Source organism: Melanostigma gelatinosum, assembly GCF_949748355.1.
Source record: "Melanostigma gelatinosum genome assembly, chromosome: 15".
Lineage (NCBI taxonomy): Eukaryota > Metazoa > Chordata > Actinopteri > Perciformes > Zoarcidae > Melanostigma > Melanostigma gelatinosum.
In genome coordinates this window covers 7,940,664-8,083,060 of record NC_136648.1, presented here as the reverse complement: position 1 = coordinate 8,083,060, position 142,397 = coordinate 7,940,664, and the positions used below count along the sequence as shown (strand labels likewise).

Sequence of the window (142,397 nt, the reverse complement as noted above, 5' to 3'; positions counted from 1 at the left end):
ATACCTTAGAATCAATCTAGCAGTTCAGGGGCAATAAGGTAATTTCATGACCAAAAATAAAGACAAACTAATTGTATTCAAATCCCCCCCCCCCCCAAATTGGTTTGTGTCCAAATCGGAAATTTCTCAGGGAAAGGATGCACAGCAGCCACAATACCCCTGGGAAATACAGGACAGAGTTTCTAAAAGGAGGGACAGACAACATTTCTGGCCACACCTCCTCAAAGCTCATCTTTAAGCTTTGCTTCCTCGTCTTCCATTTCTGAAAGTGCCTCCTCCATTTCATCCTTTGTTTCTTCCTCATCAACGTCTTCATCATCATCGTCGCCATCGCCATCATCTTCATCATTATCAACTTCGGTGTCTTGTTCTTTGTTCTTTTCCTCGTCCTCCTTTCGTTTCAAGTCATCTTGCTCCTGTTTCATTTTCCTCTCGGGTTCCTGTGGGGAAAGTTTAGATAATCAAACCATGTCGCCTAATCTATTCAGTATCTCACTGGCAATTGCTCTGTGTGTTGTGAAAATGACAAAATATGGCTTAAAAAGAGCACCAGCACACCTTTGTCACACCCCATGTCGCCATTGTAATGTCTTCCGCTTCCTTCACATCGTCTGAGATAAGGAAGTTGTCAAAGATGGTACCAGATTTCACCTGAGATAAATCAGTAAAACATGTTAAACTGTAGTTTAAGCACCACTACGGCAACAACATTACTATCAAAGATGATTTTTTTTCTCCTCTCTCACCTGCCAAAGATCAAGACCTAAAACAGCAACGTTGTCAAACTTGTAGATGTTTGAATCAGGACTGTATTCAGGATTATCAATCTCAGGATGCACCCAGGCTCCTTTGTAGTTGGCGTTATCGATCTGTTTGGGTTTCCATTCTCCCTGCAATACAAAAAGGTATTCATCATCAGGGAGCAAAGGAAAAGCTGAGGAAATATTAGCCATTTCTCAGGTAGAGGAGATCACACAAAGCATAAGCCATGACTATCTAACGTTAGCCTACCTTGTACTCTGGGTTAGGGATCATGGGTGGCTCCCACTCTCCATCCATATCCTCATCCCAGTCTTCAGGCTTTTTAGCATCAGGATCTGGAATGTTTTCAGGAGTATCCCAGTTCTAACAACAACAAAAAAAAAATGTAACTAATCGAATTATGAACGTCAATTTAAAGCGCAAGACTGCTGTGAAAATCCTGGAGTGTAATAAATGGAAAAGCATTCCTCCTCCAGTCGGCATTTCCTAAAAACAAACCCTAACCTCCATACCAGCACCCTCAGTCAGTGCAAACCAGAACAATGGTGCATTTGACTCATTTTATTACTTATATCAGTAAGCTTATGTACCTCAGGCTTGGCGTCATCAGCATCGTCAATCTTGGCACGATCATCCCAGTCCTCTGGCTTACTGGCGTCGGGGTCCTTAATGGTCTTTGGAGGCAGGAAATCCCAGTCATCCTCCAGACTGCCAGATTCTACCTTCTCGTTGTCAATCTTCACCTCATAGGTCTGATCTGGATTCAGGATCAGCGTGTACATGTGGGTCAGCTCATCATCCTAGAAGAAAAAAAACACAATCGTTTGGATCAAGCCACTAGTAGAGAGGCTGTGCTTGTTTTTTATACTAGAAGAAAAAACTATATATTTTTTTCCCCCTAAATTTAAAACGCCAGAATTACCTTGCACTTAATCTCTTTCTTGATGAGGTGATTCTTGCCCTTGTAATTGAAGATGACGTGGACTTTCTTCGTGCTGTAGCCACAGATATCAGGGCCTGGGTGAATAAATAAAAACAATTAAATGTATGTTCCAAATCCTGTTATCGTAACCATTTCATTATAATTGTTAATTACCATGCACATTATCACTTACCAAACATGACGTAGTAGGAGGATTCTCCATGCATGCCGGTCTGATCCAAGTCTGCAGGGAAGACCTTCACATAGCCGCCACCACAGTCAATCTTTTGCTCGTGCTTTACTGTGAACTGAATGACCAAAGGCTTGCCCTCGTTGCTAAAAGGCTCAAAACGGGCAGAGGTCGCATAGAAGCGAGCATCTTGGCTGGTTTGCAGACCTGAAGAGAAAGTGCAGAAGGACGTTTTTGCAAACACAAGACAAAAACAAAATAGGTTCTCTTTGGCTTATAGTGTGACAACTGTTCTACAAAACAGAGACAAGAAGGTAATTAAACATACACTGGATCTCATACATTTTTTGCATTAACGAGCTGTTTAGGACAATTTACATCCCAAACACATTTTTAATGGTGCCTTGGTATCTTTTTAGCCATAATGAACACAGATCAACGCAAGTGAGTAGAATCATGTAGACAACACACAACGTTTACCTTTGTCTTTCTCAGCATCTCCATAGAAGTTGCCAGCTGTTAGTTTCCACTCTCCATAGTCAGATTTGTGTTTGGAATTCAACCAGCGACTTCTCCATTCATCTGCACAGAGAGACCAGCAAGTTCGCAGAGGTTTAAACAATTACTTTATAAATACATGAATAGCTTAGGCCACAGCAATGTCGGTGTCAGTAGTGTGGGTGTTACGTTTGCTAGCTCCGGGGCCTTGGTAAAGTTAACGCAAGCCAGCTGCCAACCCAGTTAAAGTTAGAAAACGTTGATGTGACGCGTTTAACACTTAATCACCAATTGAACAAGAAAACCGTGAAAAACTAAAAACAAACAGGCTTTCAAGAGAAACTCAAGATGGTAATTGTGACAAAATGACGGCTAACAGTCAAGCTAACATGCAATGCATCAACGTTAACCTCGCGCACAGCTCGTGTTATACATTTATATTCATTTGTAACTTACCGCCGTCGAGAAACTCCTCCCGAAAGTAAACTTTTGCGTGAACGGAGTACACTGCTAACATTACCGCAACTACACCCAAGGCTTGCATTTTCCCCATCTCAGCTCAACTTTACACTACTGACAACGTCCTTGCAAAGTACTGAATTCCTTGCGAAGAAGGAAGAGGAGAGAATATTTCAGAGTCGCTCCAGCGAACAGATGTATGCATGCCATTGGACAACGAGGTGGTGTGTCTGGACCAATCACAGTAGACCACGAAATTTATGTCCTCTCCGGAGCCCGATCCAGGATCAGTGAGTATTTCACTCATTTCCACCTTGTCATCATTTCAACATTCCTGTAGAGGGTGCCAAATACAAAATGTAGAAAATAAAATAGTCACCATAGTTGGCTCAATCTTGATGCATTGACATACATATCACTATCACCCACATAGCACCAATTGGTGCTATGTGGGTGTTGTGTATGCACTGGACCTGATGCAGCTGGTTGGCTTCAAACCATATGGACAGATCACATCTACCGAGGACAGTGTTCTTAAGTTGACCAACATGTTTCTGTCGCCATCCCATCCTGTCTGTCCCACTGGGTGTTATGGAAGTAAGTGGTAGTCTCCTATTTGATCGTTCTGCTTTTTGTGAGATGTTGAGGCTGACGATTATTTTTGTTTACGGGACGATAGTAGAGATGAAGTCCGAAAAACACGTCAGAAGACGAAGCCGACCACTGCACACTCACACCAGCACCGGAATGCAGGTAACTTATTTTGGGGAGAAAGTACTAGTGAGTAGTAATCTGAACTTTGCTGCACCAAAGTCTGATCCAGCATGTATAACAGTACATATATAATCAGGCTCTTTTTAGTCACTCCCCATAAAGATTGTGCTTCTAACCAATGGAGGAACATGAGCCAGGTGTTCTAATGTACACAAACTGATCCGGAGGTGTGATAAGGAAAAGATTTTCAGTATGACCTCAATAATTTGTAGTCAAGTTGACAAAATAATGCATTAAAACAGCTCACAATCTCACCATTTGTAAAGTTACGAAAAATAAGATGTGACAGCAATGAGGTCTGTAATCTTTGCAAAGAGGAAGACACTCCAGCCAGTTGATTGTCTACATTGAAGACGACCCTTGTGTTCTAGTTTCCCTTAAGTTACATTCAGCACTCACTAATGTGGTTTCTAAAGGTCAGTGTTAGTTTAATTAGCCATTCATTAGTCAGTTGAGGTTACGCTGAGCAACAGGGAGTAAATGTTAGTCAATGCAATGAACGCAAAACTTAACCATCAACATGTGTGGGAATGCTATGCACATGTGTGTGAGGGAGGGAGAGCTTTTTTGAGTGACATGTTTTTGAGTGACAGTGTTCACTTTTTCCCAAACTTCTTCCCAAAGTGAACGCTGGGGCAAAGACGAGCAACTGGCGCCAGCCATCAAAATCCCCCCCCCCCCCCCCCCCTTAAGTGATCCACAATTATGTCAACGGGGGAAATGGGTGTCTTTTTGAAAAGTGTTCTGAATCAAACCCAATTAATTCCGCTCCTTTCCCTTATTATTTCCACCGTGGACCACATCCTGCTAGTCAGCCTGTTAACTAGAGCCTGCAGCCCCGGCGAAGGTCACGCTTGGCCAAGCAAAATAACACAATTAATCACTCGTTCTGAGGGCCTCAGGGGCAAATTCAGTTTTTCTTACAAAGGTGTGATGAGAAAGGGTTATTACTAAATATAGCATATTTTAACACTTTTTATCTATCCTTTTTCACTGATGTATTATGCCAAACTGCTGAGGCATATAAATTGAATGAATACTGCTATACCTGCAAAAATAAAGGTCAGTAATTAGAAGCTGGGCAATGAGAGAAATAAGTTGAAAAAAAGGGGAAATTATTCCTAATGTGGGTATTAATCCTTTGAACACCTCTCATAAAGCCAGTTTCAGTTTCAGTATCCAATAATTTCATACCCCAAACCAAACCAATTTTACAATAGATAGAAGCTGTGAAGCATCTGACAGAAGCATCTTATTAATGACATTAAAAAAGAAATGGTGGGTATTGAGTTTACGTTGTCTGCCTACTAACACATTGTTGCAAAGTACTCAGATGCAAAATAAACATCGATACAAACCTGCATCCAAAAACAAAATTGGAGCAGCTAAACCACACAGGCTAATGGAGGGCAATTAGAACTTGAGCCCTTGTGGCCTCTGCAGCCTAGCAGGCGGGGCCTCCTGACACCCCTGGATGGGCCTGATGGAGTGGAGCTTCATCTGCCTAACGGCTTGGCAAAGCTCCACAGGCCTGGACGAACACAACAGGCCTCCATCAGGCCGACTCTCTCTGTCACAGCTTACGTGGCCTATTTTACATGAGCGCTCATTAACGACACAAAGTCATGTTGGTAGCTCACTAATGCATGTGTAGGAATAAAAAAACAAGATCCACAATCAAAGTGCTTCTACAGTGGTGCTACTGTAACTTTATTCTGTTTTCCACATGGACAAAAAAAAAAATCACATTCTGAAAACTTTATGAAAAAAAATAGTTTCAAAATAATAAACTTCCTCACACATTTATACATGTATGTGTTTTCTAGAAAAAAATCTGTTTTATTTCTTTGGCTTTTTCGTCCACTGTTGTCAACAGGGATTGTAACAATATAAACAAAACGACTATACAGCTGACAGTGTGGGTGCTGTCATTTCTAAAGGCCATGATATACAGATCATTTTCTGAAGTGATGTAAATATTCCTTACACTTCCTTATGCCACAGGGGACTTCCATTGACGGACACATTATCCCTCAAAGCATTGCCATAGTATTCAGGAAAACATTTAGGTCAGGAATGACAGCACTTCATGACATGTTATTTTGTAAGATAGTGGAAAGCATGAGTAAAATACATCGCAAGTTACTCTTCCCTTGATTCCATTAAATGAGATGTTTCTGCTGTGTTTCAGGAGCCAGAGACAAGATGTGATTAGGAAAATATACTTTGCTAGCCTAGCACCCTTCTGCATAATTGTAATGCACACACACCAAATAAACACATACAGTAGAAACACACAAGCAATATTTTCATGAACGTATGTCTCTGACAAATGTCATTTGCTTCTGGTTCCAACAGCTACATCAAACTGTGTTACTTCCAAGGGTTAGAGAGGCTGCCAGCACCCATTAACTTTCTCACTCCTAATCCGCCTGTCTTTAATGCACAGTTAGTCAACAATGCAATAAGGAGCATCTTTTACCAATAGGATGAAGAGCAAGACAGCGCATAATAGAAAGCAACATTGATATGGTGTGCCGTACATGTAAATTAGAAATAGTATAAATGTTCAAGCTTGAGGGGAGGGGCAAAGTTAAGCAGGTCTTGAAAAGGATTTTTCAGGGGCAGCTGAGGCCATTCTGTCTATGGCTGAGAATCCGGGGTTAATCGCTTTGAAAGCAGTAATTAGGTGTTAAGAGGTATGCTTGTCTGTTTAAATTAGCCTCCGAGCCAGATTACTCTCTGTGACTTCCGATAACCTCCACCATCAGGACTCAATGCTCTCCAAAAGGCCAGTTTAATGATTTAAATAAGACACGTATCACCTTTGAACCGAATCAAACTTAAATTTAAGTGGGAGACGTTATTTTTTTTTTTTTTAATTTTGCTCACAAAGGACCCACAAATATATATACTAGAAAATTCTGAACAATAACTACACTGTTCAGGGGGAAAAAATAGATTGAAAATACAAAGACAAAAAAAAACAACAAAAGAGACAAAGGGAGAAAAACCTCTTTTCACAAAACAAATGTAACTAACATTGTCTCGTTCTGACAATCTAGACACCAGCAAATGCCCAAAGCACAGCACCATGTTCATTAAACCTCATGAAGATATTGTCACTTCAGGGGATTACACCCTGGTTCATGTAGACAGAGTTGGGGTCAGTATACATTTTTTCAAAAATATCTTTCTTTCCAATAAAAATAATTTAAGACCGCAAATTATGCTACTTCTGACCACATGGCTCTTCTTAGCCTCTCATATTTCAGTTTGCCAGGACTGTCTCAAATGTATCTGAAATTTACTCAGTTAACCCATAAGAACCCAAACCAATTTTTCCTGAAAGGAACATTATAGGGGATATAAAACAGACTAAATGGACCGCATGGAACACATTTCTGAAAATATTTTCTAAATACTACCCCCTAGAGCCAAAGATCTGAAATGTTACATATATGTCACAATGGCTGTTTACGTATAAATGTATTACTCACCTTTGTTTCTTCTTAGTAACAAAGTTATGCCTTTTTATTTGCATTTCCACAACACATATCAAAATTAACTTTTCTGGTTAGGTTTAAGCAAAAACGAGACAAAAATGTCTTCTCCTTGGATGATCTTCAGTGCATCCTGAACACTGCATCGTTCATCCTAAACCATACTGCAAAAACAATGATGAAATGACTTTGAAAAAGGACCAAATTAGGATCATTAAATCTAGTTTGTTTGTGTTTTATTTACTGATGTGCAAAAATATATGTTACTAGTAATTGAATCAATTTGACATTATTTTATGTTTACATTTGTTTGAATGTCTTTTAAATTCAACAGAACATATTTTAACAAAAAATAATTGAATCAGCAAAATCAATTGAGCAGCTCATTACTATTTTTCTTATTCTTTTTCTGAGACTGTTATGAGTTTAAAAGCCTGATGTGACATATCTGTCATGACAATATTTTCATAACTTTTTATCGATAAATCAGTTTGATAAACATGGTTAGAACAGTTCAGAGCTAATGTAGGACATGTTATCAACACATTAGAATTGTAACGTGTTGAAACTTACCTTTTAGCAACAAAAACAAGCTTTTTGAAATTAGCTAGTTCTGTCAAATCTTATGGGTTTTAACGTTGACACAAAAGTGTTTAAAACATTCATCTTGAGGATTTTCTCTCAATAAGAGTATATTCCAAAACTGAACCAAAATAAATGGCCCTCAGAGATCATTTTTTCCTGAGGGCTAAAACATTTAAAGTGATCTTTTTTTTTTTAATCATATGAAGTTTATTTTCAAGCGTCAGCCAAAAAATGTCATGTGTCCTCGTCATGGGTACATGAAACAAACAGTGGAAAAGCAGTTTGTAAACATTCATGGGAGCAGCTCAAAAATCCCTCCCCGGTGGCTCATCAGATCACATGTGCTGCCAGGTTTTATCCATTGACTGAATGTGCTCTTTGGCCTTCATCCTGAGTGCTGCGATGCTCGAACTCCTGTCATCCTCCATCGGGTATTTATCGTTGAAGCTGGGTGGGCACTGGTAGGAAGGAGGGCCCATTGGCTGCATACCTTGGACCATGCCAGGCAGGGTGTTGAGATAGCCGTGGCTCGTATAGGCAGGCTGCAGGCCCTGCGGTGAACCCATGAACCCTGGAATGGTATGCATAGGTGTAGCACTGGACATGGGCGAGGTCAGCCAGGGATCAAGGGGCATAGGGGTGACCCCTGGCCCCACGCTAGGAGGCATCGGAGGACGGTTGAAGGATAACATGGGGGAATCATGGAGCTTCATGGTGCTAGTGTCCATCTTCTCTTGACGTCTCCACTTGGCCCTTCGGTTCTGGAACCACACCTGGATAAAGATACATTCATTAAGAATTGGTGCAGTAAGGCACAGGGACACAATAGAGTAAAGTAACATTTAGATAAACTTAGTAAAACTAATTTGGCTGGGTGCAGCATAACGTATGGAAAACAATTGTGATAAAATGTTGAATAAATTGTGTTCTGTTGAATTAAAAATGATTCCGCATTTTAGGCCTAATTGGCCGTAACTTTAAGCTGCAGTTTCCATGTAACCAATACCACTACCATGGCTTTGTACCATCACCTCATAGCATTAGAATATCACATAGCCCTTACCTGAACACGGACTTCAGGCAAGTTAACCTTCATTGCCAGCTCCTCGCGGCTATAGACGTCCGGATAGTGGGACTTCTCGAAGGCTCGCTCCAGCTCGTGTAGTTGATAGGTGGTGAAGGTGGTCCGGTTTCTTCTGTGTTTTTTTTTTGTGTGCTCTTCCTCTGTAACGGCCTCTGGAGACTCCTCAGCATCGTCCACTTCCTTCTGCAGGTTACTCAGTTCTTCATCACACTTGTCACCGGAGAATAGGTCAGATTCTAAAATGAACATGAAAGGATATATCGTATGATGTATAAGACGCAAAAAAAAGTATGTCCTTTAACACATCAGTTAATTCACATTTTAAACAATCGACTATACGACTAAAATAAAAAAGGGAAACTGTTTATGTTTGGGAGGTTTTAGTTCATGCATCCTCTGAGTTAGATCCACTAGATCAGCTGTCCTTTCCGTAGTGTTCATCACTGTTTTGGGTCCTGGATAATGTCCATGTCCCCCCACTTTTCTTCCATCTGTGCTTCTTGCAATCTCAAACAATGCGACAGTTTTTCTATTGTCTAGATTTCCTATTCTGTCTTTATCGATTGTTCCCAGGTAGGGAGATCCACTTCACTCGGTGTATTTGTGATAACTGGTATCAAGCCAGTAAGCAGGTCCTAAAAGTTGGCAAGGCCACAAGGATAGAGTAGGACACAACCTCCAGCTCTGGCAAATTAAGCCAATGCGGAAGTGTCTTAAACTTGCATTCTTTCTAATGGCCATCAGGGGGCGACTCCTCTGGTTGCAAAAAGAAGTCTGATTGTATAGAAGTCTATATAAACGACCCTACTTCTCACTTGATTTATTTTCTCAGTAAACATTGTTAACATAAGTTGATGATCTCAATCAGTAGTTTTAAGTCGTTTTCAATACAGCATGACATGCATTTAGTAACGGATGATCCCATTTAGAGTAAAATAGACAATTAAGCAGGGTATGCTTTAGGGCGTGGCTAACTTGTGATTGAGAGTTGGGTGTTGTCTGCGGTTTTGTCTTTCAACTTTAACCCTTTCACATGGTGTTTTCAGGTCCTGAAAGTTAACTGTAGCCGTTTTGGATCTTTTGGTTTCGGTCAGCAATTATTCATACTGACACCTCAAAATAATAGGCATTCATAAAGTTGAACAAAGTGGTTTTTTTATGGACAAATCCAGGCAAAGAAATACATGTGTTTTCCTTTTCAACAGTCACTCCCAACATTACTGATCACCATGTCATGTCTTGTTTCAACCAGCAATGTAGTTACCAGCATTAAAAATAACTGACTATCTTTGTTGCATGAACATTCCACATCTTTCCCAAATATTAGGTGTCTTATTTCATGTGTCCCGGAGACTGCCCCTATATCTGTTTATTTAATATCAAATAATTAATAAATGCATCATACTTGATCTACTATGTGTTGTCTTTTCTCTAGTTTTAAGACAAAAAATATGTCACCAGAAGAAAACACCTCTACTTTTGTGTGATTGTTGATCATTTCAACACAGATGAAACTTTTTAACCTGCAGCCTGATCAAAAAGTGAAATCTTAACTCTTCTCCTCATGATAAAACAGCTTATTGACTGATGACCTATATACAGTTAAGGGCTTGCAAACACCAGGGGTTTGGCAAGTCCAAATGACATCATGTCTTTCACTGAATTCTTCCCCTGCAGTAATCATAGTAACAGATGCTACCAGTTAAACCTATGATTCCCTGCCTCCTCTAATCTAACAAGGGACTTAAGTTGGCTTCTGCACAAGTTGAGTAAACAGTCGTAGTTCAGATTGTGTCTTCCAAAACATGGATGTAGAGCAAGTGAGCCAATAGTGAGATGCACCAAAGCTCGTTAATCATTCCAAATCTTTTAAGGCAATATGGTCAACAGATCAATGGTTTGAAATTATGATGCCATGTAGCAAAATCTTTGTTTTCCAGCTAGTTTGTGAAATCTTTAAAGCATGAATGTTTTAAAGGGTAAACCATGAATACACACAGATCAGTATGATGGCTTTTAATACCAATTGAAAGTTACTGCCCTTTAGCTTTCTGCTGAATGGAAGAAAACTATTTTTTCCCACATCATCACCGTCCATTGTATCATTATTGACCGTAATATAGGGAACTCTGGATTAAACATGAAACTCTTTAAGCGTCACTGTGGCGTTGGCATATGTCATAATTACATCTGTACAAGTTACAGGTATAAAGCACCCTAATAGAAGTGTGTAGTTTACGATATTATTCATGTTTATGGAGTAAATTATCATTTTGATCACCACAAGTGTGGTGGAAAAGATAATAAAAATAAGATAATAATATCTAAATTGATCGAAATCAAACTCCCCAAGACCCATATAAAAGTCTTACAAAATCTTGCTTTGGTGTATGAAGCACTTAAATAGTAGCAGTACGTTCTTTTTATAGGTTGTAGCTACGTTAATATACCATATACCAGGCAATATTAAGACAGTCATTCTTTATTAAAACCTACGTATAGAGAAAATGATTGTGTCTCTGGGTTATTACAAAATCTGCAGTTATCAGGTGTAGCCTACACAAGACACATGAATAGCAGGCCAGCTTAATGCATGGCCGCTGAGAGTCGATATGAGTTGTGATTGATCATGTCCATTATTCTACAGCATTAGATTACAGCAGTGATTTTATTCATTTTTAAAAATGTCCATAGATTATGTCAAAAAGTATAGCAATGTTGCTTAAGATCATGTAAGCATACAGCAGGTGAAGTGTCATGTCTATCCCCGGCTTTAAAACCATCCACAGAACATTATTTGAAATGTGCCCAACATCCCAAAGTTACCAACGATTACAAATATGTCTTGTACAATGAAAATCAATGAAGCCTTGTAACCGTTATGTTCAATATACAGTAACATTGAAGCCTTAATAAAAATGACGACTTGGTTTTAATTATTTAACTCAGATCAAGCTTCATATAGATGAAATGAAATTTTAGAACAAACAGATACAGAGTGATATTGTCAGATATTGTAAATGTGTTTTTCTAACTTTGAAGCAACATAAGAGTTCATTGGAAAATGAGGATTCAGCAGAGTAGCATGGGGCACTCATGAGACTGGGAAACAAACTAGGGCACTAAAAGACGTTTGCTATTATTTCAGCTTTTTGTGGCTGCCTTTGTATTTCTGTTGTCATACTGCAAAGTGAGAGTCCGATCGGCATCAAACTGCATTCCTGAAAAATGACTTGTTCTATCTGCGTAGATGAAGCAAACAAATCTAAATTCAAAGAAATGCAGTACTATACTTCCCCTTTTCCACTCACCAAAACTGCTGCCGTTATCGCTTAATTTGAATTCACAAGCTTAAGTGCTAGTTATATTTACATACTTTGCATGACCAAATAACTCATCATGAGCGTGGTTGATAAAAGGTAACACATGAACTTTTTTATGGAAGGTCACTGGTCAAATACTTTTGGGAAAACTGTGTGGGAGTAAAGTGTTTTAAACCAGACATATAACATGACGACAACCTTACAGCTCTACCTCCATTATGGTCCTGTGTTAAAGAGTTTTTGTGCCAAATAGTTTATTTTCTGAAAGGACTCACCATGGTAGGAAGAATGTTGGGAGCTGTCACCCAGTTCTGGAAGGTGCCCGTAGGGATCTAGGGGGAGCTGCTTCTCAGGGTGCTGTGCGGTTTGTCCGTTGGCTTTTTTGCTGTTATCATCCTCTTCCGAATGGAGTAAAGGGTCCTGGTCTTTAGTGAATCCCAGTATAACATCAATGCTGTGGACCCTGCCTCCTCCGCTTGACCCAGCACCTTTTGCCAAGTCATAGTTGTCCAGGCAACTATCGTCCACTATTCCCAGGGTGTCCATTGACAAATGCATTCGAGCCTTTTGAGACACCTTTTCTCTTCTTTGTCAGAAAAGAAGCAAAATGCTACCAAGTGTGACAAAGCAGGGCAGTTGATGTACAGAGCTATTGTTCTGCTTCACGTGAAATGGAGCAGATTTATGTGAAGCGTGAGGGCCGTATCCTTCAAGGAGACTGAATATATTGTTTACACAAAAGCCGAACCAATTCACATCTTTGTCTGCAAGGGAATGAGAGAAAAGAAACAAGACATGACATTAGACATGAGTCATGCCAATGTAATGTCTGCCTTAGTAAGAAGGTTCCCTTGTTTTGATTATTAAGATAGATCACTTTAAATAATGTGACGATCTTGCTTTTTCCTCAAAAAGAAACTTCACTAAGTTATACTATGTTAGTATAATTTCCATTATGATGAATAATCATTGTTCAGAACACACATACAAAACTAATATGTAGGAATTCAAAAGTGAACAACTGAAGAATACGTTGAGCTTATAGTGTCTAGAAAAAACAATCAAAGTCTGATTCACATCATTTTTTACTTTAACATTTTATATCTCAACATTTTAAAAGTTTTTACATAAGTATGCAGTTAATTTAGTTTCAAATCCACCCAGCGACATTTGAGAACATCTTGAGAGGCACCAAATGTAAGCTGCACTTACACAATATTTGTATTTCTTTAATGAATTCCAATGGAATGGAAACACATGCATCAAAAGACACAATTGACAGAATGCACAGTACATAAGTACATCAAGTAATCTTACCTTCTTTCAGGTTCCTACCACAGGCTACGCTACACACATGGTGTCTCTGTAGTCCATAAGTTGCCGAGTGACACAAACAATATCTACTGTAGGCACTTGTTACTCCCAGTTAAGTCCTTGAAATCCCCTGCACACAAGTGAGCAAAGGACCTACCGTTGGAGTCCTGTGCAACAAGCACATGTAATGTCTTTCTCTCCTGACAAAACTCTCCTTAACCACACAAGACACCAAAGCTTGCGGGGGAATGGTAGTAAAACCAAAGGGTTTAAGAGGTTTATTAATTGGAATCCTTCCCCTTTAAGAATGACTGACAGTTGTTTTCTGGACAAGTAATTGCTCCAAATGTGTCCTGCATTCAGACCACAGAGGGAGGCCATTGCTAATGAAGCCTCAACAAGACTTTCTTTCAAAAAATCTATTGTCTGAAAGATAATGGCTCGTACTGAGAGTTTTCGCTAATCCCTTCATTATAGACAATGTAAGGGAGAAAAGACACAGAGATGGACTTTTACCTTGAATGGGTACACACTGTAAAGACTTGTATTGAAAAATAGTTGTATTCAAGTAGGCACTTAAGTCTTTATGATCAGCATTTAATAATACAATTCAATAAAACAGACGTGAATCTCGTGTTCAAAGCAAATTTGATTTTTATTGTATTATTTTGTTGAAAAAAATAAAAACGAATGTTTCCTAATTTGTCGAACTAGAAAGAGTTACTATGAATAGTTTAACAATAATAATTATCATCTGATTTCTGATGCTTCATTTTTCATACCCTAACCAAAAAAGCAATGAGTTTATAGTACAGCTGTAGAGATGCAATGTAAAAAGACACAATCCTCTGTTTGACCTAATTGATGAAAACACAAGCAAATAGTGGACAAGACTAATGTTGAACACAGTCCTTATCACCCCTTCATCCTTTTTCAATTGTGTGACATGCAACCATATGTGTCAAATAAATACATAACAAATAACATTGCATGTTTTGAAGAATAATCTCGTTGCTGAGCCTCTGATCGTTCACAGTAGGATCGGGTTGGGGACATTGGGGACGTTTTATCCTTCAGCCTGCAAGTTTCTCTTCTGCCAGCTGGCCCAGCCAAAGCTGGGGCAGCTACAGTAGGTGTTGCAGAGATCGATCCCATCCTTAATCAGTCTAAAGACTTCGAGATTTTCTCTGACCTCACTCTTCCTATCTGATGATATATTTAGGAGTTCTTTGCACGCTAGATAAAAAAGAAATCCGACCTGGAAATTTTCTGCAGATACTATTATCAATAATCAACCACGCCACAACAAGAGCATACTGATTTATTTCATTATATGATGTTATTATACCATTAACACCCACATCCTTTTAATGGTAGTTTGCCTTTATTCAGACTAATTGTATTTGTTTTATCGTTAGGGTTAGGCCCTTGCCCAGAATTCAGACAAGTTTTTATGAGTTTCAGGAAGAGTTTCAGGGATTTATTACATTATTATATACATATTCATACATGCAAATAGACACATACATACATATATGCATACATGTTGTTTTTCCTTATACTAGATTTTATTAACACGTAAATTGTATTGCCAATGATTTCTATGAGGTTGTTTTGCTAAAAAGCACAGACTACAAAGCACATTACTTTTGCCTGTAAATTACAAGATTTGCCACGAGATAAATATAATAACACACCTAAAGATGCCCCTCTAGCAATGATTTCCTTGCATTATGTTGTTGTAATATGGTGACTAAAGAAAGTCAGCAGTGTATAATATCTTGCAGACTTTCAGCATGAAAACAAAAAATGTCATTCAAAAATGGTATTTGTTGATTATTAAGGTATTGCCATTTGTATGCAGTTTTTTTAATGAGTGGACATTTTGGGTTTTCTATTGTGTGCCTTCATTTCATATATTTTGGACCAGAATTTTGAAATATTCTAGTAAGTCAAGACATTAAAAGCAGCATTAATTGCCTTAGTAAGCTGACACCATAAGGCAGTCTATGGACTTAGAGGATGATAATTAGTCCAATTGATTAGTGATGCAACTGAAAAGATTCATTGCTAGAGATTCTGTACATTCAGTTGATGTCAAGAACATTTTGTATCCACTCAATACATTGTTTCCCTGTCAGAAAGGTTTGAGGTATCACATTAATGATCTCGACCAACATTGAATCCTAACAGTGTTATCAGGAGGTAATAATTTCATTGTTGGGTTTTCTTTGAAGTCAATGAAAATCAAAAGGCTGAACTCCAAATAAAGAGACATCAAGGAAAAGTATGCATAAATTCTTAACAGAAATCCTGCGTTAAAAACTAGACATGGGCAGTTTGAGAGACGTGGAAGTTAAGTTGTGGGCAGGTGAAGCCTGATATAAAGAGGCTTTCAAGTTGCATTGTGGGAGATATAGTATCCAAGGCTTTTGAAGCTTAACGCAGGCACAAACAGGTTGGCTAACAGCCTCTGCTGCTTCGCTTTTGACCATTCTTTTTTTAATTTGTCTTACTTTGTGGAAGTACTAAACACTAAAACTGGAGTACCTCTTTAAATTACAGGGAATGTATCTGGTGAACATTTTGGCATGTCATAGCGCAAAAAGAACGGCTATAATTAATATAAATTAGTGTTTTAGTGCGCCAGCGTGTACAATGCATGCAAGGGCCATGAATCTACACACCGACATGCAATCAGTCAAAATGTCTGCTCTTACATTTGTATTTGGACATACTATGCCACTGCACACAGATAATGTTTAAAATATTCTTAGATCTAATTTAAATATTTCTGATATCCTTTACTTTCTGGCCCACTTCATTAATGGCTTATATGAGACCGCTCCTAATACCGCCCAAGTCGTAGGCAAGGGAAATTGATAATCATTTTATCACATTAATATATTAAAGCTGTCCCTCTTTGCTTGTTTCTCCATTATCCTAATTGAGTACAAATTGGTTAAGAGGGCGCTGCATAGCTATCAAGCTCCTTAGTTTTATCAGATGACAATTTAAGCCCACAAGATCCTATTAGGAAGAAAGCTGCTAATGTTTCAAGGCGCTGTGTCAGCTTACAGGGGGAAAGGGGGATGGTGAGCAGCAGGGGATGACAGGAAGATGACGGAAAGGGAGGGTAAAAAGCTGAGAGACTGGTCATGTGATCAGCTTGACCTGAAATGTGAAGGTAGAGCCGACACTGTCACATAGTGTGCATTCATAGACCTGCTGGTGAATGATCATTTTGTGCGAGCCAGTTAGTAAAAGGAGATTTTTTTTACTTTTTGAAGGACTATAAACCTTTATTCACCGCCAGAATTAAATATGTTAAAGTTCACTTTGTTTGCAATTCTAAGATGATTCAGTTCAGTTCTCCCATGGCGATACAAGTAAAAAAAAAAATAGGTATTTTTATCAACCAGAACAAGTGATCTAAAGTGACTGTCAAGTGACAGAGAGCACAAGCAGGTAACATCTTTAATACTTAATTAAGTAAAACTGCCTGTGCCAAAGCAAACTGACTGTAATCCTGCGGTCTTAATAATAATTATATTCTTCCGGGCGAAAGTACAAAAATACAAAAAATACATCAAAATGTGCGGCCCGATCGGGAATCGTGTGCTATGACTTTTCTCAGAGATTCGCACTGCCATTTTCCCGAAAATTGCGAAAAACACTTGAATGGATTTCCGCGTAAAGAGAGCAAAAAAAACCACTTAACTTTGGGCCCATATTGACTAGCCATACTTCAACGTAGAAAAATAAGTCAAAGTTTAAAATGTAGATAAAACGCTGCACTTTATTGAGCCAAATGGGCATTTTGATAGCTAGCGCAGTTTTCATGAAGTCACAGATTAAGTTTCAGGAAAATTTTATAATGGGTGTGTATTGCACAGAATGTTCAGCGCTAGAGTGAGGACATCACGGTCAGAGTGGAGCAGAGCAGGAAAGTATTCTGTGATTTTTACAAACAAATTGCGCCGAGTCCCACAGTTTTTACTCTTTATACACCATTTTTGGCCAAAAAGCTTGGAAATGTTGTGCTGTCGCACACAGATGTCTGTAGAATCCAACGTACTTACACATTTGGCTCAAAGAGCCGCAGAGCGACATGAACTCCAACCAACTGCTCCATTAGACTCCATGTTAAATCTGACCACTCATTTCTCAAAGAAAGCAGACGGTACCAGTTCTGTATTTTGCTCTGGAGAATCACATTTTTAACACCACAAACATAAAAACCACATCAGTCTCTTATTTGTCATTTCCTCGCTCCTTGATCCTCGCTTGAACCCGAAGTTCTTCTGCTCCGCCATATTGACGACCGTCCCGAAGCTCTTATTCAGCTCGGAGGATCGAGGAGGGATCTCCGAGGAGCCATGAGCGTAATGGGATTTTCCTCCAATGATATCTCAACTTTTTGACCATGAAACAGACTTTTTTTACAAAAAGAAAACTTGCTGTTATTATTGTTATTATTTCAGCGTCCTGGGATACGATTAATCATTTTGGTGCAAATAAATGGTGGTTAATAAATTAAGTGTCAACAAATATTTAGCTGCCAATGTCACTATTAGACTAGCCCTCTCAGGCTTCTTTGTAGCAAAGTCCTCGTCACGCTTAATCACACAAAAGACAACACACACACTACACCATATATAAGACAGTCAACAGCAGAAACTATGAAGCCAATTGTGCAGTGTGCAACTTATATGTACTATGAAATACCGTTCATTAGTAAACAGTGATATTTCTAAAAATCTCTTTCTTAAAACCCGAGAAATTAAAATGTTGTATTACACAAAAGTTGTATCTTTTCAATCTTTTTATTGTACATTTGAATGTGTCTCACACAGTAACTCCGGATCCTGTGACCAATACATCTAAGCCCAAACCGTGTGTGCTAGCATAAGGACAGTGTATTAAAAGGTTAAAGGGTAGAAAACGAAGCAGGTGGCTTTGAGTAAAGCTTTCCTTGAAATTAGTTTTTCTTATCGCAGCAGCTTTACCACATCACAGTAAATAATTCACACCGGGCATGCCTGATCAGAGTCCCTTAGAAGAGATCATTCTATGAAACATTGACTTGTTAAAACAAAACATGGTGTTGCCCACTGACCTGGATTTGCAAAAAAAAAACTCCTATTATACTCATTGGCCCAGTGGAAGTGCTAAAATGAAAGGTCAAATGTTGTAAATTAAGACCAAATGTCTTTTTTCTTTGGAAAAGCAAAACAGATTGAAAAATTGTATTTGCTATAAAAGCATTGAGAGTTAATGAAGGCACAAGGCGAGTCATAGACCAATGCAGTTTGTGGTTTTATGATTTTTGAAAGCTCCGCTGGTTTCATTTATTTTTGTAAAAAACTCAAATTTGAACATTCATACATTCATCTGTGACTTTGGGCAACTCTTTGGTTACAATTTAGGTCAGTGTTTCACATGTTAAGGTCACGTTAGATTACTTTAGTTGAGTTTAAGTTCGGATTAAGTTTAGGTTTATTATTTTGTTCAGGGTAATGGTTAAGCTTTTCTTCTGGTTACTTAATAAAAGACAAATACATACTGGGTTCAAACAGTTCATAAAACAATGGGTTTAGACAGTAGGGTTTAGCTAACTTAACTAAAGCAGAAAAGACGCTGTTAATTCTTCAATCCAGACTTAACCGCCTGACCTGGAAAAACTGAACTAACGTCATTTGTTTTAAAAGCCCACGTCTATAAGTGTACCTGCAGTGATGTCGTCTGTACTATAAGGCAGTGTCCATATTAAGAATAGGTTTGAACTGTTTCTATTACAGGGTGGTCTGTTCAGGCCCTGACACTCTTTTAATAAGATTATCTTTACCAAGAGCTGCAGCTTGGCACAGACCCACAGTTACTTGATGTCTTGGCCAGGGCTGCACTCCTTAACCCCATTCGCTGGCACTGCCATGTCATTTATAAACGAGGATGATCTTGAGATTGACTGAAACTGTGACCATGCCACTCGCCTAGATAATGTCTCTTGCGTACATAAAACAAAATTAGGATTTGTAGCGTATCCTTAAAATGATTTCAAGTAATCTGTTGTTTTAACAGCTGTTTAGTTCTTGATAAAAATTTAAAAAAGGCTGTGAAACTTGTGAAATATTAAATATGCAGACGAATGTATATATATATATATATATATATATTCTTTACTTATATAGCTTGAATACTCTTCAACTACAATTATAAATGAATTATTGAACACCCCATGCCACTTGAATTCAAAGAAATGACTGACATGTCACGAAGAAACCACACTTTAAATTGGATAATGAGACTTTAACTTCTTTACAATTTGCCTTTTTAATTAATTAAAGATAACTAACACATCAGCATTAGTTGAGAATGTGATTAAATTATTGTTGTTTTAAAGCACACTGGCTAAGAGACGTGTTTAATGGTGGCTTTTTGAAATCGAGCCCTGACGAGTTATTACACACGGAGCCTAATCTGCTTCTCTGGCTAATTTGAGGCCCAAGGAAATAAACCCCGACCTAAAGCTACCTTGTAAGCCTGTCTCACATCCGTTGATGTCACACATGCGTCATGGCCGCACAAGCAAGCAAGTTCAAACCGCCTAAGTCACACCCACACACATTCAAATATACAGAAAACAACTTAATCTACAGACCCTTTCCACAGCAGACTTTTTGACATGTCAAGGCAGTGTCAACACAGGTGTAATTGATCAAATACATTTTGGTCCCCTTCTATTTAGTGTGTCACAGCCATTCATGTGAGCCAGCATGGCCCTGACCCACTTAAATGGAAGAGGGACATAATTAATGTTGTTAATTATGCCAGTGTTCAACCTGCGAACCTGTGAAAAGGGCCGATTGTGTTTGTTACAAGTTGTCCTGGTATCAGGTTAACTATTATTTCAAAACACACAAAATATTATAATAGGTTGTGTAAGACTTGTGTTTAATATAACTTCTATATATGGAAATTCATATGTTATTTTATCAATCACAGAGTTGTACTGTCCACCAAATTGACTATTAAACACAAAATCACACACAAATCAGCTCGAGACTGATAGAAGACCAAACCAAATATTTGTAGTTTGTCATTTGAGAGTTAATTGTCACCGCGGGAATCAGTCAGGACAGTTTGTTGTATTTGACTCTGTCAGGAAAAGTCACGAAACCAACAGTCATGTAGTCTTCAGTTTCTCAGGATAACCTGTGCCCCGTTATTAAACGTACCTCTGTGAGACTGGTTACGTTCGGCTTTTGTTCACCAGCTAATTCAACTCTGGAGGCTCTGTGAGGCCCACTGCATTATATTGAAAGGTGTGTCTGACCTAACCTATCTAGACTTATCTTTCATCCATTTCAGTAAGCTACACCATCTTAGCAGGTGGCAATTCATAAAGATCAATCGCTCTCCTCCTATCTGATACATGTATAATATTGCCAATTTTGGGTCAACGCTGAAAGCAGTATGTTTCTGTCCAAATAGCTAATGTGATGAGATATTGTTGCTGATATTAATGGAAATAAATAGTTTTCTCTAAATTTCGATGTTATATGGCGTCAGTGGCCAGCGTAATTTACTTATGAACACATATGACAGCTTTTGTTTAACTATGAATCACAGCAGGAAAATGCAAACCCACTTGTTTCTGTTTGTTTCTAAGACCACGTAAACTCAATCTCACTGTGTCGTTGGTCCACATTGGGAGTTATCTGAAGATGGGAGTTTTTTTGTTTCGTTTATCTGTGTTAATATCTGTGGTTCTTAGACAAACATGAAATGGGAGCCTACTTTTAAGTCGTACTAATCGCACTTGCTAATCCCTGCTTAATGGATATGTAGGTCATATTTTCTCTTGACACTTTCCACTCCATTCAACAATTCAGTATGAAATACCCTACATTTATTATGCTCACTTTTGTCTGTAAAATAATATAGCTCAGTGTTATCTATTGCGCAATGTGCTTCCAGTGACACACAATAAAACATGTAGGCATTAGAACTAGTTATTTTATATCCTTGGTAAGTGGGCATACTCCACAAAACGCACAATGATGGTTTTAGGCAGGACATCCTGTTCTGTATACCTGTTGTGCTACACTCGTCATTAATAGTTTGAAGCACTTTTCTTCCACCAGCTGCGTCTCTTCTGCTCCTGCTTTCCTGTCCTCTTCATTACCTTCTCTGGTGAAACATTTGAATCACCAGGAACACCACAGCTCACTTTAAATAGATGTTATTCGGTCATACGAGGATAAGGGGAAAGGGTAGCAAAGGGCTAGTGGAGGGGAGAAGGGTAACGCCAATCCTCTTAACAACAGCAAAATATGAACAACAGCTGAGCTACTTCCTGTTCAAACTTTCCAAAAATGGAATTTTGCGTATTGCTTGTCTAGATGATTACCGGTAGACTGTATCAATAACTTGCGGCTGGAGTAAAACCGCTAAAGAGCTTAGCTCATAGTTGGAAGCAGACAATGGAAAGTCTTTACCTTGTCAACAACATGTAGCAGGATAAACGACGAGGATGTAGGCCACTGCTGCCAGTGCTAATTACTAAAGTAGACATGGGGTAATGTTGTAATATACACAGATAAAATCAAGTACAAATCCCATAATGCAATAAAGGCACAAAGCTTTAATTGATAGTTACTACTGAATTATCAGAAGTTACCAAACTAGGAAATACAATAAAGTAAGTAAGTGAGAAAAAAGCAATTTAAATGCATCTAGGGATGTCCAGATACATTTTTTTTGGCCTAGACCCGATACAACTCATTTATTATTGGGTCTCTGCTGATGCAAACTCTGGTTCGATACTTATATCTCCACATATGCAGTGAAATGCTGGCGCTCTAGGCTGTCATATAAGGGAGCACCGCTGCAACATTAGCAGGCTGAGGTGGAAAACACAGTGAAATGAGTGGATCAGATTTTGACGATTCATTCGAATATGCATAGATCAACACTGATATGAGGAATGTCAATTCGATATTTACACTCCATTTACGGTAGATCTGTTTTGGTTTCCACTGACTCTTCAGAAATATATTTAGACCATTCGTCGTAGATGCTCGACTACATGGTCACCAGCTAGTTTGTGTCATCTGCAAAATTGGAAGAATGGTTGAATTGAGTTGTTTAAGTTGGCCCAAGGCAGCATTGCAAGAGCTTTATACAGAAAATGAATTCTCATTTTGAAAATTTCATTTCAAAAGCACCCCAGACTTACTTTTCAGAAAATCATTTACAGTCACACACACAGCACAGTTCAAACTAGGTATCTTATGGATTATTGGCCAGTCCTTACCGGCCCTCTGTCCCAAGTGGATTTCTGTATTAAGAGGACTCAAGAAGCTGTAAGATACTTTCTGAAAAGCTGTACTGTCCACTACTGGTGGCATGTATTCTCCTCCTAAAACTCTATCTTAGGAACGCTTTGGCCTTAACACCTCGGTGACCTAAAACCTTTGGACTCAACACAGAGGGGTCTGAGCTCATAAAATAACCTGCAAAAGATCTATTTCAATCATTTTCCTGTTCTGTGGACTGAGGCCAAATCGTCCAACTTTAAGTCCAGATGTAATATCTGTCTGGTTGAGTAACTTCAGACTCATTGTTACACACGTACACACCTGAAACTTACGTAACGTAAGGTTACTCTGAAATACTACAGGAGAATGCAGCTGTTATTCAAATTAAAGTGCAAACTGAAATTTATTTGGAAATCTTCATCGTATATTCGCTAAAACCATGACATTTGTCAAATCAATTTGTAAAACCAGTTAGTCTTGTTAGTTTTGCATTTTCAAAGGTGAAAATGAAAACTTGATATTTAAATTCTATTCATCTTATTATGTGTACACAAATGGAGTTTCAATGTGGTTGAATGATGTCATCTTAAAACTGGCAGTCCTGAATCTTCAGAGTAAGTAAGAGTAATAGTAATAGGTAAACTTAATGGTTTAATTAGAGCATGGGCAACAGAAAGAAATATTTTAAACTTTGCCACAAAAGCTATGTTAAGTGTTAACACTGTTAAGTGTTTTTATGTGACATTGAATGAATCAAATACCAGCACAAGACCTCCTGCAGGTATTATTCATTGTGTGATGTTGTCTATTCAGAATTAGATGCTCAAACAATCATTTGCATGCGACTTGAGGGAAAGGTGTGGACACAAAGTTGATGGTTAATGTAGTAAAGTCGTTGTGACATTGTTTGTCGCTGCTACTGCAGTGACTGCACTTCATGCGTCAGACTGTTCAAGGAATACCATTTAAAGGTGAACATTCTTTCTATTCATGCTGCGAGATTTTTTTAAATTCCTTTTTATAATCCCTGCTTGTTTCTTCCATGGACACATTGTCATGTTTTTTTTATTCACACTATAAACCTGCTTTTATATTGTGTGTTCTCGGTTTTATTTCTTTTGACAAGCTCTGTAAAGTCTTTCAAGATAAATGTCTTCATGGTCCTTTTTCTATGGATGCTAGAGATCTGTGTCTTACTGTTTGTAGGGAATAATCTTCAGATCTCTCGGAGATGATGCCGAGCCTTAATGACCTGTCTGAGTTGGACTCAGTAGAGGTTACAGAACCCCAAGAAACCCAAACACACCTCAAATGTAATAAGCCCTCAGGTCCTGTATCGTCCCAGAATGGATCTACGGTTTTGGCTTTTCTCATGAGAAATGGATTTGTTGTTTTCACAATGGTCGCTGTTGCATCAGGTAAGTGGTTTTCAAATACTGTAATTTATTCTCCTGTAAAACCTGAACATTGTCTTTTAATCTGCCATTGATTTACCGAACCATTGACAATGACAAATAGCAACTATAGCCACTTGTTTGCTTTGTATGAGTTATTTATCCAGCAGTGTTCTGTGTATTGTCTCTGCTGCATGGTATTTTAACGGACACACTGACTTTCTGAATGGTATTTATTTTTCTCTGAGGGATTGGCCTGGGCTTTGCTCTACGACACGTTAATATGTCAGCTAAGGATGTAAGATATTTAACCTTTCCTGGCGAGCTCCTGATGAGAATCCTGCAGATGTTGGTGCTTCCTCTCATAATTTCCAGTGTGATTGCAGGTTAGAGCCACACTTCAGCTTGGTTGAACTGGATTTCAGGCATGATTTTCAATCAACTGGTAACATATGCTAATATTTTCCTGATAATATTAGATTAGATCAACAAAATGTACACTAGTGGCTGGTGCAATTGTTACTAAGCCTTAAGACAATTGTAAGTGGAGCACAGGGCATGTGTTGAGCAGAGGCTCACAAACTCACAACGTCTGAGTGCTCCTACAATTCTGTCGATAGTTTCCCCAGAAAAGGGGATCCTGTACATCAGCTGATTCTTTTTACGGAGCCAGCCCTGAAACATCTGAACTTGAGTTCATGTAATAGACCAGGTTCAAATCCATTATGTTTTTTATTTCAGGAATGTCATCTGTGGACAGGACGGCTCATGGAAAAATTGGGCTAAGGGCCTTCATCTATTACATGGTCACCACACTTATTGCTGCATTCACTGGCATCGCCTTAGCTGTTCTCATGCAACCAGGGAAATCATCCAGGACTGCCTCAGTGTCCTCTAGTGGTAATGCAGAGGCTGTGCAGATTGTGGATTCCTTTCTAGATCTAATCAGGTGTGTATTAAAACAATCCTCGGGAACATATTATGTTTCTATTGGAAGTTAAAACACATAATCAGTGTTTTTGTTTGATATAGAAACATGATTCCCTCAAATTTGATGGAAGCTTGTTTCAGAAAGGTAAGATCTACAAGGGCTATCTGTTCTAGATTCATATAGTCACTGTTTCATACTTACCAATGGTTAACTTGCTTATACTTTTGTATATAGTACAAAACCGTTTATTCCAGGAGTGTGACGGCAAGCAGTGAAAAGAGTGAGATTCCTTTTTTTGTTCTATTCATGTTTTTGGTGCCAAATGTTTGTCTAAACCAGTGTCCCTTATGTTTAGTATGTCAAATGTCTGCTCTTCATGACTGTTGCTACATTGTCACACCACAACATAGTCCTCACGACATTCCTTGGGGCCCCTATAGATGACACAGTGCCAGGGCCGGGAACCTTAGACGGAGTCAATATTTTGGGTCTGCTGGTTTTCTCCGTTGCCTTTGGCCTCATCTTGGGCAAAATGGAGAATGAGGCAAAACCTCTGAGGGATTTCTTTGACTGCCTGAATAAAGCCATTTTGCATCTGGTCAACGTAGTCATCTGGTAAGCACAGGAAGCTATCATGAAGATACACCGGCTGTGTGCAGTCTTGCACATTTTACCTTGCATTAGCTATCAATTTCTGTTCTTGTGGGCCCTGTTATGCTAACTAGGAAATATTGTGAGAAGATACCTAAACATACACTCACTGACTACAACATTGAGCCTCTCTCTGCTGTGTCTCACCTCTGTATCACAGGTATTCCCCCGTGGGAATCCTCTTCCTACTGGCAGGACAGATTGTGAAGGTGACAGACACTGGAGAGATAGGTCGCGAAGTTGCCATGTATGCTCTCACTGTAACCGCTGGCCTCCTAATCCACAGCCTCCTCACCCTTCCCCTCATCTATTTCATGGTCACACGAAAGAATCCCTTCAGATTTATGCTCAGTCTACTCCAGGCTCTCGCCACTGCCTTTGGGACCTCATCAAGGTGAGCCAGAGTCTTGATATTAAACATGGCAGACACATGAACAACAGTGGACTAGCAGCTCACTTTTTATGCCATATGTTTGTTTGTTTTTTTACAGTTCTGCAACCCTACCCGTTACCCTCTACTGTATGGAGGAAAATCACAACATGGACAAACAAGTGACACGCTTCATGCTCCCTATTGGGGCCACAATGAACATGGATGGTGCAGCACTCTATGAAGCTGTGGCTGCTTTATTCATTGCCCAGATTAATAATATGGAGTTTGACCTGGGTCAAATCATTGCCCTCAGGTAAACTCAACACACATTGAGCTCAGATTGGTCAAATGTTTTTGTTTTGTTCAGTTCATCATTGAATTAATTCCCATGAGTGACTGAAGACTGAGCAGAGATGGAAAAGTACAGTCCTTGCATCAGATTAGTTCCCGTTGAGTTGGTGTATTTTCAATGCTTGAAACAAATAACGCAAGGATTCAATTTCATAACCATCACTGTTTCTACTCTTCAGTTTTGTTGTCACAGCTGCAAGCACTGGTGCAGCGGGCATCCCGCAGGCCGGCATGGTATCCATGTTAATTGTGTTGGAGTCAACTGGACTGCCCACTGACGATATATCACTGCTCATGATAGTTGATTGGATTCTGTAAGTGCACATGGAACCAATTTCAGTTTCAGATCTTGACGTTGAGAATGTTTTGGGAAAGTGTGGACATTTTGATCATTTGATATTGATTATTTAAAGGGCTTTGAGGTTTTGGTTGAGTTTTAAAGTGTAACTTCACCCCCAGATCTGAGCCTACTACTGCACCCACTGCAAATTTTGGAAAAATGCAAAAAAAAAATAGTGGGCAAGCGGGCTGAGAAGGGGTTGGGGTGTGGATGTGTGCGTGTGCTCATGGACTGGTTAATGTTGTTTTTTTTTAATATATATCTATATATGATTTCATGACCTAGATAAGTCCCAACCCGTTGACTCAGCATTGGCCTGCAAGGTTCAGTGCTCATTTAAATCAGTCGATAGAAGGTTGAGCCATTTTCAACCCATGAACATTTGGCAAGCCTGTGTTGGAGAATGGCTGTAAATGAACCTTGAATACTGTTATTGATTTCACCTGTAACACGGTTAACGTTAGCCTTAAAAGTATCCTGTAACTTTACATTTTGTTTCAACCCCAAAAACTTAGGTGTAGTTGTGGTCAAGTCACCCTGATAAGTTCCTGATGTAACCTCAGATCTTCTTCTTTGTTGATAGGGATCGTCTGCGGACTACCACCAATGTCCTGGGGGACTGTGTCGGTGTGAGTGTAGTGCAGCATCTGTCCACACATGAGTTGTAGCGCTCCCACCCTGCATATAAAAGCTTGGTGGAGGAAAGCTCCCAGTTCTGCACCTCATGAGGCTTGACAGGATCTGTGTTGGCTAAGATGAACGTGATATGCTTTTGTTGAATGGTGACAAAATACTTGGTTCAACTGACGAGGTTCATGTTACTACCCAGCATACAGTAGAAGTTGCTGGTATCAGAAGTGACTCGTTTTGGAGACATAAGCGGACATAACCCTCATACTGGAGTCCCTGTATTCTATAAATGTCTGTTTATTTTTAGTCTGTTTTCCTGTTTTTCCAATCATAATAAAACTACAATTTTATGATTAAACTCTTTGGCTGCCATTCGTATATAAGATATGTTTTGCTTTCTATAGGAACACAGCAGTGTACTTTGTGGATTGTGGCAAATGAGATTTGAGAACACAATACAGTGTTGACCTGGACCTGAACGTGATTTTGTTTTGTTTCCTCGGTAAAAAGCTGCAGGAATGTACAGTTAAGAAAAATTAAACAACATTTCAAGATCATATCACCTTATTGACTGTAGAAAACTATAGGAAAGGACTCGCACATCTTTAGATTGACACATGTTTAATGGGATAAGCCACAATTGAAAGCAAGGCACGCCTTTTAGTTGAAATAAGATCGAAAATCTGACAACCTACCAATGTATTTATGGTCAAATGAGTCATTCAAACAATGCTGGTATGTCATTAAACACCTGAAGCTATCTACTCTATATTTTCAGCATCTCTCAACATCCCTCAATGCATTTGTTTGCCACGGATCCAGGTCTGTGGGGAAACAAATGCTTTTAGTCACAAGTCTGTGCATGTTGCAGCATTTCACTGTGCAAAGTAGCGTTATTAATAGAAAACTGTAAACACAACTGTAAACACAGCCCGAAGGGTTTTTCTGCCAAGCAGCCAATGGCAAGAGAAGAATAGGAAGATGTGGCTGCAGCAAGGGATCAAGAGAAAGGGAGGGGAATTCATATGGAGGCGGGGTTTCGTCAAGAGCGAGAGAGCTTAATAGAGATTGTGAGAAAAAGCGAGAGAGAGAGAGAGAGCGAGAGAGAGAGAGAGAGAGAGAGAGTGAGAGAGAGAGAGATTGTGTGTGTGTGTGAGTGTGTGAGGGAGGAAGATGCTGCTGCCAGGGAACAGCGTTGAAGTAGGAACTTCCATTTTTTCCAGCACGCAGGACGATAGAAACACGTTACATCATGGACTCAAAATTGTCTGAAGGTGAGGCGAAAGAAAACAGCTGATCCTGACTCCCGGCAGCCAAAGAGAATCAAAGAGAAGGTACGCAGGTGTGATTACATAACCATCACAACACATACGGGTGACATCATCACATCAGGATTAGAGCCTGGGGGGGGGGGGGGGGGAGCATTAGTGTTGGCAGAGGAGGGCAGAGGGGGATTCAGCAGAGATGTGAGCAGAAGTAGATGGGAGGAAGAGAGATCAAGAGTGATCATCATGACAGGAGCTGAAGGCGCAGGACGAGGATTATCTGTATTTCAAAATATAGCTTGGCGAGACTGAAACGATGACAGCAGGATGGCGTTTGATGTGTGATGACCCTGACTCTAACCTATCCTATCCTATAACCGTCCTATAACCGTCCTCTCTGCAGGAGGAAACAGTTTCTCTCTCAGCCTCCATTAGCAGCATCGGTGAACAGCAAGACTCCTCCAGCCTGAGACCCTGGGCACTCTAGTGTCCCACCTGCAGATGTAAACAATGATGACCCTCACTCTGCTCAGGCAGATTTAAGGAGGAAGAAAATAAAGAGGGACATCTGAAGGCAACACATGGAAGCTTCCAAAACGGCGAAGAGGAAGTCTTCCTGATTACAGTATGTGAGTACTTTTACAGAGGCTATATGCTTTTTCTGGTTTTGGCTGAATTAAGTGCTTTCCAGGGGACAGATCCTCGATCAGTGACCTTTTCAGTGCTGCGTTTTATTCTGTGACTGTTTGTGATTCAAATGACTGTTTCCATCTGTCAGATAAGGAAAGGAGGCAGTCGTGACAGAATAGCTTTTCTCCTTTCACACACGTTTTAAGGCCCTGAAAATGTCCATTCTGCATCATCTTTTCATATCAGTAATCAACCTAAACACAAATATTTTTTGCCAAATTTAGAACTCATTTTATTATTTCACATTGGATATGTTCTTTCTCTGTTTTCTTCTCACTGGCTTGAAGTGGACAGGACTCATTTGGAAAACAGTAGTTCACGTATACTTTTGTGTAATCCAGTCAGGATTTAATCTGATCAAACCACAGCAGTGGCATCCTGTTGAAGAGGATTCGTTTGTTAAATTATGCCTAAATTTGTTTTTAACTTTGATCGCTGCTTATTTGGTCATAAATAGCCAATATTATTGATGTTTATCTCTAAGCTGCAAGCTACGTAAAATAATTCATAATACAGAGGAGGAACGAATACTGTGGGGTTCTATTGAAGTGGAAGCTCTACTGCTTTGTTTCCATATTGCTTACTGTATGTCAAAGAAAGAGACAAATGTTTGTTGAACAAAAAATCACAGCAGCTCCAGCAGCATGGAGCCTGAGGGGCCTGTGCCTTTTAGACCTCCAGTTGTTTTCAGGATACAGACTCGGACGTGTCTCACTGTAGCACATCAGTGCCATCCCAGTGGACAAATGGACTGTGGTAAAGTCTGCTGCAGCCTGAACTCTGGCTGGGACAGCGATGATGGACACTCCTCCCCCATATGCGCAGTTCTGACACGAGACATGATGCTGACTCTGTGCATGACTGATCCTATGACAGGCTGCAGCAACCGACACAAAATGACGTGCAGCGTTGGATGGAGACTTTGTTTCATTTCTGATTTGGTTATGTAAAATATGGAAGTTCAGATGACTATCTGCTCGATGGTGGCACATGTGATTTGCTCGTATCACCTGAGGGGCTGTATGAGCAATGTTGGGTTTTATTTTTGTCTCCTTCCCCAGGGATGTAGGGAAACATTTGCAACGTATCAGGTTTGTTAGAAAAGGATAAATGTTGAAGATTTGGCAAGATTGTTGGTTTGATTCTTCACTACACCCATGTTACGTTTTCTAGCTGCTCTCCAGAGCACTTGATTACAGCTCCTAAAAGCTGTACATTGTGGATAAGTCAGCTTTTACTGACTTAAGGGGCACTCCAGCAATTTAGTATACCACACCCATAAGGGTGTTTGACTTCTGAGAGAGAGATGTAAAAAGCAGTGCTCTAAGTTGAAGCAAAAGGATTAGCTAAGATATCCTAATTTTTCGTTCCTAGGATGCTTCAAACTCAAAAAAACAGGGAATACTACATTTCCCATAGTGCAACTGGACAGTGTCTTTCATTAAACCCTCCCTTTCTGATGAACACACCCATCTTTCAAACTCCACACCTTCACGTTTGTCACGCTGGCTGTCTGTTGCAATTATGTGTCTCAAGCTAAACTTCAGATAATCCTGATGAAATCCTCAGGGTTTCATAAATTGGGCGGAGTGCCCCTTTAAAACAGCTCAAATTACTGTGTGTCTTACGTAACAGATTTGAACTCCTACTGATTTTCATTGTTTCATTTGTTTGTCAACCACAGCCAGCTGAAGCCTGTCCTCCCTGGCAGAGGATGGGTACAGCAGAAGCCAGCTTACACATGGACAGCATGGAGGTTAAAGATGAGTGGCAGGATGAAGACTTCCCCAGGTAGTCCTGTGTGTGTGTGTGTGTGTGTGTGTGTGTGTGTGTGTGTGTGTGTGTGTGTGTGTGTGTGTGTGTGTGTGTGTGTGTGTGTGTGTGTGTGTGTGTGTGTGTGTGTGTGCGTGCGTGTGTGTGTGTGTGTCTGATTTGTGTGACGGCTTTGACAAACAGAGCCAGCTCTGATGGCTTTGTTGAATGCTGAAGGGCAGCAGGTGTGTTCTTTCCTTGATGCAGTCGTTACGTGATTATGTTGTTTCATGTCAGTGAACGAAATAGCAGCAAGCACAGAGAAAAAAACCACGACAAGTCAAACACCTCACAGTGTCCGGCAATGGAAAAATAGTCGGCCAGCCACTCGTTTACTGGCGAGATTTACTTCTACAGCAGAGGGAATGTGTTTGTGGAAAATGAGCAGAGGAAACGGATTAATCCAGGACATTCAGTGTATTCACAAGATTTAAATACAGCTGCAAGTCGTTGTGGTATTTACAAGGTATAATAATATCACAATGGTATTCTGGTAGCTCTGTTGGTTAAAGCTTACACAATACAAATACTGTAATTGGAGGAGTAATGGGTATGTACAGTACAATGAATGTAGTGGCAGATCGTTTAAACGTGAGATCTATAGAGGAGAAACCTTTAAGAATTCTTTAAAAACAGTTTTTCTCTTCCCTACTGGCTACTTACAACACAATAACAGCAATTATCCAAACAGCTCCATCAGCTCGCCCATGCTTGTGGTGTTTTAGGGCGTGTTTGTCTGTGCGTGCATGTCTGTGTTAATGTCTGTGTCTTTGTGTGTGTGTGTGTGTGTGTGTGTGAGTGTTCTCTACTATAATCTGGCCATCTTGTGCCCCCAGCATTGAGGGTTCAGCTGTCTTATTATAATGTCAGAGGGGAGTTGGTAATTACCGGTGTTGCGTTCTCAAACAACACATATTTGTTTCCCAGGACACCCAGCTGTTAAATAACAAAAGCGCCACTTCAACAACAAAATGCTACAAATCACATTCTCACACTTTATAGTATTTCATTTTGTATTGATCATAGCAATTTAATGTTCATGCTTATAACTATAAAGTACATAAAGAAGAACCAAAACATGAATTAAAGGTGCAATTTACGGGATTCGGAGCATTAATATAGCAGTAAACTGTTCGCTATGTAAAGATATAGTGGAGTTACGTCGAGGTGGAAGCATAGCAAGCACCCTCCGATTCCCACTCAGGTAAACACTGTCAGCTCTGTCGTCACTTTTGTAGTTTGCAGTGTGAGCAGCCACCAGCTTGAGAGACAATCTAAATGCTCCCAATCGCATAGAGCACCTTTAACTTGGTAACAGAAAAACAAAAGGCCAAAGAGAAAGACTAATTCTGATATACGTCATTCTATTTTCAATTTATTCTGTTTTATTGTCTACTGTTTTATTGATGCTATTTTGAATGCATATTCATGTCTTTCTCTGCAGGCCACTACCAGAGGATGGATATGTTGATTCTTCATGTGGCCTCACTGACAACAGAACCAGTAAGTGGAATAAATACACCGCATTACCAATGCACTTTTAAGATATATCTAAACTTTCCTGCCGTGCCTGTCCAGATCCTCCCACCACTCTGAATGTGGGCGAGTCCATGGCCCAGCGTAAGCGCCGCACTCTGGTCGCCCCCGACATGAACCTCTCCCTGGATCAGAGCGAGGGGTCGGTGCTCTCTGATGCGTTTCTGGAAACGCCTGACGACCTGGACATCAATGTCGACGACATGGAGACTCCCGATGAAACCGACTCTCTGGAGTTTATCAACAATGGCAACGAGCTGGAGTGGGAAGGTAAGAGAGAGGTCACATGGTATTCCATTCAGATGACCGATATTGTTGGAAGACACAAATGTTTTTAAGGTCTAGGGTTGCATGTTGGAATTTATTAAAGGGGCAAATCTTACTACCTGCTGCGTCCTCGGTTTGAATCGTCATACGTTATTGCAAACATGTCTGTCAAATACAGCAAAAATGAAAGCAAACACCGAAGGCTGTGATCAAAGTCACTGCTGTTTTTCTTGCCTACTTTCCTGTTGAAGTTTAACAGCAGACTGTTATAGCAAGTTGATCCTTATCTGCCTCTGACGTTTGTGTGATTTTAAAAGTGTTAAGGAAGACAGGTGGGAAAGGACGGTTCAGCAATGAGACCGACAACCGTTTTATGTTACCTTGTGTACAGATGACACTCCTGTGGCCAACGCCAAGCGTCTTCCAGGTGAAAGTGAAGAGGAGAGAGACTCATCTGGTCGTCTGTGGCGAACAGTGATCATCGGTGACCAGGAGCAGAGGATTGACATGCAGGTCATCAGACCATACCTGAGGGTTGTCACACATGGAGGTTAGCAAACGAGTGTGTGTGCTTTTATTCAAATAGTGTCTGTGTGTGTGTGTGGGCTCAAGTGCATGTTAGGATTCATCCAAAATGGATTTTGGAAGACCAGCACTGACACAGCGGGTTTTGATCAAAGGTGGAGAAAGTTGGAGAAAGAAACATTGCACTCAACTAAAGACCATCCAAATATAGCTGGGTTTCATGTCACCATCGTGAAAGTCCATCAAAAAGAGCGTGTGTGTGGATAGGAGTTGTACAGGAACAAACTCTAAGTTGGCCGTTTATTAGGTTCACTGTTAAACCTGACACAGCCCTGCAGTAATTCTTGCCCTCACAGAGGTTATGATGTAATTCTACTGTATGACTGTTGTAGAACAGGGGCCAGCAACCTTCGGCTTCACTAATGGCACACTAGCAATCAGGGTGCAAAAAATATAGAAGTGCCATCTCATCCACATGCTAAATGACCTCTTTCACACCCATTAGCAGTTGTGTGGCCTGTTACGTACGGTTATTCCACTCTGCCTTGATCGGCTTGTACTCGTTGCACTCTTCGCATCATTTGTTAAGTACGTTGCTGATGAACAGGATTGGTGGAAGGTTGGTAGGGTTAATGATGTCCACTGAGATCTGGATGTTTTCAGGAAGGCCTACAACTGAAACCCTACTGCATTTAATTCACCTGGAATATACATGAAAAGTAAAAAAGTATGAGTAAAGGAGCATTCGTATAGATTTTACGAATTACGTACACATTTTTGGTTAATATTTAAAATTATTATTCGCTTTGTGCCAGTTCAGTTCCTATACGTTTTCTCCAGAACTGTAACAATCTTGTCAGGGTGGAAAAGCCTGAAACAACATTCAGACCATCAAAGGACATTAGAACTCGTGAAGGAATAAAATAAAAGAAGACATACTTTCATTCACAAGGGAAACTCATGCACTTCAAACTGAAAATATGTTTCATGACGTTCATCAGACCGGTTCACAACAAAGCATGCAAAATACAGTTAGGTTAGGTCAGGTTACTTTCAAAGTAAAACAAGTATACTGATGAATATGCAAATCATAAAAGGCAGATCATTTTCAGTTTTCCTAGTTTTATAGAGTCTCCTCTCTCCTCCAGGTTATTATGGCGAGGGTCTGAATGCCATCATCGTGTTTGCAGCCTGCTGTCTTCCCGACAGTGGCTGTGAGGACTACACCTACATCATGGAGAATCTCTTCCTGTAAGATCCATTCTCCTAAGGGAGTCTTTTACTGGAGCATTCAATGTGCACTGTGTACTTGACCAAAGAACATGACTAGAGAAATGATTTCCATGATTTCTTTTCATCTTATCTCATCTTACTGTGCAATATGAGTCCGATCGGAGCTTGCTTGCTCTGTCCTCAGGTACGTCGTGAGCAGCCTGGAGCTGCTGGTGGCAGAAGATTACATGATTGTTTACCTGAACGGAGCGACTCCTCGCAGGAAGATGCCCGGCATCAGCTGGCTGAAGAGATGCTACCAGATGATCGACAGGAAGTAAGTTTGGGCCACTCTGATGGAAATAAGAAAAAAGTCAAGAATGTGAAAACTAATGTTGTCGATGCTAAAGATAAATGAGGATACAATCTGGATCACAAACACTTGAATTTACTCCTGTAGACTGAGGAAGAATCTTAAGTGTCTCATCATTGCTCACCCAACGTGGTTTATCCGGACCGTCCTGGCCATCTCAAGACCTTTCATCAGGTGAGAATACATTCAGTGTGCTTTGTGGTCCATCCGTCTCTCCGTTGCGTTACATATTGGCTCTTCTCTTATCAAATCTAAGAAACAGACAGAAGATAGAATACAGAACTGTGACATAATGATTCAGGCCATCGCAGAACATAACATACGAATGAGAGCTGTGCTACAAGGCCTGGGCTTGATGCCAGATGAATGATACACGTGTTCAGAATGGGCCATTCGTGACATCGATTGCATGTTGTTGATGCTTTCTGCAGCGTGAAGTTCATGGATAAGATCCGTTATGTTCACACCCTGGAGGAGCTCAGCCAGATCATCCCCATGGAGCATGTGCAGATCCCTGAGTGTGTGTTGCAGTAAGTACTCTGAGCCACCAACGGTCACTGTTGAGACACTAATCACGCGTGGTGTGTATTGCATGCTTACAGCAACAACACTTTTAGAGAACGCTCACAGCACAGTGATCAAACTAAACCTGATCCAAGCTGTGTTTCATTCATTCATAGTGAGTCGGTGTAACTGTTAGCATTTGTTTGAATCTGTTCAACTTAAACTAAGTGAACATATGATTTGCAATAGTGTACTTCAACAGACTTTTAGCGTCTCTGTTCCACTGGTGAGAGGTATGTTGATGTCATGTATACATCAGACTGAGATTTATATTCTTATTTTTAAAGGTATGATGATGAGAAGATACAAGCACAAAGGGAAAGGTGAGCAGTAGATTTCCATGTGGTTTTTATCTTATAAAGCCGTTTTGATGCTTACTCTGTTTCCTGCATCTCAGTAGTAGTATTAATATTTGACGGTCTTATTTACAGACTTCAGCAAGAGAAGCAGCAGAGCAACTTAACACTGCCTAAAGGAAGGTGACCTCGTTTTAAAGTACAGTCTAGCGCCATTTTGGGATTTTTTTTTTCCTACTTCAGCACTACAACATAGAAAATGTTTAAGTAAAACTGGTGGCTGCTAGAAGTCGGAAACCATTTCACTCTCAATTATATGCAATGCAACTTTATTTAATTTAGTCAGTTTAGACACTAAAATATCTATCAAGAAAATGTGATGTAAATAGAAATTCCATCTGTGTTTCTTCTCTTTAAATCAGGTGTGAGCAACTGCAGCCACATGGATACATTTTAGCAACAGAAAGCACAAACTAATATGGGCTTGATGCTCAATATTTATATTTACTTATGGCTTGACTTTAATCTGTCATTTTCAGGCCAAAGTCAATGACAGCAGAGGTTGGCCGTGACATCTGACATTAAGGTAAGGGTTCCCTTTACAACCATCTTCACCAGGCTGGTTTGTAATGTCAGCCCACTGTAATTAATCACCTGACATACAGGGAAATGTTCTCGTCTGCACACGCACACAGACACACACACACACACCCATGCGCAAAAGAGACATGATAGTAAATCATCTAAATACTGGAAGTTGGCCTGTCTGAAGCGCTGGGTCACTGACCAAAGGTCCAAAGGGTCATCTCTCAGTTCAGCGGGGGCCGAGGTCCATTTTACAGTGTCGTATCCAGTCAAATGAGACCACAAGCCGAAAGAATGACTCAGATCTGTTACTCAAATCTCTCGAAAGATGTAAAGCTCATTTACTTTTTCAGTCACAAATGGATCTGCAAGGATTAGTCAATCAAAGTTGAATTCAGTAGGTCATTGATCGAACATTTCTCAAAAGTGAAGAATTGTCTTTGTTTTATATTAAAGGGAATTAAATGTGTTGTGGGGTTGGACTGTTGGTCGTTTTATTGCTCCGACAATTAATCTGTTATTCCAGGAAATAATTAGCAGATTATATGATAATCACAATCAGAAGGTATATGTTGCACATACAAGGAATTTGACACGGCGGGTGGCGCATAACATTAAACAATCAACACAGTGCAAAAAGTAGAAACATATTAAAATGTACGATAAAATATCAAATCATATATTTTCAATGAATGAAAACAATCACAATCATAAAACAATCACATCTGTTGTTTTACAATACAAGTCTAATTTAAAGTACATCTCATTCATGGATAGGTAGTGCCAGGAGAAAACTACTCTAATTACAATCACTTTTATGTTTTGAATTTGAAGTTAGCAAATTGTCTAAAAAAACAAGCCCTTTGTCATGAATAGAACAGAAGTAAAGAAACAAGCATGAGTTGACAATTCTCTCTCCGTCCTTCTCTGAGACTGGACCAAAGGTTGAACCACCAAAAATAGTGCTTTGGGATTTCTGCCAATCATCAAGTCAAGCTCATTTATTTTTTGCAATCCAAGAAATGTCAGCTGATCCTCCAACATCATATTCCCTTCGTACCGGTGTTATGTAAAGCACGTCCTGTCCTGAAATTGGGGGAAATACCCGCTGTAGCAGGTCGGGGTTATTTTAGAAACTCCCCCCCCCCAAGGAATGGACACGGGCACCATGACTTGTCCAAATGCCAAGGGAGGAAGCAGGGGCGAAATAAATAGGCAATGTGTCAAGCTGGACTTAGTTCACATTGAGTGCTTATTGACGCACTGCCAAATTGAAGGATTCTATAGGAAATGTTGTCTTTGTGGAGATGATATCATTCAGACTGTCAGGGTAAAGGTGATGGAGAAAGAAAGACTGTGAAACTGTCTGTATTTGCATTTCAGAGCTTTAAATTGAAGAACCAATGAGGGACATTCATTCATTCAAATGGGAGCCAGCCTCGACCACCATCGACCACCATCACACGCTTGTTGACCAGGATTAAATCGACCGACTGGATCCATTAGCTGCAAGACAATCCTTTCTCAAATGATATATTTTCAGTGACATGCTTGCTTCCAACTAAAAGTTAATATACACCAAAGCATTACAAGAGATAAAGCTCAATAAAAAAATATCTGCATGTCAAGTTGAGTTTCATCGACAGCATGACTTCAGCTATATGTAAAGAAAAATGACTTGGATGAACACTCAATCTTCTTCAGGCAAGGAATATCGTCCGTTCCAAAGTGTACATGTACTTGTATAGATATTTTTGAGAAAGGGGTTTGCACAGATATTTGTTTTTTGATATGAGAGGCATGGGTATTGTTTGATTTCATGGCCGTTTACTGAAAACGAACGTGAAATGATGTTGTTCTTAGGCCTACAGTAGATGTTACGAATGCAAACGTGTGTTACAGTCTTCAAGTTTTCCAGAGTTTGATATGCAGGTGGCATGCTTGTTTATACCAATTCTGTCTCATCTATTTTTGTCATTTCTCATGTTTCAGAAGATACTTTTACAAGATGGAAATCATACATTGTTACAAATGAAATATACTTAAAGAGAGAGTCTAATGAATTGCTAAACGTGTTATTTATGAAAATGTGCCATTTAATGTTTGTCAAAAAATAAACGAATGAATGAACTGAAACAAGCTATTGTCATGAGTCACCTCTTGTATCCAACCTTGACTTCTGACACAGAACAGATGTACATTACAGCTTATATTTTCATCTTTTGTATTGCCTCTTAATGTATTTCAGTTTGGTCCAGAATGTTTCTGACAAGCTGACGACTTATAAAGCCGGTTAATGAGTCTTACACTGTTCTTTGTGTCACATAATTCTCCTGAGGTGACCCTTCTTTATTTTTACATGTTGGACACACATGGACAGTGTGTACACAAACAATAATAGACTGTAAATGATCTTGGATGTTTGTTACATTTTTTACCATGAAGTTGTATCGTCTATTGTCTTAATTCAGTTATTTACTCAGTTACCAAACGAATCGAAGAAAGGTTCAGACATGAAAAATAGACTTTATTCATTGAAATGATATTGCTTCACATGTCTCTTGACCTATGATAATGTAAAAGTAATATTTCAGCAGGAAAATGGATTAAACAATAAAGTATGAATGAAATGTTAAATTTAAAGGAATAGTTTGGCATTTTGGAAAACAGGCAAAAAGCTAAAGTTTGACTGTCTTCTGAGTGTCTTGCGATTAATTCTGACGTCAGCACATTTTGAAAAAACTGTTGTTTTTGTCACGAGTACTTTCACACAGAATGCGAATAATACACTGCGAAAAAGCAGCTTAATATTTGTCACGTGGTGTCACGTGACATACTGAAGTTGTAATTGCACGGTCTGACCGCTGCAAAATTAGCTTCAAAGCCCGGCGCTCTTGCTGGGGGGCTTGGTTGAGTTCTATTTATAAAACGACAACAAAACAAAGACTCTGTAGTCCGAACCAAGATGGCAACTTCTATTTCAGAACTACTTTCAAGGGCAACGCAGACCAGATCCGCTCCTTCCGGGATTACCTTTCACAATGAAAGCCCTAAACATATACTTGCATGCAAGTATTTAGCATTTTCAAGTTGTTTATCCGGAAATAGTATGTGCAACACATGCATCCTGGTTTAGTGCCCTAAATGTCTGAGCAGATTTGGGACAGTTTTGTAATCCCACATTTTTACACACATTTTCTGTCTACTTCATCATCAGACGACTAAAACACTGTTACAAAAGTTAACAATCACTTTGATATAAGAGGTAAAGGAACCATGACATGGTGTCAACGGGCATCTCTTTTACATTGAGATCAATGTCATGGCGCTAAGACATCAAGCCCTGAACACGAGACCCTGTGCACTGATAGCTGGGACTCAAAGTTCCCCTCTTGGACACGAACAATGTCAGAGACAAGAGTTTGTTCAAAACACTGTCCAAACATAATGAATTCAAGGTTAGATCTGCACACGACCGGAGGTGTGTAACAACCAGGGCTGATGAACTGAAGTTGCAAAGACGTAGATCTGCTATCAGACCTACTGTGCAGCCATGACACATGGCTGATGGCCATATATTCCAGCTGGTTGCATCAGAAATATGTGTGACGCAGCCGGCGACTAACTATAGTGCTTCTAGTTTTTACCCAGCCAGAGCCGTCTAAGCACGGAAACCGTACCCTCTAAAAAGACAAATAATGAGGTTTCTCTCTGAGCTGTGATACAGATGTCTCGGTAAGAGGATGTGACTTTCATGTATTACAGTGACTTTTACTGATTGTACGTTTTGCAGCCCTTGCATCCTCTCCGCACAGTGCCTTTTCTATGACAAACTCCCTGATGATAATCACATCTGCACTTAAATCACATGTCTTTTCTGTTTTTCAATCAAATCTGTCTCAAATAAAGATTTGACAAGCTCTAAACTATCAGCATCATCTGTCGACACTGTCTTTATGTCTGAGACTGTGGCTTTTCCAATTAGACATTTAAATGTGAGTTTAACAGCTTAGCCCCACCCCCATGCCTTTATTATCTACATGTTCACTGACCCCTGACAGCAAGTGGAACATTTGGGATCTACTTTCATGCAACTGTGAGGTTCCTACGTGCCCCTCCTCCCGCTGGTGCTGCCCGGCTGTAAAGCAGCGACTCATAGGCTGTATGGAAAAAGGGGCCGATTGGTTTGAGAGGCTGTGACGCTGCAGCTAAATCCTATATATGTCCGGCAAGGAGATTGTCGATCAATGAAGTAGTAAAAGGGGGGAACGTCTGTTGCAGAGGAGAAGGAAAAGGTTTTTGAGAAGAAGCCTTTTGTAGACTGTTTGCTTTGGGTGGGTTCCCTTCTTTTATTTACTGAATTCCAGAGGTGACCAAGACACAAACAAAGCCAAAATGAAGTTCATCATTGGCATTGGAGGGTAAGTCTCGTTTAATTGATCCACCTCCGTCTGTTTGTCTTGTGGTAAAACTTGTGTAACTCACATCTGTGTGGAATGAAATTCATCTTACTTTCAGAGTGACCAACGGTGGGAAGACCACTTTGACAAATACACTGCTGAAGACATTCCCCAACTGTTGTGTTGTGCACCAGGATGACTTTTTCAAGGTAAGATGAATTAAAGTCACCATTATTTTAAGCTTTACGTCACTATTTGGTTAGTTTAAAGCTACAGTAACTATTTCATTGTGTTTTAGTAACTGTTATTTTTAGTATATTTCACTTGCTACGTTAAATTGACTCTTGAGTTCAGAAATGAACCGCCAGTCTGACCTGCAGATGTCCTACTAATGCATCTGGCTGATTGTCTCCTGGACAGCCAATAAAAGGGCTGAGCGTCCCCACTTAAAGTCAGACTTCGTCCAATCACGTTGCAAATCCGGCAACAAACTTATTGCATAATTATTAACCGAATTATTAACATAATTAATTATTTGGCTCAAAAGAAATAAGACATTTTTTATCTCTATCACATCCATCTCTTCGTGTTGCATTCAGGACCTGTAAAGGTTGATTTACCACCAATCACCGCTGGCTTTTAAAATCAGAGTCATTTACCACTTATAAGGCATATTATGCTGCTTCAGCAATACATCGAGGGTATCGTCGAGGGCCGCACTATTACAAAAAAATCCAAATTTCTATTTCCAGTCTGAGACAGTTTGCTAAAACAGCTAGCTTCCATCTTTAAAAACACTGAAAGTGAGGCGCCAGTGAACGTTACGACCCTCCTGTATAGTTTATACAGAATTTATTTAGAGAAAGAGTCTTGAGATATTGAAACCGATATTTCGCCAGCGCAACATTGATCAAATATTTTTTAATCGCATCCAAAATTGTCAACGTGCACTACTTTTGGTGGAGACGAGTCCTTGACCTGTCCTGTCCAGGTGTGATCAGCTCCAACTGGTTACGAGGTTGCAGCAATGTTTTATTGGTGACTGTTATTTCAGAAACCCCATCAAATAGAAGTCGGGGAGGACGGCTTTAGACAGTGGGATGGTAAGAATGGATTTTGCGTAGGAAAACCATGCAGTAATGTACTTTTTCTTTCCTGCACATTTCTTTACGTTTGGTAACAAAATCAGTCCTAAACTGTGTGATGTTCCACCATCTATTCTGTGAATGCTGCAAACATTCACTTACTGTAACTACTGTGTGTTGAAGCACATTAGTGAGGAGTGTCGGTTACGTGTGTGGTGAAGCCTGCTCATTTCTCTCCACCTCTGTATCAGTCATCAGCGCCATGGACATGGAGGCTCTGGTCAACACTGTGAAAGGCTGGCAGGAGAACCCGGTCAAGTTTGCCCGCTCACACGGCGTCAGCCTGTCGCCTGCAGCCGAGAAATCCGACTCGAAGGAGGGGATCCATATTCTCATCGTGGAGGGGTTCCTCATCTACAACTACAAGTGAGTCGTTTTGTCACGCAAGCTCTCATGTGAAACCTACAGGCCTCTTAACTTGTCACTAATCTGAGCATCGGTTCCCCTCTGCAGGCCTCTAATTGACATCTATGACAAATGTTTCTACATTTCCATTCCTTATGAGGAGTGCAAAAGGAGGAGAAGGTAACGAGCTCTCGACCGAACGCAGATTCCGCTGACGTGTTGGACAAATTACATGCTTATAAAGTGACTTGATTGGTTGTGTTTTTGCAGTACAAGGACGTACACACTCCCTGACCCCCCTGGCCTGTTCGATGGCCACGTCTGGCCCATGTACTTGAAACACAGGAAAGAGATGGAGAACAACTGTGGCAGAATAGGTATGTAAAGCCAGATCCTCCCATCTGAAACTAAATATCCATGACCACTGATGTGCATACATTGCTTTGTGTCCCTATCCACACCCCTAATGTCAAAATACAAGCTAAATTCTCTCCCGCTCCTTTCAAAATAAAGCTTTGGCTGCTAACTGTTGGCATAAATTCACCTCAGGTTTGTCTTTTTCTGGACAGAGTACCTCGACGGGATGACGTCAAAGGAAGATATCTACAGCAAAGTACATGAAAGTGTTCAGAATTCGCTGCTGAACAACTTATAGGTATATTTAAAATATTATCCTCCACATTTTCCCTGACAGTGTGACAGCGTCAGTGTGAGTAACTTCTCCCCCTCTCTCTTTCTCCACAGACAGACGGGGATGACAAGGATTTGTGTATAGACTTGTAAATATAACTTTGCCTAAATGTGTAACACCGGTTCTGCACTTCAAAGCCTAATTTGTAAATAGTTACCAATCCTGTGATTTTTTAAGAACTAATGGCAGAAGTTCTGTGTTTTGTATAGTCCTGTGTAATTTTTTCTAAAAGGTAAGCCACCTCTGGACTGCCCAGTGCTTAACATCAGGGACAGACGTCCGCTCTGATCTTGTTGTATGTGAACAGATCGAATGCCCACTGGAGGATGGAATTGTGTCTCGCAACCAAATGAAATGACTGAATCTAATTTGTGTTTCCTGTTTTTCATTTCACACACACACACACACACACACACACACACACACACACACACACACACACACACACACACACATGTAGCTCCCATATAGGTCCTGTTAAGAATCACAAACCTCACGTTTTACAGTGTAAAAACGTTTGCACATTGAGGATGACTGATAACATCCTGCGGCTCTTGAATGAGACTCCTTATCGTCCAGATTAAATTGAGAGCCTGGTTTTCATCTTAAAGACAATAAATGAATTGTTGCAGTTCACTGCAAGGAAAAAAAATCATAAAACAGATCAAGGTGGTCTGATTTAATCTTCATTTTTAACTTAAGGACATATAAATATCGGCTATAACTGAAGAAAAACAAAAGGAACAGAAGCTTTTTGGGATTGAGGAAGGTTACTGTGCAAATTGGTGTGTTTTACTTGCCCATATTTATTAAAGGCGCTTTATGTTTAATCCTCCATGAAGCACCTGGAACTGTATTTTTAATGCTGCACTCATGGATATCTCTTCAGCTTTATTGATAAAAAAACTTTGATCATAAATATTATCATGATTATTGTTTTTGAATACGAAATAATTAGTCGAAACCTTGGGCTAAAATTGACCTTGGCCGCCTGCCATATAACGGCCACGTCCCTCGTTTGATTCCAGCTGTTGGTCCTTTGCTGCTTGTCATATCTCTCTCTCCGTCCTGTCTGCCGCTACACTCTCATCTCTCCAATGGAGCATTAGGTGTAATAATGTCTACGCTAAGAGAAAAATGCACTGTCAACTGATGAGGAACACTTATCAGGACACACCTCCAAAGCACTAAATGCCTGCATGATATTACTGTAAACCTCCCACACAGGAAGGCCAGTCAGCCACAGAGTGGTTGAAGACTTTTTAAGCTTCCCTGCTGTGCTAACAACACATCCAGACACATGAAATAATCTAAAAAGCCTCTATATTGTTATAACCTTTCTATATTTTAGCCGTAGCTTTGCAGTATAAAGGAGTCGACTTCATTGGTTTCAATCACTGTCATCAACTTAATCGAGACTCTGAGGGAAAGTGCTTTGTCCTTTTCACTGATAATTTACTACTTCTCTAAAAGATCAAAAGTCACCCACGTCGCTCTTGCCGCGGCCGGCACTGTCTGTAATGGAGAGCAGTACATCTTCCACTTTTATTGATATTTCAATATTTAAAAAGCCAGTGAATTATACGGTCACCTTGAGGGTTGTCTGTTCTATCTGCAGCTGACTCCACAGCATGAACCATAAAACAAATGACTTGGGTCTGATTGGCAGTCATGACTGTGGTGAATTCACAGTCCAAGCATATTTAAAATCTTTAGGCTTTTTCAGAATCTCCCCTCCTGATCATGCACACTGCACATTATTCTGGCAGGGCCACGGAGGGTGTGCTGGGGGGCGGGGGGGTTCAGGGTCTTGTGATACGTTTCTGGGAGTCTTTAGTTGCCACCAGTTGGCCCGCAGCTGAGGGTATCTGGTCTGTCAGTTTATATTTAGACCAAGGGTCTGGGGTGTCAGGGGAAGATATTAAATGAGTGTACAGCCAATTGCAGATTGCCACACACCCACTCTACGCTCCGCCATGCCTTCTCTCAGGGGCCAGTCCCCACACGCCACCACCGTGCCGGTAAGGTGAGAGCCTTGTGATCCCTCGTCACCGGCCACTATGGCAACCCCCCCGAAAGTTCAGCCGTGGCATCCATATTTAGGTGGAGAGGCAGGGACACGAGGGACACGAGGGACACGAGGGACGAGCGGCTGTCACATGCTGTACAGATCCCCCGTGTACCCCTGAGGCATGTGACAGTTGTGGTTGTACCACTGAAGTAATGACAGGAATATTTACGGCTGTGACTAAACATATGTGACCAACTGAGTTCTCCCTATGTAGCATTTACAAGCTAACATTTTATAAATGGTTTAATATACCCTATCATGTTGCTGTAAGCAGGTATAAGGACAATTGAACTGCTTATTAATGTAATGTATATGTCTCCAATAGGACGTATCTTATACAGTGTAGTTTTTACTGTATTGTCAATCATAATCTCTTCATACAGCATCCTCCAATTAATGGGTGCCCATTGGTCATATCCTTTTGTTTCTAGAGCGCTATTCAGACACAAGGCGATTTAAAGTGCTTTATAGAAATACTGTATATTAAACACAAAGACTTGAAGAAAACATTAAAAAAGTGTAATAAGTAATGAGATTTTAAAGTCTAGCCTTCGGCACACAGGACGCAGTGGTCAAGGACCACAGCAACCTGCTCACGGTCTTGGCGTTGGTGTGGCATTCCAGACGAGCTGCAGCTGTCTGACAGATTTTATACTAAGACCAAGATAAATAAATGAACAAACACTTATATCTGCTTACAGCTAAAGTGTGTTATAAAGCACGTATTCAATTATGATATCCCACTTTCAAATGCTAACTACAGATAGAACAGGTTGGCCTTGTGTTTATCATTGATTTTGTCTTTAAGGGTATTAAAGGTTTTATAGAGATCACCAGGAAACTTCCACCATTGATTACTTACATTAACGCAATGTTTTTTTTGTATTACAAGTTTAATAAAATGTTATGTAAATGAGGCATTATTTTATACTAACTTTTGGTGAATTTTTGAGAGATCTACAGATGCAGACAAACAAAGTCGTAAAATAAACATCTAAATGTTTATTTTTTTAAGTTATCTTTCCACGAGTCCGAATGAAGACATGAATGAATTGACCAGTGCACGAAACAATGCTATTGCATAGTGTCTCCACTTAAAAGGTCAAAAAGTGGGTGATTAGGTAACTGGCACTCCATCCTGATTGGTTTGCAATGACATAAAACACATAATAGAGAAATAAATGGCATGTTGTGCGAACTCAATCAAGTGTTAAAACAGAAGGAGTAGTCACACACAGTAAAGCTTAAAGCCCTTAACATCAGAAGCTATTGACATTTAAGTTTGGGTTCAGGGTCCACTGACTAGACAGTTTTTAACAGCTCACATATTATGCGCCTCCAACATTAATTTGTCACGTGTAGATGAACCGAAACGTGAAGCTAGACACAGCAGCATGATGCTCAAGCCTGAAATGTGAGGAGAGCTGACCGCGCTGATTTTGGCAACGGTTAATCAATGATAAGCAACACACGTCACAAGAACCCTGATGATCTGCAGTCATCAAATAACATATAATTCACCATTTATTAGACACTTCTATTTCAACTCAGGTTAGAAAAAAAAAAGTCTGTTTTATTTAAGAGTTCACACTTGTTGCTTTCAGGTGGAACTAAATGTCCACATAATGGGACGACAGATTTGTTGAATCATTTTCATTTTCTTCACACATTTCTTTCAGCATCTCACCTGCATTTTCTCCCCATGATCTGTGGTAAACCCTCTGGATTTATCATATAGTTGTAAACTCCTCAGACTGGCAGTGTGAGGCCTCAGGGGAAGACAACAGATGTATTCCTTCTCGTGGTAAAACCATTTTAAGACCATCAGCGTCGTTAAATCTCACAAGAAGCAAAGCTGTGAGCAGCCCTGGATACCTAGATTCATGGGATAAGATATATTCAAAGCGTAAAAGAATTAGTCTTTCACTCGGGGAAAGATCTGCTGCTGCTGCTGAAGGTGTACCATGAAAACAACCAGACACTTTATTTTATGTACAAGCACTCCTATAGTTTACAGTAAAGAATTTTTTTTTTTGTGGCAACATTTGTTGTGATTTGTTTACTTCTGACACACAAGAAAGACTGAATTCAGCGTTAATACTTACTGGCTAAATTTTGTGGGTTACATGTCCTGCTGAGGAAGTCTTGTGCCAAACCAGTGCCGAGGATCTGTGGCTCTTATAAATCTGGACTGCAGTAGAGGCCGGGGCGGGGGTGGACATTGGAGCAGGGGGAAGGTTTCTTTGACTAAGAATAGAAAAGCATGCAGGCTCACCACCCTGATGCCCTATTTGGCTGAGGAAACACACACCACAGCTCTTCATGTGAGAGGTGACATCAACTGAGCTCTGCCTCACTCAGCGTGTGTATTGTGACCCATATCACACGACCTACGTTCCCTACCGAATAACAAGATGAGGCTATAATAGTCTTTATGTAAAAGACACATTGAGCAACGTGGTTGAATAGGCAACATCAGTGAGTTTAATAATTGTACATATGCATTCCCCTTTTAATACATCCATTGCCACGTCGATACAAACATCTAAATCAACGAGTAAACACATACAATAAAACTCACTTTATATTTGTGTTGCTGATCTCCTTTCAGTGTGAATGACTGCTTGAAACAACTTTTATTAAATGCGATCAGCTTGTCTGAAATCCTCAGCAACCAGCCGTTGAATGTAACTGAGTACTTTTACTCAAGTACTGTACTTAGATACAATTTCTAGTTACTTGTGCTCAATTTTGTTCTCCAAACGTTGTACTCTTTATTCCAAGATATTCACTTGACAGTTTTAGTAGTTACCTTACAGATTAACATTGTGAATAGAAGATATAAAAGCCATTCTGCATCGTACTTATACTTTTGTTACATTAAGTATTGTTTTAATCTAATGTACTTCTACTTTGGTAAGATTTTAAATGCATGACTTTTTCTTGTAACAGAGTATTTATTGTTGAATCGCTATACTTTTAGGCAAGGCAAGTTTATTTGGATAGCACATTTCAACAACAAGGCAATTCAAAGTGCTTCACATAAAAGCACTAAAAGCATCAAAACATAAGGCAAAAGATCTTTCACTGAAGTAAAACATCTGAATACTTCTTACTCCAAATTAAAGAGATTAATAAATGTTAAAGGATGTTGATGATACATTTTCAATTTGTAAGTTAAACTTCTTTTGCATGTTTAAGGAAATAATGTTGCACATATTGTTTCTTATTAAAGTCTATGAATATAGAATTTTGTCAAAAACAATAATTAAATTGACAATATAGTTTTGGACTGTTTGCAAAACACAAATCCCATTCAGGACCGACATGATCAATGATAAAAGCGTTTTGTTTTATGGACCTGGACTCTCAGGATGATACTGGATGATAAAAAAAAGCTCCTTTAGAGCATTCGTGCCTGCAGGATGTGACACAGATGCATCCTGCCGCCGTGTGGTGGAGGTTTAGTCCTGCACGAGGCCATGAAGCCATGAAGCCATGTGGCTCCAACGTTGTTCTATGATGTTGGTATATTCAAATAAACCTGAGATGTGTTCATTAATGTTGATAAACTAACCAGGCACTTCAATGACAAAATGATTATTGACTATATTGATTATTTAAGTTTTTTAATTGCATTTAAATGCAACAATATCCACTCAAGAGTATTGTTTCTATTTTCAACGGAAAAACTGATGTGCAGGTGAAATCAAAACCAGATAATCGTTGTTCATTCCTCTACAGGGCGGTTGGTTCCTAACAATGTCCTGAACGGTAACATTGAGATGACTTCAGTTCACACCCGTGCGTAAAGTTTACTAAGCAAACGTCCTTGTGTAAGTCTTGTGTAACACGGCGAGGCATGGGTTAAATCTTCTTGCTAGGGAGTTTGACTTTGCGGAATCAAATTGAATTCGATAAACGAGCAGAAAAAAAGTCTCCAGTCCTCCTCTCCTCTCCACTTGTCAGTCCTCTTGAGAACTGATATGTTGATCTGCGCAGAAGCTGGAACTGAGAGCGCACTCCTGCTTTTCATCCATTTTCCACAAAGCAAAGTCTGCGCACGCAATTCATGTCATAATCTAATTATTCATTGATTTAAAAGCGGGATTTTTTTCCTCTTTTATTGCCATGGCAAAATTGTCACTTTTATTTTTGTTCTTTTTCCATGGACAACTTCCCCCCATCTTTGGGCAGCAGCAGCGCGCGGCTGGCCCCTGGCGTCACCGGATTCAGTGGGAGAACAACGGGCAGGTTTATAATTTAATCAGCACTGGGTCAGAGTACACTGCTCCGGTTCAGTCCCGAAGCCAGACGAGGCTGTATGTTACCGGCAGGAGGGACAGCACCAGGAGCCAAATGCCGGGAGCGCACAGAGGAGCAGCGCTACGACCCGTGTCGGCTGAGTCCAGACAGTTCAGGACTGGTCACAGCGCAGAGCCAAGATCTATAGCGTCAGCACGCGATGTTAGACAGTATGTGCCTTTTAATGGTCGTGCGTTGGGGGCCAGACAGCAGCCTGATCGCCCTCATGGAGCAGCAGCTGCAGGTTATCTAGGCGCTCGTCGCACTGAACACACCATCACCATCAACGGCTCTTCACCGGGGAGGTTGACAGATTTTGCAGGCAGGAGACGAGGTAACAGTTTGGGTGCAACTGCACTGCACACCAGAGGAGGAGAACCAGGACCTGGTGCACAGTACCAACATTTACGCGCGGTGCAAGATGCGATGTCTGTCTCCAGGCAACCCGCGCAGACGGATCAATCCATCTCAGCATATCCCACAACTCCGGAAAGGGAATCTGAGGCTCCTGCTCTGTCCCCTGCACTAAGTGAGGATGATTCAAAAGAGGCAAACGGTAATGAAGAGGACATGGTTAATGACGACCCTCGTAACCCGTTAAAAAACCACAGGAATTCGGTTTTCTACAACTCGTATCCCACAAGAGGGAGATCAGGGGCCCGCACGCGCCGTCCGCCTGGCACAGGGTATGGAACAAGATATTTCCAAAATGGTAAGTTAAGCGTCATAATCACATGGATAGAGTTTAGCCTTCTTAATTTGCATGGATTTAAATATTCTTAGAACATAAATTACGCATAAATCAGCTCATGTCTCACTCAGAGGGAAAAATGAATGGCAAGAATGGACAAAAAAATATTATTTGGGATTTGATCCCAGACTGAATTTACTCAGGAATTTAAAACACTTTGATTTATGCCAACAAACACTCTCATTTTCAGCCTGGACACGGCCTATTGTCAGTGAATTGTTCTCAGCATGAATAAACCGTCAACATTAAGATCTCGGCGTGTCAAAAACAACTTGGATTGTCCCTTTAATCTTCTTTGCCAGGACTTCCAGACCTCATCCCAGACCCATATGCCATCCAAGCAGGTGCTTATATCCAACGCATGCAGATGTTTGCGCTCCGCTGTGCCGCTGAGGAGAACTGTCTAGCCAGGTAATCTGTGGTGCCAAAAGTGATTCACTTCATCTGTATGACACTGAAGCAGACACACACACGCACACACACACTCAACACACAGGTATTTCCTTTGTTTTTACTGCTCATTGAAGGTTGATTTGACATGTTTATAGACAACTTTTGGTTGTTTGAGGATAACTTTCTATTTTTATCTGTATAACTTTTCAATGTGGCGGCACAACTGCTCTCATCATAGTGCTATGTTATTATTAAGCAGTGATTCTCCAACATGATGTCCTGCCAAGATGTAAATGTTCTGGGTTGATTCTCCCAAAAGCATTACGCACAATGGAACAAACCCTTTGCTCCCAACACAACTAGCCCCCGGGAGTTCAGCCAGTAGCACTTTCCAGCGCAGCTTATGCCCGTCTCTCCTCTGATCCATCCAAGGTCGGCTTATAGACCTGCCGTGAAAGACATCGACTTCAGAGTCCTCCTGCGGTTCCCCCAGAAAGTGAAGAACCAAGGCACCACTGACTTCCTTCCTGTCAAGCCGAGATATCAGTGGGATTGGCACAGCTGTCACCAGTGAGTTCACTCAGAATAAAAGTGAAATGATTTTACGTCACTTAAATACTATGATTCAGCTCCAATCAGCTCTAGAAAAAAAACTCCACACCCTCAAAATTCACTTAAGAACTTAAGGGGTTTAATAAAAGCCACACATAATAAGCTCTTATTCTTCTCTGTTCGACCCCCTCAGACACTTCCACAGCATGGAGGCCTTCAGTAACTACGACCTGCTGGACATCGTCACTGAACGTAAAGTTGCCGAGGGACACAAGGCCAGTTTTTGCCTGGAGGACACGGGCTGTGAACCCGGATTCAGGCGACGCTACGCCTGTACGTCTCATACACAGGTACATATACACTCATACAGTAAAGGAAATGTTGTTTCACCTTTAACTAATCAGGTGATCTCACTGAGATTAAGACGTCTTTTGCAAGAGACACCTGATGAAATCAGGAACGAGTAATCAGAAACAATCAAAGGCATCACTAAATATGAACAAAGTTAAAAGACACGTTATACGGTTATAATGTTTGGTACAAAGTACTGGCAATCATCCATGTAACAGTCCTGAAGTCTCATGAAAACTCGACATTTTAGTCACTCAGCAGCTCATGAAATACATTGCGAGCAGAATGTTGAACACACAAAGTCACCAGACAGTCTGCAACCTTCTTAACGACTTATGAGCTGAGAAAGAAAACCAACAGAAACAATCACGTCTCAGGAACCTGCACTTCACATTTCATTTGGTTTGAATTGAATTGAATGAAAGAATCATGTCTTGGTCAGAATAAATCACTTCCAGATCAGAACTGTGAGTCAATCTTGAGGTCTGGTCTGGTGAACAGTTGCCCAAAATTGGAGAAGAGATGTAATACACTGAAGCAACTTTAGTAGGAGACCTTTATGACGTCGTGCGTGTTCAGTTCAAACTGCAGATAGACAACAACTTATCAACGAAGATAGCGGATTTATGAGGAACAGGTATTTTCCAAAACAGTCAAAATCTAAATCTTTGCAGCAGACGTCTTGGACCTGGTTTTTAGTCTCTGGTTTGGGTCAAGATCACTGAATCCTACACGTTTTAGTGTAACAAGATAACCCTCCCTGTTAAGTTAACGTCCCCTTCTTTCAAAACTCCACACCTCTAGTTTTAGTTTTAGAGATGTAGATCAACATCTCCCCTTTTCGATAGTTCAAAGATGTACATTTTTTTATTTAATTTTATTTAGTCAAACAAAACATAGTGTAAATAGCAGGGCTATCCACTTCTGGTAAAAAAATTCTTTACTCCAGTACATGCCAAATAATGGAAAAAACCTTCCTGAGAAATGGGAATATGTATTATATGTGTTGTCTGGGCTCTGTGATTCTGGCTTTGCACTGCTTGGCGCTGGTTTCTTGTAACAGCTTCACTTCCAGAGAACTGTTTGTAGAACTAAAACTCAAATGCGCTTCATTTGCAGCGCTTGTAGGAAAAAAGTAGTCAAAGTCGTCCGAAGAGTCAAAGCTTCAAACCACACTGGCTTGTTTGGGTTGTGTTTTCAGGGACTGAGTCCAGGATGCCATGACATCTACGCTGCAAACATCGACTGTCAGTGGATCGACATCACTGACGTACCTCCCGGAAACTACATCCTGAAGGTAAGGCGTGTTAAAATTGACTTTACAACAACTGTTACATCTCTCAAACATCTCAACTAACCTGCCTGCAGAGCTCAAACTGGTTTTATACATTACAGGTTACTGTCAATCCCAATTTCCACGTCTTGGAGTCAGACTTCACCAACAACATAGTGAGATGTGATATCATATACACAGGAACCTATGTTCAGACACGCAACTGTCGAGTATCAAGGTACCGTACGAGTGTTTCTGTTGAACGAATACATTTTAAAAAAGGCAAAACATTGAGAGATTCTGTATCAAGTCTTGTGTGTTCTCAATTTGGATGCCTGTATTTTGATATCTCTCTTTCTTCCCTTTTTCAGGGGTTGAAAATGTTGCAGCAAACCTCTCTCCCTGTGCTGCAACATCGACTCTATGGCTCACGAAGTGTGCAATGGGTAAAGTGCTGATTGTAACTGTGCTACATTCCTGCTATAGTCTAGTGTTGCATACACTGGAAATAAATTCAAACGTTTACACGTAATTTGTACATTAAACGAGTGAGAGCCTCACATATACTTGATTATGTATTTCTACACATGTGCCTTAAGTCATAACAAAAAGATATCTTCTTTTTTTGACTTTAACAAATACAAGTACTGTCTACATATACATCTTGAATGCTGGTTATTGCTTGAAATGTGTTGTTGCCTCATGTTGTCTTTGTCTTGTTTTTCTGCTTTGTGTTTTTATTTTTTTGTTGAAAGGATAAGATGTTCTTTATTTTTTTTTTTTTTTATTGTCAACAAATCTTATGAAAGTATCAAAATCACCTCAGCTAGCTGACGGTCCGAGGAATGAGGTAGTCTGGGTCAAGCGTCGACAGAAAGGGGGTAGGAAGTGGGCGATTCACCAGGTCTTAGTATCACAAAGCGCGACTTGATAGGACACAACAACAAACAGACCGGATCAAGCTAAAGGTAAAGAAAAACATCCGTCTCTCAATACTTTCTGACTCCCACAGTCTGTGTTTTCAAGTCCATTAGTTCAAGAGAGAAATCTGCGTAAAACAGGTAAAACACATTTTCATTTTATAAAATTTCCAAAAACAGCTGGGCACTGTAGTTTTTTTGCAAATGTTACTCAAATGGGAGCAAATAGTGCGTTTGTTAGGGATTAGTTCCAGCTGCTGATTTGGATGTGAAAGTGAGTATTTAAGGTTGCAGGATGGTGTACGTGTTTGTACTGTAGGACCAGTTCACTGCTGCTTTTGGTCATCTTATGTGTTGACAATATGAAAAACTACTTTGTGGTCACTTCAGCAAATTGCAAATATCTCATTTTACATTAGATAGTAAGGTTAGTATGAAGAATGTGTGCTTTGTGTACAACTGAGTAATGGAAAAATGGGGGAAACTGTTTTGTAAAACTGTTAATATTGCTAAAACATTGTTGAAAACCGTATTATATTCTGTTGGCATGTTGGATTTAATGCAATAAAGATGGGGAAGAGAGGAGTTTGTTATTCGAACAATTCTTCCCTTTTCTTTTGAATAATAACCACAGGTGTCCATTTAATCTTCAAAGATGCCACAATATCAAAGTTGTTAATCTATTGATCTCTTACGATTTAAATTTCTGGATTTTAGCTGCATGTCCATGTTTTATCATGAAATGTCAAGATCCGTTATAGAATCGTTTTTTTAATCGTTTTGAATCCAGAATTGTGGACAAAAGCATCTTGTTCATAGAAAGTATCACAGCCTGTTGAATGGTGGGCTTTACGTCGAGTGATGCGTGCAGATCGCGGACTCAGAGACAAACAGGCCCGCAGGCAGAAGCTGGCGGCATGTTTGCTGACAAGCCTCTGTGAAGACACAAGCCGCAGGATCTTATATAGCCATGCCATTTACTCCGACACAGCCGGAGCACCATGAATGGAAGCCTTTTCTCACTCTCGCCCTCTGTGCATGTAAAAAGAAGAAGTGTCTCTCCCAGCTCCTAAATGTATCACATCATTCACATCCACTGGGGATTGTCTGAGGCGACAGCACCGGGATATTTTGTCTGAGTGGGAGGATTAACACAACCCGTCAGAGAATATCTCAAAGCAATTCACTCAAAGATGTTTTTACCAAGGACAAATGTGTTGAAGCACTAGACTGTTTCAAACAGCAAAAGAATGACAGGATGAGCACTTTACAGATTGTATGATCTCTCGAGGTGGAGGTGCTTCATCTTATTCATAGATGTTTTCACCTCCAACAGATCACTCTCCTTATTTATCATGAAGCAGTTTCGAATGACGTGCTGGAAAACATACAGGCTCCAGACATTGTTAAATGCACAGATGTTGGGTCTTTACAAGGAAACAGGGCTCAGTCTCAAAAAAGCAGCGTACCGGGAAGATCAAGCGCAATTGAAATTGTTTATGTTGGAAGTCACCAAGGTGCTTCCCTGCCAGAGTAGATTTTCTATGTTATTGAAAGTGTCTGGAAAATCCCCCGATTCCCATTGAGTCCACTGCCTTCTTCTCTGTCTGGGAATTTTCAGGACAATATTTACAGACAGTGATTATTTCAGCAAAAAAAATGCTGCAGCAGACGGTTAAATCAGTCTGATGTGAACATAGGTGACATCATTCAGAGTCTACAGCTTTTTACCATGTTCACATCTTAGCATGTTAGAATGCTAACATGTGGTAATTACCACTCAACAGCAAGAACAACTGACGGATATATATATATGTTTTTTTTATTGCAGGTATTTGGTCACAGATCAATTGATCAAGTATTGGACACATTGTGACCTGATGATAGTGCTGTACCAGATTTCATGGCAATCCATACAATCCTTGTCAAGACATTTTACTCAAAAAACTAAATGTCAACCTCGTGGTGACGCTAGAAGAAAAGTAAGTGTATCAATAAAGTGATTAGGTTTCATCCTCTGGGGACCATGAATGTCTGTACAAAATGCCATGGAAATCCATCCATTAGTTATTGAGATATTCCTGTCTGGACCCAAGTGGTGGACAGACAGAACAGACATTAATCTCAGAATCCCTCGGCTATCGGTCTGGCGACGGATAAGCCTCTGGGGCCAACGAGATACGTTTTTGGGGTTCTGGTGTAACGGATACTTCTCTGTGCGCTGCTCACTGTTGTCAGTCGGATTAGCAACTTCAGATGTGAGAATGGAGTTAGAGTTGAGAGATGACGTGTTCGACCTCATTGTTTCTCAAGTAACCAGTTGATGAGCTAATCTTAAACCAATAAAAAGATGAATCATCGTCAGACGATCGCCGGTGGGTTATGAGATTGCATTGCGGCCAATGCGGTCCAACTCTCTCAACCGAAGCCCACTCTATGTGATCGTTCAATACTACTCAGACTGGAGACTCAGACTGACATTTCAATGCCTGGCCTCCCACTTTAAACCAACCAAGAAATATCTCCTCCGTTGCCATTTGTATGAAATCACAAATTCTGCAGGATTTCCCTGTTTGTTTCACCATTTGGCGTTAATCTTCAGATTTTTTACATACTTTTCACTCTCTTGACTTTTGTTTTTTTACTCACTTATGTTGGGCTCTGACCATGTGGCTTAAACATGTGCTGTGGACAAAGAAATCAGGCCTTCACTTTGTCAAGCAAAGGTCTCATCCTGATTTGTAGTTTGAGGAGAGCAAAGGGATTTTACACTCAGGTGTGAATTCCCCCCCCCAAATAACCATGGTAACCGCGGCAATCTCATTGGCCGAGAGCCAAGAGACCCGAGGACCCCTGTGGTTCGGCCACTGTTCTATAAAACTCTCTGCTGCCCCCACCTCATAGCTTTTTCCCTTCGACCTCGGTTGAGTTAGGAGGCACACAACCGCTCTCTTCGCCCGGACCCCCCCCCCCGTCCAGGCCACAGAGAATCCAGCTTTTCCCCCTTCGACCTCGGTTGAGTTAGGAGGCACACAACCGCTCTCTTCGCCCGGACCTTCGTCCTGGACGCATGAAGACACATCGGCCTCTCCTCCCCCCCCTCCAGCACGACGAGGCCACGAGGAAGCAACGGCCCTTCAACCCTACTCAAACCCTGACAAGCCGTTTCGCTGGATGAAACAGCCCGCGATAACGAATCTGCTTCAGCGATCAGTTCAGCGCTTTTTGTTTCTTTTTCTTTTGGTGCACACATTCCGGCGAAGGAAAGACGACAACGCCTCCCTCCTTCACCGACGATTCCCGGCAAGACGCGCAGACACGTCGTCTCATCCGAAGTTAACTGTTCTCCCTGCAGCGAGTACAGACCGGACCTGCGTTTGCTCCAGAGCCACGCTAACGGACCGAAACAGCGCCAGCTCAACGCCGCGCGACACACAGCGCCCGCTGCAAAGCCGCGCCGACCCGCAAGCTCCCCCCCTGTCCCCCTTCCCGACGAGGAAAACGGACAGCTTTGCCACAAACACTTCCACGTTGCAACGAAGCATCTACAAGTAAGGTTCTTGGCATTTGGGCATAGCTTAGCTTAAATTAACTTAAGTTTAATTCAGGCCATTCATTTATATGTTGATATTCCCGTGTTTTTGTGTGTTTAAATTACTGTCGCGTGATATCGAGATATTACGCAACTCCTCGCGGACGAGAGAAGCTCCGCTGTATTCGTGTATTAACTGTGACTGTTTGCTTGGATTTATTTGATTTCTTTTCATTCATTGTCTTCCACTCCGGGTGGAAGTTCTCTTTTCATTAACTCGACTCGGTGAGTGAGCTGAGGTGCGTGGCTTATCACGGCATAAGTTACCGGCAGTTCCAAGACGACAGCGGTATATTTATGCATGATAGAGCCAGCAATCAGGCTCCCTACCACATCGCACGCCGAAGCGTGATTCACTTCGAGTCCTCGCTCCTTTTTTCTCTTTCCTCCTTTCACGAAACACGCACATACACATAGCTCCTAGTTCTACTCCTGGGGAACCTCGTTCAAACGAGCGCCTCACATCACGTGCTGCCCAGGCACACGTGAGTACATACAGCAGCCTAACTGCCATTTTGTCCGGGTCCCTCGACTCCGCCATCTTTGTAGTTTTTAGCTGTAGTTCTTAAGGCCCCTCCCCTTTGGCCAGCGTCACTCGATGCCGCCATCTTTGTAGTCTTTAGCGTAGCTGTAAGACTCCCTCCTTTTCACCCACAGACACACACACACACACACACAGACATACACTCTCATCCATTTTATTCATTCTTTAGTTTAGGCATATAAAATTGTATGATAACGTTTGTTGGTTGCAATATTAATTGATTTGATCATTTATTATTTTGATTCAATAAACTCTGTTATACTTTCAGGAGCAGTCGTCTGTGATTACTTGTGCATATGTATTTGATAAGACTGTATGTAGTGGCCTGTGCTCGAACTTAAAACCCTTCACTGTCACTGAATGTATAGTCATACGCAGACTATTGACATTATGAGTGACTACTAATTATGAGACTTAGTTTTATCGTTTGGTTATTGGTCCCTGTTCGCAGGGTGGTGCCCCGTTTATATTAATAATCATTAATAATTGTTACATACATCAATAATTCTATTGATGTCAAGAATTCAGTTTCTTAAATGCTGATAACCCAAACACGCTCCTTTAGATCCCAACATAATGGTGCCCCGTGTGAGGCTACGTTATTCCAGTTTTGTTACAGTATATATGCACATTAATCCATAATTATTTTTGAATAATTAATTTTCCAAAAAATATTTTTTTCGAAAAATTATTTTTTTTCTTCTTTTGAATGATCCAAATTCCTGAAACTTATTTCCCAAAATAGGTAGGCTTTGATCTTCAAAATCTTGTCTTATTGTAATTAAATTTTTGATTTTAAATCCAGATTTTTAATCTTAATCTTTAATTCCCTTCTCGAAATTTTATTTCGTTTCCCTTCCAGGTTTAATGATTCGTTTCATTTCTTAAACTAACAGCCAGCTGTGTAGTAGATTTGATCGTTTATTTGTAATACCTTGCTTGCTTTCTTAAATCCCTCCAAAGAAGTTACACACAGCTGTCACAGGCCCAAAGTGCTAAACCACATTAGCATTTTCGCACCTCTGGCTGCAAAGCAGTAGTGATACCTCAGAGCAGCAACAGTAGAAACGTAAGTCACAGAGCTAGACATTTCACTGTGCGCCTGCATGAACCGTAACACTAACAGTAATAAACATCTAACAGTAGAAATCCTAAGTTACAGAACTAGACATTTCACTGAGAACCGTAACACTAACAGTTTCCGTTCTAACACTAGGGAATTAACAACTACTGGGAGTCGTGCTCATTAGAGAGAATGAGCAACGAGAAATCCCCCATTCCTGGAGCTGTAGCTCCAGAAGACACCGCACTACGAGATGCGGTGGCTGATGTCCTCGGACTCACAGCAAAGGAAAGAGAGTACTTTGCAAAATACACTGCTGTCCTATGCGACGAGCAATTAGAGCAGCTGGTGGCTTATGTAAATAACCCAGCAGGTAACAGAGAGCGCCTGATTCAGGACGTAATCGGCGAAATACTGCTCACCTACCATCAGAAAATGCAGCTGCAAGCTGCCCGAACCCGGGCACAGAGCGACGAGCAGCAACGCGAGATCTGGACACTCCGAACAGAGGTTCAGGAGTTGTCACGTGACTGTAGAGCCCTACAGTCAGAAAATAGTAGCCTGCGCAGTGACCTCAGAGAGGTCAACCTAGAACTCTCTAAAGCATCAGAGAGTGATGACAAACTGAAAGCGCTTCAAGGTGTTCCAGCAACCCCGGTAGGTACTGCTACCCCCTACCGAGCCTTTCAGCCCAGTCATTTCTTGGTCTCGGCTCCCTCATTCCCCGAGACCCGAACCACCTTGCATTTCGTGAAAGCGACATCCCCAACCAGGAGGAGAGAGGACCAACACCAGGTCCTAGTCGGCCCAGGTGGCTTCAAAACCACCTCAGGCGAACGCAATCCTCCACGCAGTTCACGCGCGCGACAAGAACTGACCCCATCCCCCTCAGGGAGGGAGGATGATAGTCGTTACCACCATCGCGAGTATGGAGACTCAGACGACTCGGACGGCTCAGGCCCCATCAACCTTGGAGGCCTGCGTACTCGACAGATTGAGTCTCTGGCAAAAGATGTAGAGCGCTTCAATCCCGATAATCACGACTCGAGCATCGATGACTACCTAAGGGAGATCGATCGCTGCCTCGTCGACCTATCGCGCCCCTCATCGCGCGAAAAGCTAAAGCTAGTGTGGAAAACCACTGCGCGAAGCGTCCACGCTTTCGTGGAAACGCTCCAGCCGAGCATCCGCGACTGCTATTCATCCCTTTGTCACGCCCTTAGGGAGGAGTACTCCTTGTACAACGACCCAGCTTCTGCCACCCTCGGCGCCTTTGCCATTTCCCAGGAAAGGCTAGAGTCTCCGAGAGACTACTTCAGGCGCTTGAGATCTGCGTACTTCCAAGGACGTAACGCCCCAGGTCTAGAAGAAGACCATGCCTTCAAGTCGCTATTCTTGCACAATCTCCACGACAACGTGAGATACGATGTTACTATGCACTGCAGAACGAGTAACCTCACCATGCCAGAGATTAGGAAATATGCGCAACTTGCATGGAAGACACGCGGACGGCCGACAAATCGGTACGAAGACACCGCCATAGTCTTAGGCATCCAACAGTCGAGCGACTCCGACCTAGCGTCGGAAGACGACGAGAGGACTTGGCCTAGCGAGCCCTGGTCACCCCCGAGGAACAGACGACCCTGGCGGTCGAAAGACCAACGGAACCAGGGGGGTGAAAGATGCCCTCAAGGGCAACCCATCAGGTAACGCTGACTCGCAGCCCACCTGACTAAGCCAAGTGACCTTTCCCCCTGCTGCCAAGTCGACGTGGTAGGGGGGGGGAAGAGAACTCAGCACACTTCCGGAAACAACCACTCCCATTTCGCACCTCGTTCTTCAACCTTCTTGGGCGACCTTGCTCGCAAAGGCAATGCCCGTTATGTATAAATCTATACATATTCTTCAGTCCTACTGGGGGGTCATAACACTCTTGCTCTACCCGACTCCGGGTCAGAAACGAGCCTCATGTGTTCCCCCACCTTTTCGCATACACCTCTAGGGTGCCACAACCTTAGAGGCCCTTCGAGCACCCTAGCTCGTAAAACCTTTCGTCAACTAAGCCTTCTTCTCCTGCTCTCTCAGCATGAGCCACCTCCAGCTTGTTCAACGAAGCCACCGCCTTCTTTCAGCCGAGTCATCGCCCGGTCCTGTCAAGTCGCCAGTGCCGTAGGTAACTGAACTTGACCTGTGCGCCGGACCTGTCTCCATCTCTAATTAGGAGGGTGGGGGGAGGGAGATATCACCAGCCCGCCATGACACACTCCAGAGTGAAACTGTTCGCGACGTTTCCCTGAGTGCTGGCGGTAACGTGGGGATATCTGCCCTCGCCACTTGAACAGCGCGAGGGGGGTGGATCTCTGACAACAGAAACTTAGAGAGATGTACTTCACAGGAAGTACACTCTAATCTCGCCAGTGCCGAAACCAACCGGCAGAATGGCAGCTTACTATTGACTACTAACGTTTAACTGCATGCTTCAACTCACCCTGTAGACATGCACTAACCGCTAACACAGCCAACTTCAACCAGAACAGTTGCATGACCTGACAAACCATTGTGACTGTAAACTGATGCTCCACTCTCATAGAGAACCCTTTGCATGCTTTATAGACTCTACCAGAAGTAACCAGAGAAGACATAACCTCTGCCGTAGCAGTCAGATTTAACCCAGGACCTCATCCGAGAAGGCTCAGCTGTCAACAGCTGGAGCAGCGAAAGACCAGCCTAGCTAGTCACACTAGCCGTGCTAAGAAATCTGTAAATCTGCTACCACTACTGTTATGCAACCCTCACAGGTACCTCTGGCCTATAGTCTTGGCAACGCAACTCCAATATCGATAGATTCTAAAACTTAGACACAGGACTCGCTCTAAATCTACCGATTAGAGAGAGGTAGACGCACATATCATGTACTAATAGATCCAGAAGCGACAGACTAACTGGATTCCCTCCTATTCATAACACCACGTAGCCAACCTACGACTGCTCCGCCGACGGACTCCAGTCCTGTCTAGGAGTTGAACCAGTAACCACTGTTTGCCCCGCACCTGCTTCTTGTCTTTCTATTCTTTCCTTCTCTCTCTTTTGTGTTTTGTTTTGTCTATTTGGGTTGTTACTTTCTTTGACACTGTGCCGCAATGCTAGATTATCACAACATCATAATAGCGATTGAATTATTTGGGAATAATGTTTTGCTCACCTATGATTTGAATTGTGTATGATAGTAGATGTAGGTAGAAGTAGTTAAAGTCATCTGCCCAGATGCCACCTTAGTCATCTGCCCAGATGCCAATGAACTCTGAACTTGAACACCATGAACTTGACCACTATGAACCTTGAACTCTATGAACAATGAACACTGCCTGTTTTAACCACTGCTTTTGGTCTCAGGAACACTTGGACTGTCTCACCTCTTCAGGTTTCCCCACCACATGGATGCACATGCCAGCCCTTGGTTTGCTCTAAAGACCGAAGCCAACACCTCGCTCTTCAGAACAAAGGGGGGATGTTGGGCTCTGACCATGTGGCTTAAACATGTGCTGTGGACAAAGAAATCAGGCCTTCACTTTGTCAAGCAAAGGTCTCATCCTGATTTGTAGTTTGAGGAGAGCAAAGGGATTTCACACTCAGGTGTGAATTCCCCCCCCCAAATAACCATGGTAACCGCGGCAATCTCATTGGCCGAGAGCCAAGAGACCCGAGGACCCCTGTGGTTCGGCCACTGTTCTATAAAACTCTCTGCTGCCCCCACCTCATAGCTTTTTCCCTTCGACCTCGGTTGAGTTAGGAGGCACACAACCGCTCTCTTCGCCCGGACCCCCCCCCCCGTCCAGGCCACAGAGAATCCAGCTTTTCCCCCTTCGACCTCGGTTGAGTTAGGAGGCACACAACCGCTCTCTTCGCCCGGACCTTCGTCCTGGACGCATGAAGACACATCGGCCTCTCCTCCCCCCCCTCCAGCACGACGAGGCCACGAGGAAGCAACGGCCCTTCAACCCTACTCAAACCCTGACAAGCCGTTTCGCTGGATGAAACAGCCCGCGATAACGAATCTGCTTCAGCGATCAGTTCAGCGCTTTTTGTTTCTTTTTCTTTTGGTGCACACATTCCGGCGAAGGAAAGACGACAACGCCTCCCTCCTTCACCGACGATTCCCGGCAAGACGCGCAGACACGTCGTCTCATCCGAAGTTAACTGTTCTCCCTGCAGCGAGTACAGACCGGACCTGCGTTTGCTCCAGAGCCACGCTAACGGACCGAAACAGCGCCAGCTCAACGCCGCGCGACACACAGCGCCCGCTGCAAAGCCGCGCCGACCCGCAAGCTCCCCCCCTGTCCCCCTTCCCGACGAGGAAAACGGACAGCTTTGCCACAAACACTTCCACGTTGCAACGAAGCATCTACAAGTAAGGTTCTTGGCATTTGGGCATAGCTTAGCTTAAATTAACTTAAGTTTAATTCAGGCCATTCATTTATATGTTGATATTCCCGTGTTTTTGTGTGTTTAAATTACTGTCGCGTGATATCGAGATATTACGCAACTCCTCGCGGACGAGAGAAGCTCCGCTGTATTCGTGTATTAACTGTGACTGTTTGCTTGGATTTATTTGATTTCTTTTCATTCATTGTCTTCCACTCCGGGTGGAAGTTCTCTTTTCATTAACTCGACTCGGTGAGTGAGCTGAGGTGCGTGGCTTATCACGGCATAAGTTACCGGCAGTTCCAAGACGACAGCGGTATATTTATGCATGATAGAGCCAGCAATCAGGCTCCCTACCACATCGCACGCCGAAGCGTGATTCACTTCGAGTCCTCGCTCCTTTTTTCTCTTTCCTCCTTTCACGAAACACGCACATACACATAGCTCCTAGTTCTACTCCTGGGGAACCTCGTTCAAACGAGCGCCTCACATCACGTGCTGCCCAGGCACACGTGAGTACATACAGCAGCCTAACTGCCATTTTGTCCGGGTCCCTCGACTCCGCCATCTTTGTAGTTTTTAGCTGTAGTTCTTAAGGCCCCTCCCCTTTGGCCAGCGTCACTCGATGCCGCCATCTTTGTAGTCTTTAGCGTAGCTGTAAGACTCCCTCCTTTTCACCCACAGACACACACACACACACACACAGACATACACTCTCATCCATTTTATTCATTCTTTAGTTTAGGCATATAAAATTGTATGATAACGTTTGTTGGTTGCAATATTAATTGATTTGATCATTTATTATTTTGATTCAATAAACTCTGTTATACTTTCAGGAGCAGTCGTCTGTGATTACTTGTGCATATGTATTTGATAAGACTGTATGTAGTGGCCTGTGCTCGAACTTAAAACCCTTCACTGTCACTGAATGTATAGTCATACGCAGACTATTGACATTATGAGTGACTACTAATTATGAGACTTAGTTTTATCGTTTGGTTATTGGTCCCTGTTCGCAGGGTGGTGCCCCGTTTATATTAATAATCATTAATAATTGTTACATACATCAATAATTCTATTGATGTCAAGAATTCAGTTTCTTAAATGCTGATAACCCAAACACGCTCCTTTAGATCCCAACACTTATAAGTCAGAACAAGATTGCCATCCTCAGAGCCAGTACAAACAGAAGGGATGTTGAACTTTAAGCTGTTCTAACAAGCCGATCAGGTGATGAGTGTTTGGCTGACTGTGTTCCTCAGAACTCAGCTGGTCTCCTCCTTTTTGGACCAGCGTGTCATTTTAAACATGTCATGCTGTAGAGAAGGCAGAAACTGTTTGCTCAGCTGTGGGGCTTCACACCAACATCTGGACGTAGTCTCTCGTTAGCCTAACACAAGCACAGAACAGCCTTTGCAAAGACCGAAAAGAAAAAGGCAGGCTGGCACATCTCATATGGCCTCAACAAACACAGTCCAGCGTACAGGTAGGTAAGGTGAGGAGGGGATGAGTTTTGCCATCTGCCTGCAGCCTACACTGAACATACTGTGGCAGGGAGAGACATTTTCCAGATGCATCTGCACGTAGGTGGACAGTGTTTGGAGAGGTTACTAAGGCCAGGGTTTGGTATTTCCAGGTCATATTTCAACAAAGCGGGACCACGTGAGAGCCGGCGGGGACGTAGCAGAGGAACGTGCTCAGCCTAAAAAGAGTGTCTTGACAGGTTGGTTTAGGCACAGAGCAGAGAAATTCCTTTGCAGTTCTGTCATCCCGTTGAGATTAACAGTGCTGAGGTCAGCCGTAGACCAGCGAGGGCATGTAGGGCAGACATACTGGGCTACTTCCTCACCCGGTGAAGGGGGGGGGGGGGGGGGGGGGGGGGGTCACTTCCACAACCAGAGCAGACGCAGTGTTGTAAATTTTGAGAGAATAAAAGACGACATTGTGGGCTGCAACAGAATACACAGGAGTCATCTTCGAGTGGGACTGATGATTAATTGTGTTTCTCTTTCAAGCTGGGTGGTATCGTGACTTGGGTGGTATTTGGAGGGACAGCTCAAAGGATTTGCTTTTCTTCGATTGTTGATCCACTGTACGGTCGGCCTGTAAGCTCTTCAAGCACTTGCATTAATCTGTTTTGCTCACTTAAAAACGCCTGAAGGAAGCTCCCGGGCATAATAGAAATGGCACAACTGCTGTGATTGTGAGCTTCTCATTTTCTGGCATTATGAGATCAGGGTTAGGGTTACAGCGATCTGTATCTGAACATGAACCTGCACCTGATTCTGTTCCTTGTTACCTGCTGCCTGCTTCTGGCCTGCTCACAACCTGTTCCCCCTGTGGGTTTGTTTGACTGGTCGGACTGCCTTCCTCTTGTCAACCTGTAAGCCAGTTCTTGACCTTTTGCTTCAGCATATTTCCCTTAATTCTGACCGTGACACATAAGTAGTGTACATCAAAACATAAATAAATAAATAAGTATTAAACTGTACCAATGCAGGATTCTTGAGGCAATTAGTAAATCGGCTGATTTATTTATTTTTCTTACCTTAAATAAACACAATGTAAAGACACATTTTTGAAGCATCCCCTAAATTAGTTTTTCGCTGCGACCAGCAGTCGGCTGATCAGACCACAACAGAGTGACAACAGAGTGATTTATAAGACACGTATCTTTTAAACGGATCCACGTAACATGGCAAAACTCTTGAACCGTTTGTCGCAGACAATTGTGGGAGGCATTATTGGCCTCAGCAAGAGAGTTCCTTTTCTTATTTGGCCATGGGGGTCAAGTGCGTGTGTGTGCGCACGTGTGCAAGCGTGCGTGTATGTGGTGGTAGCTATGGCAAATTTGCTTGTTCAGGGAACATTTCATTTCAAAATGTAATGTAACATCTCCTGAAAAACTTGTTTCTGGTGATCTCTGAACTTCTCATCTTGCTGCAGTTTTAAGGACTGTGACATCACTGATTGGTGTGGTTACCTGGGCAACAGATCACATTTTTGACCAAAACATGCTTGAAACTCAATTGCTTTTCCGACTTGCGTTACGTTGCCCTTTAAAAATCCCAAAAGTGTTTGCCATTGCTTTATGGTGGACAAATGTAATTTCAGATGTCGTTTCCAGCTTATCTATATGGCTTTTCTGTGTTGTAGTCAACATACACATCAACATATATACCGACATACACACCGATACCGATGTACCAACTTAACTAAATATGTCACCGAAAAATCTGTTTTTGACAAGAACTAAATATCATAACCTTAAAGCTGCTCCTCTTCCAGCCTGGCTCAGTGTTTTAGGAGGCTGGTTGGATCCATCAGCACCAGCTGTTTTTCAGGATCGGGCCTCTCAGACTACAGTTGTTCAGCCTGTCGTGGTTTTCCATCCAGAATCGAAACAGACCAGGAAACAATACTCCTCTGGACAGGAATCGAACCCTCGTGGTATTAACAGCATCCTACTCATGTCTTATTTTTGGGTGGATGAGACCAACGGGAGGTGGCTGTACTAAAAGTTGGTGTTGTTCTTGGTCTGAATCTCTGTCTGAAATTCCTCAGTCACTCCAGTATTTACAAAGGCGGCACGGCCAGCGGCTCAGCCAGTGTGCCTTCAGTCTGACAAGATTCATAGACGGGGTATGCGGAAAGGCTCAGCCTTGGACAGCAGGCCAAGACATGGCCTTTCTCAAAGTCTGTTCGGCTTTAGGTGCAGCTGAGATCCAGGCCTGCAGACATTAAAGTGATCGCTCTGAGGATCGATGGTTGTTTTGCGATTCTAACTTGGTATTCATACAGCGTTCTGACCAAGAGTATTTGTTTTAAAAGTTAGACTTCGGTCTAAAGATCTCTTTAGAGGCCATATTTGTTTCTCGCTGCCAAAACAGACCGCTCCTATAGCAGGCAGAGTGATGTTGTGTCTGGAATATGAAAACTATTCTGACACAGTTCATGACTAAACTGTAAAATATTCAGTCTTTGCTCCTTTGAGTCCAGTAATTAAATTCGCAAACATTACAAACATTTGAAGCTTCTCAAATGAGAGGATGTACTGTAAAACACTGAGGTCAAGAGTTCAAATTGTCCCACAGTGCATCAATCTCACAAAACAAATGTTGACCACCCACCGCAAAAAGTCTAACATCCTCTCTTTCCACATTTTCCACATAAATTTAACTGTTAATATATATTTATACATACAGATGGGGATACATTAGGCGGGCATTTCTCAGCAACACTTAAGCAACTCAGCAACAAATAAAGCACAATGCAGCTGTGCATAATGAATACGCTATTATGAATGAAAAATAATATTATGCCTTCCAAAATGATGGTTAAAAATGACTTTGATGAACTGGTTTGAGTCCATGCATCTGAAGTTTAAATGGATCAAGAGCCACCCTTCATCTTGTCTTTTTCTCCAACGATTCTTAATTAATGTGGGAGTGCAAGCAGCTGTGAGTCCATAGTGCTCTCTCTCTCGCGCGCTCTCTCTCTCTCTCTCTCTCTCTCTCTCTCTCTCTCTCTCTCTCTCTCTCTCGCTCTCTCTCTCTCTCTCTCGCTCTCTCTCTCTCTCTCTCTCGCTCGCGCGCGCCCCCAACGCTACAGTACAGTATGTGGAGCCGATGCATCACCATAGACTTTATGGTAAATCATAATCACCAATGTACTCTTCCCAACATCCTAGGACGTAAGGTGACGTGCCGCTACATTACGTTCCTTTTACGTTCTCTCGTCATGCCGACGTAGCTCCGACGTTTGGTGCTGTCTGGGTGTAGCACCGCAGGTATGTCAAAATGTTGATTTCTCTCCGAGTTGCAGAGGTGTGCATGGGTCTTTAGAGCCGTGCTTTCTATGTAAGAACTTGTCAGAATATGTAAACTGTGCATTTATCTGCCCTAACGTCAACTCTAAAGCTTAAAGATAACATCTGGGGCTGCTCCTTATTTTGGTTTGGAGAAGAGATCACCTTTAAAGTTGATATGGTGAATTTGTTAGCAATCCAGCAGTTATGGAGCAACATTCTGATTTATTTTGGAGTTATGTTTTTGTCCTATCTGGCAAATGTAAGTCCAATATTCACTCTCTTTTAACTCTGTTTTTGGTCTCTACCAGCTCCTGAGGGACAGATCTGTCTCTTTACCTGCTAAATGCTCCACTTTGTTCACCAGCTATAGTCTCGAACTGAGTCTGTCTGCTGTTTGGTGCTGAGCAGGTGGAGTATTTGGGGTTTTTTTTGTGGATTTTCATTGAAAACACATCATACTCTCTAAACTCACAAGAAATGAAAGGATTCATTGATAACTAAAACTATCCTTGCAGCCAGTCTGTACTATTATGAAATTATATAATGGCTCAGGTTGCCAAGAAAAAAATCATGAATCTTGCATGATGCTCTCAACAAGTAATACAGGCCTCTGGCACTTACCTCACCCATCTATAACCTTCAAGGGGATTATTGACTCTTTACAATCGCCCCTCTCATTTGCCATTATAACACAATAACTCTTAACTGCAATAGGCTGCAGACACAGATGGTGAGTGACAAAGTGGTCAGGGCAGTTAACAGTTTGCACGTGTCGTCCTCCATCTGTCGCCATAGATCTCTCGTCAGAGTCACACACAGTTAAAGAGACAGAAAGTGAGCCATGTTTTGTGATGTGGATGGATTATACTGGTTGTCAGAGGGGAAGCGGCGTCCTCTGATATCAGGCAGGAGCTTGTGTGAGCAGAGTGGGGAAAATCTCAGACACGATTTAAACAAACAGAGACACAGACGCTGGCTGGCTGGCCCAGGCCGGGCCGGGCCGCCCTGACAGAATAAGGCCATGCGAGATCACACACTGCCATCTCCAGATCAGCCCGAGAAGTATTTCCACAACTTCCACAACCATTTGGGATTCTTCAGACTGAGTGAATGCATGAATAATTTCCCAGAGCCGGGGGCAATGAAATGCTGGCGTTAATTCTTTTTTATTTCGTCTTGAAATGTGGGACATTCAGCGGTCAATGCACATCTCTCGGAGTTCGCTAATTGAGCCGTCAGATTGTGGGAAAAAGGGAAGAAGAATCTGTTGTATTGCAATTTTATCTCAGCTCTGCCACTCCAACTTTGCAGTCTTCTTGGCTGATTAGTCTTCTTACATACTGGACTTTGACAGCCATGTAGCAGCAGTGAGAAAAACTGTCCAAACTCTTTATTTGTAAAACGTCTGTACAATAGTTGTGATGATATAAATCTTGATATCGCTTACATTAGGGTCGGTAGTATCCAGACTGGTGTGAGCTGCCTGAAAATATATTTCTTCGCAATAAAAAATAGCCTAGTATAAAATAAATTAACACCGTCATAGAAATATACCTTTTATCTTTCTATTGTTGACTAGTAGTTCACTTTATCCTCCGCATTATATGCCGCTACCTCACATGCAAAAGCATGAATTCTCTGAGAGGTTTGACTGCCACTCCTCCATGCTTCTGCGCTTGCATGACATACAGCCGCAGGTCGACTCATGGGGGGGAGGCTTCCCTTTGGAAATATCCCCACCTTCAGGCCGTGCTCTGTTTCCACCGGCTGACAGCTCGTCTCAGTGGCATCAGCTCCTGCTGGAAACATCATGACAAAAGAGGGGTGGGGGGGGGGGGGGGGGATATCATTTAGATTCTGAACTCAGCATCTCAGGGAGCTCAGACTGAAATATGTACAAACCGTGCTTCTTCTCAAGGCTTTTCATTGTTCATTGATAGAGCCATAGAAACTGTGTTAATCTCTATTGTACTGACAGTGAAGGTGTGTGTGTGTGTGTGTGTGTGTGTTGCTTGGTTACGTACCACAAAATCTGTTGCGCTATTTCAACACTGAACCTGTTTTGGGTGATTAATTCAGATGATTCAGGCCTTTAAAATGTCAAATGCATCGGTGCTTTGAAAGACTTGTGAAGGTGAAAAGAAAGGGCTGTGTTGAACAGAAAAGCTACACTCCACTTACAACTCATAAAACTCTCGTCTCATTTTATAAATGAAAGCTTTTTTCGACACGTTTCTCTGGCAGCCAGCCTCGACCCGGAGCTTGTAGCGTGGCTCTCCCTGCAGCTTAATGCGAGGAGCTGCTTTACTCGTGCAGCGGCGCTTATGTTTATGTGGACGTCACAAATATACCAAGTTTCCCTCACTCCGGTCTGGCACGTGGCCAGGGGGTTTTATGATTAAAACCAGATTGTGCTTGCCCAACTCAGAAAGGCTAGAAAAACAGATTGCAGTTACGCATACTCTGCACAAGAGGGAAGTACAGAAACATCCACTGTCTCTGCAGCGTTTGTAAAGGTGGACTTTTTGAAGGGACTGTATGTACCTTTTTTCCCCATCTGCTGGAAGTTTTATTTTTTCACAGATGTCATCTTGTTATTAAATCTATTCCTGGTTCCCAGTCATAAAGGAAACATCTGACTGTGACACGAGAAGAAGCCTTTCTTCTCTGCAGCCCGTATGACAGTAAATCAGCCAATTCTGAGTCAGAGCGATGGTCATCCTGTAAATACAATGACGCTTCCTGTGTGTCACATGATTGGAGTCAAGCGGCTGTGGGGTCTTCCGTTGCCAAAAAAAACTAAAAGCTCCTGCCAACTCTGTTCCCTCGAAGTGATGACTAAGTTACACTGCAAAAAAAAGTTTTAAGATTTTGTCTTGCTTTTTTGCTGTCAGATTCAAGTGATTAAAGTGAGAACGATTGTCAAAAATCAAATACTTTTTAAGCTGCTTAAATAAATCTCGCCTTGATTTTGAGTTCTGTTTTAAGATGTTTAATAACCAATGGCTAATCTTGTTTTGCAAGATCAGATATTCCTCAAATCTACTCAAAAGATTTAAATTGTACTTCCGCAAGTGACATTTTCTCAACCTGGGTGATTTTCCCCACACGTGTCACCAATCTGAAGTGTAAATACTCATTTCACTTGCCAAGACAGACACATTTTGCAGTGTAGTGAAGACTGGGAAATCATGTGACATCAACAAAAGCAGACACATTACGCCCCCTCCGCCGCCCACACACAGACATCACACACACACACACACACAGACATCAAACACGCACATAAACCCTTTTTTGTAACGGGGAGGAACACTGCAATTAATTGACTGACTTTTAAAACTACGCTGCCAGTAAACACGGCAAACGTCATCAGCTGAGAGCGCTGACGGAAATGTCAACAGTGTAAAACAAGAGGGAGAAATCTGAACTCACCATGAGTTGTTCCCCTGCCATGGTCCCACTCTGACCTCCACTCGCTGCAGCAGGGTCTCATGTTTCAGGCCCCCATGGCACGGGGGCAGACCACCCCCACCCCCCCTTCCCCCCCCTCCCTCACACCATGCTGGTGCTCTGGCAGCCTCTCGCAGGGTAGGCAGGGGTCCTCACGGGCTTGGGAGGCGGGTACGGGCCCTTCCCGCAGCGCCCGTTTTGAGGGTAAAGAGGAGGCTTCTGAGTTCTTGAGCTGGAGGTGCTGTTACCAATAATGACCTTGGGGTCCAGGCTCTGTGGGTTGGGCTCAGGACGAGTTTGGCCAACGTGGTTGGAGTCTCTGGGGGGATAGAGGTGAGGCGGGTGGCCGTTTACGCCTGTCCTTTCGTGATGGATGTCCTTAGTGATGCTGGGTGGGGTGAAGCGGCTGGTTTTGACGACGGATGCCATGTGAACAGGGGAGGGCGAGTTGGTTCTTAATATGATGCGGTCTTCGTCGATGTGTTGCATCGCCTGGACTGGAGCAGGCTTGCGATTAGGGTCACCTGGATGAGTTGAGCCGCGACAGTTACCGGACGCCCCCCGAGTCTCCTCGCTGAGGTCAATTCTGGCTGTGAGGCGATCGATCTGCTGGACCACCTGAATGACAATAACTTGTCAGATTAGGATTTTACGTGAAAACATTTGATACACTTGTTGAATGCAATGCATTCTTAGAAATGTAACTCGTGGTTCTAAACTTGTTTGGGCTTGTAGCCCTTCACAAAATAAAAAAGTGTTTATTAATTGAGGCGAGTTCATTTCAGACGAGTTATTCACAGTTCAGTCAAGGAGATGTTTCCCTGCTGAACTGTTGTGATGGCTTCATGTAACAGAAGAGGTAAGTCTTTCCAATATTTCACAAAAAGCTAAATACCGAGAATATTCCCAAAAATGAATATCGATCTGTGTCGTCGCATTTAGTTTTATTTCTCTTTCCTCTCCCATTAATCATCTCACAACCCCTCAGAGTTATCTTGTGACCCTTCAGTCCCTCTGACCCCTTCGTTGGAAACCGCTGGACTAAACTATCTCGCTGTAGATGAAGTAGTTAACACCTCGACCAGCTACAAAAGAAACATTCAGATGTATGCATTGATACATCACTATTAACCATCGAATGATATCATATATGATTATGACGCGCCATTTCTTTCATTTCTTAAACAGTACATTTAGCTGATAAAACTTTCTACTACTTTTTCACAAGTGGTATTTAACTGCAGGACCTAACCTTGTAATGGAGTATTTTTACGTTATGTTATTGGTACATTTACTGAAGTAAAGGATCTGAATACTTCTTCCAGCACTGCCAACGTGTATTTTTCCAGTTTATTTTGTTTCCAGCTGTTTCTGTTCACAATCATGGCGGCATTTTACTTGTTTCCGTACAATGCCAGGCCTTGCACAGACGCATTCAGCTGTGAATCAAAGCTATTTTACAGCTGCATGCAAAATGGATACTGTAAGAGCAAGGCACGATTCAGGAACAGTCTCAGGCCGGGCTTTTTAATGTGCTGGCCGGAACGCTGCCAATTTCTGCAGCGTTCTGAAAAAGGTCAATGCAAATCGTTCTCAATCACAGCTTCTCGGTAAGAGATGATAGACGAGTCACACACATGCAGTTAGCATGCACACACACACACACACATGCTGACATGATCTCATGAACATGGACACACAGATACACAACGTGTGTCAAACTGATCTGCACTTTTGTCTGAATCGAATCTTTTAAAATGTCACAATATCCAGGGGAGCATAGATAAAAGGCTGCGACATCTGCACCTACACGCAGACCTTCATCTTTAGACGCCTGATGTAAAGAATAAACATCTGCGATAATAGACCCTCCTACCTCTTTCATCTCCACGTGAACTTGCTTCAAACCCCCCAACACATCCTCCAGATTTGTCACCACTTGTCTGATTTTATCCCTCACCGAATCCTGCCTCCTCTTCTGCTTCGCCACATCCGAACCCTGGCACTGATGGTCCCCGTTGGCTGTCGGTTTTGAGGGCTCTGGACTGGTGTTTCCAGAGGGTGGGGCGCCGGGCTCCTTCTGTCTTCTTTGGTTCAAGTGTTTTTGTGGGACTTCAGTGGGGAAGAAACCTTTGTGAGAGCCACCGCATCCATTACAGCCCTCCTCTGATCCACCCTTCACCCTATCGCTTTCCTCTCCTCCCTCAATGAACACAGGCCTCGGTCCACAGTGGCAATTTGGCGTGTGTAAACGACCCAGATGGGGATCGTGTGGCTCCGAATGATAGCTCTCAGAGTTGCATCCGCAGTCTTCTTCCTCGTCTTCCACTGAGACATACCTGACAGTCCTCCGGTGCCTGTAGCCCTGACCTCTGACCTGAAGATGGGGGAGAGGATGTGGTATCCCGGCGTTAAAGGGGTGTGCCCTGGTGTCGCTGCGCACCACACAGCCACACTGTTCTCTGACAGACGGGTAGTGTCTCACCCCAGGCTGTGGCGGGTGGCTCCACTGGGCAGGGTTCAACTCCCGGGGGCAAACTTGGTTCAAGTCGTCTGACTGGCTGTAAGGGCCCGGCCCTGCGAACACAGGCCTCCTCTGTGGGCTGCGATGACCGCTTCTCTCAGCTCTGTCCGCTACGAAAGCTCTCCCTCCTACGTCTTTAACCCGAGGAGCCTGGGTGTCTCTCCTGCAGTCCGGAGATGGGTGGTCTGTCTGTCTGGCTGATGCGGGTTGGTATCCCAGCCCACCGTGACGGCCGTACGCTGGCTGCTCATAGTGGACGCAGTGCTGGCAGGAGCAGGGGGCGGGGGTGTTGATGTGCTGAAGAAATCGGTGGTGTCCCGTTGTTTGTGAGCCTTCTGTGTACATGTCCAAAGAAGTCCAGAGGCTTGTGTGTAAAACGCCTTAGAAAACAATTGGTTTCCTCCCCTCTCTGCTCTCTCTAGCCCAGTCATTCACTCGCTCTGTTTTCCTCATCTGAGTCTTCCCAGAAGAAAACTTTTCTTCAGCTCTTTTTTTTTTCTTCCTCTCTACCCAAGACTTCTCCCTCCCCTTCCTTCCTGTCTGTTGTTTCCCTTCTTCTTCTCTCCTGTAGTTGTTAATCTCTGCACCCGTTCTTTTCTTTCCCTAAAACCTCCTTCTCCTCCTTCTCCTAACTTTTTCTCGACTTCTTCCTCACCCTGTAGCCCTCTCTCCTACACGGGGCCCCTCTCCACCTCCCTCCCTCTCTGTCTCTCTTTCTACCTCTCCCGCCTCGTTGTTCTGTCTCATTTGCTGCTGCAGGCTTCTCCCTCCCTCCCTCTGTCTCTCTCTCTCTCTCTCTGTCTCTCTCTCTCTCTCTCTCTCTCTCTCTCTCTCTCTCTCTGTCTCTCTCCCTCTGTCTCTCTCTCTCTCTCTCCCCCTCCCTCCCTCCCTCTGTCTCTCTCTCTCTCTCTCTCTCTCTCTCTGTCTCTCTCCCTCTGTGTCTCTCTCTCTCTCTCTCTCTCTCTCTCTCTCTCTCTCTCTCTCTCTCTCTCCCTCTGTCTCTCTCTCTCTGTGACTGTGTATTTCCCGTTTCCTCCCCTCCCCTCTCCCGCTCTCCTCTCTTTCTCCACCTCTTACTCCGTCTCCAGCCTCTGGTATATTCTCTCACATAGTCGGTTGTACCTGAATTCATGAAATCCTTCTTTTCCCCCTCCACCTAAAATCCAGCCACCCCGCGAGGCTCCTCCGGGAAAGGATTTCTGTCTCTCAGAGAGTGCGTGAAAGAGTCCCAGCTCCGGTGCTGAGCTCATTAGCACCAACTAAAGCCTTTGCACTCTGCAATTAAACGCTGCCTGGGATTCCTCAGCCGGAGACTGAGGGAGGAGGTGAGGGGAGGGGAGGAGAGAAGCACTGGGGGAGGTGGGGTTTCAAACATACGCAGACGAGGGAGTAGATAGCACTCTGAGCGAAGAAGACGGAGCCACTGCCTTTGTACGAGTGAACATTTTTACACTATTTTTCTGTATCTGCTTTTTTTCCCACCTCTCTCCCCACCAATGCCTTCCCCTCTTTGTCCTTTGCCGCTGCTGTCATTCCCACTCTATCATTGTCTCGGTTAAAGTGGCTTCACCTCAACAGCTGAGCAAAACTTAACTCGGCTGAGGCAAGCGTAGATATTTCAGTTGAACTGCACAGAAAATCACGCACCCTTCTTCCTCTCAAGTTCATACAATGGTGTTTACATGCCACTTTAAACGGCTCACTGTCAGAAAAATCAAACCGCGTGTTCATCCTTTTTCATTACAAATCAATCTCTGCTCACTATAGACAGCTATCATGTCAGGATAAACACAGGAACAAAAAAGAAAAGCAGGATGAGCAATCAAGAACTCTCAAGAATAGCATAACACGCCTCTGTTGTGGCTCTAAATCAACAGCGACGGAGGACAGCTTGGCGTTTATTTTCAAAGAGGACGACTGTAGCTTTTTTAAACAAGAATGGGTTGTGAAAAGAAAAAAGAAACTACACTGAGAATAACAGCAGAGGAGGATGAAGGGGATTCATCCGTCCCAGCAAGAGGATGAGCAGTCCGGTCCCAGCTGTGGGGAAAGATTGTTATAGATGAAACACAGCTGGAGGGACCTTACCTGTGTGTGTGTGTGTGTGTACACGTATATAATAAAAACATGTTTTTGGCCATAACCCAAGATATCACATGCTAATTATGACAATTTTGACACAAATGTCTGACATGATGTAATGATGAAGGGATGACGTTATGGACAGATATGGATGTTAACTGTTACATGACTGGTTGGCCGAGGCATACGACCATGAGGCGATAATTCCAGTTTCAATAGATGTCTGTTAAATCACTATCTATCTGTGACCCACTCAAGTATTGGATATTTGGATATTTGCAGGATTACAAACAACAAACGACATTCCTTGGAAAAAAAATGCGGTATTACAGTTTTTTCTCCATTTTCTCCACACAAAAAATGTCATCAGCCAGGACTGAAATCCTGCCACTTGGCAATCCTTAAGATTTCAGTCGTGGTTGATTTAGAATTTGTATTTGCGTGAAAACAAAGGAATTAAGTTCAGAGTTTAGCCATCTGGAGTCTTGGCTGCATCCGAAATTCCATACTAACAGGCTATTTTTGAGAATTGTGTGCATAGTTCAATTTTTTGTTTTATAAACAACAGGGTAAAAACTGTAATACAGCATACCTTCCAGGATTGTCGCCACAGACACTCAATTCGTAATGCAAATACATAAATATTGCAATACTTTCATCTGTGGACTGAATCACCAATGTGTTACTTCCTCTGGTAACAGTCACTTAACATGACGCAACAAGCAAAGTCGCAATACTTCCACCTGAGTAGGGAATTTCATATTTTACACTCCTGAATATAAGCACTTCCCTCCAACTCTGTGTATGCATATGTATGAGATAGATAGCAGAGAGAAAGACAAAAAGACGCTAAAGTCGATAAGAGGAGACGGCAACACCTCAACCTGTCGTCTTAATCTCAGTGTTTCACAGTCGGGGTTCCTCAGGCGGATCCTTGTATCCATGCTGCAAAAGGAATATCAAAAGTTGTAGTTGTCATACTGTATGTGTGCGTGTGTGTTGCCTCAGAAAGTTCCCAGCTTCGGCAGCTCTTACATCACGGAGATGCTATTTTCTTGGCAGCGCAGTTATGCGTGCATTTCACCCTTTGGGGTGCTTTGAGATTTGCACAATTTTGTCTCATTTGCACAGGTTTAGCGGCCGCAAAAGCCACGCAATCCTTTTGTGAATTCTCCCCCGAATGTATAAAATATAAGGGGCATCTTCCTGACACTGCAGTACTCGTCTGCTTCTCTTCATCTACATATTCTCATTAAAAATTTCTACAAATTGAATAAAGAAAATCAATGACAGAAATCGCTTTTACATGTTATTTATCAAGTGCAAACTGGGTGTTTTAATGAGGATGAACAGTTCCTGTATCTGTAGACCAATCTAATTCCACTCCCAAATGATCTCCTATTGTGAGTAAATTGTTGCATGTCCTGAAGAACCACCATCCCTGAGAAATAGCAAGTTCAATTTCCATCTAGCCTTGGAATGAGATTATATGATTTCTATCCATGGTGTATTTAAAGTATCAAAAACAGGCCAACAATCACATACATTAAGCCAATTTACCCATCAGTAGCGTCGTAAAAGTGTCCAAAAACCGTTGAGGCAAGATTGGATTCCCTGAGAAAAGAAGAAATAGCCTGAAAAACTGTAGTCAGGTGTGATTTCTCCATCACAGCATAGTGACTCGTGACAGTGTCGAGCCTATTTTAACTGAAGACCACGTTGGACCTAACACCCAGTGAGGTCATATCTCATATCAGCACTCCGTGTGTCGGTGCATGTCCTGCTTTTAGGGAACACAATGGTCACATTGTACCAAAGAGGCGGAGCAAACAATTCCTGTTTCTGAGTCAGGAAACCTAATTGCATCATGGTGCCACAAAAAAACGCTGCGTCATTCAATTCATAAGATAAGTTGTTCGTTGAGTTTTTGTGGGAGAACAAAATGGTTTTAGTGCGACGGAAGCTGAGAGACACAGTGTGCTCTCGCTTCAAAGGACACTAAAATAGACCACGGAGCAAATCACTCCTTTAATTCCTTCGTTCTTTGTGCAAGGTTGGAAAATTACTGTCTTAAGAAAAAAAATCTGTTGCTTTTAGACCTTGATGCTATACCACGTGGTTAGTCACAGTATGCACACAAAGAGTTAAAGACCTCAGGGTGCTGTCGCTAATTTGTCTTTATGGGGAGTATCAAGGGCACCACACGGGAGTCAGCTGTTTTAAAAAGGCCTGAAATCCAAATGACAATGGCAAAAAGCACTAATGGACGGGATAATGACAGGACGAGTGAGTGGGGAGAAGCACATCCGCTGAGATGTCTTGCAGAGAGTTGTTGCCATGGCCGACGGTAAGAAAATGGGAAGGAAATGATACATTTTGCCCTGGATTGAATTTGCCTCTGGGACTAAAGAAAAAGAGCTTGTGTACACCTGGTTTGGCTCTTGAATGGTGACAAGGGGGAAGCAGAGATAGATAGGTTGGAGTTTTATCAGCTCTGGACTGACAGCACAAAAGGACACGCTACAGCGAAAGCAAGGTCATGTTTGTAGTTAAGACCGCCTCAGATGAATATACGTCAATTCTAAGACCAGATCCACGTGCGCTGGAGAGGAGACAATGTCAAGACGAAAGCAATGCAAATCTCATCCTCCACGAGAGCAAAAGCATAAGATTAAAAATACAGGAATTTCTTGAGGTTGAGCAGCGATGGAGGTCAATCTGGAAGGTTTTGCACAAAACATTTATGTTTCGATAAATCAATGGTTATAGGTTTGAGGATTATTACTGTACATAAGTGTAAGAACTAAAGTGTTGAGGGCTGAGGAGGACATTTAGCCACATTAGCGGCTATGTGAGGCTTTGCACAGCTGTGCTTTCAGCTAAATGCTAACATCAGCATGCTAACATGCTCACAATGACATTGCTAAATGTTTGAGTATAATGTTTACCATATTCACCAGCTTAGTTTATTGTATCCGCATGCTAACATTAGCTAATTAGCACTAAACGCAGTACAGAGGTTTTGCACGTATTTGGACACAAACCAAAAGAATTGGACAAATTACAAGTTTTACCAGATGATGGCACCAGTTGTGAAATGAAGGGATCACCACAGTTATTATAATTCATTGTGAGGGGAACATATATATGTGTGTGCCAAATGTCATGCCAATCCATCAAATAGTTGTTGAGATATTTCAGTCTGGACCAACACATCCATTGAGCCACGCTGCTCGTGAGTCAAAATGCAGTTTGACAGATACTAGTCACACTAAAGTGTTTTCAAGTCCAGACTAAAACACTACAAAAACATCCTGGCTCTTACCTTTTGTTTTATCTATGAACTAAACAGTGTGGCACCATGAACGCAGTCTGGGACATAAAAGCCTGGCCTGCAATCAGCTGTCAGTTCAGGACACTGATTCTGCAACAGGAACAGACGGTCAGACTTCTTTTCACTCTTATCTAACCAGCAGCAGTAACGTGCACTGACCCAGATAAACCCAAGGCATTTGGTCATTAGTCCAGGGCAGAAGATTTTCAATGACCACTGCCAAAGTCCATTAAATGTATGACATTATTGCAACGGTGAAAGAAGCGTTCACATCCTTTATTTAAGATGAAGTTAAAATCAAATTTCATGCTACCCTGGTTACGGAAATTGAGCACACATGGGAGAAGTTTGCCTCTGCCAGAACTCCTTTGGTTAAGGCAACAGACCCTCTTGGTTCGGTAGGAAATGTTCATTGTTTGCTGAAGGCAGAAAGCCCTGAAGGCAAACTTCCCCTGTGAGCAAAGAGCTGAACAGTCGAGGTGTACCAGCCAATCACAGCGCAGTAAGGATGTTTCTTTATTTTAAAGATCCAGATATTTAAAACATTTCGGGAATTAGAGGCTCTGTTCATTGAAGTCAGTCAACCTATTTATTCAGAATTGATTAACTCGTTCTTAAATGGAGGCAAGATATAATTACTGCAAACATCCTTGCTGTATTGAAAGGATTCATTCAATTCTTGTTTTGTTTTTTCCAAGCCTCCTGCAATTTTAACATTTGGTTTCATTGATACGGAGCAAGCAGAAATGTTTGCCATTCCCCTGACCTTCAAGTTCGAGGCTGTCCATTTGTTCTCTCATGTTTGCCCACAAACAATATCTGAATCATTCATTCTCTGTCCCTTGCAACACAAACGGTGAAGCATCCAGCCTTTCGATTTTTCGCATTTGAGATGAATAGCGGTAGAGACATAAATCGGTGCACTGAGGGAGAAATCAAAGCCGTGTATGTCCCCTGATGTACTGTGGAAACACTTGAGAGCAACAGTTTCTTGCTGTCGAGACCATTACGTGGTTCACATATAATCTGATCGAGGATCAGATAGATGGAGGATCATTAAAAAGAGAATTTGCAAGGATGTCCTCGTGTCGCCTTATCGTGAGAAGAGCTGCTGATGGTCAGTGGAGGTGTTTCTGTGCCTCGTGAACATCCGTTAAAGAAAGATGGGCTGTCATGCAAGACCTTGGTTGAACCACCTCCAGAAACGGCCAAGCCTGGGGGTGTGGTTTAACACGCTGTGCTGACACAATGTTCAATCTTGGCTCACGCTATGCGACCTCTCTTATTTTCCGAAGTGGCAGTGCCTTATTTAGTGCCGCAGCTCTCATATAGCACCGTCTGTGAGTGCGGAGTCTTTTTCTCTCTTCTAAATTATTATCAGAGCTATACCGTCTAGGCTGGAGCTGTTGTTTATCAAACTTTAGTTGAGTCTTTAGAGCATTGTTATCACTAAAACAGCTCTTTGTTAAAAGTAAAAAATAAGACATTTATCTTAACTTACAGTGTACTTCTCATGTGATCACATTATTATTCACATGTATTTAGAAGCAGAACTAGGAAAGAATATACTGGCCCATTGTTTCAAACAATTCTTACATTTTCCTAATGATGCCTAGTTATTCTGCAGATTAAATAAGAATAAAAATAACTTTAGTAGCAACTCATATAAAACTGGCTGAAATAGTAATACATAAAACTAAAGTAGGGAGGTAAGCAAAAACTCATCTTTTTTTATCAGTTTGTTGGAAATGATCCTGTGTCATAATACACAAAGAGTGACCGAAATAATATGCCTTGTCTTGGAGACGTGTTTAAACGTACTCTAAAGGAAACAGTGGGATTTTGTGCCATCTGAGTGCATCATTTCACTGCCATCCACACCACAACAGCAGGAAAACCCCACCAGGTTGCCTGAATAATAACTATAATCCTCTGTTTTTCTGCCATTGTCCACCAACAGCTGCCCTCAGTGAGAAAAATGCATTCCATAAAACAGCTTTTGGATGATGAACATCACATCCACTGAACACTTTGGATGAAAACCCAGCTTGTACCGGTAGTTTTAGAAGCCGTTGTTTCCAGAGACATTTTGGTGAGCATCAATGTAACACAGTAGAAGGATATTATTGTTCTCACAGGAAACTCACTGAAGTATTAGTTTAACAAAAAACTTAAATTCAAGAGTGATTTTAAAAAACAACATAGTGTGACCTCATCTGAACGGATCATTTCTGGATGATTATTTATACATCTTTTAAATTGAAACTCTTAAAACGTAATATAATTAGCTCTTTGCGTTATACCAGTGTGTGATACCACTTGTAGCGCAGAGGCGCGGGGAGTCAGCGGTGCAGCCCGACCTGACAGCTTGGTATGCACCAGTGGTGCTGACTCCCACAAACCACTGTGAGGGTCAAAGTTCGCCCGCCCATTTTCACAGACGCACTTCTCCTTTTCTGTCAGCACTGGATATCTACTGACCCCGCTGAGAGTGATATCGGGGTGAATGTGTTGCACATTCTGCAGCTGCTCACCAGCGAACCCATCTTGCACGTAGAACATTGTTAAACTGTCCTGTTTCATTTTTTTAACCAAGCAGGCACGAAATTGATTGAAATGATCTCTTGGACCAATTAAAGTTCTCATTGTGATCAATAGGTGGCACTCCTGATCCTTGACAGTTTTAAAAGGTCATCTCTTCACAGGAATGAATTGTTGCTGCAATAATTAACTAATTTGCATGTTTCAGTGCAAATTATATGTTTATAAATGTTGCAATCTGGTGTATTCTAAATTATTACCCTTAACTTTGATCGAACATAGAATTGCTCAGCTTTTTCATGGATGTTATTCCGAATAATTCTGCTGAGCGAAAGAACCTTTACTGCTACAAAACCTCTGCCCATCTCTGTCCTTCATTCTCATTCTTGGCTGCTAGAACTCTTATTCAGGCATTTATCACCTTTGATTAGCACCCTCTACAGCACCCTCCCTCTCTCTCCATTTCTCTCTCCCTCTCTCCTTTTTTCTCTCTCTCTCCCTCCAAAAAATGCGCATTGGCTTTGCATGCAGGAAGGGATGCAGATCAATCCACTTCCTCTGCATAAAGAGCTGTTCATCATGCGGCTCCTTCCCATCTCTGTGGCCTTTTTAACTGTCTTACATTCTCCCTCTATAGAGCTGATGCCAAATGACCTGAAACGCACTGCAAGGACAGAAAACATTCACGTCCCTCATTATCCACTTCCATTCAAACTAAGAGTCACCTTTTCAGTGACGCACGGATCATTTAGCTCTCACAGGCCATGGTGATTTGTCTAGACACTTTCTGTGAATGTCAAACTACGTAAAAATGACTAACGAAAAATGTATTTGATGGAACTGATACTGAAACTTTTTTAAATTGAATTGCTGTAAATAATTCCCCACTATAGCTGTAGGCCTATTTGGTTGCAGATAGATTGATAGACGGATAAACAGATGGAGATAAGAGTGAGTTTTTCTAAGTACAGCTGAGGCTGAGAATGGTTACAGAATTTGTATTTATTTATTTATAAATTCAAACATCAGACATCAGTATCACATGATAATAATTTGAGAGCGAAGGGGCTTGTTGGACATCAGAGCAGTCGAAAGCCGTTTACCTTCAAACTCTTCCAGCCGAAAAGCCGCACATAATGGACAGTCAGGCCTCTCGGAGCCAGCTAGCCCATTAGCCTCGGCTAATGCGTCCAGGACTCCCCGCCATGCACTGCCCATCACTCCAGACCGGGTCTGGTTTCACACAGAAGCTGCCTCATCTCTTTGTGCTCGCGGCAACTCTCGCTGCAAAGCAATCACCCCTGAGTTGCTGAGAAAATGTGTGTTTTCACTCTCACACTAATACGTTTGTGTATTTAGGAGCCGAGGTTCTACGGTCAAATGAAGATCTAGGAGAGGTTCCGAGGTCACATTTTGTGACATGGTTACAAGTGTAGGAGTGACTCTGAAATGAACAGATTACAAAATGCAGAACTTGTATTTTGTGCGTGTGCGGTGACAAATATCAGATTACTGTTTCTCCTCAAAATGTAAAGTGGATATTGGCTCAATCAGAGGGTGGAATTGTTTTTGACCATGCCTGTGATCTTGGGTTTCACAGCTCTGCCTTGCTAAATGGACCGGGTGCATTAGGGGCCAGAGGAGCACGCTGCAGAGTGCTCTTGAAAGGCGAGGGGAGAAAAAGAACTTGAGACAGCCTCCCTGTGTTTTTCAGCCCCGCTGACTTGCTGTAGAGGGACAGGGACATGAACCAACCATGTACGGAAGCTCCTGGTATCGGGTTGCAGCCATCAAATCAAAACAATCATCCTGATGGAGAGAGGGCCGAAAGTACACGGAGGGTATGGTGAGTGACACGAGGGCCCTTATGTGATGGAGGGGGGACATTTGACATGTTCCACTCTGCTTTGTTACAACTGGACAGAGTTTGCAAAAATGTGAGTTTCGGTATTTTTTGTAACTAACTTAACTATTTTCTGAATCATCGTCATGACATTTATCTCTAATCTGGTTACACAATGTGGAAGAAACAAGGAATTATATACTTTTAATATTGTTCTGCCTTTTTCAGAAAAACATGGAACTTACTGGGTACATTTTTTAAATATATATAAGTTGTGGAACTCTTTCTGTCATGTGGTTAAAACAGCATAGTCCTATTTTTAGGCAGGTTTTTCTATGTTTTTCTCATTGTCAACTATGACGCTCCACTACGGTCGCAGTAAACACGTGCTTAACGTTGAGATTTCAAACAATAAAGCTTGAGCAACAAAACTTTGTCGTTTCGGTTAAAATAAGTACGTAAACTCAGTAAAACACAATAAACGAAACATATTTACGGAAAGCACATAACTTCAAAATAACTCGGTATAATAAATACAGACGCTGAAGGTTGCCTTGTGTGTCGGTGTCAGACCACGAAAAGCATAACAGTGTTTTGGTATTTGACGCCCTGGAAATGAAATTTATCAATATGTGTATCTTCTGAAAGTGCACAATATGTCGCCATTTCCTTCAGTGATATGTCCCACAGACAAGTAGTTGCGTGATATTTCAGTTTGTGTCGCCCTCTCGCTCAGAAACCCACATTTTCCTCTTACTTCCACCAGAAGACGGGTGACTCATCACTCCCGAGCAAATATGCCAATAGTGTGCGCTACCAGCAGGGTGTGTAAATTCCACACCTGTCCCATCATCTCTCCCTCAATCCCTCCCGCCGTCTCCCCTCCCCTTTTGTGCCTTCTCTCTTTTCACTTACGCTCTCCCCCTCGCTCGCCCACACCTCGCTCTGAACAGCTTGAGGAGCAGAAAGCAGCGCTGTCTTGCTGAGAACATGCAACAGAAAACAGAGAAACCAGCAGAGAGCGAGATCGGGTTTGACAACACTGAGGGCCTCTCTCTGACCTTTACAAACAGGTAGGTTGAGATTCACACTTTATTACAGGCACTTTTATAACAAGATGCATGAAGACTGGAGCTCTTTGGTTGACAGAAGACGAATCGGAGATGAAATCAATAGCTTGTGTTGGAATTATACTGCGATGCATTTAAGTGCATCTTGTCTTATTTGGGAATGTTTTTGCTGCCAAATTGCTCGTATGGACTGATTTAGACTGCCGCTCTTCCCCTCTGGTCCCCTATTTTCCTGTTTTTCTCTGTCCTCCTATTATACCCACGTTTCCTCATCGCAACTTCTAGAAGAGGCTGTTAACCTGAGCAGAAGAGCCTGGAGAAGTTGAATGACGTCACGTATGGAGGTGAGCTTGTTATCCTGCTTATTTAACACTAAAGATGGATTTTGTTTTCCACAGAAAAGAATGAGGTGGCGGGATGACAAAGGCTGCAGCTGCCTTTTCTTCTCCCGAGGCAGAGTGAAAAATGACATGATGGCATTCGATCTCAGGTAACTTCACTTTGACACTGATACCCTTGAAACCTATCCAACTCTCGGGTTGTGTTTACAAGATTTGTGCCGCTGCGAGGGTGTGAAATTCAAGTAATTTTGTGGACACAGTGGATGATGGTGACTTATTTAGGTAACAAGGATAAAGAAGTGATGAGGAAATGACATGGTGATCGAATTAACACTGTGAATAAGTGTTGTTATCGTCACATTCCTGTTAATTAAGATTTAACTAGTGCAACTTGGAGGCGAGAAGAGTCTAAATATGGTCATTTGACGCTTGCAGTAAGTTGTAAGCTGTTGTTGAAAATCAAGATGCAATCGATGCCTGCGCGTGCATTGAGTTTACTCGGTAGTGACTCGGTAGGCGGCGTGAACGTGAGAGACAGTTGTGAGCAGTGATGTCATGACACCGCTGTTTGATCGGACTAACAGTGTGTTCTGAAAACTGAGCCTGCGTCCTGGGGAAGGAATATACCCGCCGTGTGAAAAGAGAAAGCCGACAGCTGCATCTGAAGTTTGTGAAACACCAAGCAGTCATTTACATGAAGTGCACTAAACCGTCTGTCATTGGTCAGCAGAAAGCTCATCTTATGTCTCCACACATTTTACCTCTATATTAGTGGCCAGTGTTATATTTATATATGAGACTAATATGGTTTGATTTATTAGCAAATTTCCTCCGTTTTTTCTATATTTTATGACGTCTTTGCCTGCAGTGGACATATATTTCTCATTTGGATAAATTACAGCATAAAAGCAGCTGGTGGATTACACAAGAGATGTTATTACTGTTAGAGGTCTGAACATGCTCACAACATAAATGAAATCCATGTTCGCCCTTAAAAATCAGTGTAATTCTATGAGTTGTCTTGAGATTGTTTTTTTTCTTGCAGAATGAGACACACAAAGCTCAGATTTCCTGCTGCGAATACCACTATAGGATGACTTTTCTGAAGATGCAGAACTTAGCTCATGAGTGAGCATTGAACCAAACAGGAATTGTTCACAGTGGCTAAGTTCAGTGTCATGAAAGAATGAGCTCTCACATAATGTCCCCAAACGGAGAGGTGAGGGGAGAAGGATGCAAAGAATGGGCCGCCTGTACTGTAAAAGAGGAATGCTTTAAAGGTCTTGCATGTCCAGACACACGGTATAGAACAGTGAGGGGGTAAGAGAAGGAAGGAGTTCATTTTCAACACTGTATTTCTGGTAAAGATTATTTCGTGAAGCTGCGGATCGAAATCATTTTTGGAACTGTTTTTTTTTTCGAGTTGTGCACTCCTGTCCCTACTGAACTGGATTCAGTGTGTCTCTGCAGAACTGGCTCAGTACAGCAGGAACAAGAGTGACACCTAATGTGACCCAATCAGAGCAAACAAGGCTGTCGTCGTCATCATCCCCATTAAATGAATCAGAAGGAGCACATCGCAGATGACCACAACATGTTTATCACAGCACTCAGCAGCAGGAGTGATGAATTTGCGTTTCTGACACAAAATAAACTGTGTGTGTGTGTGTGTGTGAATACCATATGTGTCCTCGTTTGTCTCCCTGTGTGGGAGAATCTGGCTGCCTCTGCAGGTAGTCGTTATCAGCAGCAGCTGATATGTGCTGAGTATAACACTTTACGTTGCCTCTCCTCACTGCTCACCCTATAATAAGCTGTCAGTGTGTCCGCGAGCTTCTTCACTAAATGGGGATACAGCGGCTCAACACCTCTGCAGTCTGAATGGACAGGCGCAGCGTTAGCATGAGCAAAACTGATGCTATTGATTTTGGATATCTTCCATGGGTGAACAATTATTCTTCCTGTGGACGTGTTGCTTTTTTTCTTACTCTGCAATTACATATCTGGGGCACATAACTAAGGTGGAGAGTGCTTCTAAAGTGTGCTCAGGTTCTTGAACATGTCAAAGACTGAGCCCTCATAAGGATGAATCACTTGACTCAATGTGGCATAATCCTCTTGTCACGCATCAGCGGCCATCTTTTATTCATTTACACTAGCTGTCTTAGTTTTGGTTTCCACCTTACACTTACATTTTGACCAATCTTGTATTTATTTCAGTTTTTTATCTTTTTAATGTGTTTTTTAATTAATTCTATTCCTTACATTTTCATTTAAATGTTGTTTGTTGCTGTTCCTCTTTAACGATTATGTAAAGTGCTTTAAATTGTGTTTTTGTATGAAATGTAATATAAGAACATTGTGGTCAGTAAGAAGAGGAGAAACAATGTGTCCACTTGTGCAAGTGAGATAAAAACATCAACGCAGCCGAAGAAGAACACTACACACCTCAAGGTTTACTGCAGGTTTGCATTGATTTGCATAATATGAGTTTCTTTTATTGAATGCTGCATACACTAAATATAATAGTATCCGATGTGAATAAAAGGCCAAATTATGGTGAAAGGAAGCACATAACCAAGTATAAAGTCACAGGTTTACACGTATCGGTCCCTGTGGAGCTTTATAATGCCCAACAGCATTATTTACATTATTTACAAATACTTTATTGATTTGTCAGTACCAGACGCAGCTCCACAAGCCTCATATTGTTAACATAACCTTAAAATACTCTCACATAACCTCCCACTCCCCTTATGAATAAATGCATACACGGTTTTCAAGTCCAAACACCCAATTACTGTCAGCTGCTCTACTTTCACAAGATGGTTTGAGGCCAGAATATTAATTATAATTGTCACAAGGATTTGGAGCCTCTGGACCAGTTTTAAGAGTGCAGACCGGGACACAAGAGGATGCCATTAAAACCTGAATCACCAAACCAAACACTTGTCTGTTGTTAATGAAGCTGTCCACCTTCTCCACTCTGATTGTGTCTTCTGGAGTCTGGACAACACTGAAACACCTCAGGTAAACAAACCTTTGCAACCAATATGATGAACAAACAGCACAAAGATATTCTCGTGTCACAACATTTCAATGAATTTTCTCAACTTTTGCACATATAAAGCAGATGGTTTGTGTGTGATTGTATTGTGTAATGATGATTGTTTTGACTTTATTTTGTGAGACAAACAAATTTCGTGACATGGTAGAATAAAGCTGTATTCTATTCTGTTGCACTTTGTTCTGTTTATACAATTAATCTATTCTGTTGTGTTCGAAAAATAGCGTTTCTTATTTTAAGAGTGCATTGATGACATTATTAGATAAATAATACTGATCCATTGTTTTACTGGTGTAGCTGGTCCAGGTGGAGCTAGTTTGAACTACTTTATACACTTTTAAGTATTCAGTCGCACAATGTATTGTGGAATTATATTGTGTCTAGCTCCAGAACGCAGCTAACAAATGTGAACAATACAATACAATACAATACTATAAAATGAAAGAGACGTATTTTTCAAAGAACCAGAAAAACAACATAACAGTATGTTTTTAAAGACTAACATAGCGTGGTAAAATATAGTGTTAAAAAGTACAAAAGTGAGGTACAAGTAGCAAAAAAATGGAAATACTCGAGTAGAAGTGCTTGGGTACATGTACTGCTTTTATCTGGTAAAATAAGTGTACTCGGTGTGCTGTGAGCTGGTTGTAATACCTCAAACTTCCACGAGGTGGTGCTCAATCCCTAAAGCTCACCATTCAAAACAAATGAGGTCAATTCAATTTCTCCGTGGTGTCGCTCTCTATCACACTGTTGACCTCAGAGGTGGCCCTGAGAGCTCAAGACCTGCACCACGTCGGGGTGACCTGCTCCGCTGGTCTCTGTCCCTCTATGATGATGGACGGAGGACAGTGCAGGAAACAAAACCTGGATGTGAGGCAGCCCTGGAGCTCTTTATTGCATTCATTTTGAAGAAATGAACCCTCAAGATGAATACCGCATTAAAGAGATGGTGCTGCTCTTTTTGAGTGGTGTCATCAGGTGATCTTTGACAGAGGAGGCAATGCAGTTCCCAAGTTCTAGTTCCTCTAATGTCATGGACAACAGCACCATTTCTACATCGCCCCACTTCTTACAGGTCCTGGAAAATGGCCTTGTCAAGTTCTTTAAACGTGTTTGGGGTGAGATCAAAATCGACACCCTGGACTTCGATCCACGTTCTTTCAACCAGACGCATAATGATGGCCTCGGAGTCTGCAGTGGTCCAGTTCACTTTTGCTTTCCTGAATATCCACGAAACCAGCTCCTCCACGAATATCTGAACTGACATTTTCTTTATTTCTTCCTGTGCTGTTGCACCTGGCGCAGGTTCAGCAGGTGCTTCCTCACATATTGAGCCAGGAGTTGTTGACGGTACGTCGTCCTCGATACTGTCGACCGGCGACTGAGTTGATGAAAGAGACTCAGGGCAGAACACAGTATAAATACCACAGACTGTGTATAAATACTCAATACATATGTTCAAGAGGTAAAATGCTACAGAGAGAGAACACCTCTACTCTGGCAGTGATGATAACTTTGTGTCTTTATTAGTTATTAGTGTTAGCTACTGTTGTTAAGTACAGTGATCATGTGTTTAGACACAAACTTCTGAAAAGTCACTCCAGCTGTTAGAGTCGACTGACAGCTGATCCAGCTGTGATCAGCGGCCGCCGTCATCAGAAACAGACGTCCGCTTCATGTGACGCTTTAGAGCAGGGGTCTTCAACATTTTTCAGGCCAAGGACCCCCAAACTGATAGAGAGATGGAGCAGGGACCCCCGACTATATTTATTGTATAAAATTGTGTTTTATATTAGATGGGCCTAGTACCGTGTGTAGCTCTTCATTGTGCATTCAATACTAAGCTATTCAAATATACACAGGTTCATATATTCATGTTTTCATTTTAAACAGGTACAGTGAGGAGGGAGGCCGTGCCACTGCCATATATAAACATACCTTGTCAGCTGATACCAATGTCAATATCAACATTGTCTGTCAACTGCATGATAATCATGCACACAAGCTATTCAAATTGATGTTTTTATTTTAAACATAAATGTGGAAACGAAAAATTAGTGATGGCCTATTAGTGCCACTGCCATGCATAAAGATATTAAAATAATGGACAGATTCTTGTTTAGAGAAAAAATATATATTATCTTTTTTTATTTTTTTTTTATTGTCTAATCAACCAAAAATTTCGCGGACCCCCTAGGGGCCGCGGACCCCCTGTTGAAGACCTCTGCTTTAGAGGAAAGGACTTCTCTTTTCTCTTAATTTAAAATAGATTTCCTCGTTTCCTCTCTCCTCGCATGGTTGCCATGCATCCCAGGTGGGAGGGACTAAGACGCAAGGAAAGGACGCAAGTGAGGGAAACGGGGATGCAATTAAGAGACTTGGGATGTGCCCACTGTCACCTTCTTTCGCCCCGACACAAAGTCCCGTGGTGGTTTTTTTGTTTTTTCTCCTGTTGGCTGAACTGTGACCGCTCTCAGGTCAGTGAAGGGAAAGACATTTATTTCCACCTCGTCGACGGGTGGGTGTGTTTACGTGTGTCAGGAAGTAAAGTGAGCCTAACTTTTCTATCAGGACGACGCGGAGTCCTTAATCTCGATTTCTTAAAGAAGCTGTAGTCTATAAGAGCGTTAAGGTCTCCGAACAGAAGGGAATCTACTTTTAATCATTGAAAACGGGTAATAAGCAGCTTCTTGGCTCTCCTTCTTTTTTTTTGGGAAGCTCAGGTGAATGAACTTTTTTCTTTCCTGAGGTTGTGTGGTAGGAGTACGTTAACGCCAGAGATCTTCCCCTTCTCGTCGCTTTCAGGAGTATTTCGGCTTTTTAAAGATGAAATGAGTGTTTGTTTCTGAAAAGGTGAGACTTATTTTGACATTTTGGTTTTGTTGCATAAGTGGGAATTTGAATGGGAATGAGGGAAATGTCGGCTGTCGTTTACACAGCAGGTAGCCCTATTTACATGTGGCAATTTGCTAGACATGCGTTTTTATTTGCCTGTTGCAGAAGTTTTTGTACCAGAAATAAATACATTTGACCCTAAAGAACATGTTTAAAATGTAAATCAACCTTAGACTGACCTGTGCTCATTCCCCTTTTATTCCCCTTCATGTTAAACTGCCATTTGGTCACATAATGCGTGTGTTGCTACAGTGGATGCTGGCAGAGAGTGAGTTATGCTGAAGCCTGTCTGCATATCAGGATGAGCACGAAAGAACATGATCGAGAGGCCCGTGTCGTGCAGATCTACCCCAGGCTCTCCCAGGACACAGCCACCTACTGTCCCCTGCAGGTCAGCGCTGCGGACACGGTACGGACGGTCATCCGCAATGCCGTGGTCACTCTGGGCCTGGATGCCGGCCGAACGTACAGCCTGCTGGAGGTCAGGAGACATGGGAGGGAGGAGAGGCTGCTGGAGGCTGGCGACCGCCCGTTGGAGAGAGCTCTGCTGTGGCCGCGAGGGGCACAGAGGTGGCACCCTCAGAGCCACGGGTACTACTTCATCCTGCAGGAGCAGCAAGCCAACAATGGAGGCAACCAAGTAGAAAACAGCGGCGAGGACTATGGTGACCTCTGTAACCTGCAAACTGTGACTGAGGAGAGTATTCTGGAGGCTTTACGCCAGCGCTTCTACAAGCTCAAAATCTACACCTACGCCAGCAACATCCTCATCGCCATCAATCCCAATAAGTTCCTTCCTCTTTACTACAATCCCAATTATGTCAAGATGTACAACAACCAGCCACTGGGCAAACTCAGCCCTCATATCTTTGCCATAGCAGACGTGGCCTTCCGGGCAATGCTGACTCGGCAGGTCAACCAGTGCATCGTGTTGTCTGGTGAGAGCTGCTCAGGGAAGACTGAGAGCAGCAGTTATCTCATCCACTGCCTGACGGACCTCAGCCAGAAGACGTACTCCAGCGGCATTGAACGGACCATCCTCGGGGCCAGCCCGGTGCTAGAGGTAGGTCACTGTGATGTGAATCGCCTGAAAAAACAAATGACACCCCCCCCCCCCCCCCCCCATCTGTTGCAGCAGTCCACATTGTTAACTTTGTAGAGGTATGAAGATGAGAGTTGACACGTTTGTCTCATTATCTGTATCAGACAACAAATCTACTTCAAAAGGCCAAGGGCCAGGCAGTCAGTCAATCAAAATTAATATTAATTCATATAATATTATTAATCGGGTCGTTCGTCAAGCAAAAACTGCCAAATATTTTCTGGTTCCAGATTCTCAACTGTTAGGATTGACTTCTTAAAGGGACAGTTCAGCCCCAAATTAAGACTATCTTACCTGTAGTGCTATTTGTCAACATAGACCGTTTTAATGTGAGTTTCTGGAGAACTTGCACAGCCGAAGAGGCTTAACGGCCGGAGACGGCAGCCTCAAAATGCCACCGTTTAGGGGGGAGAGGGCCCGCAAAGGTGAATTCCAAGTATGTCTGCACACACACACACACACACACACACACACACACACACACACACACACACACACACACACACACACGGAGGGATGATGAGAGGAGATGCTGAGCACAGAAAGAAGCGAGTGTACGCCGTCCACATGAGTAAAATCAGCACTTGAGGACTCATTATGACACATTTTGTTAAAAACAAAAATGTGTGTGTAAGAGTGAGAGACAGAGATATTTTGCTGCTTTAATGACTCGACTCCGTGCTGCCTCTTATTATGGTCCCGTGGGCGCAGCGGATTGAGGCCAGGCCACTCGCACCAAAACAATTTAGATTGATAAATAGCACAACAGGTAAGATAAAGAACATGTGTCTTTGATTTTGGGGTGAACTGTCCATTTAACATTCATGCAAATAGAGTGTCTGTATTTCTTTTATCACTGCTGGTTGGACGAAACAGGCAATTTAGAGCCGCCACTATGGGCTATATGCTGTGAATATGCTATGAATTCTGAGCACCTGAGAGCTTATTGGTCTGGTCCTTTTTATATTGATATCGTTTGAGGCATTTCCAGTGTAACCTCGCCCCCCCCAAATCTTTTTCCCACCCCAGTAACTAACTTGCATGCACAAGTGGTTCGTGAAACCCCCAAATGTTATCAGTTGACGAAACCCGATTAATGTGGATGTGTTTTTCTTTCTTGTTTTGTTGGTCAGAGTTCAGCTAACGGAAACTACTTTCATACAAATGACCCACTCTTTTTTTCATATCCTTCTCTTTAGACCTGTGACATAAAGAAAGCACCTCCCTCACAGGAGAACTATGTAACATCAGCACCGTGTGTTACTCACTTCCTGCAATAAAAAAGAGTGAATTGTTGTTATCAACAATAACCACAAAGAGGCTGTCTGATCTATGATTAGGAAGAACTCAGTCTGATCAGTCATACGGTATATTTAAAATGTCAGTGTTTGCATAGTTTGTATCGTGACGTTCCTCTCACATTTGGATTTAGTTCAAATCAAAAAAAGCACCAAAGAGCAAAACTAGGAATTCACACTTTAAAAACAAAAAAAGAAAAAACTTCAGTCTCACTCATTTCGGTTAAAAGGTTTCTTTGTTGGCAGCCACATGTGTTCCAGTAACTGTCAATGAGTAGCAGGACGACACATTTCCCCGTGATGTGTGCTTTCTGTTTCAGTTCAGTTTATTGAATTACACGATGTGTTTTAAATGACTGACAGGAAAACAGGCCGAATGCGTTTCTTTTTAGGGAAGTACTCGCCTCCTTGGTGCTTACTGAACTTTTTGAGAACTGAGAACACATCGCCAAGTGGGAGCCGATGCATTAGTTGGTTTCCGCTCATTTATGATACAAAACAAATGCTGCTTGTGTCTCTTCACTTTGCACCAGTTACATGTGTTCCAGCTGCCAATGAGTGTGACCGTGCACATAGTTTATCCATCCATCAATAGAGCGACTAACCTTTTTCACCAAGGATCCTGCCCCGCTTTGTTACTGATCACACACACACACACACCATGGGGTCAGCTTATCATCAACGATTGACTAAATATGGACTCTCTCTCTGAACGAGTCCAACGTGTTTCTTAAGCAACAGCTGAAGTATTTTTCCCGTTAACTTCTTGGCAGTGTGTTCTTTTAAGCTCTTCTCCTGAAAGGGGTTCAAAGAGGCAGAGATTTAGCTCGAGGAGAGAAAGTGGCTCGTTGTTCTGTTTCATTTTTATTTTTTTACGAGGTCAATAAGGAACAAACTTAGGGAAAATAGAGATGTCATTGCACAACAGTTAGCCTTAGGTTAAACCAGAGGAGAACATGCACAAGTGTTTACACCCAAACTGAATATCAATGTAGGCCAAGCCAGACCTATTGGCAAGCTGCCTACTGCAGTAATGAGGATCACTTTGTGTGTTAATCTTCTTTTTTTTTAAATATATATATATATATATATTTCCTTTATATGCATGAGTCACACCCTAACGTACTTCTTCCTTTTTATCTGGAATTGCAAAACCGTGTCTTATTTTTCTTTCCTTCTATCTTTGAATTCAATGTTATCTCGCTTGACATCAGAATGTTGCGGAAACTGGACACGATTGTGAAACTGCAGCCTATCACAGTTGTATTCAAATATGGGGAAAAAATGTGCGGTCGGTAGGTAGGCAGCTCCAGAGGGAGAATTCGCAGGGCGTTGTCTTTGAGGGATCACCAGAGAGAGAAGAGAAGCAGGAACGTGTCAGAACAGGCTCAGCCAGGTCTGTGGGCAAACCGAGGCCATGAAGTCTCTCTCTCTTTGCTCTCTCTTTGCTCTCTCTCTCTCTTTGCTCTCTCTTTGCTCTCTCTCTCTCTTTGCTCTCTCTTTGCTCTCTCTCTCTCTTTGCTCTCTCTTTGCTCTCTCTCTCTCTTTGCTCTCTCTTTGCTCTCTCTCTCTCTTTGCTCTCTCTTTGCTCTCTCTCTCTCTTTGCTCTCTCTTTGCTCTCTCTCTCTCTCTCTTTGCTCTCTCTCTCTCTTTGCTCTCTCTTTGCTCTCTCTCTCTCTCTTTGCTCTCTCTCTCTCTCTCTGCTCTCTCTTTGCTCTCTCTCTCTCTTTGCTCTCTCTCTCTCTGCTCTCTCTTTGCTCTCTCTCTCTCTCTTTGCTCTATTTGCTCTCTCTCTCTCTTTGCTCTCTCTTTGCTCTCTCTTTGCTCTCTTTCTCTCTTTGCTCTCTCTCTCTCTTTGCTCTCTCTCTCTCCGCTCTTTCTTCCCCCTTTGTTCAGCTGTGTTTTAATTCAGGGATCTCTGATTCTCTGAGGTCTACGTTTCAAGGTGTAATCTGGTCGAAACCATTTTTGTATCCCAATGTTCTCTTTTTTAAGACACAACTGATGTATATCATTGTCATCGTTCAGTATCCCGCAATTCATTTTGCATCAGTTGTTTAATACAATGTTCAGGTGGGGTAGATCTGCAACTCACAAAGTTAGTAAATCTCACATAATCACGAGGTCGTTCCCAACCGGGGGATTGTGACCCATTCAAGGGGTTGCAAGACAAAAAGCAAGCAGACAAAAAAACATTTGTGCTACAAAAACCTATTTTATTTTTTCAGACCGTCTTCTAGTTGTTGTTTTTCTTGTGATTTGTAGGATTTTTATGAAACTTAAGGCCTTTAACACTCCATTGTCATTGTTTTTTTCCTTTTTAGCAGCCTAATATACTTTGTAGACAGCATTAGAATTCGATTGATTCGGGCTGAATCTGACAGTTATTTTAATTATCAATGACTCTATAGATTATTTGTTTGATTAATGCCAGAATATAGTAAAAAATGTCAACCTCAATTACAAAGACATTTGTAAGTGGCATTTTCAAACTGCTTGATTCTGTCAAAATACATTAAATCTATAATACTGTAAACTGGGGCTGGGCAATACATAGATATTATATCAATACCGTGATACGAGACGAGATCTCATCTGTCTATTCTAATATGGCACTTGATGTTCTCCATATCGCCCAACCCTAATGTAAACAATAGAAAAGCAGCAAATCCTGACATTTGAGAAGCTGGATGCAGAGATTGTTCGATGAATCAGTTTGTCCATTTTCTGAATAAACAGTGTTCCCCGTGTCCATCATCTTTGGAAGGTAAATGTCACAGCTCATTCGGTCAAATCAGGCGTCATCGAACCTGCCCCAGTTTTCCACTGGTATTTCCCACCTTTCCCACCAGTTTTCCAAGGCCAAATTCGTGATGATAAGCCTGGAATTTGTGTTACTTGACAAACAAACCAGATCTACCTGAATGCGTCATTAGTTTTTGGAGTGATTTCAACCTGGCCGTCTCTGTGATTGTGTCCTTCAGAGGATCTATACCTCAAACTAGGACGTGGCAAACATCTGTTTCTCTCCCTCCTCCACACGCCGTCTTCTCACCACGTGCTGTTCTTCAACTGCTTCATATATGTTCGATTGATCCGGTTGACAATGAAAACCATGCTCTGTATTTACAGAAGGAAGGAAGGGAAGGGAACATTCCAGTAATTCAAAGGTTTACCTGCCAGCGTGCATTCTGCAGGTCTGGCTCGCTCTCTGTGCAAGTGTTGCCTGTTAAGACACGACCATCAGCATATCTCCATCTGGAATGAGGGAGAACAGTACGTCTGACATGGGCTCATTTTGGATTTTTATTCTCCTTTGGGGAAGGTTCATACTTGGGAAGTAAAAGCTGATCCAGAGTCAGCTGCAGCCCATTGGCACTCATAATCCTGTATGTGTCAGTCAGTGGGGACTCTGCGTAGGTGGAGTCTGTTTAGTTGTTGATCGTGAACCTTGGTTACCGTCTCCAGTCACGCAGAATAACAAAACATGCAACTGTGACGTCGATCATAAAGTTTCCTCTTGGGATGCGGCTAATGAACAATCTTCATCATTGATGATCTCAGCAGTTTAATTAATTGTTTAGGTTAGACGATGATGGCAAATTCTCATCAAGTTTTTCAGATCCCCAAAGTGTTTTTAAATTACTTGTGTTGTTAAAAAATAAAGGTATTTAATTTATAATGATATGAAACTGAAAAAACTGAAATCAACTAATATTGGCCGTTTATTACAAATAACTTTGAATTGATAAGTTCATCAATTGTTAGGATCGCTGTCAATTGTGTGGTACTTGACTCATCAGTAGTTCCTTCTCACCAGCTGATTGATTTAGTGTTTTACCATTCATAACATTGGTGAAACAATAGAAGTTTTCTTTAAGTACTTCATCGGCCCTGCAGTAGAAGAAAAACTGAGATCTTTCACTGAAATGTTATGAACGACAGAGAATTAGCAGAGCAGAAAAACACCAACCACTGAAGAAGGAAGTGTCTTAAGTGAGAGTAAAACTCCTCTCTGTTTATTCAGAAGCCGTGTTGAGAACTGGACAAAAAGGCTGCTTAATGGAGCTTTTATTTTCAATGTTTGTGGCCACTTGAACCTGTGCATAAATGATGTGAGTCTCCTGGTTTAATTGCGTTACTGGTCAAAAAAGCCTGACAATGCATTGCAGTCAATGTGACTGAAATACTACGCAGAGATGCAAGTGAATTAGTGATGATGGCGATGTGGTGGTGGAACCTCTTGGCAGTGTTCATGTGAAGTCAAATATAAAATAACACATCAGTTAAATTTTCAGAAAAGTTTAGTTGCATATAATGAGTTTTATGTTCAAGGGTCTTACAGGTACGGAAGCCAGTGAGAAAAAGACATCTGGTGATCCATTTTCTAAGTCTGATCTAAATAGTTTTCTCTCCTGTGTTTATGATTTAAAAACAGGTGAAAAAAGGTTTAATATGTATGATAATATTTCTAAGTTCATTAATAGTTGTTTTTTCATCTGTAAGTTTTGTGCGGTGAAAATTTAAAAAAAGTGTTTGTTGTTGTAATACTAATGTCGGCCACAAGAGGCGTCAGTGCAAATCTACCCCATGTACTAAATATGACAAAGTGTGTTTTCTTTCAGGTGAGTTTTAATTTGCATAACTTGTTAACATACAACATATGTTTAGAATGCATGGAGGAGTTAAAACTCACCTGGAAGACAACAATGAGCCTGGCACAGATGCTTTTTTTTCTCACCTGTTCTTAAATCAAGAAAACGATTTTAGATCAGACTTAGAAAATGGATCACCAGATTTATATTTCCTCACTTGCCTCTTAGGGCCTCTGTATCAGTGAGATGATGCCTGCTAACACTGTTTTCAATTGATGTGTAATTTGTTTGAATGCTGATTAATTCTCAGATGTTGTTGCGTGAGAGCGGCTTTGCTTTCACTTAATTTGTTCAGCGCAAAGCTGCAACAAATAGTGAGATAATCAATCAGTCAATCGTTTTTGGACAAAACAAGCTATTTGAAGACGTCACCTTGGGCTCTGGGAAGTTTTTGACACTTTACCCAAAAATGTTCGACAAAGGATTAATCAACAATTAACCGAGAAAATAATCAACAGTGTAAGTGATAATTAAAGCCCAAGTTCAGAGTTAGACCAACTTGATCTTCAATGTTTCACAATGTTGCCAACAGAAACAGTCCCCTGCCATCCAACAACCAAAGTTATTTATTGGATCGCTGCTCTGTGCAAACATTTGCAGTGTTTACTCGCGGGTGCCAGTGTCTGTGAGAAACATGCCTACACATTTGTCTGTTTATTGCAGTGAAAACTTATGCTCGCTATGTTTTAAACAGGCCTTTGGCAACGCTAAAACGACAGAGAATAACAACTCCAGTCGCTTTGGGAAGTTCATCCAGCTCAACTATCTGGAGAGCGGTGTCATCAGAGGGTAAGGCTTCATGTTTTATGTTTCTCACCAACCGTCGCTACTTATTTAGTCAATAACTTCTGCAGCAGAGTTTACAGTTTATCTTGGGTGATATATTTGTTTAGTTTAACAGTTCGTTTTCCTTGTGTCATAATTGTACGATGTTGGCAACCGCACCAAAGCTTCATAGGTTTTCTTGACATTCTCTTTTTGTGTGTCTCTTGCAGGGCAGTTATTAAGAAGTACCTCCTGGATAAGTTCCGCCTGGTGTCCAGAGATCAAGGGGAGAGGTATATTAAAAACACTCGGAAACCGAGTTGAGATGAAACTTACGTGAGCCCTGATTGTGTATAATGGTGCTCTGTGACCTCTGACCCGCAGGAGCTACCACGTGTTTTACTATCTGCTGGTGGGCGCGTCCAAAGACGAGAAAAAGGAGTTCCATCTGTTGAAGCCGCAAGATTATCTCTACCTCAAGCAGGTACCTTTGATCCACACACTTTACAACAGCAGAGACGGGGGAGGAGCAGCTTTATATTGTCAAACGGGGAAAACCAAAGGTGGATGTTTTATAGAGACAGACCCACAACATCTAGAAACTTCTCACTCGCATAAAACTGTTAAACTGCAGGTGAACTAGGCTTCAATGAGCTGCTTTCCCTCAAAATCATTTTATTATCTTGAGAAGTTCAGGCCATGTTGACATAATGATACTGTTGCCTATTTCGTCCTTTTTATTTATGTCTTTTAAAAAAGTCAATCTACCGGTATTTATAGAGAGCACTTACAAATAACACACGTTGACCAAAGTACATTATAGAGACTCAGATAAAACCTCAAATATTAACAAGAAATCAATGAAGAAAAGAGACAATTCCTTCGTCTGGTTTCTACATGTGTGGACCTTTAGATCGCCGGTGTTGTCTGTTTCCATTCATACACCTCTGTGGCTGTGCTTTATAATATTAAGCACCTCTTTCTCTTCGTGTTCCTTCTGACTGTTCTGCAGGAAGTGCTCCCTTTAGATGGCGAGGAGAAACTTAGGCATGAGTACAAGAGGCTCCATCAAGCTATGGAGATGGTTGGCTTCCTGGCCTCCACCAAGAAACAGTATGTATGATTTTTGATAATGAACAACACAACAGCAAAGCTGAAAGCCGGAGTCAAACTGACCAGTGTAGCTTTACTGACCTTTACAGCAAATCTCAGTCAGACGGCGTTTACAACGCTTACACACAGCTCACAGTTAGCCGTTACAATCTAAAGATATTGTAGGTAGGCAAAGTCATTTGTTCTTCAACTGAACACTGTCGGAAGAGTTCCTCGTTTCTACACTGGTGTCTGTAACAGGTCACAGCTTGTCAAGTCAAGCAGGGGAAAAAATGCGGCAAGCGTTGTCGTCAAGCGCCTGGCGGCCTCGGGACACCTCGCACACATTAAAGCGTGAGCAGCATAGTTTGTAACCTGTTCAGGTTGGTCGTCCTGGTGAATAACTGAAGAGACTGCTTAGATGAATAAATCGACAGAGCAACGCACAGTTGGACCTTGTTTTGTTGATTCTCACTTCGGTGAGCTGCAGCATTTATTCACGAACAAGCAGAAACCTGAACTGTACATTTACTTCCACCTGACAACTTTACTGGTCATTTCTTCTCTGCACCCGATTGTCAACACCCGTCTGCTCTCTGAGCGCATCCAACGTCAAGCTCTCTCTCCTCCTCGGCCGCACACTCGCTACAGCCACACTACGTCACTCCTATAACATGTTCACCAAACTGTCACGACACCCTAAATATGGGCTCGAAACGCCACGTTTGAAACATAATGTGTATATCCAGGAAAATATACATTTTATACAGAAAACAACTGTGACACAAACTTCTGGTTTGAGGTTTTCAGGTGGCGGTAGTAACAAACACGTTGCGCAACAACCTCGTGTGTATTGAGAAAGTTGATCGCAGAGGCCAAGACGTCATCACTGTCGAGCCCATTCATTTTGAAAGAACAATGGCCAATGGTGCAACTTCATGGAGTCACCCGTCATCACCTATCAACTAGCAAGGTTAAAATAGACGGCAAAAGAGATGTAAATAAGATTCCAAACTATTCATATGTCAGTACAGAGTGTGAGAAAGAAAGTGTGTGTGTGTTCAACTGAAGCCTGGTGCAACGGGGCAAACCGAATATGAAACAAGTCAGTCAGATTTGTTGTTGAAATGGATATTGAGACGAAAACCTTTCATGGAATATAAAGTATGCAACTGAAAATACACAGCTAGTCAAAATGATGTACATGCTTTTCAGCCAGAAATAAGCCGTGTGTGTGTGTGTGTGTACTTCTACTGTGCAGGATATTTTCCATCCTCTCTGCCATCCTGCACCTGGGCAATGTGACGTACACGCAGTCGGAGGACACTGAAGTCCTGGATGTTGGACCTGCTGAAGTTTTGTCCACACTGTCTAACCTGCTCAAAGTACGTTCCCGAAGTGAAACTAATTGATTTATGTCTGCTAATTGCTAAATTATCATCTGGAGTTATCATCTGCAGTCTCCATTTGATTTCTGGTGTTCAATAAAAAGCCTGTACTTGGGATGAAATCACAGTAACTCTTGGAAATGAACTGCGTCATCACTACACCCAAAATAGCTCTCTGTTGAGAACAAACATGTTTCAACCCGTTGTGTTTGAGTCATGACTAGGGCTTTTGTGTGGGATAAATAATGTGTGACACAGTGTGGTGAAACTCTCTGTTTAACTGTTTTTCCAGGTGAAAAAGGAGCAACTGGTCAAGACTTTGACCAAGAGGAGAGTAGTGACCGCCAACGCCACCGTAGTATCGCAGTACACACTACAAGAGGTATATAGTGAAATGTATTATTCGAGCTGCCCCTTTTAAGTTTAATTATTAAATCATTAAATATGATATGAATATGTTGAGGTCTGCAAAAGCTTTTTATTTCACTTGAGTTTGAGTTGTAATTCGCTTTGTGTGATGTTTCTGTGTGTTTAGGCCTCCACAGTGCGGGACTCCATGGCCAAGTCTTTATACAGTGCTCTGTTTGACTGGATCATCCTTCACATCAACCACGCAATGTTCAACAGACGAGACATGAAGGAGTCGGTCACCGTAAGTCTCACAGGCATAAACTGCAGCATTGGCTGCAGGAGGCCTGCATGTTTAGTCAAATTGGAGAGGGGGAAAAAAATACTTTCAGTCTGCATGATTTTGACTTTAAAGTTAATTTGCCCACTGGAACATTTTAAAATCATATTCAAATATAACAAAGTATCATCAAATGCAATGCTGAAAAGGGAATTATATGATTTCTGTGCTCTCGTGTATCTGAAGTAAAGGTTGCATTTCATATCAGAAATACAAACATGCATAAGAACATAGGTTTAGCGTCACGTGACGTAGCTATTGAATATTGTGATCAAGGTTCCGGTGTGCTGCTGTTTTGTATGTTGGTTATGAATTGTGCTGTTTTCTGTTGTGTGTTTAGTGTTTGTCCATCGGCGTCCTGGATATGTTTGGATTCGAGAACCTCCAGACAAACAGCTTTGAGCAGCTGTGCATCAACTACTCTAATGAGAAAGTGCAGTGTTACATCAACCAGCACGTCTTCAAGCTCGAGCAAGTCAGTGTTTTTTGTTTTCTTCATTTGAATGTTTGGTGACATTCAGGGGTGGTTAGTCTTCATTCTGTATTTGGTCTCTGCATGGCCGGCACTTTTTATTAAATGTCTAATTGCCTTTGTAGCCTGTGCAGTGAGTTACCACTGTGCCTGCAAAAATCTTTAAATATCTGAAATTATGTTATCAAAATGCAGGACTTGCATTGTCTTACAGACAGATTTACTGCAGTGTTTTAACTCCATAAAGCAGTCCTTTAAGTGTTTCTTGGTGCTTTGCATTTTTTGTTTATTATTCTTGAATCCAGTTGGCATTAAGTCGTCTTGAAACTTGCAGGCACTGTATTTACTGTTTGGCTGTTACGAATACATCTCTTCGTCGGTGCCACAGACGCACGCACATTAATGTACATTTAACCAAGTATTTAAACAAGTGACCGATTTATACATTTGTTGAAATTTCAATATATTACAGGAAGATTATGTGTCAGAGGGCATCACCTGGCAAAACATCGACTACACTGACAACAGCGGCTGCATTCAGCTGATCAGCAAGGAGTCAACCGGACTCTTTGACCTGCTGGATATGGAGAGCAAGTAGGTGAACATGTAACATTCTCCCCCGCTGTGATTTCTCACACTCGACATATGATGGGACGAGCATTGGAAATTAGCAGTGGCTAGGAAGGCTGCGATACACTGCATTGGACAATTATTTTACAATTCTACATGTATTTGTCCTTACCAAATAAACATGAAATTAAATTAAATGATGGTAATATCATCTTAATATCATATGGGTCAACGAAATCAAAATGCATGTTTCGATCCTGCTTGGAATTCATGTTTTTACATGGATGTCAACATGCCTTTAAGTAAGCACAACTGCATGCATGATCATTGTAAATTGATATTAGATAAAACTCAAAAAAATTAATATTATTTTTGTATTGTATAGTTTTTTCAGTAAAATGCTCTCGTACAGTATTGTGTATCATGAAATCATCATCTCAGCAAGTGTTTTTCGACCGTTCTAGTCGATCAGTTGATGTTGCTTTTGATATTCTGTACCACATACCGTATGTTATGCATACGTGTTCGTATGGTGGAAGTCAACTGTTGATTAAGTCCCGTTTTAGAAAGAGATTTGTCCGCTTGACTTTTCACTTTGCGATGTTAGCGTTTTGTCCACGCTATTTTCGTAGATTCCTCTTGGAATGCGTGCTTACGATCTGGCACCTGGTCGCTATGTTTTTTTTAATAGAGGTTGGCGCCCAGAAACACCCCGAACAACACAAAATAAGAAAATACAGGCAGAAGGCCTGCAGATACAGACACCGCCACACACTTCTAGTGGGTTATAACTGAGGATTCAGAGGGATTACCTTTGTGTGGGTCTATACATTGTCTTTTAAGAAACTGATATTCTGTCTGTCTCTCTGTGTATCTTCAGCGTCCCTCAGGCCACAGATGAAACCCTGTTGGACAAGTTGAAGCAGCAACATGGGGACAACCCATTAGTTGTTCCGTCCTCACATGGAGAGCCTACTTTTGTCATTCAACACTTTGCTGGAAGGATTAAATATCACATCAAGGTGGGGTATATTTCCCACACTGCAAACCTCTTTATTCTACAAAGTAAATAATACACATTTGAAATGCAACAAAAGTACACTGTGACACAGTGATGGGTCTGCAGTAGCCTTGTTAGATAAGCCACCGTGAGAAAAACCTGGAAAATCTTTGAACGAAGTGAATGATTAATGCTGCGCCCTCCCCCCAAGAAGACTGTTGTTGCACTGTGAAGTTGAAGGTTGTGAATACAAGTAATGCCTGTGGGGCTCCCTTGTGCAACTGCAACAAGAAAACAAGGAATCCGGCATGTTAATCGTGATTCTTTTTGTTCTAAAGGATTTCCGGCAGAAAAACACGGAGCACATGCGTCCTGAAGTCATATCACTTCTACGGAGCAGCGAGCGGGCGTTTGTTCATCAGTTGGTTGCATCCAGTCCAGAAGCGCTGTTCAGATGGGGAGTCCTCCGAGCCACCATCCGCATCCTCTCAGTATTCAAGGAACTGGGCCGCCAGCGGGCAGAATCACGTAAGTAGCTTTAGTCGCTCATCGAGCCGCATTTTCAGCAGCTGAAATAATAAACCTTGTTTAAAAAAAAAGTGCAAAATGCATCTTTGCCGGAATGACGCGTTTGTTTTACTGACTTTTTCTGAACGACTCAGTCAGCTTCCATCTCAACATGTTTGTATTCTTTTGAGAAATGTTTTATTACATACAACAGATTTGTTGCTTTGTCGCCACAGTATCTGCTCGACGAGGCTCTCGCAAAACCCTCAAAGACATGAAAAAGAGCAGCAGTGCTTTGTCAAGCCTGTCCAGGTAAATGTACTACACTAATGCGCTTATAGTTGATTTTACCGCCACTGACATGTCTCTGTTCCAACCTACCTTTCATTGTGATACAACCAAATGTATTCGAACTGACAATGGGTTTTAGATCAGGCAGGCATTTTCTGTTTTAGAGAATTAACAATTGATTAACAACTGTAGCAATCAACCATCCAGATTACATCCCAAACACAGGCACAAATACTATATTCATTGCTTTTTCATTCATTCATTCATTTACTCATTTATTTATTCTTAGATAATGAGTTAGTGAAGCTTTATTTATTAAGGATATCTCATTGAGATCTCTTATGGAGAGAAGAGTTCGACTATATTACACAAACACAAGATCACAACAAGAAAATATATTCTCACAAAACAACAGTCACTCTTTTTCAAAGACAAAATAGTGACCCAGAACAAACCACGCATGTGCCTTAACATTAATGATCAGCTGTTACGGTATGCTTGTCAAAAAAAAAAAAAATACACCTTAAAATGTAATACTTTCTGACATTTACAGCAACAGCCTGACTCTGGATTTCTCCTTTGATCGCTCTGATGAACATCCTCTTGATGTATTTGAAGACATCTTTGTCAATTATGAAAAGAGAACGTAAGTGGGCCTCATGGTTTAACACACACTGATGTGTTAGCTTTTCAGTTTTTTATTTCCAGAGCTGCATGTTGAGTTTCATCTTTTCTGTCTTTTCTGCAGGAAAAATCGAGGCAGTCGACAAAAGCAGCTCATTCCAAAGGTAAACTGCTGATGATGGTGTGGGAGCCACGTTAGAGTTAATAAGATGCGTTTGGTTATTTAGTAGCAAAGATGTTGACATGCTCCTTTAGTAAGGCTGCCGATTACGTCATAGCATTGAGCACAGAGTGAATCTTGTTGAGTAAACTTTTAAAACAGAGTCTGAAGATTCATTTTGCGAGAAGGTTATTTGCCAACACACCGACGACAACAGTGACGGTGGTAATGTGGATTACCAGAGAGAGAGAGAGAGGAGATTGCTGCTACAAACGGGTGCAGTGTTGGTGAAGCTCACAGCTTTTTACGTCATTTCAAAACCAGTACTGTTCCACTGATCTTTGTCTATCTTAAAAAGTGAAAATGAGTTTGTTCATTCTTCAGCTCATCCTTTCATCCACATGTCCGTCCAAAGTCCTTTTGTTGCGGGAGTCAGAAAGCTGACCGACTTTATTCTGCTTCTTCAAACAGAACCTCATGGATTTGCAGTCCCTCAGACATGTTGTCGGTCTCGCCGCACATGACCGAACCAGCAAATTCATCTTCCACCCTCACCGGAGGACAATGCCCCCGACAGTTGGCACTCAGTTTCAGGTTTGTTCTCTCTGCACCTTTGCTGACCATTATGGCTGTGTTTCATAAAGGACAACTTTAAATCATCACTTCATGTTACATTCATGTATGTGGTCGGGAAGAGTTTGATTCAAGTCTCGAAATGAGATTCATCGTTTGAAGGTGATACTCCTTTTTATCATTGTATTACTAGGATACAAGTAAGGCACTCTTCTACATTACAGTACATCGGACATTTTGTCTGAACTTCAGGCCGCACATTCTTTCTGTTTTGTTTTTTAGATATTTATAATAGAATATGTGGTCTCAGTGACTAATCGGGAGATTGTTTTGGATTTTTGAAGCCTGCCCTCCTCTTCACACTCACTGCCCGTTAACAATCTAAGTCGATTTCAGACTCCAATAGTTTGACCTGTTTGATTAAGAAATCGAGGGTTATTTTACAGCAAGTGAAACCACACTTGAGCTATAGTCTCCCGTATCCACATTTTTTATTAACTACATTACAAAATGCATGTACTTCTCACAGACCTCACTCGGAAAGCTGATGGAGGCAATTGAAAAAGCCGAGCCATTCTTTATTTTCTGTGTTCGCTCCAACGCTGAAAAGGTAACGGCATCTGTGATTCTGTTCCATCATCCTCATTGTTCATGTAATCCTACGTGTTGGACCGGATAACACAGGTCATCACTGGGGAAAATGTTTTGCTTTTGCAGAAGGAGCTGCACTTCGATGATGAACTTGTGCTTCGGCAAATCAAGTACCAAGGCATACTGCAGATGGTTCACATCCAGAAGTCCGGCTACAGTGCCAAATACACATTCAAGGTGGGCAATCCTTCTGAATTATGTTTTTTCGCTTGGTTTAGGTGAAAAAGTTGGTGTATCCTTAAAAGCAAAATTCGACAAAGTGCAATGGAAACAGATTTAGCAAATATATGATGAAGTACCTGATGCATGAGACTTCCACTTCCACTGCAGCTTCTGGTCTGCTGAAGAGATGAAAGCTAGCAGCAGATTAAGGAGTCTCCTCATTGCTCCACACAGATCTGATCTGACCTTCTTCACATTATTACATTTAAAAACAATCAGAAGTGTCATATTTCTATCAGGTTTCCTGCAATGTTTTTCACCGTTTGAGGTCGACTGGTGCTCTTTTAATTACATCATCTTGCTGCGCCCTCTTCTTCTGCAATGGTAAAATGTTTTTTTCCGACTGTAGAATTGGTGCCACCTACTGCTCATCTGGGTGAACCAGCTCCTAATAATTGCATAACTTTAGCGGGTGAAAAAGAGCATTGATTGGCATGTTCTTTTGCAGATTTTATCGAAATTCAATTGAAGTTTGTGACACATTTCGAAGGAAACCTGGCTCGTGAGAAGAAAGCACTTTGCACTTCTGAAACCATTTTCTTTTGATGACAGGAATTTTTTGAGAAGTTCAGAATGTTGCTTCCAAAAGGAGCTACTGTGACGCCAGAGCACATAACTGAACTGCTTGAGAAGATGGAGCTGGATAAGACCACTTATCAAATAGGAAAAAGCAAGGTAAATATTCTTGATCATGTCAGTCATTTGTTCTGAACTTAACTCACCATGGTCCTCTGTATCACAATGGCCAGAGGATGAAACGTTGCCATGCCTGGGAAATGACTTCATACTTAGGTCACCCATGAGTACTGCATGTACCCATGTTTCTGTTGATAGGTTTTGAATTTAACGCATCCAACAAATGACGTGACAAGCAGGAATTTTGTGAAGATTAAAATGTCTCTTAAAGTTTATTATTGTTATGAATCACTTCCTAAAAAGACATGGCAGATGTCATGCTTTACTTAAAGTCATAAAAACACATAAAAGTCACATAATGTAAGTCATGCATGTATTAAAATGTACCACAGATAACACAGTATAAATGTTCCCAGTGGTTTCATCAAGTGTGCGCCTCTCTTTCATCTGCTCAGGTGTTTCTCAAGGAGAAGGAGCGGCAACTGCTCCAAGACACTCACAACAAAGAAATGATGCGTCACATCATCATCATGCAGCGCTGGTTCCGTGCCATTCTGTTACGGATCCATTTCCTGCAAAAAAAAGATGCCACAATGATTATACAGGTACCATTCATCGTATAAAATACTGTAAAGAAAAGCATACAACAAAAGAAAAAAAATGTATTATTTACAACAATAGAGTAATAAGTATTAAGTGTTTTAAGAAGAAATGCTGACACCAGTGCAAAATAGAATAGCAATAACAGTAAATAGAGTAAAATAATAAAATAGAAAAAGTAAATTACAACAACATAAGATTAAAAAGTAAAATTATACGGTGCCTAAAAATAATACATCCCTGTGTCTTTCCTACTCGGTATCCTGTCAAAAAAAGAAATATAAAGTCACACAAACAAGTTAAAGTACAACATATTAAAGTTGACAGAGGATTTCTGGTGTTTTTTTGTTTTTTTTTAGAGGAACTGGCGTGGGTTTTACGAGAACCAAAACCGAGCTGCTACGGTGATCCAGACAGCATGGAGGAGTTCGCTCAAGAAGTCAAATCGCCAACATCAGACGGAGGACGATAAGAACATGTCCAAGACCCGGCCTGGACGGGACAGGTACGTACTAAACCTACACAACTGCATGATTTTAGAAAAAGAAGCCAGCACATGTATGTTTAGCAGGTTCCTCAAGACACGTGAAAATGAAAAGTGTAAATATTGGATCCATGTTGTTGACATAACATGACGGGTGTACTGGGATAATGTGCTGCATACAGAACTGCCTCTATGATCACAATTTTACTAAATGTTTGTTTAAAAACCAGATCAGGTAGTGTGTTTGTCTTTGAAAAAACTATTTTCTTATAAAGCCGAAGAAGCAATGTAAATAAAAATGCTAGTTACTGTAGTGGGCAAATATTAAAAAGCATAAACAAATATTTTTGGCATTTTCTGTTCTGTTCAGTTTACTGTACACAATGTGCATTTTTGGTGGAATTAGATTCAAAACCTAAAATAAAGCACAAGCCTTTGTATTATGGATATGTTTTTGTGATGCCAGTCTGATTTTAGTGGTTCTTACATAACAGTTTGACAAAAAGGGAGTTGACGAGGCAGCAAGAAGTGGAGCTCAGCCCCAACAGGACCCAGCAGAGGTCCATGAGCAGAGAGAAGCGAGAGGGCAGAGGATCCCCTCCCCCTCTCAACAGGCCCCTCTCCCTCCCACTGGAACCTAAAGTTGGCAGTGATGACCGCACCAGCCCCTCTAAAAGCAGCTCGCTGCAGCGCTACACAGACGGTGGGGCCTTGAAGGAGAAGGCGGAGCGGTGGACGGGAAGAAAGAGCGACGGAGAACGGACGGACGAATCAAGTCCAGAACTACGGCGGCGCCAAGGCGTTCGGAAAGAGTTTCAGTAAGCATCCTAAAGTCAGAGAAATCGTTCTCCACAAATGTTGGACATAATGTATATCTTGATGCTTTTACCAATACTTGCAAAGTCCCACAATAGTCCACAGCTCCGCTCTTCTTTCCTTCTGCAACGCAGGCTCAAAGGGAAGTCCATGTCTGTTGATGAACTATCAACGATCAGCTCATCAGGCTCCGATAGCTCACCCTCTACCAACGAGGTAATCTTTGTCAATATGGTATGACATCATTTTAAAAACTCTAGAACATTCAATCCATTTAACGTTTTGCTCCTCGTACAGTTGTAAGTGTCCTGTACAACAATAAATGTTGGCGTTTCAAAGAACTGTAGTTATGTGTGCTGTAAACTGACAACGACACAAATGGAGGCTCCTTACGCATGAATCAAAGAAGGGCTCCCAGTCTGTGCCTCATCACGTTTCCTGGCCCAATCAGGTCAGGGTGCGTTTCCGCAAGCAGCCCAAACGCAAGCGGCGCTTAGCCTACACCCGCAGCGGTCTGTTGAACGTTGGGATCTCCAAGGAGAGCGAGTACTGGAGCTTTCCGCTGCCTCCCATCAGCCCCCATGTAGCCAGCCTGAGGGGCGCGGCCAGTAGCGCGGATCTCCGGGCCGCCAAATCCCAGGTCAAGGTACTGACCGAAGGGACATTTAGACCGACCACGGCTCTCCTCTGCATGCAGGCCTTGCATGTGTATGTCTCAAACGGATTGAAGGTTGCATTGCTCTGGGACACTTATCGTTTCTGTGCAGCAGCCAAGGAGGCTCTCGTTTCCGAAACGCAAAAAAGGAATTCTTAAAAGCCCATTTCCAAAGCTCATTTCTGATCTTTTTTGTCTCTTTTTTTTCTTCAATGAGCTTCAGGTCAGCAGGTACAGTTCAGAGTTCCCACAGAATATGGTGTATCGCTTTACAGTCACAGTTTCTTCGCCTGTCTTCATTTTAAAGTAACTTTAATTATTTTAGCTTGTTGCTTAATTATTTTAGCTTGTTGCTTAATTTCTGTTCATTTTGTTCATGTTTATAGTACAAAAACCTAAAATACCATACGACGAATGAATTATGATTGATGAATCTGATTTAGGCAATGATATGACACTATTTGATTTTTGTTCAGTCTTTTGTCATGGACACACTGTAATCTACTGTACATGGTATGCTAACAAACTAATCATTGAATAAACATCACTGGAATATTGTTACTCACAAAAACTCACATTTAATAATGAACATATAAACAGGGGAAGATTTAAGAATCACTTGAATCTGTAAATAACAAACGTTTTAACACAATGTTATTGATATATGTACTAACTTTGCTCATACTGATTTAAATCCAAAAAGGTCACCGTTCAGCTGGTGGCAGGAGACAGTGCAGCTTTGCATGACTTATGGTGAAGGACTACCGCTATGTTGCTAATAATACATCAGTTTTATGTGGCCTGGTTTGGTGGTGGTGGTGCAGCCGCTGCATGGCGGGGAAAGGTGGTTTTTCTTACGATAGTTTGTTCTTTCGAGTTTTTGGTTAGCAAGTTATGTATTTTGGCTGAGAGCATGTTCATGTTTTGATACTGTTGCAGACACCAGCAGAAACTGATGGGTCAAGGTTCAGTTTTCTAGCCAAGAGCACCAATGAGGACTCGGGACAACAGGGATCGAACCAATCACAACTCACAACTCCTGAGAGGTAAAACTCTCTCGCTCAGTTCAAAGGAAATTGTTTAATGTTTTCAGGACCGAGCTTCATGTTTTAACAATACTTACTGTCGTTGATATGTTGCTGCATGGAGGTGATACAGACTGTCTTTTGTACAGGATTTGGTTTCTCAGCAGATTCCTGAAAAAGCGGGCGCCTAAATATTCCCCGGTCAACGACCCTCCATCAAATAAAACAGGTGACCAAAAGCAGCAATCTTAATATATTTAGTTGTACAATGCAGAGTATTAGAAATATACTCCTTCACTTTAAATATGACGCAAAAGGGACAGTTGAAAGCACTGTGGTGAATGTATGTGGGACACGGTCTAAAGGAAAGAGGAAACACTCAGTTTATTGTATGCAGTTTGTCTTATGATGTTGGTGTTTACTGGATCTAACGAGTAGAAGTCACCGTTTACCATCATACATCACTGGTTAACACACTTATCTTTACTGCCATCTGGAGGTTATTTTCTGATCATCTTGAGGAAAAATCCTGTTCATCACCAGTAGATTTCTTGTTAAAATGTTTAATTGCCGTGTCGGACTAATAATGCCACATCTCCCTCGTCTGGCTGCAGTCACCTTGGCCAGCTACACTCCAAATCCCTACCACAGGCCAAACCAGGGCAGTGAGAGGGTCAGCCGAAACCAGACCATTCGAATCAGCCGGGCCACACGGGCGTTGCAGTGCAACACGTCTCTGGACCGCGAGATCACCGACCCCAACGAGCTGCGAAACCTGGACGAATTCCTCGGCATTCAGGTGAGGTCTACGCCGGAGGAGGAGGAGGAGAGCGGCTAACTCGGGGTTTACTTTCAGCACGTTCAAATCTTGACACGCATATGGCTCTCACTTGTTTCTACTGTAGATATGCAGTCATATACTGTCGCCCAGCTACAGAATCTCACACTTTTTATCTATCCACAGAATAGACATTTAGCACACGCATCTAGCTGTCATGGATGGGGCAGTGTGAGTGGCTGAGGGGCGATATGGTGTACATAACCAACAACAACAATGTTGTTAAAAGTGGCATTATGAAATGAATGTGTAACTGGGGGGGGGGGGGACACTGTGAAATAACTTTGGTAAAAGTGCTACAGAGTCATTTTAAACTAGATTATTTTGTAAACATGCAAGATTTTAAAAACAGGATTAAGGGCTATTTAAACTGTTAATGAACAACTTTATTAATTCATAAATGAATCTAATAAAATTAGTTGTTTTGTTTTTAAGTCTGTAATTTGTACTTTTATGTGAAACTTATTTGCTGCCTTCTTGGGGAAGACTCCCTTGGAAAAGAGATTATAAATCCCGATGGGACTATCCTGCTAAAAGTAAAGGTTCAACAAAGGTCAAATTTTAAAACTCGCTCAATTTGATGTACTTTCCTCAGGTGAATGAGCTGCGAAGTAGAAAAGATCTGTCACCAACAGAGAGCATCTTCCTCTCAGCCACTATGCAGTTCAGAGATACCATCAAAGGCATGTACTCCGTCAAGGTCAGTTCAGCTTCTTCCTCTGTACAATCTGTAAGTCTGAACCATTAAGTCACTTATTGTTGTTCTGCTGCTGAATGTCTTACAAACGAGCCAAATTAAGACGATGGAAAGTGGTCACTGACTTTTCATGAATGCTCTGCGACCAACAGAAGCCCCAAATTGGCTACAAAGATCTGATGAAGGGCTACCGCAACAAAGTGAACACACTAGCAGGGTCCAAGAAGAAGAAGACGGATGTCTCGTTGGTGGTCAACTTGTTTCAGTCTGTGCTGGACGGCTTTATAAGGGGCGAGCTAAAACGAGTGGAGTCTGAACCAGCCAAGGTAAATCCGAGATTTTCAGTCAATCGTCAGTCTCTAAACGACTTGGTGGGTATAAACTATCCCTTGACTCGTTCCTAAATCTCACTTCTGGCTTCTCTCAGGCCACCAAGACGACGACGAAGAAGAGGAGGAAAAAGGAAAAATGTGTACGTTGAATATCATTCTCTGCATTGTGAGGGTTTTGCATTGCACGTCCATGTAAATCATCCCAGTGCATTGTCTGTACATCCTCTCTCTTCAGCCTAATAGTCCTCTGGATCACCTGTTCAGCACATACCAGGTGAACATCATGCAGTCGTGTGACTTGTGTGGCTCTTACATCTGGGGAATGGAGAAAGCCTACATGTGCAGTGGTGAGTTCAAAGAGCTGCATGAACACAAAATGTGGCGGCATTTTTTTTTTGTTGTTTAAAAGAGGGACACAATTAAATTGAACTTTATTTTTTCTCCCCTCTGTTTTTTATTTTAAGCTTGCAAGTTAATATGTCACAAGAAATGCCTGTCCAAAATCATCACAGATTGCTCGACACTCTGTGCCAGACAGGTAGATGAACATTTTTAAATACTCCTACAAATACCATATCATGACAGAATAACTTTATTTTAACCTCCTCTTGTCTTTTTCTTGTGATAGGATGACAGTGTACCGGGCTCCCTTCACTTTGGGGTGCAGGTGTCTGTCCTCGCCAGTAAAGCCAACCCTGTGCCCAAAGTGGTGGAGTTGTTGCTGATGCACATGGAGCTGAACGGCCTCTACACGGAGGGTATTTACCGCAAGTCGGGCTCAACCCACCGAGCGAGGGAGCTCCACCAGATTCTGCAGACTGGTAAGTAATGCTCTGCACACCTGCCTCAACTTGTTATGCACACAATGTTGTTTTAGGAACCCAACAAATCTATTCAGATTAGTCAGTTTATGTTAGAGTTCAACGTAACATTGCAGCCACAGGATTTCCCATATTCACTCTACATTCTTTCGCTCCTCTGTTATTGTGTATGTTTACTTATTTGTTGAAATTAAGGGAAATAATAACTTCAGAACTCATGATACCTTGTATGCTGTGTTTTTAAAACAATTTTAAGGAACTACAAAACGCAATACTTTTAATCACATCCTTTGACCCCTGATTATGAGGAATGAAAAGTCATAATAATATTATTGTATGCTTTTTGGTGCGTTTCATCTGTGTTTTTCTGTTTTGTGGCATTAGATCCTGAAGGGCCATGTTTAGACAACTACCCCATCCACACTATCACAGGTCTGGTTAAGCGTTGGCTCAGAGAGCTGCCGGACCCCCTCATGACCTTCTCCCTCTACAGCGACTTCCTGCATGCCGTGGGTGAGTAAATATTGATGGTATGTCTCAAACTGGGAAAAAAACAGGCAATCCCCACATTGGAGAAGCTGCAACTCGTCTCTTCTTTTGGCTTATTTGCTAGAAAATTACTTAACGATGAATCAATTATTAAAATAGTTGCCGATCAATGAATAAGAATAATCCTTTCAGCTTTACTTGTGATCTACTTGTCATAAGTGATAGAAATTCCTGATATGAATGTTTACTCTGACCAGTTTTTGAAGTTGATTGATCTCTAGGACTAAGTCGATTAGTCAACTAATCTGTTATTTGGGTTTTAGTCATCTAAGATTTCTTTCGGCAATTAGTCATTTTTTAAATGTTTTCTCATGCTGACTGACCGATTTCAAAGAAACTTATATGCACGTTCCTGGTAAACGTTATCGTGTTGCTTTTGTGTGGAGAATCTTGGTTCTTCAGATCTGTCGATTAAATCAACTAATCGATTAGACGCCAAAATCCTTTGTTTGAAGGACAACCCTGTTGATCTCGTGTGTTTTTTTTGCCCCCAGAGCTGCCAGAGAAAGCTGAGAGGATAAGGGCTGTATACCAAAAGGTTGATGAACTTCCGCCTGCCAATTACAACACGTTGGAGCGACTCATCTTTCACCTTGTCAGGTAGGACGATCCCTTATTCCCTTCTTCTGCGTCTACTCATTAACTGTAATGCTTACGTCCTGTCTGTTGCCAAAAAAAAAAAGATTTCCACAATATTCTAAAATGTGTGATGCGAAGAATCCGCCACTCCTCACAGTGATTATTTGATTCTGTTGTCGACTTGTGTGAGATAAAAGTCCTTTGAGAGCTTCATGTGAGTGTCTTTTTCTTTTTTTTTTTTTTTTTTTAGGGTTGCAAAGGAGGAAGAGCACAATAAGATGTCACCAAGCTCTCTTGCTATCGTGTTTGCTCCCTGCGTACTGCGTTCACCTGATGTGGATGACCCCTTCCTGGGTATGAAGGATGTGGGCAAGACTACAATGTGAGTGATACCGCACACTCCACTCTTCAGGACATTTTATTTTATTTATTTGCAATTTTGCAATACAAAGTGGAAAGAGTGCAAATGTAAGAAGTCTAAGATAACAATAAGGTACAAAATATAAATACAATATATACAATCCAAAAATGTGTATGGATCATAAAGAGGTCATCGGTAGGGATCAGTCTAGGTGGGGTCGCCTGGCTTCAAAATACTGTACGTGCTCTTGGATACACGCTATGTATTTCTAGAGACGGACATTGTTTTTATGGGGGTGTATTCATCTTTGACCGTGTTGCCTGCAGGTGTGTTGATATCCTGATCTCTGAGCAGCTCAGACGCTACAATGAGAAGATGCAGAATATCCAGGAGCTGGAATACGCGGAGGCCCTGGCTGTCAATCAGCTCAAACTGAGGAGACAAAACACGGTGAGGGAAAACTTCAGGACCAAAAGAATGACACCTGGGTCAATTTCAGTTTTTACATCAATCAATCTGGCTGGAATAAGATTCATAATACTGAGGAAAACTGGGAGATGGCCAGTATAAGACAGAGTTAGCCACACTGTCACCCAATATTTAATGCATATAATGTTTAATCAAAGAAAAAACACCTTTTTCGCATCTAAATGACTTGATGGATAAACCTTTACATTCTTAAGAGTATATTACAGTTGTAGCTCATTTTTTTTGGAATAAAGTGAATTTGGTTTTGAAGGGAATTTGGTTTAATTTATCAGCTGAAACCCAAACCTACTCCAACCACTGTGATCTCTGTGCAGGTTGTTGAAAAGCCTTCAGAGCTGTATGTTCCAGCCCAAACAAATTCTGACGAAATGGAGAGGACCCTCATCGATAGGATCAAATCCATCAAGCAAGAAAAGTGAGCTGAGATTCTTTTCATTGAAGTTAAATGCCCGGTTGGGTAATGCCGATAAATGACATGAGTTTGAATAATAATATCTTGTTTTGTTATTTCCAGGGTGGACTTGGCCTGCAGGTTACCTGACCTGGAGGAAGACCAATCTGACAATGACAACCTGGACTCATCGTCGTCGATGAGCTCAGACAGTCAAGACGACATCCTGGGCAGCCAGGACTCAGAAGGTCAGTAGGGAGGTATAGTATTTTCACCTTCCTATGGATCTAAAGAGACGGTTCACTAGAAAAAAAGAACAACAAAAATGTTGATGTGATTAGGTCGTTTTTTCACCCAACTGAGACAACAACAGCTTTTTTGCAGGACGATCCTGCGTTGTTATTGTTGTTTGTCGCTGGACTAGCCTCATACTAATTCATGAGAGGGCTGTGTTCTTTTTACACAGGGATAAAGTCTGGACATGGCCAAAAAAACAATCAAACCTGCCTTTACATCACACCACTGCACACTTCATATACTCTTTCATCATATACTGCCTGTTCACCCCCAGTACTGATTCTATTTATATCAAAAGTCTTTTGTTCATTGTTTCCAAAATTAAGCTACAATATCAAACCAACACAAGGACTTGGGATTGACTGTGTGTGTGTGTGTGTGTGTGTGTACTACAAGCTCATACCAGAAATGTTTGCCAATCTGATGTTTCTAGTACCAAGAAAGGTGACCATGCGATTGAAAACCCAGAGACCCGACTGCCCACCTAAACCCGCTGACCTGGCGCAGAGAGTCAGAAGTCTGATGTCTCCGATAGATGATGCCCAGAGAGAGTTCGCACCGGGACGAATGACAGATGTTACCCAATCCATGTGCTTCCTGCCCGACGACCAGCCCCACATCACCAACAAAACGTCCAGTAGGAGATTTGATGACCTGGACATCCCTTACATCGATGAGGATGAAGATTTAACCTGCACATAACACCACAAGTTGTAATAATTGGAATATCCCCAAGAATGTGTTAAAAGATGTGTGAATGTCAAAAAAAATAACTGTGCACTTTGTTTTGTAGACTTCTTCCATTTTTCAATGCTGCTATGGAAACAAAGTGCTTTGCGACGGTAGATCGTACGGAGCCTCTTCATATTCTATGCCCTGTATGTGATTTAAAACAGATTTCAAAAATGTACAGTTGACATTTTATAAAAGGTAGGTACTTTTGTGAAGCTGTGTGACCAGCAGTGTGTCATCTATAGAGAAAAACATGGTGAGCAACTAAGGATACAAGTCCCTCCTTTACTGGTGTACATTATTCTGCGCTCCACCACTGTGGTATTAATGGGATTTTTATGGTGTTTGTGGGGGAAAAATGTCTTTTAAGTCTACCAAAAAGGCTGGTAGGAGAATCGGACTGCTTCTTGATTATACACAGCGACATTGTGTTTCAGGGCATTTCTGCTCTTCATGTTCCTGTGGCATTACTGTGACTGACCACTGATTCAATACACCTGAAAGGGGAATGGTCACATTGCTGCCTTTTAGAACGACTGAAAATGCTTCCCTCTGAGACTTCTCTTGGCTGTGCAGTTTCACAAAGTAAATGTTTTGTCTGTACATGTAGGTTTTTTTTAAAACATGCATGCCTGTACATTTTACACAGAATAATGCATATTGGGGTGAACATCCTCAGGGTTTGACTTTTGTGTAATAAACTGACCATTTTCAAATGTCTCATGCTGTATTACAGATGTCTATAACCAATACTGCAGCTTTGACAATGACAAGTCTCTTAACAGAATATTGCATATTCTGTTCAAACATTAGGCATAAAAAAAAAATACTGTAGAAACACTGCCCAACATTAAAAAGAACATGAAATGTTGTCTGAACAGAAACCGGTTAGAAACAAGACCAGATTTTATATTTTTCGAGATGCTATATTACATTTATTCCTGTGGCGCTTTTTCCTGTCTCTATTGTATTTATTGAAAGACCACGCTGTTGATTAAAGCTGGGGGGGAACGCAATGGGTTCCATGATTTGTTGCTACAAATTTATACTTTACTGGACTATACTAATACCACAGGATATTGCACAATAGATATAATATAAAAACAAATTTAATATGATTTATTTTGAATGGTTAAATGGATGAAATATATCTGGAACCACGTATTTAGTGTATTATGTGTGGAAGTTGTACTTCAGGTGGGAGTTTAAGAACTGCCCTTTTACGTCAATGAGATCATGGAGGAAAATAACAGCTACAGCAGACCATTCTGGGCAAAATGTTTATCTATTCAATGTAACAGACATGTTAATTCAGACTTGTTCGTCGGTGATCCTTTGCATTGTTGGTGAAATTACTCATTCCAGATCTTCATTTTTTGAAATACAGCTCTCATGTTTTATGATGTAACGTTATATCCCTGATCTTCACTAAGTGTGCATTTCAGATGTCCAAACTTCCAGTTTTTTTTAGTGACTCGCTGTAAATTTCCCACAGTTACACACACTCTGTGACAGTTTTCCAGCACAAAAGTTTTCTCTTCCCAGAAATGAAAAACACTTGATTTGATGACCTAAAATGAACTCTAATGTAAATTGGAAGCTAGACAACTTAATTTTGGGATATTTTGAATCACTTGTAATGGTAACAATATAAACAATCAGCCAAGAAAATTGATTTTCTCCTGTCTTCTTTCATTTCAAATGGATTTCTAACACTTTATTTAAGTCAATAAAATGTAAAGCTCTATAGGCATTGTTTGCTTTGATGGTGTGTGTCCTTTTATTTACTGTTGAACCGATATCTACCACATTACTACACCATACTTTGCCATTTTGTCATTATTTTTATGGTGTTTTTTAAATTTAAACTGATGTTAGCAATATGTTCTCATTCATGATGTATTCTACAAAGACATACCGGTATATCATTTGTTATTGTGAGCCTGCATTGTATTTTATTGGGTTGTGTAAATGTCTCTCATGTTCTACTAATTTTCCAGTACATAGACAGGGGACAACAACCTATAACCTTTTCAACTTAACAAAATATGACAAATAAGCTAATATAATATATAAAGCAGCACACATACAAAAACATCACACATACTGTACGTATGGGCACTTCCAAAGTAGGTACCAGAAAAGGTAATTCTCCCACTTTTGACAACAACAAAAATGACTAATCTGAAATTAGTGTAAGAAAAGAGATTAAAGGACTTGCACCCCTCTATTTATTTAATTTTTTTTGTTATGTCGACTCTGAATTGTTATTATTGTTTTTGTGGAAGTAGCTGAACATCGTGTACACTTTCTTGATAAACTCAGCCATTCACCATATAAGGTATTTCCTCTTGTACACCCGAACCCGCGGTGTGATGTTCGCAAATCGCCATTTGAAGATGGGTAGCGCCAAATTTTTTTCTTAACCAATCAGAACCACAGTTTGGACGTGCGCGTGCATCAGACAGCCAATCGTTGAACGGTGTTGCACTGGAAGGGCGGGTCTACGTTTAGTTCAGGAAGAAGGGTTGAAGTGAGGTGGAGAAATCATCATTTAGGTAGCTCACTGCTAGCTGCCTATAGCCGACTTCCGAGGTGTTATGAGCTTTGTAGCCGAAATCAGTAGATTGTTTTAGTTTTGATAGGAGCAACGATGACCCTCTAACACCAAGAATGGACATAAGTTAACAATGACGGGGGAGAAAAAGAAGAAAAAGCGGCTGAACCGCAGCATTCTTCTTGCAAAGAAAATTATAATAAAAGATGGAGGAAGTGTGAGTTAAATATTTATTTATCTTCGTTAAGTGAGCTTTGCCGCTGAGCTAAACTGGCTCTCGGCTGCTGAAATTAGTTAGTAGCCTTGTTTATTTCATGAAAAACATAGCAGTCGTAGCGCCATTTGTTTATATCTTTCTGTCTTTAATGGTTTATCCCGTTAACCGTTTGCTGAGTCCGTGCGGCTAACACAGCTAACGTTAGCTCTGAAGTGGCTAATGTGAGCGGCCTAGTCGTTTACACGTCAGCCCTGGTAATGCTAACGTTCGGTGTGTATTTATTTATCACCGCACAGTATCTCACTTAACCACAATGCTATTTAGTCTAACTTTAAACAAGCAGTTAATGTTTAATGGTGTCTCATGTTTGTTCAAATCTTCAAAATTACGCGTGACGGTGCTTTATAAAGCACAAACTGGCACTAACGTTAGCTCTCTAGCATGTGTCTAATTGGGGTTATTTTTTTATCTTGCTGCAACAAACTGATAATCATTGTATTATCTAGCTAACTGTTTCTGAGACAAAGTAGTGTAACTTGTCAGTCTACGTAAGATGTGTTTGGCCGATAATGTGGTTTAATACTTTAACGGTTTGGCAACGTTGGTTGAACACAAGCACGCACGACGGTTAACGTTAAGTAAACATATTCAGATAAGCAAACATATTGACTGCATCTGTTTAAAGACCTGTAACGAAGCTCATAACTATATGACGTCTGTTCAGAATGTGGTGCTGATGATTGGTTAAATGTCAGCTTGTTGTTTGCATGTACACTCAGCTGGGTCATTGGCACCTGTGGTCCAGGTACGAACCATAATATAATGTGATACGATGCCCTTAGCTGGAAGCGTCAACCTTCCTCAATGCACGGACCAAACAGACGACCAACTATCATATCAGAGATTCTAATTATTTGGGTCATTTTTAAATGGTCAAAGTGACGATTGCCCTAAATTTAGGATTTTGGCAAAGAGTGAGTATGGTATGATTGTTATAAATACAGTGAGGCGTCAGAGATGGTGATGTAATCAGGTAGACAGCTATGCCAAACATTCTGGGTATCCAAATGAAGACGCACAGAGTTGTAATCCTAATGAAGAGAACTAATAACTTGTTTTCTCTCAGTGATGAGTATGTTGATGGCCTTGTGTCTGTACATTTTTCTTTTTAAAACACCTGACAAGATGTGGCTATATTCCAGTGAGGGCCTTATTTTAAATCATTGTTATTGCCTCACTGTGTCCTCTTCTGACTACTCAGCCATTAAGATTTCACTTTCCACATCCAATCCTTGATCCAGTCATTACATATAATAGGCTTAGAGGCTCACTAGTCAATAGCAAAATGTAATCTCTAATGATGTAGCTGGTCATCATTTCAGTGGAGGGGAAGTTGCAACATCCCTATAATGAGACGGCTGCAGAATGTTCCTCTTTTTTTCCGGTTAAGCAGAACAAAAAGGATGAGACTTTCTTCTGATTTGCCTGCGACGACAACTTTGAATGAACCAGTAGAATTATACAGTTATACTCGGACCTCAAGACTGTTTTGTTTTTGGTGATGCTTTCACCCTCTCCTTGTGGGGAAGTGACAAAACCACACGAGCGAGTAAACTAGCAGCTAATGCCTATGTTAAGGTGGCCCTGGCCTACTTTATAGTCTCGCAGAATTATCATCATACGGAATCTGAGGTTCCTGTGAAAGATTCTGCTCAGCATCCACGCTCACTCGACCACACTTTCTCTTCACCTTATAGTAAGGCACTATAGCTGATATTACATGTAAACAGCTTAACGTCGTCTCAATCACATTAATGTTGTAATTAGAGTAAGTATGACTGGATTAAAAGAGCCACAATACTGCTTTTAAATTAGTATTTGCATGTATGCACCTTATTTGCTTTTATGTTCTAGGATCTTTGACATTGATGGTTTGTGCAGGCACCACTAAGCTCATGTTGTAGAATGGAGAGAAAAATGCAGAATGGTTTGTGGCAAAATAAATCTCGCAGCAGATATACAGCTTTTTCTCTAACTTATCCGTTTAGAAATCAATACCATTTTCATTAGGGTTTTATTACCTAATTGTCTCCAGGATGCAGCACATTTTTTATGACTATCCAGCATCTTCTAAAGTCAACTTCATTTAGTTACCGTGAATCGTATACATTTCTTATTTGAAAAGTTCCCTTCATTTGTTTGTACAGTAATCACAGTAATTGTGTGGATGTAAATCTACTTGTTGATTGTGTCCCATGAGCAGATTTCAGTATGAAGATAATATTTCAATTTGAAGGAAAAAAGTATGCAAGTCACAGAGCAATCCTGATTCTTTTGGTGGTTTAGTTCAACATTCAGCCCTGTATTGGCCAAGTCATAACTTCCTTCCAAAAGTCCAGAGTGAAACGATGTCTCCCATTTGCTTACTTACTCTATCCCATCTGTGGGCTGTCCCACAGGATCAGGTGATGCACAATCTCTATTGTTAGGCGAAAGCTTCTATGAATTAGATCCCAGTTTGAGGTTCGATCTGTTAATGTCTTACCGTTTACAGGCACTATGATGCTGTAAAACTAAATGTGTGTTGCTTCTTGGCTAATCCCCTTTCTGTTTATGTGTCTCCATCTAGCCTCAGGGAATCGGTGAGCCCAGTGTTTACCATGCTGTGGTGGTCATCTTCCTGGAGTTTTTTGCATGGGGTCTTCTCACCACCCCAATGCTCACGGTAAGCCCGGACAAACACGCACTCTCACGTAGACACACTGTTATGTAAACTGACACAACCGTTAGTTATACATTCATACGCCTACACCTCTTCTCTTGTGACCCGGCCAAAGAGCGACATTTCCCATTGACTGGAATCACACAAGGCCCATCAGTGTCTCTGAATGATTGCATTCCTAATCAAATGAGTGGGGCCCTGTGTGATGCAGTTTCTGTTTTGTTTTTTTTGTGCGTGTGTGTTGGCAGATGTTTTGCCAAGCGCTAATGGACTGAGAAATATGAAAAGGGCATCAAACTGTTGATTGTCTGAGCACCAGCTCTTTGTTGAAAAGGCTTTTCGGGGGAGTCACTAGTTTGTGTTGTCAGGCCGCAGCACACAACCACACATTCACCTCAGTTAACATATTTGCGACAAGCAACTCGGACAGAGTTATTTAGAAGGTTGTCTTTCCAAAATGTAACTTGTATTTTTGAACAATGTTGGCAACAGAAGAACAATAAGCTAGTTATTAGAACAGAAAGTTGTCTTTGTTTTGACAGTGACTGTATTTATTTAAATCGTGTCCCGTTTCTTTTTTAACTTGCACGTTTTTTCTCTTTGTAAATGACTGCGGGTAGAAACTGGTATCTCAGACAAATGAGTAAACATCTGTGCGCCACATGACGTGAACCAGACAGGCTTATGCAATGCATGCTTTCCAGCAGTCTCTTGTTTGAAGAGGTGGTTAGATGTGTAACTCTTATGCATTAATTACTGGAGGTTTGTAAAGCCTTAATTACTGGGGGTTTGTTGCCCCCAAGATCACTGGGCGGAGGTAGGATTTGCATTTTGGACTAATCAGAGGGCGCCTGAAGATGAGAGGGACTGCTTCACTGCGCCCAATGAGTGTACTGCTTCATTAGTATCCAGCAGCAACCGTCGCCACCGAGCGTTCACACTCTTTGTGTGTGTGTGTGTGGGGTAACTGACTCTGAGGACGAGAGGAGATTCTCAGCCATGCCATGAGCTGTTCCTTCTGTACCACTAATCAATAACTAGTTCCTGTTATTTAGTCTTTGTCTAGCTCCAAATGTCCTCATTTAAACCAAGGCGTCATGTTCTCACAGTGTCAATGATGCTAACTGTACGGACTTTAAGCTGGACTATCTTTTCCCCCTCTGCATTCTCAAAAATATACGGTATTGTAAGAACATGACTGTACATATCCTGAAATACTTTAATGTACTTGGTAAATGCAGTTGCATTTATATATAGCGCCTTTCTAGTCTCTCTAAGCTCTTTCACACAGCATTTACCCATTCTTCTTAAATGCGTTCTTTTTGTTAGACCGCAGCGGTAAACAAAGCATCATCAAAAACTGAAAAGTTCATAAGAAAGCTTTAAAAATCAAATTTTTTATTGTTTCATTGTAGGTGCTATATACAAGATTGGGAGCATTTATATTGCATCTTATCAGCTCTCAACATGGAGACGGCCAAGCTGGCGTCTTGTAGCTCACGTTGCTAATTGTGTAAACAACGGTAAAAGTGCTGGCAGAGCTAACAGTGGTTACTGGAACGGGGAACAGTACTATTGTTGTAGCTTAGGACTATTTGTCTCAGAACACAAAACATGTTCGGTACAACTCCTGTGGGATAGTAGTGCCGACAATTTATTTAAATCTATACTCTGGTTTTTTGACTAATGTAACAGGATGTAGCACTCTCATGAGGAATGACTAATGTTTATCTGCAGAGGGATTCTAGCTTTTCACTACATTTGGTGGTGAGTGCACTTGAGAGTTTCCACCACAGAAGTAGAAAGTAATGAAGACCTTTTGATGCTGCTGCAGTGTTTACATGCTGCAAATATGGGTGCGGATTTTTTATCATTATTGTGTTGCGGTGGGTTTAATTTTCCATCTCAAGTTATGCATTCTGTGTATTTTTGTTTTTATCTTGTTTTTATCTTATTATCAAGTGTTTTATTTTATTTAAACATGAGATCTTTGGAATCTGTTATCATTTTGAAATGGAAAGAGGAGAGAGAGGTGAATGTATTTTAGTAAATATGCACAATTTGTCCATATTTTCTGTTTGTGTGCTTTTGTTTGTTTTCCTGGTAATTATGTGAATTGGTTAATGATTCTCAACACGTGAGTCATATCCCTGTTTGGTCTCAGAAAACGCATCAAATGTAAGATATTTATGTTTACTGTAGTGCACGTACAATATTTTTGTTTTTCATTACAGTGACAAGTTTACACATCCTGCCATAGACGTGATTGAATTCATGTTTTATTTTCTCATCATTTGGTAGAGTTGAGTCCAGTGGCGTCATAGTTGTTTTGCTCCCTAGTTGTCGTTTAACTCTGTAAAAACACTTTAGGTCATTGTTTAAAATGTGACGCAAACTGTGTGCATAATGTGGTTTCATGCGGTGTTATCCGTTTGTTCTCCAGGTATTACACCAGACATTCCCCCAACACACATTCCTGATGAATGGACTTATCCATGGTGTCAAGGTAAGTTATCAGTACACACAGAATATTCTGTCTCTTATGACCGCAATATAGCGGTGACACGATATATTTCAGGGAACAAAAAGCCATACAGTAATGCATGCCAGCAGTCCTGTGCTTTTGGGGTTTTTAGCACTACAGCAGCTGTTAACAAACATTGTTCTTCAGCAAGTTTGTTCTGCTTTTATTTGCACTTAGAGTATTTTGCTGAGCATGTGCTCTCTTGTTCAGTGACGCCCTGCTTAACTCTGATGGAGTTCCATGTGAACACCTGCAAGCTGTCTCGTTACCCCAGCAGGTTCTCCAGCTGGCTACAGAATATATCAGAGTGCACCTTCATGGTCCCTATAAGGAGAGTCTGTCTAAAGATAGTTGGAGTGCATGCTTGTAATTATTTTAGATTTTCTGTTTTCATTGGGGCTCATTCAGTCATATGTGCATAGAAATCGTACTACTTTGCGCACATGCAAAATACAGACATTCTAAATTGACAGGTGTGTGCCTGCTATTTGCAATTGGCATATTGCCACGCCCCCTTTTCTCTATAAAAGGATATACGTTACCTGTACCGAGAGTTGTATCGTGGCGAAAGCGGTGAAGTTGTTGTACAAGAGTGAAACATGGCCCCTAAAGCCAAAAAAGGAAACTGGTTGAGGAGGACAGGGACCACCTGATCTGTCAGCCTGAGATGAGAACCGCCACAATTATTGTGCGTACATCCATGTGTAAAGCGTGCTTAAGCATGGTCGCCGCTTGTCTGTGAATAATATTTTTTTTATGATAAAACCATTTTGTGGTCACACACAAATATAAAAATTCAAATAAAAAAAATACTAAATAACCAGATGATAACATTTCAAAGATCATCTGTTTTTGTTTTTACTTCAAAACAACCTCAAACCAATGAGCTCAAGGTCCTTTGTTCTTGTCTTGTTTTATTTTGTCTTTATTTGAAGTAGGAAATTTTTTTTTTTTTTTTCAAGTCTGCCACCTACAATAACCTGGTGATATCAGACATTCCAGACCATTTAAAATACTTTAAATTGCCTAAACAATAGATGTTGGTTGCTTTCATGCCAGTATGGCTCTAGAGGGAAATGTTTTACATCTGTGGCTGGTGTGCATTTGCTTGTGAGTGAGCCACAAGGCCAGTAATCAATCATACATAGATTAGAGTAATGTTTTGTACGTTGCAGGTTTCTGTGTTGACAGGGTACGTGTACTTGAATCACAGTCCCTGTGAATCTGAGTGTTAACTTCACTCACGTTGTCAGCACTTTTCTGAAACATCTCCCTTTCTGTCCCATCTTTCTCTCTCTCATCCTCTCCAGGGCCTATTATCATTTCTCAGCGCTCCGCTGATTGGAGCGTTGTCAGATGTTTGGGGACGCAAATCCTTCTTGCTGCTAACGGTCTTCTTCACGTGTGCACCCATTCCACTGATGAAGATCAGCCCATGGTGAGTGCAAAAACGCCAACAGCGCTATCCAATTATTCTGTCTTGATTTTAGGTCGACGGTGAAGTACTGTAATGCAACAACAGAATAAACTACAGCCCCAAAATCTCCAGTTAACAACACCACAAACTTCACAAATGTAAAATGACAATGTTCAAAGCCAAAACCCTTTTATTCTTTCAGGTGGTACTTTGCAGTAATCTCCATGTCCGGCGTCTTTGCCGTCACCTTTTCTGTAATCTTTGCCTACGTGGCGGATATCACGCAGGAGCATGAGAGGAGCACAGCCTACGGTTTGGTAAGGACATGGTTCACCAAAACAGTCCTGTTAAGATATGCGTCTTTTAAATGAATGATTATGAGGCAGTTTATCAGTGAGGAATTATGCCTATAGTTCTCAACCAAAGAGTCCTAACAATTAGAAACTATAAATGCATTAAAAGACAAGATCGACCCCTTCCTGTTTGGCTCAGCTCTGCATCTCGCTCCCTCCAGGTATCCGCTACCTTTGCAGCCAGCCTGGTTACCAGCCCGGCCATCGGAGCCTACTTATCGGTGACCTACGGCGACACCTTGGTGGTGATCCTGGCCACGGCCATTGCCCTGCTGGACATCTGCTTCATCCTGGTGGCCGTACCAGAGTCGCTGCCGGAGAAGATGAGGCCAGCGTCATGGGGAGCACCCATCTCCTGGGAACAGGCAGACCCCTTCGCTGTGAGTAACAACGTGACACATTCTGTTGGTTGTTTTCACTCTGCTGTGACCCGGTATTCTCACCAAACAGCAGTTGATTGCAGTGTGTTTCATCAGCTCTGTTGTTGTTTTGCAAACCTGCCAACCTGGACGCATTTAGTGTAGCCTCCACACGCTTTGACATCAAAGTACTCTGGTACTAGTCTTCTTTTTCTTCTTTAACACCTGGATGGAAATGAATAAAATATATTTAAGCTAAACGAGAGGCATGGGATGGAAGTTTCATCTCCTACAATTAATCTCTCTACCAATAAAAAGACCAATGAGGCTTTACTGCGTACAAAAGATTTTAATCTCACCAACACCTGTGTGTAAGTTTGTAAGTAAGTAAGTTAATTGTCGGCAGTATGAGGGTGTCTCATCAAAAAACACTGTCCAGAGAAACAAAACAAGAAACGGAGGAAATGTTGTCCTAAAGTAACAATGACTTTGGAAGATATCTAAAATATCATGGTGATTATGGTAGGGCGTTGGGCAAGGAGACGTTTTAATTAAGGCTTATTAAAGTAGGAGACAATGTTAAATGGTCTCCGCTAACATTGCTCATGTCTGTCTTCCTGTTCTCTTAACAGTCTCTGCGTAAGGTGGGCCAGGACTCCACGGTGCTCCTCATCTGTATCACAGTGTTCCTCTCCTACCTCCCCGAGGCCGGCCAGTACTCCAGCTTCTTCCTCTATCTCAGACAGGTAACGCTCTGCTCTTTTACACTTCCAGGAAGAACATAAACATGACTGAGTTAAACACGCAGGTTATCCAAACGAACATCGTTTACACGCGTCATGGCCACTTTTACACCACATTTAATAGCACCTACTCATCGAAATGGGACATGGAATTGTGATTTAATTCATTATTGTGATATTTGAAATAGACACTGCTTTCTTACATGAAGTTATGTTTGGTATTAATGTGGCAGCGGCATACTTAAGCCATTTTGTTTTGCTAATAAAAAGCTGGAAAACACAGGGAATCGTTTCTGAAGAGCTTCTCCCAACACACTTGTTCCGACATCACTTTAAAATTGGATCGGCAGGTTTGCTCAGCAGCGTGGGAGCAAATTCATTAGGTGTCTCAGCAAAATGCTACCGCAGGAAAACTGATGTATTTTAATAGCACAAATAGCCTGAATTAGACTTGTTCCGTCGTTCTTTAAAGGTACAGTAGCTTCTAGAAGCTCCTGTCATGACGCGATCTCCTTATTTGTTTTTTTAACTGCTTGAAATGAGGCGTGTTCAGTTTGTGTGAACGATGTCGGGTGAACCAGTCGGGCAAGTCTGAAATGCATACAATCTTTAAAAAAAACTAACCGCAAAGTAGTTCTGGAGCGTTGAGGCTCACATTACTGTTCACACATTCCAGTTCCCTTTCTGCCGACGTTATCGTATATCTCTCCACATTCACTGTCATAAATGAAACACACCTCGCACCAGCTGCCCTACTCCTGAGGCTGCCTGTATTGAAGGAGATAACGGGCAGCATATTTGACCTAGATGGAAAAGAGGAGCACCTTTTTGTTTTTCCAAAATGCAGTTGTACACAAAAGCAGCACAAACAAACCCCCTTCTTCCTTTAGTGTTGGGTGAAAAATGGGGGAAGGCTTTGGGTCTGATAAACTTCTCTTGTGTGTCTCTGACTGTGCTTGTCTTCTCATGTCCTGACTCGTGTTATCGGAACGCTGTCTCACCCTCAGGTCATAAGCTTCTCATCAGAGACAGTGGCTGCCTTTATCGCTGTGGTGGGGATCCTCTCGATAATAGCCCAGGTACTGAAAAACACTTCTGCTGTTGAATTACATGTCAAATTGAGCCGTCTCCTCCTCCTGTTTGGAGTTTTATTATTGTTACTCTTAAGTGTTTTTTAACTTGGCAGATGGTGAAAAGTTGCACATTTTCCAGAGACAAAAGTTGAAGTCCAGTCAAACTTGATTTGTATATCACAAATTTGCATCACAGCGCTTTAGAATCTGTGCAGCGCAACACACCCTCTGTCCTTAGAGTCAGTGTGGATCAGGACAAACTCCACAAAAACCTTTCAACAGACAGACATGACAGATGTGTGAACAGAGTAGACGGTAAACTGAGTAACACTATTATTTCTATCACAGAAGCCAATTTTAACATTTGAGTGGGTAGTTTATTTTGAATATTGCTGCAGATAACCTTTCTGTCCGTAGATTGATCAAAGCCTCCAGGGCATTGCGAATGATTCAAACTATTTGCTACATGACGCTTCCTTAGAGGTTACTTGTGTGTACTGTGGTTCTGCAGACGGTGGTGTTGGGGATCCTGATGCGGTCCATCGGGAATAAGAACACAATCCTGCTCGGCCTCGGCTTCCAGATCCTACAGCTGGCGTGGTACGGCTTCGGCTCTCAGCCCTGGTCAGTAACGTCAAACACACGCTCGCCTTTCCACTGCATTCATTCGAAGGGGCCGACACCCCACACTCTTAAGAACCAGAAATCAATTGAGAAATATATTTTTCGATTCCTGAAAGAGAAGTTTGGTTTTCCGTGCCGCCATCTGCAGCTCAGGTTCAGACGCATGTGCAAGCTTCAGATGGAGGTGATACGGATAAATGTGATCACACAGCAGTATAATTCAAACAAGCAAGTAAGGAAGGAAGTCTAATATGACTAGGCATTTCCTGCAGCATTGTGCAACACCACAGTCGTAGGCATAACACTTTTGAGTCAGATGATGATGGCTCATTCAACCCCAGTAAAACGGAAAATATTTAACTCGTGCATGGCAAGATAGTGTTTCTATTTCTCTTTTTAAACTTCCAAGTAAAAAATAATCACAAAATACCTTTTATGACAAATGTTTGCTGTCAACGTTCATCAAATAATATTCCAAGAACCTAAAGCGCGGTCGGATATCAACCAGAATCTATAATCCGAGTCAACAACCTCCAACAGGCCCAATCCTCGAGTTAACACTGCACACACAGGCACTATTCCCATCTTTTGCATTAGTTTCTTGTCATTGTAATGCTCTGACAAACCACCAGAGGGCAGCATAGCCTTATTCAAAAGCTGGTGAGACAGTAATCTGATCGCTGAGACTCTAGAACGGCATCAATATAGTGTTGTAACTCAAAAGATTTAGCTTGACCAAAGTAAAATGATTTTCTTTTGTGCAGGCACTTTACTGTCATGGAAGTTACACTTTGAGATTCAGTGCCTTTCAAAACATCAAAGCAGTAGTAAAACTAATGTTTCAAAAGGTGCTTTTACGAGTCATAGATCATAGCAACTGCGTCAGTTTGTCTTGTTGCCGCTGCCCGGTGGTGAGGGCAGAGTGACCCGTAATATAGATTCTGAATAAAAGCATTCACAACATGTTGTCTTGTTGCTGCGCTCTGCTTTGATCAATACCCAGGAAATTCAGTTAAATAGGTCAGGCTGTTCCATGTTCACAAAGGAAAAACGGTATCCATTACTTCTAGAGTCTCAACATTTAAATGATGATTGAAAACAAAAACATTCAAATCATTCTCATGGTTTTAGTCTTTCATGAATTGAATAGGAAGTACAACTATCTCAAAATTAGCTTTGGCATTTCACATTTTTTACTCTGAGGCTCAGTCGCTGCTTTGTTTTAGTATATTGCTTCAGTTTGGTTACAGAAGCACATTTTCCACAATTGATTTAGAGGTTGTTCTTTTCTTCTTCTTTTTTTTTTTTTTTTTTTTTTAAGCCATAGTAAGTGTAAAAACCCTTCTAGGACTTGTATTAATCCAATTCTTGAAGGGTTAAAAAACGTTTTGTTTGTATCCTGAACGAGCGTGTGTTGTTGGTTGTAGGATGATGTGGGCTGCTGGAGCGGTTGCCGCCATGTCCAGCATCACTTTCCCCGCCATCAGCGCCATCGTGTCCCGTAATGCAGAACCCGACCAACAAGGTGAGTCACTCGACTGTCAACATCTGTTTGATCAAATAAGCAAGCATCAGTATTTATTCATGTCTCAACACAAACCGCTTAAATAAGCTAAGTTGTTGTTTAAATGATTGAATATTTAATCGCAGTAAAAGTGAACACGGCGAAGTATTTTATCCTACATTCAATGCTACATTTAGCTGCTTTAATATTCCAGTTTTCCATTCCAGATGCAATGCACACGTTGCTGTCGGTACATTAAAAGTATTTAAGTTCAGTGCACTTTTCATTTGTTGACAAAGAGGGCGTCGTTGCACACTGATACACCAGCAAGAGGAGGGATAAACACAAGTATTCACTGCTGTCCAGCTCGTTGATCTACAGCATACATTTTTAATTGGCAATTAACTCATTCTGATTGGCTGCTGAAATGTAACGTCTGTTCGAGATGTTCCTGACGGTGTTGTGTTCATATCTGTCCCCCTGCAGGTGTTGTCCAGGGGATGATTACTGGAATCCGGGGCCTCTGTAACGGTTTGGGCCCTGCTCTTTACGGTTTTGTCTTCTACTTGTTCCACGTGGAGCTGACCGACACGGACGGCTCTGAGAAAGGTGCCAAACCCAACATGGCCAACCCCACCGATGAGGTAGACACTCAATGCTGTTCCACATACAAAAGAGTAAGTGGCACATCTGGTAGCTGTGCTTAAACAAACATGTTTGTCTCTTTTCAGAGTGCCATCATCCCAGGTCCTCCCTTCCTGTTTGGTGCATGCTCAGTGCTGCTGTCCCTGCTGGTGGCCCTGTTTATCCCGGAGCACACGGGGCCCGGCCAGAGGCCCGGCGCCTATAAGAAGCACAGCAACGGGGCCCAGAGTCACTCCCACAGCCCTCAGGGCAGCGGGGCCGAGGGCAAGGAGCCGCTGCTGGAGGACAGCAGTGTATAACCACAGCTAAGGGGGGGCAGACAGCGCTCCAACCCAACACCCCCGCACACACAGACATAAATACACATTTAACCACACGGACACACTCTCACCTCAGGCACACATCAGACTCAAAGTGCCATGAAGAGGTGTTTGTGTCCACGGCACAAAAGTGTGCCCTCCTCCCTTAGCGGCCCTTTTTCTTTCTTTCTTTTTTAAAGCGGGGTGTTGTGAGGACTCTCTAAAAACCCTGTATGAAGAGATTGTGTTGAGTATTCTTTTGGGCTGCAGTGGAAAGGTGTGCGCGTGTCTTGCTGAGCTGGACTCTAATCCTTGGTTTCTATAAAGCGGTAACAGAGTGGAGCATACAACAGCTTGTGCCCTCCCGGTGTAAAACAGAAGTGGAGTGATTTGGTTTAGAGTGTGAGTGGGGTGGCTATCAAATGTTACGAAATACCTGTGATTCTTCAGTAGCCAGTGACGTGGTAACTTTGTCTGTTTGTTCAACGGGAGTGTGACAAACGGTGGGTTGAGCGCTCGTCTGCTGGTCTTTCACAAGCTAAATTCAGTTGTGACGCTCGTCTCTGTTAAAGCGTCCGAGAAGGGAACACAGTTCTTCCTCTGAATGCACAGCAACTGTTCACCTACGAGGAGTTTCTGCAAACCAGTGTATGGAGAGGCGCCTGTCTAATCTAGGTCAGGACGGGGCAACCAGTTCAAATAAAAATTTTTAAAAAAGCAGCTTCTTAAGACCACACTTTGTTTAAACGTCACACTTCTGACAGAGAGAAGTGTGCGAGAGAGACCACTTTATTAGCTGAAGCTGTTCAGTGTTTACTTGCCATTCTCTAGACCAGTAGTACAGTTTGGGTTGTATATTTTTCTCTGTTCGAACTGAAGGCTAGTTGTGCTTCAAGTTTTTAGTCAAATCTTGCCTCGAAGTGAATTAATATAAATATATATATTAATTACGTAATAACCTGTATGAAGACAGAGGTCTGAAAAGGCTCTGTAATCGTGCGCTATCGCTCCCATCGGAGCAGTTGCAAACTTTTTATTTTCATGCCCTTTCTCTTACTTTGTTTCCCGGCATGCATCACCATCAGAACTTACAGAACCATGTTTTTATTTTACAAGCCTCTGGAGCTAGAGCGTCTCTATCGGCACGTTGGTGTTGGCGCCGACTGTTAATACGGAGTCTTTGAATTAATATCATTGGGTTAAACAGAATATCACTCGTGCTGCTGCGGTCGATAATTCAAAGATTGAGTCTGATGTGAAGTGGCGGATACACATTTCTACAGTCGTAATATGAAGAATGAAACGGTTTCACAGAAGCCCCCGACATTTAAGCTTCCATACAAGCACTTATTAACAGGCACTGCAAATGTCCCAAACCGTAACAAACAAATGGTAGAAGTTTTAGATCTCAAGGAACTGGCTTCAAACTGACATTTACCAGGCTTCAGTAGTTTAGACTTACTGGTTTGAGACAAGGAACTTAAAAGCTGCTACAAATTTGGCAGCCGTTACAGTTTCGCATTTGTCTTTTTAAAAGATGTTTTTTTTTTTTAAGGTTTTACATTTTCCCACAAAAACTCGTTTACTACGATGCAGTAAAAATAGAGCATTAAGTGTCAGTCAAGATTCAATTCATTCATAAAAACACAACAGTGCTGGCATCCTAATCAAGCAATACCTATTATCAACAACACAAAACGACACAGAATTATTTAGAGAACCTTTCCCACAAAAACAACAAATTCTATTAACCTTCAAAGTAACCAGGAGGGCTTTGATAAGAAGAATGATCCAGTCAACATGTTGAATATAATGTAGCAGGATGTAAAACCTTAAATACGCACACGGGTGTCATAACTGCAGCATGTTGTGTTTCTTTGCTGTGGGTGGTGCACATCAGCACACATCTGTCTGCAGGTCTAATGTGCTGCTGTTATCTTTCTTGCCAGTAGGCGGCGCAGGTTGAACATGAACTGCTCCTGGTTTTGGTGGCTGCATCAGTGACGCTGTGTTCCCTTTGTTCACATACTGGTTTGTTCAGCAACTGGTACATGTTCCAAATTTCAAAATTTGATTTACAAAATGCCTCGTGTGCATTTAAATAGCCAAATCTGACCTGGTGTGGATGAGTAGCTTACGATGGGTTTCATGCTGTTTAACGTCTATCTGAAGAGAAATGGACGTCGTATATTTTGTGCCAATTTTGTTCTGGTTTTCATACTGTGTGTTTGTGTGCTTGTTCACTTGAGTGATTTGAATATTTTTCTCTTTTTGCTTTTTCTTGTCTTAATTTTTTAGCTGAATTCTTCCTTTTTTTATTTTTATTTTTTTCTAGCTTTTTAAAAACTTCATCCAGTAATTTTTTTTTTAGGAATCTTCAACATTGTGGCGAGATGGTAAAATGATCAAATGTCCATCGATCTGTCTTTTGATTTCAATCTTCGTTTAATAACGAGCATTTCACTGTGGTTCGTTATATTTGATATTTTTCCCCAATGTAGCAGTAGATGATAACAAAACACTGAATGTTCAACGCCCAGCTGTACATGTTGACCGCTATTATTATTTCAGAAGGGGTGTTACTAGACAGAAGGCCATTGATGCTGATTTCATCTCTGAATAGCATACTTTTTGTATTTAACATTTATTGGACCAACACATTGGTAAACCCATGAATTCAGATCCTACTAAAACTGGTAAGATTCTGCACCAGCCCCACGTGCACTCGTACAGCTTTCGAGCGGCCGACTGTAAATGTACTAAAATTCCTCGTACGTACATCAAGTGTATATATTTATTGCTCAAGGAGACGGCCGCCTCTTGGCTCTATTTGGTTGTATGGTGCAATTATTATTCTATATTTCTCAAGACTTACCTACTGGCCACTCCTGTTTTTAGTACGATGTGGTTTGTGGCCTGAACCCCCTTCTCTCTCTCTCTCTCTATCTCTCTCTCTCTTTGTGTGCCTAAATTAGCCAAGAAATGAGTGTGGCAACATAAGTAAATGGTGGTTATTATGTAAATATGGGAAACTAATGACAAACTATTTATTAAAGGTTTATTGTACAATGAAATGTTTGAGTTTGCCTTTGTGGGTTTTTGGGGTGTTCACCATACTTCACGTATCATTCGGGTTAATTTTTCCAATTCATAATTCCTGTAAGTGTTTAAAATGCAGATCCTGAATTTGATGTCTGCTGAATCCCATTAGATCCCACTACAAACGGTTCTACTCCATTCAGCTTTCACTTAATATTCACAACACCGGACTTTTTGATTCATGCTCCAACATGTTGGATGTTTGTTTGGTAATCCTGCCCTTCTGAGTTCTATTGAGGCTCAAATGCTTTCCTCCACTTAGACACTGTGTATACTCGACTGTTATTAATACACAGACCTAAGCTTATTTACTTTCGGTGGTCTTTGTTAAAGCCACATGGAGGCAGTAGTAAAGTCTGGCAGAAACCCTGAACAAGGCCACCACCCTGCTTTCCCCTGAACACGTGTGCACTAGGCGAGGGCGGTTCGATCCGATATATCGAGCAATTTCAGCGCCAGAATAATATAAGTTATTATCAAAAGCAGCTGAGGGGGGAGATGTGATTTTATGATTCTTTTTCATCATTCTCCGTGTTAAATGTTTATTTTAAGTGATTGCTGAGTGCACACAGACACAAAAGCATGCTACCAAGAGTGTTGATGTGCTCAAAACTTAATGTCAGTTTTATTTAGAAACGGTTGTCTGGTGTATGAAAAGGTTCCCCCATTGGGATTTGCAAAAAAAAAAGGAGAGAAATGTGCCAACGCGATCCTCCAAGAGATGAATGGTGCTTTCGCGTCACTTTCACTCCTGCTCTTGAAAGAGATCGGTCTACCTAAACGGCGAAGTCTCGTCAGCCACTCGTGGGACATTTCCCTCCACGTCTACAGAATGATCTCTGCGTGCCGGAGCGGTCTGCCTCGCCGGTGTGTCCTATCGGCTGGGATGCGATGAAGTAGTCAAAGTGGAGCAACGGGTGCTGCGTGGTCTTGACCTGGGATAGAGGAGATGATAATAATAAGACTAACTGTAATCCATGCTCATTGGCTCATGAGAAGCTTTCTAACGGCACTGGGCACCGAGGTGGTGGTTTAGTAGAACGGGTCTCTTATGTCTACATGGGGCCTTCAAAAACCTAGATGATGGTCAAAGAAAGATGACCACCTTGCTACAGTTTTATATCACACTTTGATTTTAGCTCCCTCTACATGTAAAGGCTTGCAGACACATGTTTGACATATAACGTTTTTAGTTTTTCCCCCCATGTGATGCACTCCTGGCACTAAAAGGCAGAGGGGGTGGATGTTGTAACGTGCAGCCTCCAGTGCTTGTAGCTAACTCCTCAACAAACAGCGGGCTCCAACTCTCTGGGAAATAGGGGCTCACAGCCTTGTTGGGATTAACATCTCTCTGGCAGGGAAGGGATTGGGCATGTTTTAACAAGAGAAACTTCACTGAGCGCTTTAGAGAAGCGACCTGATCACTTCCAAGGCGTGCGTGTGAAAGGGCCCCTCTCGTCTAGAGGGCCCCTCTAGAGTTTCCCCCCGTTGTTTCTTTGTGCTCGTGTTGGGGATAAAAAGAGGCCGTGTGACAATTTGGGGGAGCTGCTGGAATGTATTGTGATGCAGAGTCGCTGTCATAGCACATTTACTTTCCAGGCTTCAGTTAGGTGCATGAGAGTGGAAGAGTGCTTAGATGTTTGAAAACCGGCCTCCTGGTCTTGGCTGCAGGCCATACACGGTCCACAGCACCGACACTATAAATGTGATTGTCCATTAACCTCAGAGAGGCAGCGCATCCATCAAGCTCGGGCCACAAAACTTAACGTATTGTCTTTGCGAATACTTCAGCTGTCGGCAGGAAGAAATCTTTCTTTAGAACCATTGACGCAGTGGGAAGAGGAAGCGGGCCCAGTGGTGGATGTCCCACTCGGCCCTGACACGCGGCAGCATCTTTTCCTGTGGTGGAGACGTGTAGCGTACTGGCGTCTAGGAAGAGCCCTGGAATGAATCATGTGTGAACCCTCATTGTTCTTCCGGTCAAACAGGTCTGTGTGAACCTGTGTTTGTCACTAACCTCTGCCACAATGCCTGCGTTCCCATGTTCTATATGCAGACCACCAATGTTTCCTCATATGACTTCCTGGGACACGTAGTTGACGATTGACTCGGGGATAAGTGCGGCTGCATGCGTGCAACGGCTTTAAAAAATGCTTTAAAAAAAAAGGTGTTGTCAATTTGAAAGTCCTTGTATTTACCTCACAAATATCTCCTTCAACTCTTGTAGATACTGCAGACTTACAGCAATAACCAGCGGTGTGTCACAGTGTGTTCACAATAGCAGTGAGTCCGCCTCATCACTCTGAAGCCTGGCCCTGTTGTTTTTGCTGTCCCATTCAAACAGGGTGCTACCTACACACCTTCACGCTGGAGTTGGGTACAGTGTGGGTGTCATTAATGCGGCTGCATGCAGCTTCAGGCTTTTGTGGGAGCGCTTTAATCGCTCCCTGTAGTGAGCTGATCGTTTTAAGCACATTTACAGGATGTCATTACTCTAGAAGAAATGATATAAACGAATGCACCTGTTGCTGTGAGTGGCAGTTAAAGTACCACATCGGTGGGTTTTTCAATGTTTCAGACTGTTTACCACAAATATTGTCTACTTTAAATTGCTGCCCACTTTTCTTTATTTTCTTTTTTACAGCGTATAATAAGCTACATTTAAACGTTTTTATTTCCTTGTGCGCCTCATCCAAACATAAAATGTTGCACTAAGCTGTACCAAAGTCGACATCAGGGTCACCATTGGTGGCGGAAGAAGAACTCGGATACTTTACTCACGTAAAAGTAGCAAAACTTCAATGTAGAAAGTCCTGCATATGGAAGTACAAACGTATTGGCATCAAAATATACTTAAAGTAAAAGTGCTCATTATGCAGGATGGGCCACTCAGATTAGTGATGTCTGGTAAAGGTGGAGCTGATTCTAACTACTTTATACACTAATGGGTAGTTTAGCCTGTAATACATTATCAGTTAATTTATATTTTGTATTATTACATTGAATCTGCAAAGTAACTTCAGCTTTAAAGTAAATGGAATGATTTAAAAGGTAAAATATTTGCAATATTTGTATTGGAGTAGAAGTATAAAGTAGCATAAAATGGAAATACTCAAGTAAAGTACAAGTAGCCTACCTTAAAAACTGTACTTAAGTTCAGTACTTGAATAAATGTATTTCGTTACTTTCCACCATTGCTTACCATACCTGTTGTAAAATTAAATAAAATGACTACTTGTGATGTGAAAGGGTTCTATTGAACCCCAAAATAAGAACCCAGAATGGCCACGATCTGCTGAGAACGTTGAGCGTCTATCAAGAAAAACAACTGATTCTTTTTCACAAGAGTTGGTGGAAACCAAACCAGAGAGCTTAAAAAGCCGGGGAATAATGATTTTACATTTTCCAGGTGACCAGAAACAAGAGTTCAGTGTTGTTCTGTGTTTGTTGGCTGTATCGGTAGCTAACATGTTCGCTGTATCAATTCAATAATATGTCATGGTGTCTATCAGCTGTTTGGGAGTTGTTCTGCCTTGTACTGGCCACAAGAACATTTAAACAGCTTGAATATTTGACGTTTTTATTTGTTTTATTTAGCATTTAACACATTTAGTCATGTTGTCATTGTGTTGTCTTTGTGTTGTCATTGTACATTGTTGTTGCCCTGAAACCACTTAATAAGAGACTGCTGCCAAGCAGCTTTTTAATGTTTGTGCCAAATTCGGATTCATTTCCAGGAAGTCCATGTTTGCTTATTGTTCGTCTTCCAATTCTTATTTCCTGACAACAGAGCTTGTGAAATCAATGCTTTTTGACAGCCAACATGTAAATATCGGATGTTGATGCTTCCTTGAAGGCCCCGCTACGGAAGAGTTCTTCCTCCAAGCGGCATCCTCAGATTACTTGACTGCACGTCACTTGAAACCAAATGGCGGGAAATTGTTCAAGCAAGTTTCAGCTCTCGCACAAATGGTGCGTCGGTAAAATGAATGGAAACCAATGCCTGTTGGAATAAATCGGTCTCAATACTTGGTGTGCTTTGGAAAATGGCAGCCAATGACTTAAAGTACTCAGTATTTGTTGATGGTTGTAAGAACATACCGGTGTTATGGCTCCTCGCCTGCAAATGTGTACTTTCCAGATTTTCTGACCATTTTGTGACGCCGATATGTAGTTCTTCGTTGCATTTTCCCTCTTGGCCATGACAGCTACTGGTGTCCATCGACTTTTGTGCAGTATGAAAATTGATGCTAAAATTGTTGACACCAGCTTCAGCTTTGTAACCAAGTCTGGATTAAAATGTAATACATTTATAAAACCATAGATAAAAGCAGCACAAAACTACATCATTCAAACAATAGTATTAAACAAAATGAAATCAAAATGTATGTTTTCCTCATACATCTTTTGGATGTACGGTTTACCTTGTGGGATGAACCGACCTTAAATGAACCTGCTGAATTATTCCTATAGAAAAAATGCATCCAGCATTAAATACAGCAGCATCATCTGCAAAATGGTTAGCTGTGATTTAAAGTAAATAAATAATCTTTGCAATGACAAAAACTAAAACGTGCAAAACTTTAAGGTTCCTTTGAGTGTTTTCAAAGAATGAACCACCACCACCACATCAGATGTAAATACATAAACTCTTCATATGTGTGGAGGAAGTTGATTTTAAACACCACATGAAGCGCTGGCGTTAGCTCAGTCAGGAAGACGATACTCTTGCCTAAGCCCGTAGTTATTTCTCATAAAATCACTCCTCGCACATTGATTGCTCATTATGTCCTTGCTGTCATTGCTCGGGGCTGTCAATCATGACATCAGCTGTTTAGATCAGCTTTCCTTTATCCAATAGCACAATGAAACAATGACATTGTTAGCCGATCATCCTGCTGCTGTCTCTTTTTAAATATGATTGTCTCTCTACCTTCAGTACGTCCATGCTGCTGTTACGCACCCCTCCACCTCCCCATCTCCACCCAGTCTTCGGCGATTCACGCGCTTCATCAACTCATCATAGTGGGTTTTTGTCCAGTGGGAAAGGGGCAACAGACACTGTGTCCATGTTGAGTTAAGTACAGTCAGCTCCACCTTCAACAGGCCCCAGCAGAGGTCAGGATTAGGAGGTCGTCAGGATAAGAAGACACGGCTAAAAAAACAACCTTTTTTTAGTCCCCGGCAACAGGCAGCCGGCTGGTCACAGCATTCACATCATGCATTTATGAGTCACTTGTTTTTTGTTCATCGCAGCCTCAATAACACATCAATAGCTCTGAGCCATAATGACTCTCATCTGGTCAAAATAGCAAAGTAGGACACATTGGCCTCACTGGTTTTAAAGAAGACAAATTATGCTCGTATCCAAGTTCACGCTTGTATTTGAGGTTTCTACTGGAGCATGTTTACTCTTTCTTTTCCTCGCATTGTCTGAATGTACCTGTCTAAAAGGTTCCTTTTTAGCATGACTCAATGGAATTGCTTTGCTCGGCAACAGCTTGGGTCCATGTTTACTTCCTGTCAGCCGATGTCATTCACATACTGTGCAACTGGAAATAACCTGGGACACATTTAGAATATGTCTATACGTTCAAACTGTGAAAGTCTATATATCGTATCGTTGTGGCGTCAAAACCACACGGAAAGCCCGACAGCTTCAGGTAGCACGGTGTCTTCAATTTTTGTATTTTAGTGCAAGATTGAGGAGATGTCTGACATTGTAAAATGTCAACAGATAGTTGATGGACGTTCACTTCCACACATCAACATCTGGAGCTAAAGCAGCAGATGTTATGAAGAAGGTATGGCACTGTCTGATGTACAACACATTTAGTTCTGATGTGTTGTGTCGGTTTATTTTGCAGATTTGAATCTTCTCTTATTGTACATTGGATATATTATTAAATTCAATATGTTTTGTTCATTGGTTTCCAGAGATGTTTCATATTTTCCCATTCAATGCATTTTATTACACTATTATGATTATTATTATTGTCCCGCTACCTTCCATGCAAGACCCGCACACAAACCTTTTTTTTCCCCCTCCGACGGAATATCCATCACAAGCAGACGGAACCTGAACTTCCTACTGATGATACATTTGTTGTGAGAATCAAAAATGAACTCATGAATCGTGAGTGGGACATGGCTTCATCCAGTCACGTTGATCTCATTGAAGGACCTCACTCCCACAGACTGCACACTCTACATGGGATTATGTTTACGATATGGACTTCACAGCGATGCACATTGGTTCTGCGATGCTCCTGCATTGCATGCTGGTCCAATAGTAGTCCAACAGTCAGTAGCTAATCACTTCTGAAAACCTTTTTGTTGTTGGAAGGCGTTAGCGAGCATCACCTCTTGACCCTGCTTCTGTTTTCCTATTCCACCATCTCTGACGTGTTGTTGTGAACACACGAGAGCCTCTGAGCTTTTTCTTCTCTTGGCAAATAAGTCTGATTACTAACAGCTGATGTTACTAATGAGCTGCTCTCCTGTTTTACTTCCCACTGAATCGATGCCTGCGTCACCAGCAGAAGGAGGTTAGTGTTCATTCACATCACCTGCCTGCTTTGAAGA

At 41.7% G+C, this 142,397-nt stretch overlaps 9 protein-coding genes and 1 long non-coding RNA gene across 16 annotated transcripts in view; 6 read left to right on the top strand and 4 right to left on the bottom strand.

Annotated features, from left to right (window-relative positions):
* The window catches only part of calr3b (calreticulin 3b), a 3,594-nt gene extending 620 nt beyond the window's left edge, over positions 1 to 2,974 (bottom strand). Inside the window, exons 1-9 of the mRNA XM_079284659.1 lie at positions 2,829 to 2,974; positions 2,355 to 2,456; positions 1,878 to 2,081; positions 1,685 to 1,779; positions 1,353 to 1,562; positions 1,012 to 1,125; positions 747 to 890; positions 559 to 651; positions 1 to 440 (exon numbers count right to left, since the gene is read on the bottom strand). The exon at positions 1 to 440 is cut by the window's left edge and continues 620 nt beyond it. Of these exons, the coding sequence (XP_079140785.1) occupies positions 222 to 440; positions 559 to 651; positions 747 to 890; positions 1,012 to 1,125; positions 1,353 to 1,562; positions 1,685 to 1,779; positions 1,878 to 2,081; positions 2,355 to 2,456; positions 2,829 to 2,925 (1,278 nt within the window). The 5' untranslated portion in view covers positions 2,926 to 2,974 and the 3' untranslated portion in view covers positions 1 to 221. The remainder of the gene's footprint in view (positions 441 to 558; positions 652 to 746; positions 891 to 1,011; positions 1,126 to 1,352; positions 1,563 to 1,684; positions 1,780 to 1,877; positions 2,082 to 2,354; positions 2,457 to 2,828) is intronic.
* A 5,054-nt stretch (positions 2,975 to 8,028) lies between these two features.
* On the bottom strand, positions 8,029 to 12,658 carry LOC306789178 (retinal homeobox protein Rx2-like; the record flags this gene model as incomplete). Its single annotated transcript, XM_079284998.1, has 3 exons — positions 8,029 to 8,466; positions 8,757 to 9,013; positions 12,376 to 12,658. The coding sequence occupies 3 exons, from the start codon at positions 12,656 to 12,658 to the stop codon at positions 8,029 to 8,031; spliced, it is 978 nt and encodes a 325-aa protein (XP_079141124.1).
* Positions 12,659 to 23,971: 11,313 nt separating this feature from the next.
* On the top strand, positions 23,972 to 27,488 carry LOC306789774 (excitatory amino acid transporter 1-like; the record flags this gene model as incomplete). Its single annotated transcript, XM_079285845.1, has 10 exons — positions 23,972 to 24,155; positions 24,380 to 24,517; positions 24,873 to 25,080; positions 25,164 to 25,206; positions 25,297 to 25,342; positions 25,503 to 25,677; positions 25,874 to 26,107; positions 26,205 to 26,399; positions 26,617 to 26,751; positions 27,361 to 27,488. The coding sequence occupies 10 exons, from the start codon at positions 23,972 to 23,974 to the stop codon at positions 27,443 to 27,445; spliced, it is 1,443 nt and encodes a 480-aa protein (XP_079141971.1). The 3' UTR covers positions 27,446 to 27,488.
* Positions 27,489 to 29,195: 1,707 nt separating this feature from the next.
* LOC306789257 (caytaxin-like) lies at positions 29,196 to 38,632 on the top strand. The gene is made up of 13 exons (XM_079285113.1): positions 29,196 to 29,297; positions 31,047 to 31,153; positions 32,619 to 32,677; positions 32,753 to 32,980; positions 33,369 to 33,527; positions 34,651 to 34,753; positions 34,920 to 35,051; positions 35,175 to 35,261; positions 35,519 to 35,617; positions 35,939 to 35,974; positions 36,083 to 36,130; positions 36,487 to 36,533; positions 37,916 to 38,632. Exons 2-12 carry the CDS (start codon positions 31,077 to 31,079, stop codon positions 36,524 to 36,526), a joined length of 1,068 nt encoding a protein of 355 aa, XP_079141239.1. The 5' UTR covers positions 29,196 to 29,297; positions 31,047 to 31,076; the 3' UTR covers positions 36,527 to 36,533; positions 37,916 to 38,632.
* On the bottom strand, positions 32,829 to 47,391 carry LOC306789258. 2 transcript variants are annotated; one of them, XR_013772641.1, is made up of 6 exons: positions 47,290 to 47,391; positions 35,212 to 35,338; positions 34,975 to 35,067; positions 34,031 to 34,203; positions 33,358 to 33,505; positions 32,829 to 32,967 (listed from the first exon to the last, which is right to left on the bottom strand). It is a non-coding gene; the product is annotated as an uncharacterized lncRNA (long non-coding RNA). The 2 variants fall into 2 exon arrangements; XR_013772642.1 differs by lacking the exons at positions 32,829 to 32,967; positions 34,031 to 34,203 and having other exon boundaries at positions 33,052 to 33,505.
* LOC306789070 (nicotinamide riboside kinase 2-like) lies at positions 40,768 to 43,481 on the top strand. The gene is made up of 8 exons (XM_079284843.1): positions 40,768 to 40,953; positions 41,051 to 41,141; positions 41,987 to 42,035; positions 42,269 to 42,443; positions 42,531 to 42,602; positions 42,693 to 42,799; positions 42,992 to 43,077; positions 43,167 to 43,481. Exons 1-7 carry the CDS (start codon positions 40,928 to 40,930, stop codon positions 43,075 to 43,077), a joined length of 606 nt encoding a protein of 201 aa, XP_079140969.1. The 5' UTR covers positions 40,768 to 40,927; the 3' UTR covers positions 43,167 to 43,481.
* Positions 47,392 to 49,543: 2,152 nt separating the features above from the next.
* Positions 49,544 to 53,187, top strand: LOC306789773 (protein-lysine 6-oxidase-like; the record flags this gene model as incomplete). The annotated part of the gene is made up of 7 exons (XM_079285844.1): positions 49,544 to 50,201; positions 50,543 to 50,651; positions 51,066 to 51,203; positions 51,379 to 51,535; positions 52,738 to 52,833; positions 52,932 to 53,047; positions 53,181 to 53,187. The coding sequence occupies 7 exons, from the start codon at positions 49,544 to 49,546 to the stop codon at positions 53,185 to 53,187; spliced, it is 1,281 nt and encodes a 426-aa protein (XP_079141970.1).
* Positions 53,188 to 71,718: 18,531 nt separating this feature from the next.
* LOC306789772 (uncharacterized protein) lies at positions 71,719 to 74,730 on the bottom strand (the record flags this gene model as incomplete). Its single annotated transcript, XM_079285843.1, has 2 exons — positions 73,493 to 74,730; positions 71,719 to 72,234 (listed from the first exon to the last, which is right to left on the bottom strand). Exons 1-2 carry the CDS (start codon positions 74,483 to 74,485, stop codon positions 71,719 to 71,721), a joined length of 1,509 nt encoding a protein of 502 aa, XP_079141969.1. The 5' UTR covers positions 74,486 to 74,730.
* Positions 74,731 to 90,986: 16,256 nt separating this feature from the next.
* Positions 90,987 to 119,413, top strand: LOC306788651 (myosin IXb). 6 transcript variants are annotated; one of them, XM_079284240.1, is made up of 41 exons: positions 90,987 to 91,274; positions 91,569 to 92,379; positions 99,066 to 99,160; positions 99,367 to 99,429; positions 99,521 to 99,620; positions 100,149 to 100,249; positions 101,490 to 101,613; positions 101,909 to 101,998; positions 102,152 to 102,268; positions 102,645 to 102,779; positions 103,249 to 103,370; positions 104,227 to 104,368; positions 104,685 to 104,874; positions 105,090 to 105,165; positions 105,698 to 105,790; positions 105,893 to 105,932; positions 106,400 to 106,522; positions 107,031 to 107,111; positions 107,219 to 107,329; positions 107,927 to 108,049; positions 108,466 to 108,615; positions 108,970 to 109,115; positions 109,601 to 109,912; positions 110,045 to 110,126; positions 110,362 to 110,556; positions 111,505 to 111,611; positions 111,740 to 111,819; positions 112,205 to 112,389; positions 113,024 to 113,128; positions 113,278 to 113,451; positions 113,553 to 113,597; positions 113,693 to 113,804; positions 113,922 to 113,995; positions 114,086 to 114,278; positions 114,663 to 114,791; positions 115,322 to 115,427; positions 115,657 to 115,788; positions 116,094 to 116,217; positions 116,571 to 116,671; positions 116,771 to 116,895; positions 117,378 to 119,413. In XM_079284240.1, exons 2-41 carry the CDS (start codon positions 91,618 to 91,620, stop codon positions 117,644 to 117,646), a joined length of 5,634 nt encoding a protein of 1,877 aa, XP_079140366.1. In that variant the 5' UTR covers positions 90,987 to 91,274; positions 91,569 to 91,617; the 3' UTR covers positions 117,647 to 119,413. The 6 variants fall into 6 exon arrangements, with proteins under 6 accessions (XP_079140366.1, XP_079140367.1, XP_079140365.1 ...); XM_079284241.1 differs by having other exon boundaries at positions 109,589 to 109,912; positions 111,755 to 111,819; XM_079284239.1 differs by having other exon boundaries at positions 109,589 to 109,912.
* Positions 119,414 to 120,266: 853 nt separating this feature from the next.
* Positions 120,267 to 135,781, top strand: mfsd14a2 (major facilitator superfamily domain containing 14A2). The gene is made up of 12 exons (XM_079285335.1): positions 120,267 to 120,450; positions 123,080 to 123,175; positions 125,616 to 125,678; positions 127,007 to 127,134; positions 127,316 to 127,430; positions 127,628 to 127,846; positions 128,458 to 128,571; positions 129,576 to 129,647; positions 130,153 to 130,265; positions 131,693 to 131,790; positions 132,256 to 132,413; positions 132,501 to 135,781. Exons 1-12 carry the CDS (start codon positions 120,367 to 120,369, stop codon positions 132,711 to 132,713), a joined length of 1,473 nt encoding a protein of 490 aa, XP_079141461.1. The 5' UTR covers positions 120,267 to 120,366; the 3' UTR covers positions 132,714 to 135,781.
* Positions 135,782 to 142,397: the final 6,616 nt, after the last annotated feature.

What these genes read in the sequence shown, in the direction of transcription:
- LOC306789257 (XM_079285113.1), top strand. Translation starts at nt 31,077, where the DNA reads ATGGGTACAGCAGAAGCCAGCTTACACATGGACAGCATGGAGGTTAAA. An exon ending in TACCAGATGATCGACAGGAA is followed by an intron (nt 35,052 to 35,174) that starts GTAAGTTTGGGC and finishes TTACTCCTGTAG; the next exon opens with ACTGAGGAAGAATCTTAAGT. An exon ending in ATCTCAAGACCTTTCATCAG is followed by an intron (nt 35,262 to 35,518) that starts GTGAGAATACAT and finishes TGCTTTCTGCAG; the next exon opens with CGTGAAGTTCATGGATAAGA.
- LOC306788651 (XM_079284239.1), top strand. Translation starts at nt 91,618, where the DNA reads ATGAGCACGAAAGAACATGATCGAGAGGCCCGTGTCGTGCAGATCTAC. An exon ending in CACTGTCTAACCTGCTCAAA is followed by an intron (nt 101,614 to 101,908) that starts GTACGTTCCCGA and finishes CTGTTTTTCCAG; the next exon opens with GTGAAAAAGGAGCAACTGGT. An exon ending in GCTTTGTCAAGCCTGTCCAG is followed by an intron (nt 105,166 to 105,697) that starts GTAAATGTACTA and finishes TGACATTTACAG; the next exon opens with CAACAGCCTGACTCTGGATT.
- LOC306789070 (XM_079284843.1), top strand. Translation starts at nt 40,928, where the DNA reads ATGAAGTTCATCATTGGCATTGGAGG. An exon ending in ACCAGGATGACTTTTTCAAG is followed by an intron (nt 41,142 to 41,986) that starts GTAAGATGAATT and finishes CTGTTATTTCAG; the next exon opens with AAACCCCATCAAATAGAAGT. An exon ending in GAACAACTGTGGCAGAATAG is followed by an intron (nt 42,800 to 42,991) that starts GTATGTAAAGCC and finishes TTTTCTGGACAG; the next exon opens with AGTACCTCGACGGGATGACG.
- mfsd14a2 (XM_079285335.1), top strand. Translation starts at nt 120,367, where the DNA reads ATGACGGGGGAGAAAAAGAAGAAAAAGCGGCTGAACCGCAGCATTCTT. An exon ending in CTGATGAAGATCAGCCCATG is followed by an intron (nt 127,135 to 127,315) that starts GTGAGTGCAAAA and finishes TTATTCTTTCAG; the next exon opens with GTGGTACTTTGCAGTAATCT. An exon ending in AACAGGCAGACCCCTTCGCT is followed by an intron (nt 127,847 to 128,457) that starts GTGAGTAACAAC and finishes TTCTCTTAACAG; the next exon opens with TCTCTGCGTAAGGTGGGCCA.